A 139,853-nucleotide genomic window follows, 5' to 3' on the forward strand; every position below is an offset into this window, starting at 1 on the left:
AATGTAGAGGTTTTTTTTTACTTCACTAAGGTACTTTTAACAAGAGGTTATAAAATGTATATGAATATAAAAATGGTGTGATGAATTTTTATGAAATTCGTGGTTAAAGGATGATTTTCAAGGGTGACGTTAAAACAAAATGTGATGATAAAAAGATAGGACTTAAAAATGCAGGTAATAATAAAGTTTGAGCATTAAAAATACATGAAAATAAAACATGTATTTTAAAATGTTGAGTTGTAAAAATGTGTGCAAATGGACCTTCACTTTTCATGTTTACAATGTGTTATTTTTGTTAATTCTGCCTTAGGAAAAAAAAAGTGTGTGTGTGTGTGTGTGTGTGGGGGGGGGGGGGTCCTTTTATTGAGCAGCTCACCTCTGACCTTCACTGTCTGGATAGATTGAAACAACAATACGGGATAACTAGAGATGAGTATCGAAATCCGGTACTGACATGGTACCAGTACCAACATATCTGATGTCTATCGAACAGAATTACAACACAGATTTCGATACGTCATTCCAATACCCCGCCATCCCAAATGAAAGGCAAGAAAATGAATATGGAACAAACTTCAACAAACTTTTTCCTCTGGCACCGAATCAAAAGAATGGATTTAGCACCAGTATCAGAAAACCAAAACAATACCTATCCTTAAAGATCACAACTATCAAAAATCATTTAATTACAAGGCGGTCTTGTGTTGTTCCTGGATAAGCTAGTTCTAAGAGCTGGCTCCTTTTGTGAATGATGGCAGCTTACTCCTAATTGAGAGACAGTTTTTTAAATATATTTGTTGTTGTTGCTTTTAATGACATAAATACAAAAACTGCCTCTTATTACTGAGCTGACACAAATAATCCCAATCTTTAGACAGAGATGGATCCCATCTCTGAATGAGGCTGGACAGACACAAATAAAGCCATGCTTTTTGTTTATTAGCAGAATACAGCAGATCACATCAGCTATCAGGGCAGGTCTTTAATGTGCCTGTACGTGTTACATCTATACAACCAATCCAGTCCAGATGAAGACATCCCAGACCACCTTTGTATGCAGTCTGAGCTATCAGTTATCAAACTGTTCTCAGTACACATTAAAGTGCATTTATTCAAAGCACTGAAGATTACCACTTTGAATCTGATTACCCAGCATGGGTGTTAATGTGAGGTGTAAACAGGGTCGTGGACTGCTCTACATGTCTGTGACAGTGTAGGGTCTGCATATATATTCACTCCTTCATTTTTATAAAACATTTCCAGCAAAGATGGAACAGGACATCTGTGTAGAAATACTCCAGCCAAGATTCAGAAAGGTTTGGAAGATCTTTGTGAGAAAAACTAATCCAGGAGAAAGTCGGTATCCTTCCGTCCTGAACATAAGTATGTGTAAATCTCAGTATCCAGGGGAAAACATGGTTACTCTCTGTTTTTGTATCCTCGGCATCATTGGAATGGGCCCGACCCAAAGCTTTTATCCCACTGCGAGCTCTGCTGCTCTAACTGGTCCAGCAGTTTGTCCACCGAGTCCTCCTTGTTCTCCAGTTTCAGGTACCGCCTACCGCCACCTAGGTCTAACCGAGGCCAGCTCCGGTGCGTCTGCTCCTCTGTGGCGTCTATGACCTGCGGTGGGATGTTTACGCACACCTCTGACCCCGTGTCTCGCCTTGTTGCTCCACATACCTCGTCCACCTCCTCTCCCTGTGGTGTTTGGCGTCCTCCCATTGGACGCACACTACTGCGGTGGATGTACGGTTTAGTCCTGTAGCTCATGCTGTGACAGCGCCGCGGGTGGGCAGCTGGAATGTCAACATCCTCCGTCCCCAGTGTGGACATGGAACTCGCCGACAGGAGGTGGTTGTTGACCTTGACAAAGGCGGACAGCAGTGGGTGGAAGCTGGTACTGTCATTCTGCTTGGGTCCTCCCCGCGTGTTTAAATCTGTCTGACTGGAGTTACAGGAGTCAGAGTGGGAAGAGTGGAGCGACGGCGGGGCATCAGATTCCTGGTGGTGGAGGACAGCCTGCTGGTAGATGCCCTCCACGCCGTCCTCTGTCTCCGGCATCCGCGTCTGCAGGAGCGGCTCTGAGCTGGTCATCTGCTGCAGACATAGGATGTTGAGGTGAGCGGCAGGTAAGCTGCTCACCCACTGGTAATGTTTGGTCATCGAATTCACCGCTGCGATCTCTGTCAGGTCAGCTGATGGCACCGCCGCTGAAACTGAGCAGATCACGCTCCGCATCTGAGCGAGCAACATCTGAGTCTCTCTGTCACGGTTCTCATACAGCACAGTGTTAGCACAGATGAGGATGAAGAGCCCCACCCCCATTATGACAGGGCCCAGCAGCTTCATCCTCTCGCTGTGGATCAGGCTTGCCGTAGAGAGGAGACCCTTGGCTCCCATGCTCCAACGCGTACTCTGCGACTCAGAGAAACTGTCCCCATCTGCAGAACCCAAGAAGGACGACCTGGACAGGCGGTACGGCCAGTAGCCCGCCACTGCTAGAGCGGTCCCCACCACCACCACGATGACCCCCAGCACCAGGAAGGCCCCGGGCATGGAGCGGATACGGAGCTTTCCCCGGATCACACGGTCCTTCTTCTTCCTGCCTCGTAGCGTGAAGCGACGTTTCCGTTTGGAGGATGGTGAAGATGTCACACCCCGGGACTTCTGGGTCTTCATGATGCTGTCAGTCCAGATCTGAAGGTTTCAGCTGGTGAGAGGACTAAAGGGGAGGAAACACCAAGTGTTAGTATAGCTTTAACATGAAAATGTACATGCTACATTCAGTAATTCAGTCTATCAATACAAACGTTGTTTCAAATGTTGATAAAAGTTGTTTCAATGTTCCAGTTAAAAAACAAAACAAAAATCAGCAACACTGATTCACAAGCAGGCAGTGAAGATAGTAGGCAACCTAAAGATGTCCAAGTGTTACTGAGGGACTGAGAGTGTCAATGAGGGTCTAAAGATGTAAAGGGGAATTCAAAGGTGTTACTGAGGGTCCGTGGGTGTCACTGTAGGGGCTGACCCATGACGGAGACTAGTTTAGGAGTATCCGCAAAAGTATCTTATCGTATTGCCATTTCCTACACATGGAAGTGGCTTTTGAAAGCCTGAAATTGCTATGACGACAAATTACCGGATTGAATTTGTATGTTCTGCACCTCTACTATAGAGAACAGCATATGCAACATGTTACTTGATCCACTGCAGAGTGCAACCAGAAGGGCAGCCAGGAGAAAGTTTAAGTTGCAATTGCTTCATAATTTTCTTCTCTGTTTCTGTTGCATTTACGTATTAGCATTACAGCGCCACCTACATGGCTAGCATATAAACTACAGTGTTTTGAAAGGTGTCATGCTTACAAGGGCAATCCTTGAAATGATCCTAGGTTTACGACTATTGTTTTTGTCTTCATGTGGACTAAGGGTCTGCAGGTGTCACAGAGGGTCTCTTGATGTCACTAAGGGTCTGAGGGTTTCACGCAGGGTCTGATGTTGTAACTAAAGGTTCTGAAGGTGTCACTTAGGGTCTGAAGATGTCACTGATGGTCTGAGGGCATCAGTTACACTCTGAGGGTGTCACTGAGGGTCCATTGTTGTCACCGAGTGTCAATCTTAATGCTTATACCAAGACATTTTGGCAGCAGTTTTGGGAAGACCCTTTTCTATTCCAACATGACTGTGCCCCAGTGCACAAAGCAAGCACTATAAAGACATGGATTGATGAGTTTGGTGTGAAAAAACTTGACTGGCCCTCACAGAGTGCTGACCTCAACCCCATTGAGCACCTTTGGAATGAACTGGAGCAGAGATTGCGAGCCAGGCCTTCCTGTCCAACATCAGTGCCTCATAAATGCTCTACAGAATGAATGGACAAAAATTCCCACAGAAACACTGCTAAATCTTGTGGAAAGCTTTCTTAGAAAAGTGGAAGCTGTTATGGATGCAGTCAACTCTATGCAACTCTATATCTATATCTATCCATCTGTCTGTCTGTGTGTCTTAAATTCTGTGCGGTTTTGCAGAAAACATTGTGGTTTTTGGAAGCTGTTTACAAAAAATACTTATGTGGCCTTAGGTCTATATTGGTTAAGGAAAGGCTGCAGAAAGCAGATTCTCCTGCTTGTACTCTCCACATCAGGACCTTTCACATCAGCACTTACAATGTCAAGAGGAAAACTGAAGTTTAGCAGGAAAAAGAAGAAAAGAGTCAATGAACTTTCCCTTTAAGGATGCAATAAATGATTTCAGCAAATTAGATATTATGATGTATCAGTATATCCTATACATATTATTTTTGCAAAATCACTATATTTGAGTTGTTTTGGACCACTTACAAACTGTATAATGTCTTATGGCATCATATTATGATATTTCCTGCAAAAATTAAAATTTTCTGATGTTTTCCCGTATTTAACAGAAGTGGAAAAGGGTTGTTTTTTTCATTCATGAGATAACCTGGAAGCTTTTTTGGTATTAACCTTTAACTAGATGAATAATTAGTAGAGATCTGTGTACTACAATAGAAGAATCCTGCATTAATAATGGCATGTTTTTGTTGGATAGTTAATCCCAGTTTGTGCCTTTAAAGAAAGGACAGAGGCTCTCCTATCTCACATCGAGTTTCTAATTAAAAACAGGAGATAAAACGGGTTTGGAGGCTCTTGAAGAGTTTAAAATAACCTTTAACTGCCTCTGCTGCGCCCTGAGAGGACCTCTTTGAACAAAACAAAAGCTACAGATCTCCATGATCTACATCCAGCTCTCTTCATTTGATGAGAGGAGGATAATGGGCTTCTCTTCTCCGGGGCAGGAGCCGGGTATTAACTTCACTGATGGAGAGGGAACACACCAAAGGACAGACATAAGCTCCACTTCTTTTAGTTATATGAGAGGGTGACAGAGTATAGGACTATATTCTGCGTACGGCTCCCTTTTTTGCAAGGTTTTGTGTTTGTATTTACTTACATTGTTTGGTTGACGAAGGAAATATATCTATATATAAATGAATATGTATGTTTTTAGTGCTGCAAGTCTGCTGTAGGTAAAAACTGAGTTCTTTCCTGCTGAAATGGATCTGATCTGTCATGATGACAGAGCGTAACTCTTCGCATGGACGCCTGGACTCCAGACGTATTTAGCGCTGCTTTAACTCACTCCGTCCCCCATTAGTCTGCTAGTTTAGCATGTAGACTCCTTTTTCAGCGTTAATCACCCTGAATGTGCTCCAAAGCTCCGTGTCTGGGGGGAGCTTGTAAATCCAACGAGGTACAAACAAAAGTGGTGAAACACTCACACATGTGCCGCTCTAACAGAGCTCTCACTCGCTTGTAAACAAAGATGAGATGGAAAAAGTGCTTCAAACACTCAGGGTGTAACCACTGAGAGCTGTAAGAATGACGGTTAAAGGCTTTTTAAAGCATGTTTAATGTTTGATGGTCACATGAAGTCATTCCTCTCTCTGACTTATGTAAAGGTTTACGTACGCCACATTAAGGATACCGCAGCTCTTCAGCTACAGCCCTGCTTCTTTGGGTTACATAAAATATTCTAAAACTTTTCTCCTCTCAACTCTGTAAAATAATCCCACCATCATCTTAAACAAAATGCTTCAGATATCATATTATCAAGCATTACTGAATACAAACTACAGCATGGTTAGAAGTAACACCTTAGTAAAGGCTATAGGCCTGATTTAGGGCCAGATTTGCCTCCTCTGAGTCAAGCCTCCCCATTCTTGAATCCTAAACTGCAAACATGTTTGCTATTTATGATCTGAGGCCAGACTGCCTCTGAGAGAATGTCCTTGACAGCCCATGAGACTGTGCAGATACCATCACCAGCATGACACTGCATACTTTTACAGCTCACAAACATGACAGTGAAAATAAACACAGGTGTGCCCTGAGTTGAAAACTGAAAAAGAAGGGCAGCTTGTTGAGTCATGACAATAACATAAGGTTTCATGAAGATCACAGTAAGGGCAACAGCCAGCCGATGACCTTGATTTTCCTCCTCATGTCTCATGAGATCTCATGTCTGTGTGGAGCAGGTGTCTTTGTTGACTGATGCTGTGAGGACCAGGTTTTCAAATAAATAAAATAAACATTTTTGTCTTACTAGTATATTATTGTTTGAATATTTTTATTTTCTTACAAAAAAAAACATATTGTTGTAGTTCAGCCCAAAGGCGCAGCTAGGGGGAGAGAGAGAGACAGCGTGCAGTGATGGGTGATCAAATGAGAGAAATTGTTGGTGTCCTGATGCTAAAACACACCATCACCTCTGCACAAATATGAAGGAAGATTAAGGATTTAGTTTGACTGATGCATAAGTGTAGGTCCCTACTGAAAGCATAATCTGATGGAGCATTGTGCTCCGTCCTCCCTCCCAGCCTCTCTCCTCTCAGATGTTTAATTCATCATCTGCAAAAACAATTTATTTCTTCCGTCTAGCATCTTTTAAAGATGTATGTGTTAATGTTAGTGTCTGTTACAGACTGATAGAGAGCAGAGGAGAGAGACAGAGATGTCTACTAGTCCATAAAAGTTCTCCTTTAACCCTTTGAGTCTGCACTTTTCGTCTTCAAAATGTTGTAAAACATCAACCCTCTGGTGCACAGTCAAGCTCCAAGAATATGTCTGCTGCAGCAATGGCATTTTTTTAAAGTTATGGGACTACAAAGACAAAACAAAAAACTAATTGGAAATTAAAACCCAAAGATTTGTATGTCTTAAACACAGTAAACATTGATGACTAAGGGAGTTTTTTTTTTTTCACAAACTCCAATCTCTTTGGTACTAAAGAATAAAAAAATAATCATTTTGTGACAAAAAAAGTCCCTAGAATATTCATATTTTTACTCGAAAGTTCTAGTGCTTTTGAGTCATTTTAACTGCAGTGACTATGCGGGACAAATTACAGTCTCTCTGTGTGTCCTTCTCTCTATTACGAGTCATTCAGGCTCTCTTCTCCAGGTTCTGTGTTTGCATATGCACTGTTCAGCAAAGCATGACATGTTAACAGAACAGCCTGCCATTGGTTGACACAGCCCAGTCACAATGCATTCTGGGATACAAACACACAATATGACGGGAGCTAACTGGCTAACTGCGGGAACGATCAAAAAATGGATTAGAAAAGGATAAAAAGACACCCAATATCAGAGTTACTGGAGTGGATTTCATCTTTAAAGACCCCAGAAGGTCAAGGAAGTTTTAGGTTCACTAAAAAATATTCTGTAAGAGTGATGAATATGTGGATAGCGTCATTAGGAATCTTAATCAAGTAAGCCTACAATTTACTTTATTCAACTTTGAATAACACGTGTCTCATATACAGATGCATCTTGAAAATAAGAATATCATAAAAAAGTTCAATATTTTTTGTCACTCATGTCAAAAAGTGAACCCATATATTATATAGACTCATTACACATAGAGTGAAATATTTCAAGCCTTTATTTCTTAAAATGTTGATCATTATAGCTTACAGATAATGAAAGACCAAAATTCAGTGTCTCAGAAAATTAGAATATTACATTAGATCAATTTTAAAAAAGGATATTTTAAACAGAAATGTCAGGCTTCTGAAAAGTATCTTCATTTCTATGCACTCAATACGTGGTCAGGCTTCCTTTTGCATGATTTACTGCATCAATACGGTGTGGCGTGGAGGCGATCAGCCTGTGGCACTGCTTAGGTGTAATGGAAGCCAAGGTTGCTTTGATAGCAGCCTTCAGGTCATCTGCATTGCTGGGTATGGTGTCTCTCATCTTCATCTTGATTATACCCCATAGATTCTCTATGGGGTTCAGGTCAGGCCAGTTTGCTGGCCAATCAAGCACAGTAACACCATGGTCATTGAACCAGCTTTTGATACCTTTGGCAGTGTGGGCAGGTGCCAAGTCCTGCTGGAAAATGAAATCAGCATCTCCATAAAGCTTGTTAGCAGAAGGAAGCATGAAGTGCTCTAAAATGTCCTGGTAGATGGCTGTGTTGACTGTGGACTTCAGAAAACACAGTGGACCAACACCAGCAGATGCCATGGCAGCCCAAATCATCACTGACTGTGGAAACTTCACACTGGACTTCAAGCAACATGGATTCTGTGCCTCTCCACTCTTCCTCCAGACTCTGGGACCTTGATTTCCAAATGGCATGCAAAATGTGCTTTCATCTGAAAACAGGACTTTGGACCACTGAGCAACAGCCCAGTTCTTTTTCTCCACAGCCCAGGTAAGACGCTTCTGACGTTGTCGCTGGTTCAGGAGTGGCTTGACACGAGGAATGCCACATTTTCAGCCCATGTCTAGGATTGGTCTGTGCGTAGTGGCTCTTGATGCGCTGACTCCAGCCTCAGTCCACTCCTTGTGAAGCTCCCCCAAATTCTTAAATGGATTTTGCTTGACAATCCTCTCAAGGCTGCGGTTATCCCCTGTACACCTTTTCCTACAACACGTTTTCCTTCCACTCAACTTTCTATGAATATGCTTAGATACAGCACTCTGTGAACAACCAGCTTCTTTAGCAATGGCCTTTTGTCCAAAGACATGCCCTTTCACTGACGACTCTAAATTGCCCATAGCTGTGAGCATAGCAGTTTGTCTGTCTCTGTATGTCTGCCCAGTCCAGGGTGTAACCCTGCCTACCTGCCCAATGCTGGGACCAACTCCTGCCCTGCAACCCCATACAGGATTTTTATTGATCCCCCGTCCGAAAAAATGTGGTTATTACAACAGATCACAGTAAAGTGTCAGCAATATGAAGTAAAAGTGAAAAATAATACTCTAATACAGTAATCAAATCCAAGAAGACACAGGTAGCGATGATATTATCTAAATACTGTTATCTTGTTTCTTCATTTGTGGAAAGACTGAGACCAGATTAAAAAACAGTGTTTGTCATATTAAGGTGATAAAGTGACTATACTGGCAGGTAAATACTGAACATGTGAAAATAATAATGATGATCATATGAATTGAAATTAAAGTATAAAGCAGTAAATAATGGATGGATGCATATTTGTGTGTAATCTGTTCTTGGAGACTTCAGGAAGAGTATTTGCAGCCATGCACCAAAGCTAACAATGATCCAAATAAACAATAAACAAGTGTTTATCCTGTCTGAAATATCTGACTTTGCTAATGTGTAGTTTGTGGACCACGAGGGTTCACAATCAGACATTGCTAGTCATTTGCTTAATATTTAATAATTATCAAAATTTATCATCAAATATTAGTAAAATATTGCCTTCAGTGTTCACAGATTTAATGGCACATATAATTGTTTGTTTTTTTCTTATGAAAATCAGAGCCCTTAGTGGTTTCCCATCTGCAGTAAATCTTCTCCTCAGTAACAGTTGTGCAGAGACGCTGCATTATTCACACAGCAGTGTGTCAGAGATATGCTCCCTTTCCTTTTGGCTTCGACTGCAGCAACACAAACATGTTGAGTGGAGAGATTCATGGCAGACCGCCTGCATCCAGACAAGAGTTAACCGATCACCACTGCAGGCTGCAGGAGACAGCAGCCGACTGCACGACTCTTTGGATTATAAAGACAACTCTTCTTTAATTGAGTTTAATCTGCACGAATCAAGACGTGAATGTAGTGTCAGTGTTAGAGACCCTTCATCATCATCATCCTCCTCCTCATACTGCTCTCCTCCTGCTCGCTGCCAGCAGATGAAGCAGCTGGTCTGCGGTAGGGATGGGCAATACAACAAGTTTTTAAGATGAGCATTAAATGTTTTGTTTTTAATTAGTTAAAATTTGCAAATACAGCCCTGCACACCATCTAAATTGCATAAATACTGTACGTTGGCAACATGTGGTGAAGTGGACAGAGCTTTTAAGAAGTGATGGTCCATCATCAGTCATTGAAATAATGAAGATTGTTTCATTTTAGTCTCACGTCAAGGGCCAGGGCACTGATCTGAGTACACACCCCACAGTCCAGTTCATTTGATCAGTGTGAACACTGTGCCCAAGACAAAGCCACTTAAAAAGATGCTCTTGGGCACAATTCATGTGAACTCCAGCAAGGTACATGGGACGTGCTTGAGTATGAGGTATACAGTGAAGAGAGCTGTAAAGTCAATTTTAAATGTTTCCTGTCCCTCAAAAACCATTATAGCCATGCAGCATGGACACCTTTCATCCTCTGAGCTGCACGGTAGAGATAGAAGTAGGATTAGGGTTGTTGCTGGTGCCTCAGAAATAATAATCAGCCATATAGCAGCAGGGTGGACTCTACTGTATGGCTGCACTGAGCTTCTTCTTTCTTCTTCTTGGTGGATTTGCAAACCAACTACATTCATACCTGTACCTACAGTACCAGACTGTGTACATGTGGTCCAAGTGATCAAAGAACAATGTTACTAATGTTAGAGAAGACCAGCGAGGGACAGGGACCAGCTTTTGGAAGAGTCCTGGTTGTGCCAAACTTCTTTCATATGAGAATTATGGAGGCCACTGTGCTTTGGGAATCAGTGCAGAATTTTTTTTGTAGCCCTTCACAGATCTGTGCCTTGCAACAATCCTGTCTTTGAGCTCTGCAGGCTGTTCCTTTGACCTCATGGCTTGGATTTTTCTCTGATATGCATTGTCAGCTGTGAGGTGTGTTTACCACAGGTGGACTCAAACATAAAGATACATCTCAGGAAAGATCAAGAGAAATGGGAGAACCCTGAGCTAAATGTACCGTGTTTTTGCAAAGGGGCTGAATACACATGTCAATGTGATATTTAAGGGTTTTTTTAAATTGATTTGAAAACATTTCTAAAATTCAGTTTTCACTTTTTCTTGATGGAGTACTGAGTTTATATTACAGAGAATAAAAAATGAATATAAAAAACTGTAGCATCAGGCTGCAACATGACCACATTTTTAAAAGTGAAGGGGGTCTGAATACTCTGAATTCACTGTATATGCTACAGGGTTGTTCCTAAAACATCAAGGTATTAAACCTGTAGATACTGACAGTTTTATGGGAGGTTTGACAAGGCCACATAAAATAATTCATGATATTTCTGCTTGCAAAGGAATTTTATGTGAGAACTTCCAGTCAAGTCTAACTGTGAATCTACATCAGATGCATAACTGCTAAAAACTAAAATTAGAAAACATGACCGGTTATATCTTGCCCCCAGCTTTATCTATGAAAAGGTGGGTAATGAAGAGAACAATGCTCCTTTGGCAACATCCCACCTGTGTGAGAAAGGGTTGTGTGTGGATACTGATAAATATTTACACGTTGGTGAGTATGGTGGTGGACTGGGGGGCTTAATACTGGCTCTTAGATAATAAAAAAATACAATGACCTTGACTTGCTCTTTTGATAAAGTCATTTGATGCTATACAAAGAACTAACTATATATATATATATATAGAGAGAGAGAGAGAGAGAGAGAGAGAGGGTTTTTTTTTATCATATGTATATGCATACAAGAAGTCAGGCTCAGTACTTACAAGAAAAAAAAAATAAAATTTACAAATTCATAGTCACTAAAAAGACACTAGAAACTAAAAAATGTCAAGTTTTTCAAATCCCAATTTTACAAACACGTAAAGTCAAGAATCAAGAAGAAAACAAGTTGAAGTTGTTGGATTCTTGACTTTATAGTCTCCAAAATTCAACATTCTGGTTCACTCAATTCTATTTTTTTCCCGTTAATTAACGTCTATTTAAACGTAAGAATCCAGAGTTTATTTTGAAAATGACTCTTTTATTATTTTTTTCTAAAGCGGCTGAGCTTCCTATATAATATCAAGATATGTATCATGTAGATCAACCAAGAAAGATTACAAAAACAATCTAAAATTCCAGACATTCTTACATAAAATCATTGTGAAAAAAGGTTGTTTTACGGCTGCTGTGCTCTTTTACGTTGTTTTTATGTAATGGGAGGGGTCAAGTGAGTCCATGTAACAATGCTGAAACATCAGGATAGCTGGGGTCCTAAAATTTGTCGCTGTTTTTTCAGGGATCCTGGGCAGAAAATGACGATGTAGACGAAGCACTGTGATGCATTCATACATTCTGCTGATGGGTACAGCTGATATAGACTGGCTGCAGATTCTTATAGATATTTCCATTTCTTCCAGCACAGATAATTAACTTAGTAAGCTTTGATCTGCTTGTATTAAACCAATAATATCATGCATCCTTCATTAATTAATATGTTTTTGTAATTAACAAATAGTCTTGCCTTGTAATTTGGCGTTATATAAAAAGACTAATTGACTGAATATGAAGCCTATCATGTTGCTGATGTGTCCTCATATAACCTTAACCTTAGCCTTGCATGCATCGCCATTCTGCTATAAATCAACATATGCATGGAGTAGATGAAGCATCATAGATTCTCCTAAAGTCTATCAGCTGTAAACATCTGCAGAAATATTCACATCTGCTGAGATCATTTGTTTGCAGATGCAGTGGCATATAAGGTCGTGATGTCAGGCTTTTATGATGGGACCTTGGGCTTACAAGTTGAAAAGTGCATGCACATTATTATTTACGTTTCAGATTGCCTCATATAAATTTGTCACCAGCACCAAGACAGTTTGGCATGTTTGAGGGTTTATATGCTAGGTGTCATTAATTGCCAAGGAAAGCGTCTTGAAAAGAACATCAGGGGCCCACGTTTCTGGGCCAAGGGCCCCAGTCCAGCCATCATGTCTGCATGGACTATTGTTACACTTCTGTGCTGATAATACACCTCTGCATGCAACAAACCATGATCTTGACCTGCACTCATGAAGTGAGTCAGCCTCACACACAGATCGATTGAGTGACTGATTGATTGGTGCATTTTTTTGAATGTGAAGCCCATCATGTCTGATAAATGAAGTCTGGGCATCACCTTTCAGCTAAATAAAATGGAGATATGATGTTTTGGTGAGAGTTTCCCAGCCCTAGCTGCAGCCACTTCATCACTGGGAAGCCACAAGTTGTGTTTCATGATGTGATGCATGTTGTGATTACCTGACAGCCCGGTGAGAGGGGCGGGGTTAAAGCATATAAACAATAAATCCAATTCTCTGTCATGAAAATGCATCATAATAAGCCGACAGTGTTTTTAGGATAATTCCGTGATAACGTCTCCATTCAAGGTTATTAGAGACTGCTGCATTCAACAGGGATGAAACATTTACCTTAGTGGTGGAAATCCGTGCCAAGCCGTGCCGGGATATCTCCCCTGGAGCAGAGAGTGCTGTGTGGAGGATCCAGACAGACAGCACCGAGTCTGACAGACCGAGCTGCTGCATTCCTCTACGGCAGCGCAGCAGCAGCTCACCGTGCGCAGCCGAGACTACCGAGAAGCAGCAGCGGGAGAACGGGTTAAATCACCTCATCCAGCTGCAGAACTGACCCAGACCAGAGAGACAGACCCGAACCATGGACCAAGAAAGAGCGACAGAGAGCTGGACCCGAACCATAGACTGAGGGAGAGCGGAAGAGACCTGGACCTTTCAGCAGGGAGAGCGGATCCTCCAGGTCTAATCTCCGGTAAACTTGTAATTCCTCGTCTCCTGTTGCTCCTTGTTCTCACTTTGAGGACGCAGCTCATCCAAAATATTCAGGATGAAGAGTCTCCATCACCATCCAGCTGTCAGAAACTCCTCTGGCTCTCCTCTGCTCCTCTCACTGACACCTCCTCTCCTCTCCTCTCTCCTCGTGCGGAGCAGCAGAGTCCAGCCCCGCCGCTGCGCTCCGTCAGTCTGCGGCCTCTCTCACGGACCAGCACGGTCAAATAATGAGCAAACAACACCCCCAACCCGACCCTCCACCCTCTTAACAGCCGGGGTGATTCAGAATGACAGTAGGGGAGACTGGGGACCAGAGTAACCCCTGACAGAATCACCCAGAGTGAAAAAATCACAGACAAGAAGTGGATGTTGCTTCTTGGTTTCTAAAGTGATGTCAATGCAGAAATGTTTTAGCTGCATTATTCTTACTGTCCACCAGGGGGCCGGCTGCAAATGCAGTCCAGCTGTATAGAAGTCAACAAGAAAAGTTTTCTGTTGATTTTCCAGGAAATTTTATGACTAGCCACGCCTATATACTGCAAAATATCACCTATTTTAGTATCATTTTTCATCATATATAGTGGTAAGACAGTTCGAGACACAGATATAACTGCTCAAAGAAGACAAATGAAAAACTAGGGCTGCAAGCAGCGCAATTCTGGGCCCTCCCAGCCCAACTGGGTGTGAGCAACCATGCTGTCTGCTGCAGCAGAGCACAGAAAGTATGTCAAACCTCCTAGGACTGTTATGGTGTATGAGCAAAAACATGCAATACTCATGAAGTGTGGTAGACCCATACATGCAAATCAAAGTTTTGTATAACAGTTACAGTTACTTCTTGTAAAACAGCATTATAACTAATTGCTTGCGCAAAAAAAAAAAGACCTGTTGTGTTACTTCCTTTCGCCAGTAGGGATGCTACCTCAAAACGATGAAATTAATCTTTGAATATGTAGATTGGAAGACCTTGATCCTACATGTGAAATTTGAAGGCCGTCAGATGATTGGTATGAGAGTTGCACATATACTTCCTGTCGAATTGACAAGATATTGAAATGCTTACCATCGCCAGTCAGTGAGCCACTGTGTGTTGTGTTTAATTATTGATGCCTTTCTTTCAAATCAGAGCTGAATAGGTTAAGCACAATAAGAGGAATGTAGATATGACCCATTTGTGTCACTTCCTGTTGCCACTAGGGGACACTGTAAGGAGGTGTTTGCATGTGGGTGTATTTAGCGTGACACTGTTGCAAGAAAGACCATAAGATCACAGAATATTGTTTTCTATAATTATAGTACGTTAAAGTTATTTGGCTCCAACAAAAATGCCTTATTTTGAAATTGAGATGAACCTCATGGTCTTCCTGTCTAGATTTGGGCATGGGTCCAAGAGGCTTTTTGATAGATCTTGTGATGGTCCATATGCAGACCAAAATTCATAAGCACAGGTGGATAACCATACAGAATGGCCTCTGTATAATACGCCACAGTACCATTGTTGTACAGTTGTATAGTGATAATGTGGGGTTGTACAAATTCTCAAGGCACACTAGTGGGCCTCGCCACACCGTATGAGAACCACTGGCATAGGGTGACCATATTTTTAACCCTCCAAATAGGGACAATTTCAGTGTGTCCCAAATCACGTGTACTAAATACTACATATTTTGAGTAGCCTACAAAAGAGCACATACTGTGTTCTAACCGAGAAGTATTCTCAAATGCAGTATACTATTTCCACACTCAAAAACATCCAAGAATTCAGCGTGGACAGATGGACACCGATGGACCCTCAGTGCCATACTGGTGAAGTAGTGGACGTTGTATTGTTGTCATGCTAGCTAACGTTAGCATCCACCAGCTAGCTAGCATGTTATTAGTAACAGCAGCAAATTTCAATCAAGAAAAAGGCATTTAAGGCAAAATAAGTTTGTTTAGTTGAAGCCAATAATGATAGAATAATTAATAAATGATGTGAATTCAGTGATGAGTGATAATAGCCATTAAATTTTGATCATAATCACCTAACGTGTGTTAGGTGCCTGCAGTTTAAAAGACGTAGCCTACACTATAAAAAAAAAGTTTTTTGTATGTCGTAAATAATATCCAATCAAATAATTTAAATTATACTCACAGAAACTAAATTAGCATGATAGCTTTTATACCTGTTTTTAACAGCAACTGTTAGAACACAAAAAAAATTGTAAATTCTACCCAAAAACATTGGGTATATACTGCAAGAATTAAACGCTTCATTGCTTGGTCTTGTACTGAGGCTCTCTGGATTAACTGGTGTGACAGAGATTTTTAACAACTAAACTAAAATTGGCTTTAATATAGGAGGTGTCATATTTTAAAATTATCATAGACATTTCAAAACAAAAATTCTACATTTTGCAGCTGCAGTTTGATCCTCTACTGAACAATAAAAACTATACTATGGATGTTTACATATTTCAGAGGCATTCAATTGAAGGGCTTTTAGGGGAAATTTGCTTTGAATTTTTAAATGGAACTTAAATGGACTTTGAATGTTTCCATAATTTTATTGAAATTTTGGGGAAATTATTTTTAAGTTTTGAGCGAATTTGTTTGAAATTTGGGGAATTCCCTTGGGAAGTTTTGAGGAATGTACATGGAATTTTGGGGGAAAATGTTTTAAGTCCTGTAAAGTGAAATACAAACTTTGTGTCTTAACACACTAGATATGTTGGAATAAGGTTATGTAGACATTTGAAAACACTGATATATATACAGTGCTCAACAAATTTATTAGACCAGCTGTCTCAGAGACCATCCAGCATCATGAAGTGCTTTAATGTGGAATCTTCATTTTCAGTGAGCTCTCCACGTTTTACCATTTTGAACAGGAATGAGGAATTTCAAACTGAATTCACCTTTTTAAACCCAAATTTGAGCTGGCTCACAGGGCTTCTCTGAGCAGTCAGAAATGAATCAAGCATAACATTCAACCACTAAAACTCATTTTTCTGTTCAGGAATGCAAGTAAATAACTATAATTTGACATATTAATTAAGAAATAAAAATGTACATTACTATTTTTTTTTTGTAAATCAGTCCATTTTAAAATTCATGGATAACAATAATTATTATATTTTAGCAATAAAAATATCATTTAGGTTAAAGAGCTTCTACATATTGGTGTATTAACCATTGCAGAAACATTAAAAAATGATTTTGGTTTTACCAATTTTTACCAATGCTGTTAATTTAGGGCAGCTGTGGCATAATCCTTACTTTAGATGGTGGTCTAATAAATTTGTTAAGCACTGTATGTGTGACTGATTTTTTTATTCAGACCATTAGAAAGTTGTTCACCTCATTCCTTGATTTTTTTAATGTCAGCAGGACAAATTTTGAGCCCATGATGTGGGGAATTACCCCCCGGAGAACCACTGCACTGGAAAGGCCTCATACGGAGCTCCTCTTCTTCCCTGCTGTCTAGCTGACACTTAGCTACTGTCTGTCCTCCGTCCAGCTGTGTAGTTGCCTGTCCCAAAGTCCATAGCATCATATTTATGTTTAAAAAAAACTCATTGTTCTTACTTAAAAAGTTTACACATTTTTCAAACTCTTAATCTCTGTTCTGGTTGCTGCATTGGTTTGAAACTGCTGGCTACACCAATCAACACTGCCCCATGATTATTGGTGGAATAAGTTTGGTCCGTATCCGTAAGCTTTGAGAGAACGTACAGAAATATGGAAAAATTAATGCAAAGTACAGACAGATAGCTCAATTTTTATCCATGGAGAGGGATCCAGGAGTACAACAGGCACTCCCTAGATGTGATTTATTGATATTAATGTACTAGTTTTAGATCAGTAGATTTGGTACTACTAGGTCAGAAAATAAAAACATGGCTATGACAGTTTCTCTTCAGAATGGGCTATGTTTTGGCATCCCCTCCATGTGGCTGGGCTCCTGAAAGCTCTCTCCTTTTTGCTCCTTTATAAAACGCCATCCACTTACTCTTATTTTTCTCTCTCCCATCCTTGTCATCTTTTTCTAGTGTTTTTTCAGATTCTGGATAAAGCGGATGAGTTGGAGCAGAAGGAAACAGATGTGGTTTTTTGTCTCCATCTAGTGGCTGCTGAAGGAAGTCATACTTTATCGGTCTCAAAGTAATTTTTAAGTATCAGCAGTAATCTGATCTGAGATCATTGTTTGTCTTAATATAACAGTTCACAGTAACAAGTGATAATCCTATAATTATATTAATCAGTCTTAACTTATACAATGCCAACCTGAAGTTTGACTTGCTTCAATATGATACACAGAAATATGATGTGTTGCAATAAAACATCGGCACAAGATGGTTCAGTATAATAGGATTTAATGAAACGTATTAGAACAAAACACACTTCGCCTCATGATGCAACACCACAACACCCCACTTTGGGATTTTATGTGGTCTTCTGCTTTGTGGCTGTTGTTCCTGCTGCATGGCTGGATGTTTGATTTTACACATCTGTGGTAATCGATCTGATTGAAACACCTGAATTCAATAATTAACAGCTGTGGCCAAATATGTTAGTTTAGTATAAAGTGTATGTTACAATACAGTCAGGTTTGAAACAAACCTATATGATGTTTAAAGGATATTAAACTTCACACCATGATATCAAAATGGCACTGTATTAAATTGACTGGGTTGACTTACTAATATTTTCCCCCTTTAATCCCAGAAGCCTTTGTTCTGTTGTACCAGTTCTTGTGGATGCGTGGCTGAGGGAAGTCTATGATGGTCCTAGTCAGGCTGCTCTTGTTTTCTCTGGCACAGTAATAGTTGGAAGCACATTATTCTGACACACTGAGTAAAGGAGGGGTTAGATTTCTTTGTACAGCATGACACTATCTGGTCAGCACATTGTTTGTGGAGCCGCCCACTGATGCCATCTGGTCCTGCTGCTGTCTTCTTCTCCATATGACTGAAACACCTGCTGGTGCACCGACCGGGCCATTAACCTCTGACGCTCAGTTTTTTTTCTTTTTGACAGGAAATTACCTTAAAGCGGGAGTAAAAGAATAAAAGAAGAAGAAGCTGCCACGTGTCACCTGGACCTGGTACCCACACAGAGTTAGTAGAAACAAGAATTATACCTGGAGAGGTGGAAATTTTGGATAAGAGTGAGAAAATAGGACCATTTCTCGTGACACAACATGATGCAAACCATCATGAAACAATACATTATACAATGCAATACAACACAACACAATAAATCATCTACAAAACAATATGATACAGTGCAATATGAAATGATAAAACAAGTATATAATGTTACAAGATAGATGCCATGAAATTTGATTTGGTAAAACAGAGATGAGCTACTTTGGTTGCCAAAAGGGCCACATAAAATCTATTTTCACCATGTAGCTTCCATCAAATTAATTTTACCAGCATTTACATTTTTAAGTTCCAACGCAGTACAAAAGCTTAATTTCATGAGCTTGATCATGGATTAAAGTGGGTTTAAGATACTTCTTTTAATGAAATGAACAGAGGTTTTACCATTTCTGGGGTATCTTTTACATACATTCCCCTTTTCCCGAATGAATCATAAAATAGATTACAGTACAATCAACTCTCTTTATTGCTTTCTTGCAAAGAACAGAATATGTACCATCCAGTAATCCAAAAGAAATATTTGTACATCATAATCCAAACTGGTGTAGGTTGATTTAATCTTTGGCTGATGTTTTTATGTTTTCAATTTGTTGACAATTTGTTGATTGTAGAAGACTTATAGAGTGAAGGCAGGCTCCATGTGGCCCTTGGGCTGCCAGCTTCCAAATGCTGTTGAGAAACACAAGATACAGCATTCATAAAACAACTTAAAAAAATACAAAGAAATGTTACAGCTTTTAACCTATCTTAAAAAGTGAACAATGTATGCTACAGTTTCCTCCAGAGGTTGGCAGTAGTGAGACAGGGAGGCTTTAATCTGCCATTAAACACCAAAGAAGAAGAACTGACCGGCCATAGCTGTAGCCGTAGGGGAGCCGGTGGAGGGTGTTCAGTTCTCCTTTAATTTTCACTTTAAATCATCAAAACGTCGTACGCAATGAGGTAACACTGTAAAACTAAAAATTCATCATTTAATGTTTATAAATGTTATCGTTCTGCGTATTAGATGTTTGGATTTTAGCCGTTAGCACTGTGTTAATGATGTAGCCCTGCATGTCTGGTAGAACGGGTTATATTAGCATGAAGCTAATGTTAGCACGAAGCTAATGGTGTGCTTTGTTAGAACGCTGGTTAATGGCTATCCTAGGGGACAGTAAGGCGATTGATGAATTGAATATCCATGTATTTATTATAGTAAGTGTATAAAATATCTTACCTGCGGGGGATTTTAGTTTAAATTGACGTGGTTTAGTTAATGTATTCGATACTAAGGACAGCTAGCATAAGTAGCCGTAGAGATGAATGAATGGGTGTACAGTATTGATGAGTATGGTGAAAACGGCTCTGAACAGATGAAACTATTCACTTATTTTACCATAAGATTATGTCAAGATTTATGTTATTATATTAACAAATTAGCTTACAGTCAACTTGAGATTAAAAATATTTACGTAAGTCAAATTGAATGATTATTTATTTTATTTATCTGAGGGGAATCAGCCCTTAAATTGTAATGTGTTTAGCAAGATAAATACAAGAATTACACATATTGATGAAATGAACTGAAGTTGCCCCCTGTACGCCCTACGGTTGTAGAAAGGAGGATAAACGTGTGTTTTGTGTCACTGATTTCGATAGATCATGTTTGTATTGATTTTTAATTTTGCGAAGAATCATTAAATCCTTGTAGCGAGCAAGCAGAGCTCATTTGTAGTTGTAATAACGTCAGGTATAAAACAATGCAGAAACAAGGTACTGATATCTCATATGGCAATACTTACAAATTCACTTTAACCAGTAAGTTACCGATGATAATACCAGCTGACATTAACAGCCAATATCAGCTGATATTTACAGTGGGTATTTACAGCTAACAGAAAGATATTTGCAGACGATATCTTTACTGATGATATAGGCCCAAATTTACAGCTGCCATAGGTTGATATATTGATGATGATATTGATATATGGCTGAGAAAGGCTGAATATACAGCTAAAAGACTGATAATTGTAGCTGATATAGGCGGATATTTACAGCTGATATAGACTGATATTCACAGCTGATACTGGTCGGTATTTACTGCTGGTGTAGACAGATTTTTACAGCTGATATCAGTTGAAACATTGGCTGAAATTTTCACATCTGCTGATACAATCATAAAGGTATAAGTTAATTTCTGCCATAGCATGACAAATTAGATTGTGCATCCCAATACTTGCAAGCATTTCTGACATGCTTTTGTGTTTCTATCCAGAGGGGACCGCGGCAGGGGCCGGGGAGGCCGCTTTGGGTCCCGAGGAGGACTGGTGCAGGGGTAAGTTTAACCCTAGAGGTGAAACTGCGTGTCAGTCACCATCTATGTTGGTTAATTATCTTATTGTATGACTAGTTAGGATCTAAAATGTAAATCTCTATCTAAGGTATGAAAAAACGTAAACGTTTCATTCTTTTTTAAATTCCTTTGTAGGTATCGTCCATTTGTCCCACACATCCCATTTGACTTTTACGTGGTAAGTAAACTTCACCGGCCCCTGGTCAAAGCAAAGGAAAAGTCTTTTCAAATCCAGATTTTTAAATGAAAACACACTGATGGAAGTGTTTGCACCCAAGGATTATGAACTCTATTTTCTAGAGTTGTTCTGAATAAGTATGGTCGTCTAGACCCCAGAATTATAATAAATCTCACTGTTTGTTATCACAGTGTGAGATGGCGTTCCCCAGAGTGAAGCCTGCGCCTGATGAGACGGCATTCAGTGAATGTCTGCTGAAGAGAAACCAGGACCTAAGCCCCACGCCAGCAGAGCAGGTCAGCACAGAAATTAAACAACTGAAAAAAAAATCAGCTTATGTTAATGTTTACTGACAGATCCCTGCTTGTTAATCCCTGATTTTAGTCATCCATCCTGTCTCTGGTCACAAAGATCAACAATGTCATCGACAACCTGATCGTTGCTCCAGGAAACTTTGAAGTGGTGAGACTTTTTTCTTTCTCTGCACTTGGGTTGTCAAAAAGTTAATTTCTTTTTTAAATGATTTAATCTATGTTCTGTGTAAATATTTTCACCATTAATTTTTCAACCATTAAACATGAACCTTTCTGTGAATAATGTACATTCATGTTAAAAATGAAATGATTATAAAAAAAATTATACCCTATATCTTTTCACAGCAAATTGAAGAGGTGCGTCAGGTGGGGTCCTACAAGAAGGGCACGATGACAACGGGACACAACGTTGCTGATCTGGTAGTGATCCTCAAGATCCTTCCGACATGTAAGTAATAAATAAAGTTTAATATAAAAAATTATAAAATTTATTAAGAGCCTGCTGTTCTTTTATCCGTTAAATGTTTAAGGATAATATTTGTTGTTTTCTTACAGTGGAGGCTGTCGCCGCACTGGGAAACAAAGTGGTGGAGACTCTTCGGACACAGGATCCAACTGAAGGTAACAACCAGAGAGAAACATTAGACCCTGTTCATGCGTTAACATAGATTTATATCCATTTTGGGGCATTTAGATACCAGATGGTAATCCTTAATCCTTTGTGTGGACACACCTCAATGTAAAACAGCTGAAATCAGATACCACTGAACTCCAGTTTGACACCCAGTAGCTCAGATTGCATACAGAGGTGGTCTGTGATGTCGTCATCTGGACTGGATCAGTTTTATAGATGCAGCATGTACTGGCACGCATTAAATACTGCCTTGTAGACTGATGTGATCTGCTGTATTCTGATATGAAGCCATGCCTTTTGTTTAATATTTGAATTTATAAGAATCACGACTCCTCTCTGTATTACTTGTCTCAGCTTAGTAGTAAGTGCTGGTCCTTCAGGTCCCAAACAGTGCTTTATTTGGTACCTCTATGGCTTTAAAACAACATAAATGGACAAAAAAGGGGACCATTTCTCAAACCATTGTACCACTCTACCCTATTATGTAGTAATCCTGAATGTAAGGAAAACAGTTCATTCTTAAGCAAATAGACTTTAAGTGTTACTTCACTCCTCAGAAAATAGTCAGAAGGTGTGCAGCATAGCTCCCAGACTGTGGAAACTCCATACGGTGAAAACAGGCTGTACTGAAAGAGCAACATGACTGCACAAAAACTGCACATTTTTTAATTTACTTAATTAAATGGAAATCATAACTGGATGGTTGGAACCATTTTTCTCATTGAGAGATTCAAAAAGGAACGGACTGTGGCATATATACGGTGGAAACTAATACTCCAGATTTGATGGTTTATAGTTTTGTTGGAAGTATTCAGCCTGATTTCCTGAAGATGTTGACTGAAACTGACAACCGATCCAAATAGCACTTTTCTCCTGCATAACCTGTATGTGACTGTTCTGTTTTCAGTCCTCTCCATGCTGACCAATGAGACGGGCTTTGAGATCAGCTCAGCTGATGCTACCGTCAAGATCCTGATCACAACTGTCCCCCCAAACCTGCGCAAGTTGGACCCCGAGCTGCACCGTAAGAGCCTAGGCTTCTTTGAGTGAACAGTTTTCATTGTTAATTCCCACCATTAATTGGTTTTATTAGGGCTGTCTATCTTTTTATTGCATTTAAATTTTCAATATTTTGCTTTCAGAACTGTTTTTGTGTCGTTTCGGATTTTTCTACTGTCTTAGACTAACGGTCTTCTTGTTTGGATTCTGACATGCTGATTGAAGATGGTAACATGAACTTAACCAGGGAAAAAGGAACTCATGGATTTTAACAGAAATGCATGGACAGAAAAAAAGCTACATGTTTGATTATTCAAGGTTTAGATGACTTCTCACTTGTCCACTGAGCAGTCTGTGAGTTTTTAAGAGTTAAATTAGACTCTAAGGAGCACTGGTGGACATCTTTTACATGTCTGTGGCTGCAGGAAAATGCTGACATGGCTAATCCAAAGTGTGTTAAAGGGGACATTAAATCATGACATTAATAGCAATTTTTAAAAAAGTGTGCGGTTCATGATCACACATTGCAGATAAACAGCTGCGTCATCAGAGGTGACTATAAAGCTTCGACCATCTCGTTCATACTGAGTTGATCTTCTTCATTTGCTTATGCAATTAATAACCCTCGGTTTTACGTTTAGATACCAAAAATACAATAAACTTCAATCCTCAGTGGCTAAAGATTGAATATATGAGAAAATACAACTGTTGTGATTTCTATAATCATTATGCCGAAAATATTTTTTTATTTATGTACCTCCTTAGTTGTCCGTTGTGCCATTTTGCAATTGAACGCAGTACATGGAGGGGAAATTCATCATACCCCTTGGTTTCAAGTGTGGTCCTGAAAAATCTTTGTTTCAAGGGCTATGTAGCCCTTGGCCCTTAGCCCTACCCCTTGATTCCAAAGAGTATAGGGACACCACTTCACTTGACACGAACGCAAAACACAAAACCAAGGGCTTAGATAAAGGCTAGGGGGTAGAAATGGGATTCACCCTTAATCTGGACAGCCCCTTTTAGTTGAGTACCTGCATTACCCTAAATATTGTCATTAATTTTCAAAACTAGAGTAATTCATAAGTTTTTAGTTGTATCAGGATCCTGATTTCTTGATACAGCAGCTGTCACGATGGGCGCCATCTTTTATTATTATTTTGATTCTCCTAGCAGCAGAGTTTACATTCTTTGCATTTAATGGTTGTTTTTGTTGTTTCCTCAGTGGACATTAAGGTCCTGCAGAGCGCCCTCGCTGCCATCCGCCACGCCCGCTGGTTTGAGGAGAATGCCTCCCAGTCAACGTAAGGAGGACTTAATCAGATGTTTTCTATCAATACAGAGCTCATCCTACTATAAAAGCTCACTTAAAGGTGTCTGTGTTTTGTACGTTCAGGGTCAAAGTGCTGATCCGCCTGCTGAAGGACCTGAGACTGCGTTTCCCCGGGTTTGAACCCCTCACACCATGGATCCTTGACCTGCTGGTGAGTCTGCAGCCTCTCACCCAGGCTTATGATGGCGTGTTTCAAAGCATTAATGATTTTAATCGATACTGTCTCCTCCAGGGTCATTTTGCAGTGATGAACAACCCATCGCGTCAGCCTCTGTCTCTGAATGTGGCGTACAGACGCTGCCTGCAGATGCTTGCCGCTGGTCTCTTCCTGCCTGGCTCTGTGGGGATCACAGACCCGTGTGAGAGTGGGAACTTCAGGGTTCACACAGTCATGACTCTGGAGCAGCAGGTACACTTGACTGCGCCCCTCCCTTTACTGTAGAATGATATAATCTGTGTACGGTCCTGTTTGTTGCATGGGTGATTATAAGAAGCTTTGTTTGGGAAGATGAGTGATCAAAAGAACGATAAAAGGTGTTTTCACGTCAGACGTGATTGTGTTGTACTGTCCCTGAGCACCACGCCAATTTCCTCACTGTTGACGTAGACGTGTGTCTCTGCTTTCCCAGCAGCACTAGTGTTTGTAGCTCCCAGCTTTCTTTGTCCTTCATCATCAGAGGCCTACGCAGCCTGAAGGCAGCTCCTCCTCCTTAGACCACTGCTGCTTTGCTTTTATATCCGTGTTTGTTTCGCCCTGTTGTCTCATTGTAATTTGAAGCGCTGTTGTTTACAAATAGTGCTCTTCCTGGTTATTTGTTCATTCAAATCCCACCTTCGGCCACAGATGTCAGCATGCAGGCCCTGGCATCAACCACTTCTTTCACCTTGACCAGCAAGGAGTTTGTACCACGCTGGAACTGATTTTTCTGTCCCAAACTTCTTTAGCAATCAAAAAACAAAGAATTCATGCTTTATAAAGCACTGGCTCTGAAACAGTCCTGGAACTGGTGGGTAGAAAAAGGTTAACTGATCAAATCAACTAGACTTTGGTGTCTCAGATCAAGGCCTGGATTGCTAATATGAAACCAGCCAAAGTACTGATTATGATGAAATGGTAGAAACCTTGATAACTGAGATAAAAGAGCTCTGTTGTCCTTATTTGTTTTTTTTTTGCAGGACATGGTTTGTTTCACAGCTCAGACTCTGGTCAGGGTTCTCTCTCATGGAGGTTACAGAAAGATCCTTGGTCTGGAGGGAGATGCCAGCTGTAAGATCATGTTTCTTTTTACACATTATGATAATATATAGGTTTATTATTTATAGCAGGGTTGGGGATGTTTCAATGGCTCTACATGAACAAGGGTTCCTTCAAACTTCTTAGATCCAAGGCTTTTTTAGATCCAAAGAAAATGTAACTTGTGTCGATGGACTTTTTCAGATTTCCTAACCCTCTTTGGACTCAGATGATGAACTCAAATAAAGCATTTCTTCATTCTGCAGCTTCTCCTCTTTTGTTTGTCTTTAAATAAGGGATTGGGTGCAACAAATAATATAAAAACGAGACACAGAAATGTATTTAGATGTAATTCAGTATTTTGATTAGTATTGAAAATTTGAAAAAGTATCATCCCACAATCTTAACACTTCTTCCAATATAAATGAAACTGTGTGGGACGTTTGTGGTCTTACAGTTTTATATTTTGAATGAAATGATTTCCTTTAAACACTTAAGGCAGTGTCTGCAGTGTTAAATATTACTGCTGTCGTGTCATTTCAGATCTGGTGACGGAGATGTCCACATGGGACGGCGTGATTGTCACACCATCAGAGAAAGCCTACGAGAAACCTCCGGAGAGGAAGGAGGAGGAGGACGAGGCTCTGGAGGAGGGAGGAGATGGAGAGGATGAGAGCATGGAGACCCAGGAGTGACGAAGATGATTTTAGGTGAGAAAATCTGCATAAACACTGTCTATGGGCAGGACAGCTCTGTGCATGGCCAAATGATTTTATTCTTATTAAATAAGGGTGTAACGGTGTTTGTATATGTCTCAGACCATCACAGTTCAGAAGTCTTGATTTGGTGCATGCAGTCACGTGACAAGTACATGTAAATGGAGGAGAAAGGCAATCATACACTGGCTCCACATCCCAATGCTCCTGTTTGCTAACCACAGTAAACAGCAAACTAAGAAGATGCAGAGTAGCAATTGGAGAAAAGCCTTTTTTTGTTTAATGTTCAATCCACTACAGGCTTTACCAGCTATCACAGGGAGGTTGAACAACACACAATGAAACAAACTTCAACTTTCACATCTGACAGTTCCACCATTTATGGGGATTTTTTTTCCTGTTGAACCAAACCACTACTGATCTGTGAACCAAGGTACATCAAAACCTTGAACCTTAAATCCAGGTATGCACTAAGCCTTGACCCCACAATTGACGTATGATCCGATTCATGTCAGCATGCAGGCCCTGGCATCAGCCACTTCTTTCACCTTGACCAGCAAGGAGTTTGTACCACGCTGGAACTGATTTTTCTGTCCCAAATTTCTTTAGCAATCAAAAAACAAAGAATTCATGCTTTATAAAGCACTGGCTCTGAAACAGTCCTGGAACTGGTGGGTAGAAAAGGGTTAACTGATCAAATCAACACTCCGATTCAAGTCCCCAAACCAAATCCTTGTACCCAAAACCAAGGTACATGCCAAACTGTTGCCCCAAAATGGAGGTAATAACCAAAACTTGATCCAACACTGATGTACGTACAAACCATTTCCAGTTAAATGAGGTGGCTACCAAACTGTCATTCCACAAATTGAGGTGCTTACTGATTCATATCCCTGAAACAGAAGCCACACAGGGCCTTGAACCCCAGCCCAAGGTACAAACCAAACTAGAGGGGCAAGCCAAAACATGACCCCATAACAGAGGTACAAACTGAACCATGACCCTAAAAACAAGGTATAGCCAAGCTATGACCCAAAAACAAAGGTACTTACTGATTCATGATCCCAAAACATAAATCAATACCCAAAACTGAGTTGTAAACCAAACTATGACCCAAATCCGTTGTATGTACCATTTTGGGGTGTAACTGTTACTCCAAAACAGAGGTACATACTTAAACTTAACCGGCTTACATACCAAACTGTGACCCCTGAATCGTGGTACTTTCCAACTGTGACCCTTAAATTTCTATATGTACCAAACCACGGCCCCAAAACCCAGGTGTTGAACATGTGAATCCAAAACCTAGGTGCGACCCAAATGTTGACCCCCATAATTGAGGTATGCTCTAAAACATGACCCCAAATCTGGGCTACAAACCTTGTATTACATGTCAATATATGATTGCACCCCTTAATGATGACTTATTTAGAGTACATTTAAAACTGAATCTCCTGTCAAGATGATTGTAATCTCATAATAGAAATATTACCTGAGATATCCAGTGTTGGTGAGATTCAGATAGCTCATATCTCCAAAGAAACATGACCAACACCAACCACACTTCTCTGCTTTTTTGATTGAAAATGTTAGTTTTCATATAAACTGTTGAAATCTACACCAATGTTTGTCTTCTCTTCTTCATCCACAGAGATATTTGTGATTTTTTTAAAGCAGCCGAGTCGTAAACCAGCAGCAGGAAATGTCCGCTGACTTGTTCACAGAGAGGACTGGCTTCATTATTTCTGTCAGTTTTTATTGTTTTAATTTTTATTTCTTTGTAACAGTGACATCCTGATTAAAAGTTTTTTTTAGTTAACCCGAGTCAGTGTTGTTTCTGTTATAAAGTAAAAATATCCACACAGTCACTCTTTATTTCACAGCAGAAAGCAGCATAAACACAATCACACCAACTTAAAAATCTGAATAATTCAGATTTACATAAACATCTCAGCACAATGCAGATGTTTAATGATGATTAGCTGTGTGTCTGTGAGAGGAATGATGCAGAAAATGACTATTTAATGACTTGCGTGATAGAATTAAATCTAATTAGAACAATAAAATAAAGTGATATTTCCTGTTCTAGGTCATTAAAATGTTTCCTCTGATTATAAATAAATCCCATAATTATTTAATCTTGTAAATTAAAATACATTTCTAGTTAATCTGCGTTAGTTGAGATGTTACAGACAAATAAGTCCAGGGATGTTTTGTCCATTCGTGGCTCACTGAGGAGTTTCTACTCAATGCATTTAGGACGATTCAGTAACTCGGGGGCTAAAAAAGGAACATAAGAAGAAGAATGCTGAGAACAAAAACTCTTTCAGAACATGAGCCAGAGGGGTGAACCAAGAAGAAAGATCAACATAACCAGCCTTTTATCAGTCAGTGGGCTCTCTTCTACTTTCATCTTTGCAATAACTAATACAGTCATTTAATAATTGTTATTTATCTGCTCTAATTCCAACATAAGTTTCCATCACTATCAGCTGTGTTAAACAGATGGATATTTTGACCAAACATCAAAACAGCAGGGACATTAGATTTCATCCTTGTCCTTTTATTGTGGAGACTATCTGCTGAAATTAATCATGAGTACAAACAGGTTAAAACCGAGGTTGGGCTCTGTGATGTGATGAATACAGTAAGGCTATGTGGGTGTCAGACCCGCCCACAGAAATAACTGGGCCACATGGATTTGAAGAGCCCTCTTTGGATCTGATTTAGTAACATCAATGCATTAGGGATGAACTAAGCTTGCATAGCAGATGACGTAAGCAAGCAGCAACAAGAGACGGTGCAATTATGGCGGAAGACATTAGCGTGGATGCTGCTAAAGCACCAGTTTTATCAGAACTTGACGAAATTTCTTCATTAATAGAAGAACAGAGAACAGCATTGAGTTGTTTTCTTTTCAAAAACAAAAAACGTCATGTACTGACATGTCTACAGTTGCCATGGTTCATGCTATGCAGTTCCCTATGGAGCTTAGTCCTCAGTAGGGGTGCAGCTCGACAGCGGCTATGTCTTGTGTTTTGTTGCTCTGATTGGCCCGTAAAGATGTGACAGACAGAACGTTCATCCAATCACACTCCGAGTTTTCTCTTTTTCAAAGGCTTTGCCCTTTCCAAAACGCTGTGTATGAGTGGTTTTCCAGATGGACATGTGAAACAAATCCATCTGGCATGCCAGGTTAGGAGTGAACATTGGTATCAGCATATTTATAGCAGCAGATATAAGCTCTAAAAGTTATCGGTATCAAAAGATATGAATATTTCTGCCAGTATTTACAGCCAAAACATCAGCTTTACTTAATCGGCTTATTTCAGCTGTAAATATCCATCTGTGCCAGCCGTAAAAGGTGGCCAATTATGGGCTGTAAATATCGGCCTATCAGCTGAAAATACCTGTCCATATGAGCTCTAAATATTGGTGTATAATAATGTAAGTATCAGCTGTAAAAATCTGTCTATACCAGCTATAAATATTGGCCTTTAAGATAAGATATTCCTTTATTAGTCCCACAAGGGGAAATTCCAATTTAGTAAACATCAGACACGTGTACAAAAAATTCGGCAACATTTTTGGCAAGCCCTACATTAACTGAAGTCTCTCATTTTTTTAACTTTAACGTGTTTTAAGTCTGGAGGACTATGGATGCATGGACTGAAACAATGCCCCTTGATATTAGAATGCCCAAAGTGGATTGTTATTGCAAATGTAAACAAGGCGTCTGACTTTATAGGCGTAATAGGCTGTGATCTCACTTTGTGGTTCACCCCTGTGGAGGGTGATGGCCTTGGCATTTACTGCTCCTCATGGATAAAAAGTGTCTGTTTCAGGGTCCTGCAGCTCTTTAAACATAAAAGCAGAGTTCATCAGAAGCTGCTGTCGTCATCAAACAACCAGAGTTAAACTCTGATCAGACTCCTGGTTCGCTTTTCAGAGTCCGTGGTCATGATGAGTGTTGAAGCAGGGGTTGGATGATGTTTGTATTTGTGGTTTGAGTCCGGATGGATGTCTGTGTTCATATTTTGGGTTCGACATCTATGTATGGTTAAAGTCAGGGTGAATGATGTCTACTTTGATGGATAAAGTCAGGGTCATGATTCTTTTGTTCATGGTTTAAGTTTGAGCCACGGGTGGACAATGGTCAGGATGCTAAGGATGGACGAGGCGAGTCCACAGAGCCCCACGAAGCCGTTTCCCGTGGGGTAAATCCCAAGCCGATCCAGCGGGATGAAGATGTCGCAGCTGTTCTTCAGCAGGTCGAGCAACAGCGGTGGGTTGCTGTACAGCACAGTCACCAGCAGGTGGAGCTGTCTGCGTAGCCCCGCTAACATGAGGGGTGGAGCGGTGAGAGCAACGGGTGAGGAAGAGGGGGAAGAGAGCTGATCAGCAGGCATGGAGGCAGCGCCGGGGTGAGGAGAGGATGGGCGTTTGGAGGCTCTGTTACGCTCCTCACACTCAATGAGGAGGCGGAGCTCGTACAGGTCACGGGTCAGATTCAGGATGAGAGCGAAGAGGTAATACCTGCACAGGTGAAACAAGGAGAGAGATGCTAATCAATAACAAATAAAGACTTCTGATCAGCATGCTTTACCTGAAACAGCAGGCACATATTAGTAGATGCTGGTCATGATTTTTAGATCTTCCAATAGCTGTTTAATAATCAACCATAGTGTTTATACTGATTTTATCTGTTTGAATATTATATTCTTGTTTTTAACAGCAACGGTGTGTGATGCAGTGCAAGTGGTAGACACTGGCTAAACTGAATGTTAAAGATGTCTGATGAACACTGTTGAATAACAGAAGAAGGAAGGATTTGTGGCTGGAACGGGTTAGACCCTAGACATACTACACTGACTCACTGGTTCATTCATTGATGCCACACTGGAAGTGGTCCAAACAGGGTCCTAGGGAATTCCTTTTCATAGTTAAGGTCGATTGATTGTTTTGGTTGTGGGCTGCTAGTCAAGTAATTGTGATTTAATAAAGGCTTTGTGATAAATTAATATGGATTAATCATACCAGTAACGATAAAAGAAGTACTGACATTATCTTAAATATTTTCAAAGCCAGAGAAATCCTTCATCTTTAGAGCTCTAACAGGCCGTGTCTTGTTACACCAGTTGCTATGAAAGACGCGCTGTGACAGACACGATACATTTATCATTGCTGTGGAAACACCGGATGCTACAGTTACATTAAAAAGCATGAACTGCATTAACTCTTGTGCTGTATTTCATTCATGTTTTATGCTGCTTACTTTTGACAGACTACTATTATTCTCTAGCATCAACTGCACAATCTACACTCCCTTGCTCTGTAAGAGTGTGGCCCCACTAGACATTTCAAAGCTGAGCAAACAATCAAATCTCCACTCTGTGGACTCTGTTCATTCAAAACAGCACCCCATAGGCCTGGCCACACACCAGATCAATTTTTAGTTTCATGTAAAACCTTAGCTTCTTCTTTTAGAAATAACAATGTTTCAAAGTTTATGGTGATACTGACCCAATGCCAAAGCTATTTTTTTCAATTAGTCCTTGAATCTAAAGTAAACATGTGCAAGACATAGTTTTATTGTGAGAAACTGGACACAATCTGTTTTTTGAGATCCATGTAAAACACACTGTCATGGCATTCTAAAAATGTATTGCCAGAATTTGTAGCCTGAATAAATAAATGTAAACGAGGGCAACAACATGCTTGGCAGAACCTTATGTGGCTTACCAGTTGGACTTTTTTTTGAACCACAACTTGTAGACTTTGCTGGACAGTTAACCTGCTCTGGAGCAGGCTAGTGCTCAAGTCTAAGTAAACATGGTTACTTAGCTGAGACTAAAATAAGCCAGAGTAACTGACTGGCCAGGTTTAACCCTTTATCCATTTTCATGGATTACCCCTCTGGTGTGCATTATAGTTGCAGCAAAACAAAAATGAGGAATCAAATCCGGCAGAAATCCTGGCTGATATGAGAGTATAGTTCTGTTTATGTTTGTGAGCCATGAAAGTATGTGGCATCCATGTGGTGATGCTTCTCTGTATACTCACTCTCATTGGTTATTGTGGACATTCTGTAGCAGGTGGAACGACCTGGAATCATTAATGTATAGTATGTTTGATATTTATGATTCCAGGGTGAAGATGCTCAGGCATGGTAGAGAGCAGTGAAATGATTGTGTGGACACCACACATAAAAGGATTATTTGGATGAAAAATCTTTTGTGAAGAGCCTCAGAGGGGGAAAATCTGGCCTAAAGTGAGGATTAAAATCACGGAGTGTGTGGCCAGACTGAGGTGTATTTACTAAACATTAAACCAATGTTTTGGTTTCATGGATGAATATCACATAATGAGAGAGAAAAGCTGTTTAGAGTGGACATGTTGGTGCTTTAAAAGCATTCGGGAAATACTACATTCAAAAGAATGGCCCAAGGAGCAGGCGAGCAGATGTATGGATGTACTGATAACCCAATGCCTCCAGTCCTGACTTACCAACAGGGAAGCTTTTAACAATTTTTTCTCCAAATACATTGGCATCAATTACTCTTGAGGATATCTGATTCACTGAAAATAGTGCAGAAGCACAACCATTATACTGTGGTGGCGTGTCCTGACACCAGAAATTAACCTTCTTATTTGTAGTACAGACGAAAAACTTTGACTAACCTGAAGGATCTCTGACTCCACTTCTTCTGGTCCAGTTTGGAGATGATCCCTGTTTTCCCAGCCCACAGCACATTGTCACAGGCGAAGTACATGGCTCTGTTGAGGTGGCTGATGGTCAGGCAGAGTCTCAGCACGCTGTCTGAGAGGTGGATCGCCCTCTTCGCCGACTCCAGAGCCTCCACAGAGTTTCCCAGCCTCAGTACTAAGAGACAAACACGTAAGCAGTGATCTTTCTATTTTAGACATTCAAAAAATGATCTACGACTTTACTCACACTTCCTGGTCAGACTCATGTGAGCCTCCAGCTGCCTGATGGTTTTATGGAGATCAGCCGCCACTCCACCTTTGTGGAGCGTGTATCCCAGTAGAGTGCACGCATACTGGGCCGCTCTGCGAGAGGAAAAAACGCCATCATTACTCAGACGAAAAAAAAAAGTCATATAAAAGACAGCTATAGGAATAAAACAGTACGCTTAGGATAACTGATAGAGATTGGTGCCGCTTAAGGTTATTTAGGATCCCCCCTTTATGAATGTTAACAAAAAGGGAAAAATGAAGGTGGCAGAAATGGAACATAGACTATTCTTTATGACATTATCAAGTCTCTAAATAAGACTGCAGCTCCAGACAGTCAGTATTTTTAACTACCAGTAACAGTTCCTGGTACTTTTCCAACCTGTAGACTAGTGGCATTACAAGACAGATGACAAAAAGATCATGTGGAAGGAGAAGAAATTTCCGTTATCAGAGACAATCTACTAACTGTCATTTCTTCTCAAAGACAAAGAGCAAAGAAAAACAAAGCAAACAACCAACCCCAGATGGACCAAAAGGTCCTACAGATAACAGGGCACCTTCAATCAGCAGGGTACTGGTAGAGAGACGGAGGTAGAAGGACTCCATCAGGAAGTGAGGCAGCTCAATGAACTGCTGCAGAGAGAGAGGCATGAGAAATTCCAGCTCAACCATGAGCTGGAGGAGCCACTGCAGCAGCTAAAAAAGGAGAAAGTACTAAAAGAAATGCACATCAACCAGGGCAAAGAGACCAAGAGAGAGCTGGAGAGTCTGGAGAAATACAGCAAGGAGGAAACTCCCTCTGCATTCGCTGAACGGCTGGATAGCTCAGTGGTTTACATTGTTGACTGTGGTATGGGAGATGGGGGGTTCAAATGCCAGTTAGAGCACAAGTGTCCAGTGTGGGCCCTTGGGCAAGGTCCTTAATGCCAGGAACACCTGTCCCAGTTGGAAGTTGATTTGGATAAAAGCGTCTCCTAAATGACACTGTAACACTGTAAGATCACCCAGAAGGTGAATGACACCAACAGGCAGAACAAGAAAAAAAGATGTGCCAGCTATGAGGAGCTGTAGGTGGCACACCTGATAAGCACAGAGAAGTCTACCGAGGAGCTCAAGGTAGAGGAGGAGAAAAACAAGGCCCTCCAGGAAGAGCTAAACAACATGAGGGTTTCATTCAACAAGCTCCAGACCCAACATGAAGCAGACATGGCCGCTACCAAACACCCGGTGGACTTTCTTCTGCTCCAGGTGGAACAACAAAGTCGGGCTCAAGCAGAAATAGAGTCCCATGACCAGCTGATAAGGACTCTGAGGGCAGACCAGGAAGACCAGGAATTAGTATATATGGACAAAATTTACAGTCGATATATGCTGAAATACACAGGCAAAATATCTGATGTAATTATCGGCAGAAATTTTGATATCTGCCAATACTGATACCAGACCAGTAATATCGTGCATCCCTAATCTGACGTCCACAGAGATGACCACCAATAATGCCACAGCAGAAACTCCTGGAACTTCTGCAGACACGTCGCAGCAAGAACCGGGGGCATAGCGTCTGAGGACATGCCTCCAGAGCCAGCATCCAAGCAGATGTCCAGTGGATGAGTGGATGAAGAAAAAGAAAACAGCTTCTTCCACCACCCAACCCCCTCCAACAAACCTCCAACTCCCCCAAACCAATAAACCTTTATCACAGCTGTTTTGAAAGAAAAAAAAACTCATAATAATAATGACACCAACATTATTTCTTTGACTATAATATATAATATATAATATAATATGGCGTATATATGACGTATTTGTAACTGTCCTATGCCTCCTTATGTTTATCTGATTATCAGGCCTATATGATCAGGCTGATGGTCGAATTTGTAAGTCTGGCATTCTGAAAACCCTACTAAAAGTCTACTAAACATATTCCTCTGAGTATTAGTGAAATTAAGAACTGTAAATTTAAACTGTGGGTTAAAATCACTATCAGTGTTTGATTTGGCTGATAGTAAGTTTTCTTCAAACAGAGGTGAATAAATCGGGGTTAAACACGATCATGGCTGATGAGATCAGACCGGGTCAGTTCAGTTCAATAACCTGATAATGAGTTCACCATAAACACGGATAGAAAATAGATCAGATGTCAGCAGCTCTTATTAAACAGCAGGACTAAATGTGAGGAGGGAAACAATTAAACAGACATGAACGAAGCTGCAGACTCAAAAAAACATCCAAACTTTCAGCAGCAAGAGAGATAGCTCGGACTCTGGTTTATAATCACACCATCTGAGACCAAGTCTGATGGGACAGTGGACATTTAATTTGAATCAGAGTGGTTAGGATTAGCCTCGGGCTAGGGCATTTACCAAATATTTAAAATACATTGCCGTAGTGTCTAACAAGAAAATAAGAAAGACAATATTTATAATGTTATCAAAGAAATCTTAAAATGTGTCACATTCTGTTTTGACAGTTATATGATTACTGATCACAGGATTTGAAATGTTTCAATAAAATGAATAATTATCAATGTATTTTAATTTAGAGGTACTTTTATAATAATAAGTAACTAATAATAACTAATAGTAACAAATAATAATAAGTACTTGTTTAATAAGTAAAAATCAAATCATACTGATGCCTTTGTGATACCAAGGAAGCAACGACAGACGTCCTAGACACCCAATATTGAGCAATTTATTGTTTATTTATCAAAAATTGCAGGGAAATTCCAAAAAAATAAATGGGCAATATTTCATGACAGAAGCACTGCCGGTGCGTATGTGCAATTTTGACAAAATTAAATGGTGAGAAATTCGAACAAAATGTCACCACATGTCTAAATTTTCATGTCATATTTTGGGATTTGTGTGGTTAAAAGGTTAAATCTGTTCATCAAATTAGATGGCTCGAGATTGACAAGTCGATTAAACTAATGCCTATGATTTTTCATAAACACGGGCATAAAATCCCGGTCTATAACACGCGTTTCAACCGTAATGACACTTCCACCACTAGAGGCCGCTGTAGCTTCAGTTAATGTCCGCTGCCTTAATGTCTGAGCTTCCCCTGGAACTTCATCGTACGTTAATATGAGAAGCTTAGTAGTAAGCATGCCGTAGGAACAGTGCGTTGTGACGGTTTCTAAGTAATAAATGGAAATAAAGTGGTATGTAGGCTGTCGAGGGTTGAACTTTTAACTACTCAACCAAAGTAAAAAGATGACACACATCAAAGCAGGATATCAATCTGCAATGAAGAACGGGGGCTGGCGGAGCTAGCTGCTATTGTTCGCCACACTGAACAGAGTATGTCAGGCACACATCACACAACACAATGACTCTGTGATGAGTTTGACTGTTTTCTTAGCATTTCCTTGTCTTTAGACTCATCAGTTAAACACAATTTAACTTGGCATTTAGCTGAATGGGGAAATAGACGCCTAGGAACATCCCTAAGTAGAACCCAAGATGAGTGAAGGAACCTGGTGAGATTCTTTATGTAAGAGGCTCAAGCAAAATTCATATTCTGGAGGACATCAGAGACTAACAGTAACATTAATGTCTCAGTCAGTGTGTCCTTGATAGGAAACGAGTAGAGACATTACTCTGGACAGCAAAATGATTAAATGATGTCCATCCCCTGCTAAAATACAACCAGTGCACATAGATCTCACAATTTCTAAGTTTACTCCTATTTTAAACTGTAAGAAAGAGAGTAATTAACCTGACATGCCAGTTCTACTGTATCTGTTGAATGGTTCTGTTGTTTGTACAGGGAAAGGATTTATATCAATAACAATGCAAGACTTTTTAATTTATATTGATAAATAGCACAACACAATACAATATGATATTATTCCTAAAGTTAAATACTTACTTGAAACTGGACAATATATTTTTATTTTAGATATATATTTTTGGGAACAAAAGAAATTAATTTCTTTTCATATCTACTGTTTGTTTTCTAACAGTGGTAAAGAAATTTTATTTAAGTCATAAATCCAGTTAGGTGTGGAAAAAAAATCACAGATTTTATATAACTCACAGCCCTATCAGACTTCCTGATTCTGGCATTAGCAAAGTTACTATAGTTAACTAAAACTAAATAACTGAAATAAAGTGGTAACAACTATTTGTAAATTGAAACTCAATAAAAAGTTACTTAACTTAAATATGTGCTGATTAAACTAAATTAAAATAAAATATTCTTAGTTTTAGCCTAACAGGAAACAGACTGACATTAACCCAAGCTGGGAGAGAGTAATCTGACAAAGCAGACGTCATGCAGTGGTTTATTTAAGGTCTTGAGTTTTATAAAAACATAAAAATTGAATGAATAAAATTAAAAAAAAGTAAGAAAGAAAAACAAATGAACTAAATAAAAACTAAACTAACAAACCAACAGTAAAAACTAACTAAAACTTAACAGAAGTTTTTAAAGCAAAGATTACATAGAAATTAAAACTTATTAAGAATCCTAAGCGATTACAACACTTAGTATTAGATTTTAATCATTTTTATTCCATCACAGATGTATGGTCCCATAAATGCCATGTACTGCCTTCTACACTAATATCCTCAATTATGCAAAAAAAAAAAAAAAAAAAAAAGAAAAGAGACAGATGTTAGTTTTGGTCCGCACTGTGTAAACCTATGCAGAACTAAAGTCATGATAAAGTCTAGTAAAACCAACCTGAAGGCTGTGTGAACAAAAATAAAAGTCCTAGACATCAAATCCTGGGCTTTTTTCTTAACTTAATAAACCAAATTGCGTGAAAACTCCTGAATCGTTGCCAACATTATCTTCAACTTAGACAATGTGGAAAAGTTTACCTGTAATTTTCTTTCCTCAAAAACAAAAACAACTTACTAAGTAGATGTACTGTACTTTAGAAGTTTCAATAACTTTCAGTACTATCGATAACTGAAATCTTAGAGACTGATTTAAACAGCGAGTATCGATTAAGTATCGATCATTCTGACAACCTTAAAGAAGCCGAGCGACAGCATAACCCCGTAGACTTACATCTACGATGTTAAAATGACCAAATGAAGTTAAACTAACCTGATAACTCTCTCCTTGGCCTGGCTCTGAGAGTTAAACCGAACCCAGGAGTCCATCCTCTTCTTCTCGGCCTGTAGTTTCAGTTAGCAGTAACTAGCTTTAAACCTGCTAACTGCTGATGTCAGTCACTGCTGAATCACAGTTTGCATGAAGCTTAGCGCTAATATGCTAACAGTGATGTAAAATGTTTTAAAAATCTTCGGTTTTAGAGTTACAATAACGAAGGAGCTCAGGCATCGGTTTACAACCTCCCTGTCCTCACATACACGGATAATACTCTTCTTCTTCTTCGTCGGTTTCTTCTTCGTGTTTGACATGTTCAGGAAGGAGAGCGCCTTTGACTTACACCGCCGCCTACAGGTATGAAGGAGTAGTACCACGTGCGACACCCACAGTGAGGTGTATTGCTGTTTTCTTTTTTTGAAATGTTAAAAAAATGAGTTGCGTTTAACACTTTTATTTTCAACATCACCCTGGTGTTGCAAACAATCTCTATGGAGCATCAATTCCAAGAGGCAGTTCTGGTGATTTAATGTATAATTGAACTAAAACAGATGTACATGAATCAAAATGGAAATAATATTGTTACTAATTTAACCTTTCCATTATTATCTCAGTTGATTGCATTTTTGAAAAATCACATTTTTACTCCATGCTTGTGCATTCAAAACTGTTTTGTGTCATTTTGGATGTTTCTACAGTCTTAAACTGAGGGTTTGGATACAGACCTGTTTTTGTAAGTTAATAGATGATAACATGAGCTTAAACATAACTCAATATAGATAAAGAAAGGGCCCAACATAAAAGTCATTGCAACAGTGATGTTTCATAGTATTTCTTGGTCCTAATGGTCTTCTGGAGTTTAGTGTATTTTTCCACCCAAGAGGGCAGTTTAGTGTGTTTTGCCAACCAGGAGGGCACTTTAGCACACGTTTTGGCTCCCAAGAGGGCACTTTAGCATGTGTCTTGGCTCTAAAGAGGGCACTTTAGCACGCATTTTGGCTCTTGAAGGCACTTTAGCATGTGTTTTGGCTCCCAAGAGGGCACTTTAGCATGGGCGACTGCCCCCGCACACCACTGCTCAGTGGTTCAAAGTCCTGTTTTCAGATGAAAGTAGATTTTGAACTTTATGTGAAAATCAAGGTCCCAGAGTCTTGAGAAAGATCTGAGAGGCAAAGAATCCAAGGTGCTTGAAGTCCAGTGTGGTCAGTTTCCACAGTCAGTGATGGTTTGGGGTGTCAAATCATCTGCTGGTCTTTATCAAGTCCAGAGTCAACGCTGTCAGCCATCTACCAGGAGGTTTTAGAAAACTTCATGCTTCCAATTGCTGAGAGACTTTATGGAAATACCGATTTCCTTTTCCTGCAGGACTTGGGCCCTGCCCACAATGAAGCCAAAACTACCAGAAACCGGTGTCCTGATCATGGTGTAACTGTGTTTGAGCCAACTGGTCTTACCTGAACCCCAAAGAGAATCTCTGAGGAAATGTCAAGAGGAAGATGAGACACCAGACTCAACAATACAGATGAGCTGAAGCCTGCTATCAGAAAACCCCAGCAGTGCCACAGACTGATTTGCTCCATGCCACTTTGCATAGATGCAGTAATTTGTGCAAATAAAGCACCAAGTACTGAGTGCATAAATGAGCTCAATTTTCCAGATTCTTGGATTCTTATATATTTTTTTATATTAAATAAATCTGAATTTGAAAATAAACTTTATTTTTTTATATGTTTTTAAAGTTGTTCTAATGAAGAAATTCCATTGTGGGCCTAATTTTTTAATAATCCCCATACATGTCCATATTTATTTTCTTACCTTAGAAAAGATTACTTCTTGACACTTTAGGGACCCAATACTCTTCAGGAATCAAACAAATCAAAATGATACCCAAAACAGGGGTGGAAAGTAACTTTATACATTTACTCAAATTACTGTAATTGAGTAGCTATTTAATGCACTTTTTTAGTCCATTTAAAAATTAATAAATTTACTTTTTCTTAAGAAAATCTGCGCTTCACTTTATGAAAAAGCATGAAGTGCTGAGTAAAAATAAAGCACTGAAGGCCAAAATGAAGAGGTCAAAGCTTTCTGTCAGTGATATGAAAGAGGCCAGTAGTTTGGCTTTGACTTTTTCCAGATTAAACAAAAGAATATGTATATAAATAAATTTGCTGAGGGGTTGTTTATTGAATCTATATAATGATTTTTTTTATTAAAAAAAAAAAAAAAAAACTTTGGATGCCAGTTGTGATCAAATACAACTTAATGCTACAGTAAAAAACACAGAAATTAATAATTCTATAACTAAAATTTATACTAATGTATAATATTTTACCATAGGTGGCCGCTGTCATTCATATAAAGTAACTTTTACTGTTAGAGGGGAAGTTTCTTCCCTTGGGTCTAAACATCCATGAAGCAGCTCATTCACACAACACAGACCCGTTTCTTCGTTGCTGTTCTAAACACCAGCCGGTTTAATGGATTGCATTGATCAGTCAGAGCATTTCCATTATTTCATTGTGTTTTTATTACAAAGTGTTCTCATAGTGATACATAGATTACTGTTTTCTTACTGTCAAAGCACAGACTTGATGACCAATCATGTAAAAAAAACAAAAATGTGGAAACAAACAACAGAACAGAGATTCAAGATGGATCCAGAAATGCTTCTTTTGTTTGGACAGGATTGGCAGTTTCATTAAATGTCATAAACTCTCAAACAAAATAAAAAAAAGGCTTTATCAACAAATATGCATTTTTCAATGATTTCTAACACATAGAGAGACATTTTAATTCATATCCCATATAATCCAGCCTTTTCTGTCTCTGGCGTTTTGTGTAAAAAAAATGGAAAGATGTGACATTTTTTGTGGAAGAAGAATCCTGCTTTGGCTAAATAATAATCAATGTGCATGTAGGTTAAAATAAAGCTTCACTTAAAGGCTTTACACTCAAGTTAGTACCAAATAAAACCCAATTTTTCTTTTTAACCACGGAAAGAAGGAGTCGGCCTGTTTAGAGCATTGATCGATGGAGTCACAAGAGTGCCTTAAAATAAAAAAATGTGTTATAACATTGCAGTACACACATGAAAGAATACAAGAAAATAAATAAGTAGAAACTTTTTAACTGACTTCACATTTTGTTGTTATATTTATGTTTATGCTCAGCTATCTATATAGCATGAATGCAATTATTTATTAATTTTCCATTGACTAAGTCATATTTTTGTGTTAATTATCAGAATTATTTTAAACTCATTTTCATATCATGACACTCAAAGCTCAGGCAGAAAGGCTTGCTCAAATCAGATTTGTGGACATCTTTGCCTTTTAAAATCATCAAAACTGAGACAAAATACAGATTTTTAAAAAAGAAAACTTTGACAAAAATCACAGACGGAAAAAAATAACATTTGAACAAGAGAGGCTTTTGAAGAAATACATAAGAAAATTAAAATGTATATGATATGATAACATGTATTACATTTTTCACTGTAGGGGTCAGTAAAGGGTTATCTTTATATAGTGTAAATGTCAGAATAATTAAAAGCATTACTCATTTTTATAATATATATTTAATTTGTTTTTTTTTTCCCAAATTAATCAATCTTTTATGTTTTAATGCCACAAATCTAAATTTTACTTTTAATCCTTTTTGAACCCTCTTTAAGCTCTTATTCTTTCATAGATTTGTTTGGCACTCTTGCATCTCCATATTCTCGTATGAAATTACCTTCACAAAGCTGTTAAATCACTTCTGAAAAAAACTGAAACGGTAAAAATTCAATCAAATGTCTGATGTTAAAACTTCAAGCTAAAAACAGGAATGAACTCTTTGCTTCGATGTTTTGATTCTTTGTTTATTTTAAACGAATAGTGATGCACAAAAACAGACAGTGGTAGCAAACAGAGGCCGTCATTAGTGTGACCTGCTGCATTTCCAACAAACAGTCCGGTTTGGTTCAGGAAAGTCTAGCATGTTTTGGCACATTAACCCTAATCTTGCTATGGTTTCCATGGCAGATATCCATTCAGCCTCACTCGCTGTGATGGGACCTCGTCTCTTTTTAGAGATCTGGATTATCTGACTCAGCTCAGTAATTAAATCCGATGTTTCAGCTCCCAAAACGCTCTTCATTGGTACAATTTTGGCTTATTATGTTTTTAGAACATAAATGGGAAAAAAACACTTCTTAAACAGGAGCTGGCTCCCTTCATTCAAATAAAAGAGTCAGCTTTTTGAACTGGCTCGTTTGTGAACAACACATCATTACACTCATCACTTGCCCTGAACAATTCAGTACCCCAAAGAGTCTATGTGCCTCACCAGTGTTTAAAGAAAGTGATGATTTTTCAAGTAAACGGACTGAAGTGAGTCCAGCTCCCCTCTTAAGGGTTGGACATGTACACCTGGTACCCCAACTAAAAGAGAAGAAAAAGTAGGACGGTACAGATCAGTTAATTTTTCACAGTTTTTGGGAGTAGAAATACAAATAATTTAATACTGTACCAGAACAGGACCACTTGGTGGAAACTCAGCTTAAGTGATTGTAGAGAAATTAGACAATCCTCTGCTGTTGATTGTGATAAAATGACCAGAACACTTCCCTGAATGCGGGCGGAGGAAACAGATAAATATGACATCGATTAGTGTCGTCCATGCTAAGATTAAAATAGTGCCAAGCGTTCATATTTTACACTCACAAAGACTAAGGCAATAAATAATTCTACTCAGATACAGTGAGTGTTTGTTAATAATTCTCTATAAACCAGTTTGTGATTATCTTCGATGAGCTGCACGGATACCTGAGGGAGAAACACAGAAAACCATCAACAATCACGACATGAATCTTCAGGTGAACAAACACAGGCCGTGTCTGTCTGTCCGTTGCACAATCCAGTGTGTGTGCATCTACTGTCGACAACAAAAGGCACAAATATCACTAAAATGCATATGTTCATGATCTTTGTAAAGCAGCTGGACCGCATGTTAACTGACAGAGTAAATACTGAGCCCGGTTCAGACCAAGAGTTACAACGTGGTGAGCTGAAACTTAGACTGCTGCATCAAAAGGAGCCAGCTGAGGTGGTTCAGGCTTCTAATATTGATGCCTTCCTCTGAAGGTCAAGGTGGAAACCCCTGGATGTATCATATACACACATTTGGTGTAGCAATGCCTTAGGATCCCCTAAGAGGGGTGTCTGAGCTGACTTGATTTGGCTGCTGCCACCTGGCAAAGGAGGAGCAGAAAAAAATGAATACACAGGAGGCTGGTGCCAATTTATACTGTGTTAGAGGCCATAGAAATCCCATCTTTTGCCAGTTTCTCCTGGAAGTGGTTATTGTCTCTGATAACCAGAGCAAACATATGCTACCAAGACAAGATTTCACAGAGGGATCGCCTGATGGTGACTTTGTAAGTGGCGTGACCAGCTGACTTCCTCTCTGGGCTAAACACAAGACATACCTTATGTTCCAGCTGTCGGCATCGCCGTTAGCGGCCTAAATTGAGCTTCGACGGTTGCAACAGTCCCCTGCAGCATCCCTGTTGCATTGTAAAACATTTGGTCTGAGCTGGGCTAAGACATCCTGACTCCAGACACACAAACCCGTTTTGACGTTAAACCTCAATTTAGTACTCGTAGGAACTACTTAGAAAATTTAAGAGGTTAATAAAAGAATAAATAAATATCGAAATATATGATAGATTTACAAAACAACAACATGCTAGTTTAACATATTTCTTCATTTATATTTATTAATATATTTGTTTTTCATTTATTTTATGCATATAATTGCATTTGTGGTCAATCTTTGTATATCCTTTTATTTCATTTCATTTTATTTATTTTATTCCCTTTTATTGCTTTTCCCTGAAGAGCAGATTCTTATAAGAAACTAAAAAATAAAACGGAAAAAGTCAGCTACGTTATATGCATAAAAAGTTAAAATAGGGTGCATAAATTAAAATTTTTAAATGTCAATATAACCCTAACTTATTAAATTTAATGATTAAATGCCAAGGATTGTCTACAACTTTGCTTGTTTTTTTGTATTTCCACTTTAATTTTCCAACAACTGAGGTTATCAGACTGGACAGCTAAAGAGACAGGAAGTACAGGGAGAGCAGGGGAAGACGTGCACCAAATAACGCCAGGATGTGATCCTGTAGTCAAGGACTCTAGCCTCTGTATGTGGGCGCCTGATCAATCAACGGATTTAAACAGGCAACTGACTGCCAACATGATTTCATTATTTTTATAGGTGAAACTCTCCCACAAGCCACAGTTTTCGTTAATGTTTGAGCCTAAAGCAGAAAACTGACATGCCTTGAAAGCTCTCTAGCCAATCTCTGCTTGTTTTTGCTGATTATACTCACAGTGGGGAAATATCATGGATCATTTCAGCACCAAAGGCTTCAAGCATTTTCTATACGTAGCACTCCTAAGCCCAAAACACACTGGAGTCACGTCATATGACGTGTCTTTAGTTTTGCCCCTAAACAGCTACAATTTCACTTCAGAGTTGATTTTGACTTTCAAAGTGTATTTTTTAACTCAATTCTGAGTGAAACCGCCGTCAGTGTCAGAGTTTTTGACAGTATTGATCCATCCATGCAAGTCCAACTCCTTAAAGAGTCAACTGGTCTAAGCTCCGTCTATGGCAACTTAAAATCTAGAAGTTTTCCCATCATGCCCTTGAGCAGAGTGTTTAGATGTCTTTAACACTATTTTTATACGTTCAGGTGTGTTTAAATGTTGCCTTTTGTACAACGATCCCTGTTGGGATTTCTTTGCTCATGTTTCTGGTAGATTGTTGTTGTTTTTGATGTTAGGCACTTCTGCACCACGAGTGAAGACATCCACTGAGTTAGTGACTTTCTGCCTGTGGCAAAGGACGGTTTTCAGTAAAGGATGGAATGCTTTGCTTTACCAGCGTGCATTTCCTAGCTCTACATTTGATTCTTTTCTCCGCGCCAAGAGATATCTGATTCAGCCACAGTTTGCTGGGGTAAGGCCCAAACCTCATATCTCCATTATTTATTATCTTATTTATCAGTGCTTTTGTTCACCCTTGACATCTGTCTTTTCTTGTTTTGTTTTAAAAAAAATTTAACCAATAATAAATGTCATAAAAGATGCTGACTATGACCAGTTAGTTTTTAATCTTTTGTAAAAAACAAACAAACAAACAAACAAACAAACAACAAATAAAACTGTTTTTTCCTACACTGGAAAGTGGTGATTTTGGAGAGATGAGGGTTTGGCCTGATAGCAGCAAATTATTAAATGCAAGGTGGCAACACTTGAAAGCTTAAACTTACATATAAAGTAAAAGGAAAAAACCCTATATTGTGTTAAAAGTACACTTTAATGTGTAAAAAACCAGCACTGTAAGTGTTAAAAATTGACACTATGAGACAGTTTAAATATTAAAACTTTCCAAAGTGTTCGATTTTAACTTAACTGGTGAGAATTATATCAACACAAAAAAGTGTTCAATTTAATACTATGGAGTTAAATTAAAACTAAATATTTTACTGTGTAGCACAATCCAGCCGCAATGTGTCAACGATCAATCTCTGGGGAGTAATTTTTCCAGAGTGACAAATATTTACTCAAAATAGTCTTTGAGTCTATTTATTACCAGCTGCCGCTGGAGATGGAGCAAAGCATGGATGAAATTAATGCTAGAGTAAACCTTTAACCACAACCACTTCATTAGTGTCAATTTAGCTGTCTCCTTGGAAAGAGCTGGCTGAGAAACATCAGAGGGTAGTAACTTTTCATCATGTAATATGGGATAAATTTTCACTTTAGTTCATATTATAATGTGAGTGAAAAAAACAATAAGAACAGTGGTATTTAACCAGCAACCAAGGCCTCCCACGTTTTCTACACCTTAAATGGAAGATGGCGCTAAATCTGCTTCTGTGCTCTCAAACAGAGCTGCTACTATGGTGGCTGAGATGTACAAAACAGCTCTTCTCCCAGGATAATATTCTGTATAAAAGTGTCTTGGTGCGTTGTGTCCAGGTTTATCTGCCCACTAGTGTGGGTTTATACTTAGAAAATAATGTGGGCGATTGTTCGGACGTACGCCAGACAGCACTGGCGTGTTTTGGGCTAAAGTGCAAAACCTCACAAGCTTTGAGAGAGAAGTGAAAAAATTCAAGAGCCTTTTCCCAGAGGACACTCCCAGCGCCTTGTCAGTCTCCCTCATTTCTCAATCCCCGTCCACGTCTAAGCGAGTGATTGAAGGGAAAATAGAAAGATGGAGTAAAAACAAAACATTGCATTGCACTGCTTTGCTCGTGGGCTGTTGGGACACACCAACAGAGAATAACTGGATTTAGCTGATTTGATTGCTGAAGTTTGCTTGTGTTGTTGGGACACACTGCCAGACACCTGGAACAGCAGTATCAGCCTGTTAAGCCTGGTTTCCATCAAAGGGTCCGGTTTGATTCAGTACGGTTTGGTACGCTCAACCCCAAAATAAGTTTGCGTTTCCACAGACACCCATGCTCTCACTTGGTGGGCGGGCTGTAAAAGCTATGCATGTGAAGTCACAGACAGCACGAGTCTGCTGGTCCAGCTACTTAGATGAATAACTAGTTACAGTACAGAGAATGAACTGATCTAAGGCTTCTAAAGTTTCACATCCATTAAGGATAGACCAGGCTGATGTGTTCCTTCAGGTTCTGCTTTGTGTTCTTAAAATCAGGACAAGATAAACATCAGGAAACTTGATTTGTGGCCATATATCAATATCCACAGACTAGGAAACAGTTTGGATCTCTGTCGAGTCCAAATATCCTCAATTTAAGCAGATATTAGTCCGTTGCTCTCCCGTTTTTTGCTGCACGGAGCCGAGCTGCTATGTTGCGCTCTGATGTGACGTCAGTGTGGCCTCCGATTGTTGTGTGTGTAGCTCCACCTTTTTGGGACAGATAGGTAAGATTGGTACCCCAACGGAAGGGTGCTGGAAAGTGGGACGGTATGGGCCATTTTTTGGGACCCTTTCCAACTTTTGCTCTATGGAAACGCAAAATATGTGTGCCGTTCCGCACCGAACTGAGCCGGACCGCTTGGTGGAAACGACCTATTTGTGACTAAAACAAAACCTTTAGTGGACAATCTTGGATTAATCAGGATTATGTTGCAGACTTCGCAGATGAAGAAATCTTTCTTTTATTTTTGGGCCTTAATTAAGTAAAAAAAAAGAATCTGGGTTAAAGACATGAGTATTTGAGGTTCCTTTCTGAACTACCTGATGGTGCATTTTAAAGCTAAATCAGATAAAAAGCATAGAGATAATTTTGTGTTAGAGTCAGGATGCTATCATAAGGTTTTCATGCTCCGTCAGCGATGATGTATGTGTGCGCTTCAGGCGATAAAAACTAAACGGTGACTTTGCACTGCAGTTATGAGGTATTCTGGTTCCGGTGATTCACACCAACCATTTGGTTACACACGGGGTAGCACTGCTTCATCACAGAGAACAACAACACCACTTTAAAGCTAACTGTTTTTGGCTTTTTAGTCTTTTTGGTACAAAAATAATACAGCTTGAGCTGGGCGTTATACTGTAGGAGGGCTAACCAGCTATTAATGCTAACAGTGAAGAGCACAGTACGAGCACAGAGATGACGTTACACCGCTTTCCTTAATAATCCAAACGTCTACATCAGCATGATTCGGAGGTAAGCACGTATCTGTCAGGAGTGTTTTCATTGTGAGTGATTTTTACATGTGTGTGTTTTTTTTATGAGTGAATGTGCAGAACTATTAGAGGAAATCCAGATTGCATACGAGGGAACTGGATTTCTGAAACAAATCCCTGGATTTCTACAGTGCATATGAACATCTTTAGGAGAGCGATTGGTCAGAACTCCAGACTTTAGAGGGAGATCCCAAAGACATCAGCACTCATTTTGGTTACAGTGTATGTGGGTGGGTGCATTGATTGTTACGAGCATGATCTCTGTTTCTGATTGATTTTCTTTGATTTTTTTTTCTCTTTTTGGCCTGAAGCTAAAGTGTGTGTCTGTGTGCACATTCAGAGGATCCACATCAGGGACTTAAACGTGGTCGTGGTCCTCAGTTAGCAGGCCCCGGGTCGGCCAAAGGCATCGTGTGCAGCACCTCATCCAGAAGCTGCAGAGCGCGGTGCAGGTGGACTTCCACCCAGCAGGGGGTGTGTTTGATGCTCTGACGGGGGTAGTCGGGCCCCCAGCCTTTCACAAAACTGAGCCGCAGGATGCAGAGCCGCCTCAGGTCGTCCACGCCGATCCCTGCTGCTGCAGATAAACCTAGAATGAATATATGAGATATGGCTATTAAAAAGCAAGACTAATGCTGTTATACAATTTTATTGAGCATAAATTATTCAATGTCTTTCTCCTTCAACACTCTCTCCTTCTGTATCAGCACATTGCTGCATTCAGGTCTTCCACTGATCAAAGCAGTACAGTAAGTCTTCTTCAGACAGTTGTCTCAGAACCCCTGTTGTTCTTTCCTTAACTTCTGACACAGACGCAAAACAGGTTCCTTTGAGCACAGATTTGATCTTAGGAAAAAGTTACACGATGCTAGATCAGGTGAATAGGGAGTAGGGGTGGAAGAAAATATCCACTGATATATCGCGATATTTCGCAGCACAATACTGTATCTATATTTTTAATAGTAATAATTTACTTTGTTGGGGCGATTGTGGTGTAATTTCACCCCCTGACCGCTAGTTGGCGGCAGGCACCACCAGCTGGCAGCAAGCAGTTGACTCTTCCCTCTTCTCTTCTGCTTAGACAACGAGATCATGCAAGACTTCCTGTCTGAGCAAGCAAGTTGCTCGTGCCTACCCAGCAGTGCAGCTTCTGCTGCATTTGCAGCAGATATGTGGACTTGTGTTTGTTTTGGCTTCCAAAACATTAAAGAAAGCACAGACTTCTACAGGATTCAAGCCATTTTTAAGATATGCCATGCCAAAGAGAAATACTTGGACAACACAACGAACCTGAGCACGAGACATCATAGCAATAGTTAAGCAGCTAACAGCTAAAATGAAAGAAGCCTGCCGAAGCTACTGCTAATTTTTACTCTTGCCACAATCATTACCCAGTCAATACTTTTTTTTTTTTTGTAAGGACCTGTGCTATCGTGGTGTCGTTAAGAATGATGGCTTCCATAATACAACTTAAAAAAAAAACCCTGGCCCATCACTTCATACCCTCCTCACAACACAGTCCATCAGTCCTTACAGCTGGACATGAGGATCAGTCTTCCTCCACAAGCACCTTGTCATTACATTGAGCATAAAAGCTGATGTGCCATGAAATATTAAAGATTTTAGTACATTTACTCTATATTGACTTATTTTTCCACTTCTCTTTAAGAAATCCTGAAAGCATTTTTATTCATGACAACAAATGGGAAAAATCCTCATCTAGATGATGCAGGACCATATATTTTATAATACACCATATATTTTTTATTTGTATACTAGGGGTGTAAGGTACAAAAAAATGTCGGTTCGGTACGTACCTCGGTTTTGAAGTCACGGTTCGGTACATTTTTGGTACGGTAATTGAAGCAAATAAATAAAATTCAATTTTTAATTTTTAAAAATGGAATTGTATTAAAATAAATAGGCTGAATAAATTACATTTAAATTTAAATATTTATAAATAAATACATTTTTGAATTACTAGGTTATTTTAATCGATATGATGACATATTTATACCCATTCTATAAACACTAAAATTGCCAAACCAACTTGAACGCATCATCATACAACCATGCGTTAGCTTGTTAGGTATGCTAATTGGTGTCTATCCTGCCGATTTCAACACGGACTTCAGCACTAGATTACTTTTTTAACTAATGTGACCTACTACAAAGTTCAGGAGAACTTTTCACAGCCCATCTTGGCGGAAAAAGCTGTTAGAGTTGTGTGAATTCTGAGGAAAACTTCATCTATGACGCAGCTGAAGACATGAAGGAGTCTCCTCTCCCCCTACCCCGAGGCTGACAGCTGAAGGTAAAATTAATTTGATCCAAAGAGCCAGAGTACCAGTGTTACAATAAAAAAGATCTTGAATAATAGGACATTCATAACTGGCTGGTGAGACTTTGTTGTTCCTCCTTGTTACAGTGAAGTTCTTGTTTGAGTGGTGCTTTTTAAAATCCTTTGATTGATCAGCAAGACAAGGTGCTGTCAGCGACACAGCTGCTGAATAAAGTCAGCGCTACTGTTGTTGTCTTTGTCCACTGTTGTATTTTACTGGGAAACAAAGTGTTCCTACACAGGACACTTTTATCTGTGAATATTCAGGCTGTTTGCTGTCACTTGCTGTGCTGTTGTATGGTGTCAGGACAGTGGGACAGTGAGTTGCGCTCTGGTTTTCTGTCTGTATGTGAGCTTCGTACACGCCTGTATCCGTTCAGTACACGCCTGTACCAAACCAAGAGGCCCATACCGAATCGGTACGGTACGAATACACATACCTTTATACCCCTATTGTATACTATACATATAATGTTAATGCATTTTTATTAATAGCTTAATTCTGTTCTGTTATATTACATATTAGCTTAAAATTACATAGTTATTTATTTCTAGAAATAAACATATGTATATATATATATATATATATATATATATATATATATATATATATATATATATATATAATGTTAAATTACAAGAATATTGCAATATATTTTTATTGATATGGGCACCCTTGTATTGCGATATGTATCATTTCACCAGATTCTTGTCAATACTCCCCCCCTAATTGGGAGGGTGATCAATTGTTCATTTTACCAAAAACTTTGAGTTAAAGCGTTGCTCAACTTTTAACCTACTCATTTTCCAGCGCCTTAGCAAAAACACGTGCCTTTCAATCGGTAGTTAGCAGTGAACTACAGATGTCACTTATTGGAAACTTACAGCTGTTTTGTGTTAATACCCGACCTTCAAGTGCAGTCTCATCATCTAATAGCCATACCTCATGCATGACAGCCTGGGCAAGGCAGTTAAACCTATCCCAAATTTACTGTCAAATACACAACAATTTTGGCAGCTGTTTTACATTTAACGTTTATGATTAAAATGTTCTTTAAATCATTTTTTACCTTTTTTTAGCTGACAAAACCTATTAAAACACACTTTAGTCCAGTTTTAGCCAAAAAAACCTTCTTAAACCTAAGTCTTTACTTTTAATTAAAAAAAAAAAAAACGTCATTTTCTTTGTTTTAATTCAATACGCCTGCTCTACCAACTGAGCTAAACCAGCACCAACATTTAGTCTCACTTAAGGCTCCTTGATGAAAACTAGTCTTACTTTTTATTGACACTGATCTGTGTTGAGCTAGTCTTTGGTTGCTTTTACTCCATGCCAGTCTGGTTCACTTTAAACGCAACCTGGTCCAGTCGCCTGGATAGTCTTGTTTGTTTTAAGTGGTGTGAAAGCTCATTTAATACATTCAAAAACATATCAATAGCTCACTCGAGGTCTGAGTAGCCACCAGGAGATTCAGGCAAAAGGAAGGCAAGAACATCATCAGCCCACCTCCCCATGTTTTGGCTAGGAAGTTTACCGTAATGCCTTCAGGTCACTGTTAACAGGTACCTCTGAGTAAAATTAAGCATTAACAACTAGGACTTCTTGTCTATTTACTGACTGTGATAAAAAAAAAAAAAAAAAACAGCTGAGCTGAGGGTGTTTTTGTGCTCAGGGCACTAAGCACTGAAAATGCTGGACACTTACCTCATTTCTACATTTATCAAGTTGGTTGGCCTTCTTTGACCACTCTTTGGCTAAATCACTGGCAGATCCTTATTTATAAGGCTTTATTAAATCTTCTTCCACCATACTTGTATGATTTTACCCATGTGAAAAGTACTGGAACTTACAGTCTTCGCTCTGTGATTCAGTTACAAAATTTACTTTTGCTATTTGTCAGGATAATCCTGTAAATTAGATTTTTAATCTCCATGAGGTTTTCCTTCTTACATAAAATCAAATAAATAAAATAAAATTAAATTTCTATTGTTAACGTTAAATGAACAAAGTCTGAATGCCACTCACTGACTGCAGGTGCGATCCCTCCGACACTGCCTGGACCAGGGATGTTTCCTGCCACAGCGGCTGCCTGAGCCGCTGCTGCAGCCTGAGCCGTTGCCGCCTGCTGCTGCATCTGCCGGTGACACTGCCGCAGGTCAAACACCTGGAAACACAAAATGAACAGGAATAAGACAGCTGAGTGACACCACAGCTGGAGAAGGTTGTGTTCTAAAAAAACAAGAAGGAATATTATGTTAAAACAGAGAATATAAACATGGTTAGTGTAATTTAAGATCCATATCCAGACCTTGATGTAGGCCCCGGGGTAGATCTTGTGAACGGCGTCGCCTGGTGCTCGACCCGCCTCTCGATCGAGGTAGTAACTTTGAACAAATACGGCGTGATCACTCATACAGCGCATCCATACATCACCCTCACCACGACACTCCAGCTGAACACCTTTACCAATGTGCAACCTGGAATACAACGAAGGAAACATCAGGACACCACAAGGATAAAAGATGGCCGTGAAATTTAATTGAGTTTGTTTAGGTTTAGTCATTAAAATGCACATTACAGAAGATGTGCAGTTTCTCTGATAAAACCAAAAATGAGCAACAACATCATGTGAACAAGCTTTGTGGATAAATAAATGCATGAATGGCTTAAATGAGGTGTTCTTCCTCACACCTGGCTCTCTCACTGGCATCTGTGCGGTGGACATTGCTCAGCTGGCCGAGGCAGAAGCGGTCCCCTCCTGATGGGTCGACGTATCCGTCTACAGTGACCACAGGACAGCTGGAGGGAACCTTAAACATCTCGCCAACCTGAACATCCATCTCAAAGTAGGAGATGGAGCACCAGAACTCTGGACCTGCAAAGGAGACACCACTGGAAACTGTGAGATGGAAAGACAGTTTAGATTTCCAAGGTTTTATTTTGTTTTTTAAATATTGTAGGTAACTTTCTCTTTAAAATTGAACATGCATAAAAGGAAAAAGTTCAACAATTGTATTAAGCCCAGTAGTAAAGAATCCTTTAAAAAATTCCTGGATCCAGATGGTGATCCGGATCACCCAAAATCTAATCAGTTCTTCCTTATGCCATTTCTGACATTTCCTGAAAATTTCATCAAAATCCGTCCATAACTTTTTGAGTTATGTTGCTAACAAACTAACAAACCCTGCCGATCACATAACCTCCTTGGCAGAGGTAAAAATCAGCATAATTTAGGGTTCTGCTGATTATATTTAATTCCAAAATGATTGGAGTTGTAGTACAGGAATAAAGGAGGCTTAACAACCAGGACAGAAAACGTGTAGAAACCCACAAAAGTCTGATTATGGTTCAAACAATCACTCAGTCTCTGTTATTTTCTGATGGATGCTTTGTGCATCTGGAAACGGAGGAAACTTTGCATATACTTGCGAAGCCAGCAGTTAGTTAAACACCTTACAGTTAAGATTTCTTTTCATACACATAAATAAAGATAAACAACTGGCAAATCTCATGCAATAAGATTTAAAACATAAATAACTAGAAAAACACTCAGAGAGCGCAGACCTCAGCCATTAGCCCTATTTCCCAATAATAAAGACTCCTTTAAAAAATCCCTGGATCCAGATGGTGATCCAGATCACTCCCAAAACCTATTCAGTTCTTCCTTATGCCATTTCTGACATTTCCTAAAAATTTCATCAAAATTCGTCCATAACTTTAAACTAACAAACTAACAAACAAACAAACCCTGCCGATCACATAACCTCCTTGGTGGAGGTAAATATAAAACACACACAAAGAAACATGTGAAACAAACAAAATGTATAACTGCATTTTTTTAAAACAGCCCAAATATTCAATACAATCTCTGAAATTTTTGATGTCATTAACATGGAAAGGCCTCATCATATAGGAGTGAAGCAGTCTCTCCTCCATCCAGTAAAGAGAATAGATGATATAAATACATATTTTATATAGTTATAAACATTTACATAAAGACAGGCATCAGTGAGCACATACACCACTCAGGTATTGTAGAGATACGTTATCTTTCAACAACCAGAGGCAACGACGTTGCTGACATGCAGAGGACAGTCAAGATCAGGTGTGTATTACCTGGATGGTTGGACACCGAAGGAGGGAAGGAGGCAGAGCCATGGTGCTGAGACCCTGAATGAAGATGAATGAGCAGATTACTCTGAAGGAAATTATGCTTTGGTTTTAATTAATCTGGTTTATATCTGGTTTGGAAACCTGTGGTAGTGAAGGATTTCTTACAGTGGTGGTTCGGGTGGTGGAGGGGGGGCTGTTGGTGACCACGTCCATTCTGTTGAGGTCCAATGGGAGTGTAGGAGGCCGTGCTGCTGCCTGTCCACACTGCTAGAAGATGCAGAGGTAAACAATATTTAGGGCCCTAGTACCAATGATGTGAGGGCCCTTTTGAAATCCTAAGGATTCTTTCCTTTTTTGTATTTCTTCAATTTTCAGCACCTAAACAAGCTCAAAAACTCACCAAACTTGGAAGGCACATCAGGCCTGGGGAAAGTATGATATTTCTCTAATCGAGGTGGGTAAAATTGGCTCAATAGACCCCCACAGCAGCTTTCAAAGTGGCAGCCCCCAAAGTGAGTTTCACTTAGGAAGATGAGATTTTGTAGGAATATCAGTCATCATGACTTTAAAAAAAAAAAAGTTATTGTCATCATGTCGAATGCCCCACAGGATGTCCACCATTTTGGAAAATTTGCAAAAAACAAAAAATTTTTGGACATTTTCCAGGCATCTTTCTAGAATCAACTCCTCTTAGTGTGTTCATCAAATCAACATGAATTTTAGTAGACAGCTGAAAGAAATCTAAATGATGAAAATTGCTTGTGTGCAAAACTTAAAAAGTGTGTGTGTGGGTGGGTGGGGGGGTTATCTTCTTCTCCGCTGTACATTGCCTGATCTGACCCAAACTTTATGTGAACGACAAAGGTCAGGTCCTACTTATTTGCTTTGTAAAATGTGCAAGCCTTCAGTCCTGATGTGTACCAAAAGCCGTACCTGGCTCCCATCCTGAATGCATCTAAATTTGAAATATCTGAAATAGCCACAATGCCACCTACTGGCAAAATAAAGTTCCTGCTCCTTTATTATTTACTACGACTCGTTCATGGCTGATCAAATCCTACTCAAATTTGCTGAGAAACATCCAAAGACCTTTGCTATGCATAACTATGAAAGCCATGACTTTTCATCCAGCACAGCGGCCATAGCAATTTTTATGTTCGCCATGAAGCTGGAAGTAGTATTTTAGGGGTTTAAAATAGTTACACAACTGTAAAACTTTGCAGAAAAATTACTACTGGCGAGCAAAATAAGCTGAAAGCCAACAGTGGCAAAACCACCAGGACCAATGCCAGAAGGGACTGTGAGGTGCCATTCAGACACACCACCTTTGGAAAGTCTGTGCTGTCAATTAAGGGCAAAAACATCTGGAACAACACACCACATAAAACAAAATCAAACCTGCTGTCACTGATCATCAGCACATACATAAATGTAAGTATGTTCACGTTGTACCAATCTGCCTTGCATTGCACTTTATATAATTCTGATTTTCACTGACATTGTCAAATGCTTGACATTTTCATGCATCCTTCTTGGATTAATTTCCCCTACAACATGAAACCAATCCACTATTATTTTTACGTAGAGTCAAAAAAGACCTCGTAGACATTTCTTCAGTTCATGCACAAAACTCAAAGGGCACGGCTGTGATGGTAAGTCAAATTTTGATGTCTCGCCACTAGACAGAAAGTTAACTATTATTCAAACATTTCTCTACACCTACGTTTTTAGAAAAGCTTCTGTTTTGTTCAACACTCTTTCTATATATAACCTACCTTTTTACTTAACTTTAATACTTAACACCATCATGGTGTGTTTGACCTTTGTTGTGCATTTATTCACTTTAAATTTGCATGACAGGGAAATCATTAAAATAGATTTTTATTCTTTCTACATCACTTCCAGGATTCAATAAAGCTACACAGATAAAAGAACATCATTATGGATTTTTTGTCATACGCGATTATAAAACTCTTAAACATTTCAATGCACTTGAAAGCTTTTTTGGCAAATATATATGTACTTCTATCTGCTTGTGTATACTACTCACTGTGGAAGGCGGCCTGGCTCTGGGCGTGTTTATTGCTGCTGTATCCGTTCTGCCCATGGGGGTGAGGAGGGGGGTGGGGGGGCTGTTGTTGGTGGGGGGGCTGTGTCTGCTGCTGAGGTGCCTGTTGATGAGGGGGAGGCTGGGTTGGAGTTGGAGATCTAGGTGTCGGAGTCATGACTGGAGTCTGTGGGGACGCGGTTTGGAGGCGGCCATCACCGTGACCTCCCTGCAGAGGCATCATGGGTCCAGAGCTGGACACTAAGGAGCCGAGGGGGGACACATCAAACTTGAAACCTCTGACTTGTTTTTAAAAGTCAAATTAAAGATATCTCTGGACTGACCTTTGGGTGAGACGGGCAGGTTGGTGTATCGGCTGACGGGTGGGGGTCCATGGGGCTCGGAGGGCAGCTGTGGAGGGGGCAGTGGCTGGCCATAGTGGTCTGGTGGGGGCAGCTTCATGGCATTTTGGTGTTCAGACAGAGGCATGCCGGGCGGAAGGTCCATCTGTATGCAGTCATGGATGTACTCCTCTTTGATCAGCCCACCTGGAGGTGCTGGAGGAGGAGGACACATCAGTACAGACTATTACATCTGCATAGAGAACATACAGAGTAACATGATAAAGACCAAAGCAAAGAGAGGAAAAAGTAAGTGAAGACATTTTGCTTGTTTAAATCTACAACTCACAGCTGGAAGAAGGGGGATCTCAGGAGGCAAGACATGATGTTAAAAGAACATTGCAGGGCGGCAGACAAAGCAACAGACTCTACTGTGATGCTATCAAGAGAAAATTTGCCTTTAAACCAATGCTACGCTTGGTTCAACATATTTACAGTATTGACAAACCGTGACAGACACTGAGTTTTGGAAGGGACGCCAGTATGGGATTTTTGCTGATATCCAATATGCTTTGTTTTAAATGCGTTTACCTCATAATAGTATGGAAAGGAACCAAGAAATAAAAGATATACCCTCTCCTTTAAATGATGTGTTGCTGTAGTAGAGAACTCACCAGTGTTCTGAAGGCTGAGACCGACTGTCAGAGGAAACACAAAGAGCATCAAATTAAAACTTAGGCGGAAAAGTGTCAGTAAACAGCTGTTACAATCAGGACATACCGATGCCTGGAGACACCACCCTCTCATAGTGGTATGGGTTCACGCACACGTTGTCGTACTTCAGGTCAAAGGCGTACTGGCAGAACTTCACATGCTTGAGTTCATTTTTGTGGAGGTCAGGCCAACGCCACAGACGAGCGTAAATCACATGAGGGAAACCTTTTCTGCCTGCCACCTGAGGAGAGAGAACGGCATCAGAATAACTCATCCAAAAAATCCACAGAACTCAAACTATCCCAGTCATAACCAATAACAGCTCTAGAAAAAAACAGAGCATTAATGAGACAAAAACAGAGTGAACAGCTAGTAATCATAACACATGAGTAACCAAATCTTAATCGGACTGTTGCCTTCTTCCTCAGCTAACTGCTGCTCACATCACTTGGGTTGTTGTTGTTTTTATATATTTTATAAAAAGCATCAAAAACTATCCACATACTTTTGTACATTTGATTTAAAGAGCCAATATGAGTGTCCTGCTTATTCAAAACAAATATTTACCAGAAAAGCTTCAAATATATTAATTCTTTTGGGGCGCAGATTGCCTAGTGGTTTAAGGCGTGTGCCATGTATGAGGTCGGCCTGGGTTCGAGTCCGGCCTGTGGCACTTTCCCCCGTCTCTCATCCCTGTTTCCAATTCTGTCCACTGTACTCCTCTGTCAATAAAGGCATACAAAGCCCAAAAATAAATCTTAAAATATATATATATATATATTTATTTTTCATACTGACTAAAGGAACCCAGAGCTGCTTCTTAGCATAAAAATTACCATTTTTAGATTCTTCAGATCACTTTGACTAGCCTTACAGCAGCGCAATTCTGTGTTAGTATGATGTAACACAGTGTAAAGGGAGTGAGCGCTTCTGTGTTTGAGTCAGAAGGCAGACGGCACTGAATAAAAATATTATTCTCGCTCAACTGGGCCACCAACCTCCCAAGGGTCTGGAGTAAAAAACCCTGGTTAAAGCACAAAAACAATACAGGAACAAAGAAAATCATGTCTGAAATTGATCCATATAAAGAAACAAGCTTGATCCATAGACTTAATTATTGACCAGTATTCCACCGTTTCCTTTAAATGCAGGATTATGACCTAACAAGGGAGAAAAGATGGGAAAAAGTCCAAATTGCTTTGAGAGCCAGCACATTTTGCAAGGCAAATATAAAAGTATCTGAAACTGAACACTGAAGTAAAATATTTACAGAAGTGTTCTGCACCACGCACATGCAGTAGAAATTAAACATAATGATAATGAAACCTGAGTGTAGTCCTTATGTTTGATGAATGGCGAGCATAAACTGACCTGCAGGCGTCCGTCCAGCGTCCTCTGAATGGTCACACACTTGCTGGGATGGACGCCATTGGTGGTGATGGCAGTGATGAGCGAGTCCAGCTCGTCCTTCTTCTCCTTCAGCTTCTTCACCAGGCTCTCGATCGCCCGCTTGGCGAAGCCTTCATTCTCCCCGCCCTGCCGGTGACACATGAGGCTGTGGACGATGCTGAGGCAGGCGTCGTTACTGCTGGGAGGATTTACCGACATGATGCTGCACACGACAGAGGAAGGACAGTTTGGAAACAAAAATCATCTTCAGCTTTTTAAAAATAAGGGACAGAAATTAAACAAAGAAATTTAACATGTAAATCACACCTTCTGGTGGGAAAACATCAATGGCATCATGCAAACAACCAGAACATACGTGTGTATTAGTCTGTCCATGTAGCTCTACAATACAATACAATACTTGTTGGACACCCTAGTGTCAACCTAGTTCAGTTTTTCTTTATTTCCCTCCTACAAATGAGAAATGATTACTAACAATAAACACACACCAAAATGTGAAATACTGATTTTGGGACATAATAAAACAGATTTTCCTAAAATAATGTGTGGGGTAACCAAACCTAAAATCAAATCTTTCCTCTAAATGATCCTAAATAAACCAGAAGAAGTGTCTGCAGTGATTCGGTATTTCTTTTTTTTCACATTAAGGTTATTAAAGGGTGTCAGTGTTTGTGCAGGGTTGTCAGGCTGTCATCAGTCTGCATGTTTGGATGTAAAGGAAAACTTTCATTGACCAGGAGACATCAGTGTCTCCTCTGCCCTCTATGTGTCCATAACAGACACTGATGTTAATGTGTGCATACGGAAAAGAAGACAGCGGCTGTGATGGAGGGCGGAGCAGAGAGGCACGTCTACATCAGTCCAACTAAATTCTGAGTCTTCCTTTGTGTCGGTGCAGAGCTGTTGGTGTGTTTCTAACTACGTTAACTGCTGTGAAACAAACAGGAAATAACATCTTCTCTCTGTGTTATCACTTCTCAGTTTTACCAACAGGACACCAACACTTATTGCGCACTCTCTCTTGTCACTCATGGCATCTATGGGTTGAAATATGAATGTAAATCTGTTTTTTCTTAAAAGCGTTGGTATGATTTAAAACAAAATAATAGACATTCTATCTTTTAAAACGTGGTATCAAAAAAGCATCAAACGTTTTGACAAGTTTGGTAGGCAAGTATGCAGTTTTGTCTGCAGGTATTTATCTCACAGCAGAGTACACACATTATGCCTGTAGAAATTACTCAGAGACTGGCAGTCCCCCAGTGCTAGCCAGCTGACCAATCACAGCGCTTGCAGACTGCATAATTACATCTTTAAGGAGGTGCGTATTTGCTACATGTGCAGGCCTCTGCGAAGGTTTAGGGTCAGGTGAACCTACAGCATGTGCCACTAATGTTCTGACAATACTCACTGCAAAGTAAAAGTGAATGTTTTAATGAATTATTGATATTAACTTCAGTAGGTAACGTATGCATGCTCTCATTGGCTGTTGAGGGTATTCTGTCAGACAGTGCTATCTGGATCATATCCATCAAACACATTTGATATTTCTGGTTCCAGGTCAGGGAGGGTCCGACTCTGCAGGAGTAGTAAAGTAATTATACTGAAGCCACACACTTGCCGACCATTTGGACCTATTACCGTCTGTGACAGTCTCTCCATTTTTTTTTTTTTTTTGGGGGGGGGGGGCAAAAAATCGAGCCTTAAATCCTCAGCTTTAATCGCCCTCTGTTTCCATCAACGCACATCAGGGAGAGAGACAAATCCAAAACTCATACAAACAACAATGCCAGCTGTGAGTCTGTACATTAAAAGACCTCCTTGTTAAAGTTTCATGTGACAAATATTCTCCAACAAAACATGTATGAAAACCTATATAAATGGAGGACAATACAGCCTAAAATAACTCTGATTTATTCCATGTGGAGGTTGTTTGTTCTGTGCTTCTGACCTTTAAAAAGAATGTCAGTTTCTATGAGACAACAAAGCTCAGTGAAATTCAAACAGCAAACAAATGTTGAGTTTATGCCTTTGTTCAGTGAACTGGATGGTAAAAGGACACATGAAATATGTATAAAAAACATGTTATTATTAATTTTTGGTGTGTCTGTGCAAAGAAGCAAGCAAAACAGGTTATTAGATAGTGGAAGAACTCAGAAACAAAAATGGGTTTGCAAATATTTTAAAAATGAAGGCCTTTTGAACAATCTGGATTATAATCCAATGATGTAAGAGTACAGCTTTCATAGGCATCACTAGACCAACATGTGAATGATGGAGCTTTATTTTGTGCTATAATTACTTTTTTATTCAATCACAAAGTACCAGATATTTATTATTTGAATGAAACAAGTTCATATTTGACAAGAAAATATAATTTTGTGACAAACTGAAGCATAAGAATATACCAAAAAATAAGAAATAAAGCGATAAATATTTCCTGTGGGAGACCCCAACTCATTTTTATTCTAAAAGAAATCTGCCTTTACCTGTGTAATTAACAGATCAGTCATATCGACTGAAATTTTTAACAGGACACTTTTTCAGCCCATCGAGTCTTTCTGCCATGAATGTTAGCAGTGTGCAGCTCACCTGGTGTTGAGTTGGTCAGCCATTGAGTGCCCAGAAAGCTCACTGGCATCATGATGGCCCAGCTCTGAATCCGTCCCTGTCAAGATAGAGAGAGGAGGATCAGCTGGTAGCATTTAATCAAACTCAAACCTTATTGTATTTTTTGTATTAAACTTAGTTAAATGTTAAACGGTAGAAAGGCCAGAGTTCTAAACCTACAAGAGAGACAGGGAGAAGTCAGTTTGACTGCTAGATTACAAATGGTTAATTCTGGTGACAGCTACCCTATACAAACAGGATGACATTAATTGTGCTGGGAAATCTTATAGATGAAATAACACAAAAATATATATTTCAACTAATTCATGTAGACATTTTTCAATATTATTTCTCATCATCACATACAGCAGACTGTAATCATTCCATATAAAAACACTAGGGATGCACGATATTATCAGCCGGATATCGGTATCGGCAGATAAAAATTTTTTTTGCCAATATTTACATCCGATATTTTGGCTGTGCATCTCAGCAGATCTCAACTATAAAATTTGGCGACATATATTATAAATTAGCTGAGTTTTAGGCTGGACCAACAGTTGAATCTAACAGCAAAAAAGTGCATGTACTTTATATATGTATATATATATATATATATATATATATATATATATATATATATCTATCTATATATGTAGATATTCTGAAAACCTTTATTCACAGAATGTTTATTTTTTCACTGTTTTGTCCCCAAGAGATGGAAGAACAAGTCTGTGCAAAGAAAATGCTTAGTCACTATTGTTTACTGTGTTATCAATAATGATCTTTGAATTTCAAATTCTGATTTGTTTTTTTCCTTTATCTTTAGAGTCCTATAACTTTTTCAAAATTCAAGTGAAATTACTGTAGTATTCTTCTTCTTTATTCTTATAGCCTAGGTTGTCCTGAAAAAGGGGATGTATAGAGATTGACTGTGCACCCCAGCGTTAATGTTTTACAAGCTTTTTAAGAAAAAAAGTCGAGACGAGACATCATGGTAAGAAAAAAAATTGCTGTGAGCTATAAGGGTTAAAGTGTGTTTTAGGAAAAAAAAATTTTTTTTCATCCTCAAACCTAAAATTGTGTTTAAAGGACTGAATTTTTAGCTATGTAAAACATATTTAAATATAACGATATCGTGTTGGCTCAAACGAATCTGTAAATATCAGCATATCGGATACTGGCAAAAATCCAATATTGTGCATCCCTAAAAAACACCAGTATTTACAATAGATTATTCATCTAACATGCTCAGAACATGAAAGTTACAACTGGGTGTATCTGATTTGATGATGAAACATTCAACTTTGATCAATCAACTATAATATTCCTTTTTTGCATGAGAACAGCTTTGGGGCATCACTAGACCACTGTGTGAATGATAGAGCTTTATTTCTTGCTAGAATGTGAAATAATACACTCATGCACAAAGTACCAGATGTTAAAATGATTTTCATTAAATAAGTGCCTTTAACAAAAAAGAGGATAATGATGACAAATTGGAGCATAAAAATAACTACTTATAAGAAATAAAGTGTGATCACTCACAATTCCCAGGAAGAGGATTCCCAAACAAAGTTATGGCAATATATTATTTAACTGTTCAATGTTCTGTCAATTTTAATTTCAAATAATTTTTTTTCATGAGGACTTAAACACATTTTTTAAATATTTTTTCAAAACATCTGTCATATGAAATAATGGCCATTTTACATAAGTTGTAGTTCATTTAAGAGGCCCATCTTCTTTACTCATTTTGCTAGACCAGTGGTTCTCAACTGGTGGATCGGGACCCAAAAGTAGGTTGCTGTGCTGTTTTAGTGGGTCACTGTTGTGAAAAACAAATTGCAAAAACCCAAGCCTGCGACCCCAAAATAAAGGTCCCTGGGACCGATATGATTCCGATACCAAGGTGTTGGGTATCGGCCAATACCGAGTACTGATCCAATACCGGTGTGAACCGTTGTGAACATGGACCAACAAATACAACCATAACATACAGCATCTCTGTGACCCTAAAGTTTTTTTTTCTGCTGATTATTGAGTTTTACTGCTAAATAATAAAATAAAAATAATACAGGCTATCCAAGCTAGTGGTAATAAATGATCGTAATTTCGATTAAAATGGATAAAAAGACGTCAAATATCAGGTTTACTGGTGTGGATTTAATCGTTAAAGTCCCCAAAAGTCCCACAAGTTCCAGGCTCACAGAAAATGCTGCCGCAAGGGATTCAGAGGCATCAATAGCATCAATGGGAAGGCAAAACGGCTAGCTTCAAGAGGAAAAACAAGTACCAAATAGTGTTTAACATGACTTTTAGGTTCTTATTTAACATTTTCAGAATACAGTAACAAACGGTGCTGGTAACTGTGATATTATTCAGGTCTGTGCCTTCTGTTAAATCACTCCTTAAAACCTACTTGTACACAACATTTTTTATAATCAATCTATTTTAAAGGTTTTACTAACCTCTGTGTGTTATGCACATTGTTCTGTTGTTTTATTATCTAGTTAGACCTTGTCACCAATATAAAGTTCTCTCTGTTAAATTTTGATTTTTGTCTGTATAACCTGACTGTTTTTATCTTACTCTTTTAAAGCGCAGCCCTTTAGGTCAATGTTTCTTTTAATAATTTTTAACATTGTTTTAATCATTGTGCATTGTATTTATTATTTTATGATGTAAAGTAACTGTTTCGAAAGGTGCTATACACATAAAATTATTATTATTATCATCATTATTATTGTTATTATTATTATTATTAGTAGTAGTATTAGTATTGTTATTATTATTACAGTTCACTATAATCTTGATATGAAACTTAAGTAATGTTACATCTCTCCTTGATGAATGTTTTAATACTACAGCTGGGGATGGGAATGTTAATTTTTATTAATCCCGATTCCCTTACTGGAAAGTAGGGATGTGAGGATATATCCTGAAAGTGATACCAACAAAGGGGTATTTAAATCGATTCATCAGAATTTGTGTTGCAATACTCTGATTAAAGACGTTCTTCGAAATGTAACTATATGGAGGTCTGGGTGATTTGAGGGGGGAAAAAGAATTCCTTGAAGCAGTGACCACCTTAATGGCATCTGAGTAAATAAAATGTTTGATACCTGAGATTTTTCAAATGGCAGAGATAGTGCTAACATTTCGCCTGGATATTTTATCTTCTTCTTTTATCTTCTTATTTTGTCCTAATAAACCTCTTGGGGCATAAAAGTTGAAACAGGTAATGTCAAAATGTGGTGCTTTGGCCTACTGATGATTTTGGGACTTCAACTGCATTATTTCTATGGGATATATATGCTGAAATTGCAAAAAAAAAAAATTAGGCGATAATGAAATTTTTCATTTATAATGTGTGCCAACTTGATTCACTCTGACCCAGTAATATATATACACATATTTACACTTCTGAACAAATTTCACAAGTACCCTCTTCATTATTGATTATTCAAATAGAACTTGTAGTTACAGGGTTATACTCATTAAAAGATGGCCTGGAAATTTCATGCAGTACCCTAATAAAAGAGACTAGGGCTTAACAGGTTAATTTTTACTACAACTAAAAAATACTTCTAAATTAGTGTATAAATAAAGTATATTATATAAATTCCATACACACTGTGTTTTTTCTTATCTGGTCTTGGTCCTTCCATAAACAGAGGTGTACTGACGTATACGTGTAAATAATACTACCATCATTACTGCTATTTTTCAGCTTGTTTTTAAGTGCTGCAGGTACAATTTCTTTATTTTTTATATGAGTGATTACTCTGCCCTCTTCTGTGAGCCGCTGTAATAACCAAATTGACCCCAATCAAGGCTAAATAAAGGTTCATTTTATCTAAGTGTTAATTCCCCATTTTAACTAAGCATTTGAATAAATGATCTTGTGGTCAATGAGCATGTCAATGTTAATGGTTCTTACTGTAGTCAATCATTTAACAGAGCTTTAGGCCCGACATCTTTTTATCCGTCATTATTGACATCAACATATCCATATAAATGACACTTTCTTACCCTTTATCTCATTAGAACATATATGTATGTACCTTACAAACTCAATGTGTTACCCAGCCCAACTTTCAGTATTGAAATTAAAACCAAAAAATCAGCACAGTGACATTTAAGGCTTCCTTGAAGCGCAACGCAGGCGTTATGGAGCATTATTATTATTCATTTTAGTATAATAACTCATACATTATGTATAATAAGCATTATTTATAGTGTCACTCCCAGGTAACTGTTGCTACTTGCATCCAATCAAAATCACTCACCACACCTATGTATGCCTCTATATAAACACACTGTTCATCATTATCCTACCTTCAGGCCTGAATGTCTACAACTAAATACACTCCCTCAGGGCAGTACATTTTTAATTAAACCTCCTTTAACGTGATTTAGCAGGAGAAAAATAAGAGCTAAATTGGACTGTTACCTTAAACAACCCATACATTCACATGCGTCACCAAGTCTGCTGTGCTCAAGGACCACCTCATAAAACACAAGATTCACTTAGACGCGGAGGGACTATTTTATCCGGACAATTAACAAATATAAACAGGAAAAGAGGATAAATGTACGGCAAACAAGTCTACACGGTGAAATATGAGGAGTAAAAATGAAATAGGGACACAGCAGAGGGGTACTGGTGTATATCCTCGTCTTATTGTCGTTATTTAGTCTGTCTGTTTGGTTGGAAGAGATAAACAGTTCGTACTTACACATCAGCCGATGAGGAGAGGAGAACTTGGACAGAAAGATCGTCTCAAGTGTTGAAGACTGATCGTTTAATGGTGAAAGAGGAGCTAATATTTATGTTTTTAGCGCTAAAATATCACATCAGTGTTCACAGCAGCGCTAACGTTAGCTTAAATCCAGCTAATGTTACGAGCTAACGTTCATTTAGCGTTAAGGTTTCTCTGTTTTATCGTTTTATCAGCCTCACTGTCTCCTCGTGCATCCTGTCCGCTCGTCTCGCGCACGCCACAATAACAATAGAGGGGAGACGTCGTGCGCGTCGCTGTCTCGCCAGGCTACAGCCAATCAGGAGAGGGGTTTTATAGTGTGTGTCGCTCTCAGCCATTCAGCGAGCGGCTCTCATAGCAAGGCCGCCAGCCAGGGTCTGTCTGGTTCGTCTAGATTGACAGGTCCGCGAGACTGTTTTTTTAAGGTGGCGCCGCTGAGATTAACCCCCCCCCCCCTCCTCCCGCCACCTCCACAGAGGCACGAGCTGCAACTGTTATTTGAGATACACTCCACACTTTTAACACTTTTAGCTCCGTGGGTTTTTTCTAGACCTTTTCTTGACTCCGAATCCTCATTTCCAATTAAAAGTAAATGGTATGATTAATTGTATTATTCGTAAGTTATAAACGAACGAAATGTTTGAGGTTTTTTCAAACAGATCTTCTGGAAAATTTTAGGTGATACCTAAAATTGTTTATTTATTTTTATTTTTTTAGAATTGAATTCAAATTACATGAAGTCCAACCCAAAAGTTGGGGCGCTGTGTAAAAATGTGAATGAAAACAATTCAATGATTTTCAAATCTCATAAACATATTGAAACTGAGACATTTAAACATTTCACAAAAAATAGTAGCTCATTATGAATTTGATGGAGGCCACACGTTTGATAAAGTAGGGACAGGGCCATGTTTACCATTGTGTGGCAACGCCTTAGCAATTATAGCTTCTTTCCAGATGTGTTATCTGCCCACACCATAGGCATTTATGCAACCCCATACCACCAGAGATACGGGCTTTCAAACTGTGTGCCGATAACAAATTGGATGGTCTCTGTCCTCTTTAGTCCACAGGACACAGTCTGCATGGTTTCCAAAAAGAATTTAAAGATGTGATTCATCTGATCACAGAACAGTTTTCCATTTTGCCTCAGTCCATTTTAAATAAGGTTTGGCCCAGAGAAGACAGCAATGTTTTTGATCGTATTCACACATGGCTTCTTCTTTGCATGATACAACTTTAACGTACATTTGTGGATGGTACAACCAACAGTCATGGGGTATTCAAGGATATTCAAAGTCTGTGCATTTTACACTGAGAAACATTTTTCTGAAATTGTACTACAAATTTTAGACGCAGTTTGCGCAGACTGGTGAACCTCTGCCCATTTTTATTTCTCAGACTCTGTCTCTCTAAAATACTCCTTTCATACTCAGTCATGTTACTGATCTGTTTCCAACTATTCAAATTAGTTTTAAAATGCTCCTCCAGCTGTTTTTTATTAATGCCCCTAACTTTTTCAACCTTTTGTCACCCCATCCATACTCCCTACTTTTTCAAGATATGTTGTTGCCATCAAATTCAAAATGAGCCAGTATTTTTTCACAAATGAAAATGCATACAAAAGTATGTAAAGGAGAAATGTGTACTGTGTGAAGGGCGTAGGAATATCAACAGGACAACATGCTAAATTGGCAGGCTGTGTGGAACAGCAGAAACTATAATAAATCAATAAATATAAGTGAACAGAATATAATACAAGAGGTCACAGGGGAACAATATGAATACATATCATATAAAAACTGACATCACACTTATTATGCAGGCAGTTTTCTGATACATAATTATGGAGACTACTTTTCTATACATTTTACTTTGTGTTGATTTTGCCACAACTCATTTATAATAGCAGAGTTTTACAGCTACACCCATAAACATGGCCTGAAACATGGGAAGTGGAACAAAAAATAAGAATTAAGTTTTATTATGGAAACTGTTATAAGAAACAAAAATTAACCAACAATGGATGCCTTTTATTTTTGTTGCCATGGCCTCTAATAGGTATTGATATTTTTTGATTTTTACAAAAATCCTATTAAAATGTGAAATTCTGATATTGAGACAACCCTAAATGGCTGATTACAACACCTGCATCAGTGTAGTAACACATATATTACAAACATATTCTGTAAACTGTTACATATTAGACTTTTAGACTCTAGGTGGATGCATCGCCTTAACTAATCTTAATCTTCCTTTGAGTGTGCTGAATAACACTGTAGTTGTTTTTGGTGTGAGAGTGAACAGTCTAGTCTAATGTCAGTCTAATGCTTAGTGACATAGAGAAACAGCCATTTTGAGTTTCATTTCTTAAAGAAATATTCAGATCATATTTATGAACAGCCATTAACAAAAGAAAACAACAGATTAAGGTGCAAACATTGATCAATTACTCTTATCAATGTGATTACTCACTGCAAGTGCTGCCATTGATTCTGCCAACTGACTGATGATAAATGATGAACATTTTACGCATGGTTACAATTATTGATCCTATTTCTAGAAGCAATGTATTTAAATTGTTGTAATCAAATTTTTCATGAATGTCCCATGTCGTATTTTTCTGCAGGGTTAGACTTGTGCAGCTGCATGGTGCTCAGCAGCAAACAGACTTTTTATTTTGACAAAGCGGTGCAGGGTGTCAGCGTTCAATTTGAAAAATTGACAGATGAATGTTAGAGGAAGATTTATCCTCCTCATTGTGTTTCAGTTTCCTGTACTGATGAGTCCCTACAGGTCAGGACAGTTCACGGTTAATGCTGCATGGAGCTGGAGGAGGATGACAGCGAGAAAGAGGAGGATCAGGGTTTACTCGGGGAGCGGGTGGTGAACACTCCAGATGCCTCCAGCATGGTCTTCCTCCGTGCTGTCTCCTTTGCTACATTGTGGTTTAGTCTTCTCAGACGTTCCTGGAGAGACAAATACTTACGTTACGGAAAACTTGCTGAGTTTTTATTGTAGTAATAAGTGTAATAGTTTCAGAAACATAAGGGTGAGTGGCTCTGGTTGTAATAGTCCATTGAAGCCCCTGTGATGCTTTCTTCCACCATGAACATGACAGAGTGGCAGTGATATGGGCTGGTATTATTTGCAAAAAACTAAAATAGAATTGAAATCACAATCAAAATCCACAAGATGTTACATCTGTTTAAATATGCATTTCTATTGATCCATTACTGTCACAGTTGCAAAGGACTCATTTGATCAATAAATAGACTGCACTAAGTCCAGCTCCACCCTTTATTTTCAGATAAGTCTGCTTCGTAACCTAACAGAAGGGTGCCAAAAAAGTAGGTCATATAAATTATTTGGATTCTTTACCTTATTTTTGATAGTGCTAATGAAAAAAAATAGTGTACCTTACTGAACTGAGCGAGACTACTTGCAATTTTTTGCACAAACTCAATACAAGACAATTAAACATTAAAATACTAACAGACACAGTATCCCCACAAAAAAAAACAAAATAACACATAAGACAACCAAACAAGGCAATCAGTGCATCTGTTTTAATCATTATATTGTAATTTGCAATACCAATTGAAGATGTCCTGCCAAAAAGCGACGATCTTTGAGCATGACCAGAAAGTATGACTCATGGTATCCTTCCCAAAGTTCCATCTATCACAAATGCCAGAAATATTAGGATACATTTTGCCCATCTTTTCTTTATCAGTTGCAACCTTGCATTGATTGAGCCTTAATGGATTTTTCCATCCCCTCCCTCCAAACATCCACAGAAAACTCCACTCTGAGCTCAGCCTCCCAGGCGGCTTTGATATGACCAGATGAACCTCGGTTTGCTTTAGAGAACATTAAAACAAATTTTGACATGAGATGTTTTGAATCAGCTGGTAACTTCATTAATTCATAAAAAAATGTTTGTTAGGTAAGCTTTCAAAATCATTTACACTACCCTTAACAAAATGTCTAAGTGGAAAGTACTGAAAAAAATGGGCTTGTGGAAGGGAGTACATTTCCTTCAGCTCCACAAAGGATGCAAAATGATTATTTATATACAAGTGTTCGATTGTCTCAGTTCCTTTTCCCCCCAGTGAATAAAAGCTTCATCACACTTGGATAGGGCAAATATATGATTGAAGCAAATAGTTGAATTTATGGAGAATTCAGGTGCATGAACCACTCTTTTCATTTCATTTCCATTAAGTTATACAAAACAAAGTTTTCTATTAAACTAATACCTACTTGCAATATTTATGCCAATCTGTTAAATTTAAGTACAAAAATACTTTTGGTATTTGAGAGAGTTGCTGGAAAAGATTAGCAGGGACTGCTAAAGCATGGTTTATATTTCTGCATCAAGTCTGCACTGTAGCTATACCGTAGTGATCTTCACTGATTTGTGTGGCGGTGTGTCACTACTCTGCAGTGCAAATTTTATGCAAGTTCTTAGTCCAACCTCCTTGTTTTACTGCTTGTGTAAACAAAACCATGGCTACTGAATCTGTGCATATTATAATGGAGGTGGAGTTAATAAATACTGATCAGCAGTTGATTGTTACTGACATAATCCAGAACAATCACAGGGCTTGAAATCTGGGTTGTTCTTTTCCATGCGTAGTTATATTCTTACATTCAGGATTTTTAACCACTGAGCTGCAGCACACTTGTGTGCTGTGGGAGAAGTTGATGAAAAAAACTGATCAAATAAAGCCTGTCTTTGGTGTCTGTGCAAGCTTGTTTTTGGATGAAAATACCATCTCACTGAGTGTGTATATAAGTCAATGTATTAGAATGTGTACTGTAATAGACTACTCATTTTATAACACTTTGGTTTGGTGGTGCACCCTTAAAAATTCTTATGATATGTTGTGTGCACACAAACTTCATTTTCCACCGGCACAAATCAGGGTCTGGCCCCCTCAACCAAAAAGATACAGCCCTGCAATTAAACTAATTAAACACATTATGAATGCTATTTAACAACCAGCTGCAGGACAGATTGATGTCTGTTGTCTGTTGATGGGATAGAGACGGTAACATTAACAACATCTAAAAGAAGAGGGACTAAATTCTCTACCAGGTTAAAGTTAAAAAAAAAAGTTAAAAGAAAAAACAGTTTTCCTTCTAATTCATCAATCCACAGAGACAATGCTGCTGCTCCTGAGATAGCTCTGTCTGCTCTTACATATTCAAAAATGTTTCATAAGGAGACTGATTAATTCAAGAAACGAACAGAAAAGACAGGAGGATGTGCTTAAAGTTCCTGCCTTGTCTGCCTTGTTTATAAACCAGATTATCCAGATCATCAAAAAGAGAGAATTTTCACAAACAGAATAAAAAGATCAGCCCCATCAATTATTTTTGCACTCTGATGCTGTAGCAAACTCAAGTGTGTCAATTAAAAAATTAAAGATGGTGTGTAAATAAAAGTCATCTTGGTAATGTAGGCCTAAATAATTCACAGAAATATCTTTAAAATATGCCACTAGAGCAGTATTCCCAACCATTTTCTTTGGAGCCCCTACATGTACCCAAGAAAAGCAGAGCCCCCACAGGACCCAAGAGACAAAAAAAGTGACAACACAAACTGTCAACAAACAACATAGATTTTAAATGTGTCACTGATAAAACCCTAAAAAGGCCTTTGCATGATTTTCTTATCAAAAGACCTTTGTGTAAAACTTCTTAATAACTGCTTTATCATGGTTTAAGTCAATATTTGCAAATCTAATTTTGGCAGGCTCAGAGCAGACAAAGCCATGAGCCCCCCTAAGATCTTTCTGCAGAATTTGGTACTCATCACTAATGCCCAAATTATTTGCAGATAACCTGTGTTTGCCAAAGGGACAGTATCAGTCAATGCCAATATTTAGCTGATGCATCAGTGCATTCCTAGTTTGAAAGCTACGAAAACAAAAAATTACCAAAAGGCCTTACAATTGAGGATGACTGCAGGTTTAGTATAAGTCAAAGCTGCACTTACTGAATGTACTTTTCTAGGTATTTTTAATCATATCAACTGGAGCAGCTTTATAAGCTCTTCCTTATCACTGACCTGTGCATTCTGCAGTATGTTGTTGACCAGTACCACTCTCCGTCTGGCATTCAGCAGCTTCTTTACATATGGGTCCAAATCTAAAGCCACCTTCTGGTGCTCATTTATCCTGCATAATTCTGCAGAGAATCAAGAATGCCAGAAAAACACGACCAAACCAGTTAACAAAGACATTTCACATCATTATTAAAAAAGAACGAAAAAGAAAAGGGTGGGGGGCAATGTAAGTAAATAAAGCCAAGGAATTTTACCTGTTGCAAGATTGTCTATGTGTTCTCTTAATTCTACCTGGCTTTCTCTAAAAAAAACATTAAAAATATCATCATTAGAAAGAACTGAAGCATGTTCAGAAGCAGGACAAATTGAGTGTTTACATTTCAACAATAAACAAAAAAGACATCTGTCAACACAAAACTAGTAAAATTTATAATGAAATCAACAATGACATAACAGTCATATAATGCAAACAAATGAATTCATTCTATCTTGAGACATTTAGAGGAACAATGACAGCTCATGACTTCAATGAAGGAGTCACGGGACTGTCAAGCAGTTAGCAAAGTTAGCCTGTTAGCTCGGTTGACAGTAAAATATGACACAAAAGATCAATAAATAACTAACATCACCCATATTTACCTGACGGAGTGTACATGCAGGTCGAGCTGTTGTATTGCTGGTTTCAGAAGGTCGAGCAGCCCCTCGGCGATAGCATCTTTACCTGCAGAAGACTCCACTAACGCCGCTGACGCCATCTTACCAGAGCATAAACACAGCCGAAACAGGATGTGACGTCGATGCGTTGACGTACAGCGTCATGAGAGATATCTCAGTGACGCCCAGCGTCATGAGAACCTCTCCATTTTCTTCTCGGGAGGAATTCTGTTCAGCAGTAGCACCATTTTGGAGAGACGATACCCCTGTCTCTGCTGCTGAAGACATTCATTTTTTTCCTGAAAAATAGCAATTACAATAGAATTTTAATTTAACCAGTGCTTTATCAAGAAGTAAGCTTTGTATACAACACGTTTTTCCTGAAAAGAAGAAGAAACGGACAGCCGACACCGTGCTAAGAAGCGCTAGCTCTGAAGGCTAATCTTGGCTGCGAGGCGTTTCTGACCGACACAACAGTTACTGTGAGTAAAAGAAAATAGTCGTGTTAAACGTCTCATGGTTTTCGAAGTTTATTTCAATCAGTAGCAACAAATTAATTTTGTTTCAACACATTCGACACGGATAATCGGCCTAGTGATTATTCGGCTACCTCTGCTCAGCTATGGTGGGCTAACTAGTTTCTGTCGTTTAGGTTTAACCGGTTAAAACCAGAATACTGGCCTTAAAAACAGGCATGTTAACAAGTAAATAGTGTCGATCTCCACCCCAGACAATAAAGATTTATTTCATATTATGTTGTTGATGGAGGGACAAGTTTAAAATGTAAATCTGCTTCTTTAACGGCAGAAATAATCACAGATACTGACACTAATGATATATGACCACACAGCTGCCACCTGTGCCACCATCCGGTGATTAATTCCACTTCATTTGTTGGTTTGTTTGGTCCATGAATGACTCAAAGACAATTTGTACTTTATATGAATTTTATATATATATATATATATACACACATGCACATATATACACACACTTTATGTACATGATATGTTACCTGAAACCCTAAACACTAGAATCACTGTCAGATGCACCCACACAGAAGATACTAGAGTGGGCCGTTCACTGAAAAATATTTTTGGGGAAGTATTGTACTTCATTACATTTTCAAAGCATCAAGTACTGGGTAAATAAAGTAACCACTGAAGACAAAACAAGTAAGGCCTAGTGTTCTCCCAACAACAAATTGTCATTTGGCTTTCACAACACATGGCACACAGTGGGACAATAATCCCCTATTTCCTCCCAAAACAGCCGTTGCCATATACTTAAGTTGGATAACACCATTTAATAAACAGTCTGGTTAAAGATCTATATTCTCTTGTAGTTATTGCACAGAAATAAGTCACAGTTCACTGTGAAATCCCCTTTGATATATAAGTAGCTACTCAGTACTTTGGGTAAACTGTTTGTAAAGTCATATTTTTTTCTACTTCTGACAGACACAGTATGATTTTGATTAGATACAAGAGCCTACAATCACTGTTGGGGGTATTATGGACCAAAGTCACACAGTTGAAGCAAAGACAATATTGACGGTTATGATTACTACTACTTGTGTCTTCAGTTATCAAGGAAAATTCAGAGAACAAAGATAGATTTGAAGTGTTTGTTTCTCATCTCAAAACATACTAATATTAAGTAGCCTAATAAAATACAAAATCTGAAGCTTTTGGTACTGCTTTCAAATTAACTTTATATTTCCCCCCAAAAGATGTTTTTTTCCTATTTTTGAAAATAAAGGTACTTCTATTAAGTGCAATAGTGGCACTATTGTAAACTTACATGCCTTTCTAAAGACACTTTGGTAAACATTTTATGTACAACTTAATACAAAAATAATTGCAGCCCTCTGTAATAACCTTATTGCACAGCCTGGTGTCACTACTGAGATTAATTGTGCAGTGCTGGTGTACATTGTCCTCTAAGTGTTGCAAATGTTGTTTGTAATTACTTAAAATTAAGGCCCCTGACTACTTTGAAATTAGGAACTTAACTATGGACAATTGTGTTAAAACATGTTGACTTTAAAACCGCAAACATTTAAAGTACTAAACATTTGTATTCTTTTTTATCCTGTTTTCTGATCAGACCAGAGCACCTATATGTATGGGTGGTTGTATGGGGAGGGGGTTAATCCAAAAATTCATAATTGAAAAAAATCAAACTGTTACTGTCCTTCAAAAAAGCAAGCCAAGGCACAGTGTTAAGGGCTACTCTATTGTTACCATTGTGTAGGCTACCTTTTCTGGACTGTTTCATAATCATTATTCAATCTTGTCCTTTTCCCCCTATTTTGGACTTGAATAGTTGTTTCTGCTCTGTTTCAGCCAACATACCTTCTGTAATAATGGGGCATATATGTTTTGTTTACTTTAAATGACATAATATTTTAATGGGATTAAATTGGGTTCACATGGTGATGCAGTAAAGAATTCATAATTCTATTTAGCAATCCTGTGTTGGCATACTCAAATTATGTCTGTGCATAAGATGGGAAGAACTTGTCTGAAATAGAATAAAAGAATTGCTTGTATTTACCATAAACAACCACTCTGACAACATTTGTATTTTCTTTATGCTTGGTTTTGCTCACTTTTAAAAATATTCTTGCTTTATTTTCTGTCCCATCTCATTCCAGGAGCCGGCAAACGAAGTCTGTCAAAATGAGTGCAGCCTCCTCCCAAAAAGTTGTCCTGAAAAGCACCACCAAGGTGTCCCTGAATGAGCGGTGAGGCGCCACGCACGCTGTCAGCAGTTAGACACCAGATGATGATGAAAGGGCCAGCCTTGGCTTGTGAAGGTTCAGGTGCTCCCTACGGAAGGCTTCTGTTGGGGACCGGACCTGACATGGATGCTGTGCTCAGTGTGTGCACTGCTCACTCAACAACGCCCATTCTCACCAACTGTCTGTGGTTAAATATCGTTTTAAAGTTGTATGGAGGATGTTTTCCTGTGTTGGGTGTCTTGTATGAGCAGTGCACACATGTAGACAAGGGGAGAGGGTAGTGGTCACACTTGGTAAGCTTTGGTAAGCCTATACTGGACCAGACCACTGTCCTATAAAGGCCTGGCACTCTTACTCCCTGTTATGACATCCATTGTTCACCTTTGCAGGAGAGAGGAAAAAATAAACCAGGGAGATGAGGCTTCTTTGTGCCTCTTTGCTTTTCTCTCTCAAACCAATGGAAGTGAAGCACATGCTCCTTTTTCTTCCTCTTCTTCTTTCTCTCTCTCTCTGCTCAAAGGTACTCAGTCCTAGTTTGGACGTGACAACGATCTCCCCTCCCCCCTCTCATCTCCCCTTTACTCAGTGGTTAAACCACATGTCACGGTCCATGCTGTAAGAGGCTGAGTGGCCAACACTCCTCATGTCCGAGGCCTCTGCTGCTGCAGCGTGACGACACCTGGCCAAGCAGCTGGAGGCCTGTAAGTGGCAAACTGTGCTCCTCTTCTGGCACTTTCTCCCTCTCATTCTCTCCTAATGCCGAGGTCAGACTTCACCAATCTTTTTTTTATGTCACCATGGTTGCTGTGTCAGATTAGGTGATGAAAGAGCCATACATTTGTACCTTTATATGACCGACAGATATGACAGGCTATGCTGTAGCATCTGGAATGTCATCATAACCAACGTGATGATGTGGGACAGAATGGGTAGAGCTAGATGACGCTTGGAAAGATAATCCTTGCAGAAATTTACATCGGTGTTGATATTACAGAATTGATATGGCCGCAAGTGCCATAGAATCGGTTTTTAAAGACCCTGTAAAGTAAAAATAAATCTGTATTTAGGTTTGTTGTATGATACATCACTGTGTTATGAACCCCCAGGTTAAATGAGGCAGTAAAATCTGCTCCACGATGGTGTGGGCCTGTCTGTTGAATGAGCTGCAACCACGCCCATTCAGGACACGGGTAGTCTGCAGCATTAACACCCTCACTCGTGGTGTCATACTTGGAAAAATATTTTCCCTAAGAACATGAACCAATAAACAAAACATGCATAACTATAACTTTGCAATGAAACATGAACATTATAGAACGGTACAAGAGTACAAGACTGAATTCCTTTGCACAAAATGAACCAGAAGTCCCTGCTCCAGGTGACTGCTTCCTTCCATAGTATTGTAGTGTTAGAGGGACAGGGTCATTCTGTACTGTGGGCTCATGACATCGTGAGCCCACATATTGGCCCCACCCACATGAAACCAAGCCAGGAAAGAGATGAAATGGCCTAAATCTAGAATTCAGTCTCATGTAGATCTCAGAGTTTTCACATGTTTACAGAAACCATATTCCAACATTTCTAGAGTGTTAAGACAAAAACTTTGGATTTCACTTTACAGGGTCTTTAAGTGCACATCTCCTACGTTGTACTTAACAAAACAGCCAACAGGTGGCAGCTAAGTGGCATGATGCAGCACGCACTTGAAGTCAAAATAAACATGAATGGCAAAGTCTATCTGCTGCTAGCAAGACCAAAAGCAAAGATGCTAGATTATTTTGTGTTTTTTTTAAAACACCAAAAACTCAGACCTTATTTTACGCTATATAGCTGGCTTGGCCAGTTTCTGGTCTGATAATGGAGCTGAAGGATAACTTCGTTGACAACCACGTCCGCTACAATTTATCCACTGCTGACTGTGAAAGTAGTGAGGTATCTCTTCAGAAGGTAAAATTTATTAGTAGATTAGAGAGTTTAAAACAACTTCCTCTAAACCTGTGTGCTCTTGGAAGAGTTCTAGTAACATCCTTGGATGTTTACATGTGCATGGTAATCCAGAGATGTCAACTTTTGTTTGCTAAATGTGTTTGCACTGCTCAATTGGCACTTTCTTTTCATCAATATGTTTCCACCTCCTCACAGTAGAAAAATTGTTTTGCAGTATTTCATTTTTTTATTTTTAGGTTTTCCTTAGTGAAAATTGACAATGTGCATGAAAGTTTGTAGCTAGAAGCTCCATTTATGGCTACTACTACTACTTGGTAGAGTTGCACAGATTAATCTGTTTAACATCAGCAGTCAATATTGGCCTGTTTGACCTACATAAGCCATCAGCAAATAATGTTGGCATTAACACCTATTTGCTTGTGTAAATATGTTGTGTTGTGCCAGTTTTATGCTGGTGTTTAAAATTACTGACTGCAGATTCAGTGAAGAGACCTGTTGGACAAACTTTGATCTTTTCTCTTTTTGGTCAAACATGAGGAAATGTTTGCATTGTGGTAGTGTTGCACTAAAAGAAGCAAGCAAGCAAAAAAAGCATCAGTTTCAGCCAAAAGAAAATTTACAGTAGGTACACCCCTGCTGTATGATTTTGAAACCCTACATTTGCTGGATCTTGCTGTAATCATGCTCATTGCGTGTAGTCTGACCTCGGGATAAGCTCTCTCTCTCTCTCCACTCTTTATTTTCTTTATTTTCTTCTTGTGCTTGTTTGAAATCACACTCTTAATTCAAGTTTGAATCAACTGTGATATGATTGAGAGAGAAAATGAGTGCCAACCAGTAGGTCTGAAATGACAAGCGTGGCCGCAGCCATAATATGAGAAATGACTTGATGTGGAACCTGCTTCCTCCTCCTCCTCCTCCTCTGTATGTCCCCTCTCCCTCTCTCTCCCCCCTCCCACCTCTAAAGCTTCACTAACATGCTGAAGAACAAGCAACCCACCGCGGTAAGCATTCGAGCCACCATGCAGCAGCAGCACCTGGCCAGTGCCCGTAACCGTCGGCTGGCCCAGCAGATGGAGAACCGGCCGTCAGTGCAGGCCGCTCTGAACCACAAGCAGGTGAGGTCAAAGGTCAGGCGGGGTCAGTGTCACCAGATCTTTTTAGAAATGATACGAGCTGGCTTGATTCACCAAGGATGAATCACAGTTGCTAAAAGTCCAACAATCTGTGTTGTCTTAAGGTGATATTAAAAATGATTATGATGATGATATAAAAACATGTAACTAACCTCAGTAAATCTTACTGTTATGAATATAAGCACAAAGCACTAATATGTATGTATGTACAGAAATTTGTATAGCTTGAGCTTTTCTTTAGTATAGACTCTCGGTTTCTTCATAAGTTCTACAAAGATGTCAAACCAAGGTAACTCTGACTGTGTAGTTAGGTGTTTGACCCACTGAGCGTACCTCAGACTATCACTGTTATCTTGTCTCTGTAAGACACCTTATCTTCTGCTGACTAAAGATGTAAAGGATTGGAGAAGGCATCTGTTTGGTACTGACCGTAAACTAACTTTCTGTCAGCCGTTATCTCTTACACGGTGTTTTTTAATGATTTGTGAGGTTTAGTAGGTTCCCAAGCCTCATGATCCTTTGGTGAATCAGGCCCTGAATTTATTTAGAGGTGTTGAAGGTATGAGAGCTCGTGTATATGATCTTTAGACATGGCAAGTGGGTAAAAATCTGAGGAGTTTACAGTTTTGCAGTTATAGTACAGACTTGATCTAAACAAACCTGACTGCAGACATTGATTTGTTCAGTCTTGAGGAGACAGAACTAAACGACTTCCATGTGATGGAGGAGGCTTCAAAGAAAAAAAACCTTAAAGTAACGTCTGAATCGTCAGGAATTTTAACTGCTACTTTCTCTGACTGTTCTTTGTTTGGATTACATCAAATTAGTGAAGTTATAGACAAGAATTGTTTCTGAATTTAGACGAAAGTTTTTATATTACATGTGTACACGCTGCTTACACACTGCATTAACTGGGATTTATATCAATTCAGGCATTCAGATACCAAGTGGTAATCGTTAATGCTTTCTGAGGACAAACCTCAATGTGTATTAGAATGGTTTCATATCTGATAGCTCAGACTGCAGACAGAGGTGGTCTGGGATGTCTTCATCTAGATTAAATTGCGTGTATAGAGGCAATGCGTACTGGACTTAAGACCACCCTGTTAACTGACAAGATCCAGCCCCACTCAGAGTCGGAGTGATGGGTACTGCAGCTCTTCTCAGAGATCAGGCTTATTTGTCTCAGCTCAGTAATAAGGACTGGTCTTTTGGCCCCGAAGCAGTATTGATTTTATTGACTAAATTTATGACTACAAATTTTTTGTTACTACCTTTTTTCATGAGAAAAATGAACTGACATTAGCTAAAAATAGATCATTGGTGATTAAATATTGACAAAAACTAAGTTTCATTTTTGTCTCAGAGACTAAAAGTAGACTTAAATGTTATAATTGAAGAAGTAAGGCACTTCGTTTAGAAGTAACTGTCAGAGGTGTCTTACATTCACATTCATTTTACAATAAGGCTGAATGAGTTAGCTCGAAGAAAGTATTTGGCTAACTGGACTGAAATTTTTTGTTCCAGTAAAACTTGACTAAAACTATAGAGGTTAGACTAAAATGTGACTAAAACTCAAATACAAAGACTTTGACAAAATTTAAAATACCTGCCAACACTGCTCGCAGGGGACTCTTCACTGGGTAATGTTTTGGGTCTTTTATTTCTTTAAAGCAACAATAAAAATGGGAGAAAACAGGAAACAGTCTCTCAAATGGGAACAGACGCTTTGAAATGACTCAGCCATAAAAATGCATCACGGCACCCTTGAAACATGTCTTGAATTGAGATATCATTTCAATACCACAAGATTTATTGTTGTAATAGTATATCAGTGTGTCCTTTTAAAAGCATTTTTATGACAACATGAAGGAAAAGAGCTGTTGAAGAGGTACCACAGGCCTCTTAGCTCGTGGCTAATTCACCCCGTTCATTCTTAGCAGCAGCTTAAACCCTAACACAATACACTCAGTTTTAGTCCCCATGGTTTCCTGTATACTGACAGTAGAAAGTGTGGTGGCAGGATCAGCACATACCACTAATAATACACTGCTGAGTAGCATTTGGGTGGACTAGTGCAGAGCGACATGGGCCCACTAACCCATAAGAATGTAGTGCTAACAACGCCGTAGGTCACTAGATTCAACACAGAAATATAAACAGGCTTATCCCCAACTGTAGGCTGACCTGTCCATGTATGTTTAATTTTATTTCATTATAATTTAATCCATGAATAACGTCTATCAGAGCTTGAAGCAGCGGCTGGGGAAAAGCAATATCCAGGCGAGGCTGGGCCGACCAATCGGAGCCCTGATGAGAGGAGGAGCGCCAGGAGGACGAGGAGGAATGAGAGGGATGCCAAGAGGAGGCCTCCGAGGACGAGCGAGAGGAGGAGCCATGAGAGGAGCTCTATCTCTGAGAGGTTGGTGTTTTCACTCTCAACATCTTCCCTGCTATCTTTAAAATCACTGAAGTTAAAAAATGCCTGGACTTGACAAGCATTACTTGAGTCAATGAGGAGCAGAGGGAATCAACATTTTGTTTATTTTGAAAGTTTTGTCATATTTTGTTCATATGTTAAAACTTGAAACCATTGCACTTTTTAAAAGAAATTTCTACAAATTATACCTTTTAAAAACGCTGAACATGATTTGTTTCATACTTTTTCTTACCTTTTTTCTTGATTGACAGTCTTGTTTTTTTGTGCCTGCCAGGAAAGCGTATGAACATGGGGGGTCCAATGCGAGGCCGTGGCTCTGCTGGTCGTCTACAGATGCGTAGAGGAGGTCGCAACCGTGGAGGCCCGGCAGGCAGAGGAGGAGCTCTGTCGAGAGGGGGGGCACGAGGAGGAGTTGCTAGAGGTGAGGAGATGGTGCCTTTTTTCCTCTATTCAATAGAAAGTGGCAGCTCTTCATTAGAGAAAGCAAATTGGGTTCAAAGTCAGACCTAAAATCATCAAGTGTGGGTTCACAACTCAGTTTCTTAGTTTATGCAAAAAAAAAAAAAATTACTCTTTCTGGATTTTATTTTATGTATAATACCAGATATTTAAACTACGATTCTGTCCACGTAAAATAAAAAAGTCAAGTACAGCATTGTTTCTGTTCTGAGACATTAACAATTTAATGTTAAGGTACTGTGCTTGTAAATTTGAATGGATTCATTCTTCTCCTACCTTGGCATCAAAAAATGCTGACGCTCCAACAAATCTACATGCATCACTTTTGAAATATTACATTGTATCTTTTTTTCTGCAAGATTTATGATTAGGCTTTTTATCATTTTATTGGGAGAGTGGGAAATGATGTGGGAAAGTAGCCACAGGTCAGACTTAAACCCAGGCCACCCACACACATGATCCAGATTGTATTTTTAAGAAAGAAAAAATACCAAGAAATAGCTGGATTTTGAACATTTTGTCCTTGCACTGCAACACATAGAGAAGTGGGACAGAGACATAAGCTACATCAATCATGTGTTTTTGGTTTTTAGGTCGTGGCGGGCTGCGTGGTCGTGGTGGCTTTGCTGGTCGAGGTGGTCGCGGCCGTGGACGAGGCCGAGGTCTTAACCGACCTACTGTTACCCGTGAACAACTGGACAACCAGCTGGATGCCTACATGTCAAAGACCAAAGGTCACCTGGATGCCGAGCTAGACGCCTACATGGCTCAGGCGGACCCTGACAGCATGGAGTGACATAGAAGCGCACAAATAAAACTGCACAACTGAACTCAAAACACACAAAAGGAAGTGTGAAATACACAAGAAGAGATGTTCTGAGACGTGATTGTGTTCATATTTTAGACGGCAGAGAAGAAAACCCAGCAGGGAGTTGAGATTAAGATCGACCATGACTGTCTGCATCAACCTGCTCCTGAAAAGTCTTTTAAACCTTCGTTAACGGATGTTTTAATCAAATATAACCCTGCCGTCTCTAAAAACATCCTCTTTTTGTTCTATTCTTTTGTACTCGAGTTGTAAAACTTTAAACAGAAATCTGCAATGGCTTATAAATGACCCAGAAGATGTTCTGTTCACTGAATTTGAATTAATTTTAATTTTTTTATTTTTAATAGATCTTAGCGTTTGTGGAGTCATTTGTTGGTTTATCTTGAAAACATTTACAATGGAATTTTTCTAAATTCATGTTAAGAAAAGAATGTAGGAAAAGCCAGGAACCCATGTCTTTTTTGTATTTAAAAAAATGTACTCTGTTCTTTTCCCCTATATCTCCATCCTGTCAGTGCTCTCTGGTGGAGTGCTGCCGCTCTTACCTTGTACCCAAGAGCGTTTGTATAAAATTACCTGAAGCAAGTGGAATAGGTTTTAATTAAAATGGAAACAAGGATTTCCCAAACTGTGTCAGTTTATTTTGTGAGTTTACCACATAAAATGGGTTAAACATGGAAACGTTTATATGAGAGGGATTTGTTGGATTGAAGAGGTCAAACAAGAAGTAGGAGCTGCTCCTGGATTTCAGAGCATCATGAAAAGATCTCATATTTGTCCCCTCCCCCCACTGCTTCAATCCATGTTTAAACAAAAACAATGAACTGAAAATACAGTTGGTTTTCAACCACAATGTGCACTGATTTGTTATAGTTTTGAAAAATAATGTGGTATCCATGCCGTGCCAATAGGTGGCGGTGTGTCTTTGTAATGAAACCACCATTCATTCACATCCTTTCCTCCACAGGGCAGATAGAACATTTTCTGATCTTAAAGGGACATCTTTTTAAAGCCTTTTAGGGATGATGTCTTTAAAGGTAGAAGACAAACTGTTGGTGAAGCTGGGGATGTTGGGATTCTTTCTTATATTTATGCCAAAAAGGCCATATTTAGCAACTTTTCAAAGAGGGTGAACACTCCTTGATAGTTCCACCAATTTTTGAATTTTTTTTCTTATAGTTTGAAAAAATTCTCAAAAAAAAAAAGCCCCAAGAAATTTGGTCAGAATTCTAACCTCAGAATTCAGACTGTCTTCAGTCGGTTTGAGTACTTTGATATATATATGTTTTTCTTTATGTATATATTTGTTTTTTTTTTCAGAAATGTTTTTGATGTTACATTTTTTGATATGTATTTAGTTAAGTCTTTTGCAGTTGAACTGTTCAGTAACCATACAAATTCTCATTACGCTCATGCTTTGAAGCAGAATAGCCAAGCAACTGCCAGCCTTGAAGATAACAGCAAGAAAGTTCCTATGCTTTCAGGATTTTTTCTGGCCTGCTTGAGGTGAGTTTTCAGCTTGAACTATTTTCTGCCCTGGTTTTCAAAGGGCCTCCTTAATGACACCAAATTGCTCTAAATAAACAAAAAAAATTATATTAACATTTTACTTTTTTTTCAAGGAATGTTTTTCTTATAACCTAAAAGTGAAGAAACTGTAGAATTGATAAAGTTAATGATTAAGCAAAGACTTGGTTTAGTTTATCCAATACAGCAGTGAAATGCTTGTTGATTAAAACTATGACTAAAAATGTTCATCTATTACTTTTTTTTCCATAAGGAAGACAAGAGTAAGACTATTGTTTTCCCAAATAAAGCTTTGGTGATAAAAGCTAATGACAAGTTGAGTTTTCATCAAGGAGACTATAACAACTGTACTAGATGTGATATATCATTGTTTTCATCAGTATATTTTAAATCGAAAGTGTTGATTGTGCATCAATATGAGTATTTTACATTTATTTCAAGTTTACAATAAGCTGATAAGTTCAAAGAGAATAAATGTGACAAAAATTAAAGACTAAATTTTAAGCACTCTAATGACTAAAACTGGACTAAAGCAATAACGGTTAACGATGGTTGAAATGAGACTAAACTAAAGGAATGTTGCAATTCAAAGACGAACACCACGACCAAAACAGCTGCTGAAATTAACACAGTGCTAAAGTGATTTGATTCTGTTCAGAGACAAAACCCACGATTATCCGATTGACAAAGTTGCCGGAATGCGGCACTGGTTGCCGCAACGCGCTCTCAACTGACGTAAAGCTCCCTATAAATACTTCAGCGGCGCTTTCTGGACTCCCCTTATCGCATGAAGATCGTGGGACCAGGACGCACAATGGGTGCGTTTTGCAAGTATACTCATTTGTATGCTTTATAGTAGTCGCAGTATGTAAATAAACTCACGATATCAATGGCTTATGCTATAATTTGAAGTTTATCGACGTTATAAACATGTCGTCCACCTTTTAGACACCACGTTGTCCTTCTAAAGCGTGCTGGCCATCCTAGCTGCTAACGAGTTGGATGCTAAGAAGGCCAGTTTTCCCAAACAGTTGTTAATTCTTGAATGATTTACTTTATGGTAACTCCTAAATCTATTGAAAGTACTGCTTGTTCACGTTTACTGATTTGTAGCTGTCTTGGTAAAACCGGTTCAGTGAGGGGATTAGTTTGGGCGCCTGTTATTTCGTCGTTGTTTGAAAAGTCGTTAAACTACACGGGCACTCGTCGCACCGTAACGCCTGTTGGCGTTAGCTGCATCGTTGTACAAGACAAAGAGAGTTCATGTCAGAAGAGGAGTCTACTATACCACCTGTTCACAGCGATAACTAATACATAGTATGAAATCATTTTGGCTTGAAATAAATTAACCTTTTAAAACTTTTAATTGAGTACAACATGCCAATTAGCATGTCAGAGTTACAAAGTTCTTTTCCTGACTTTGTTTACACATCTGTGCCACCTAGCAGACTCTCAGTGGGTCTGTCCTGCTCAGTGGGCTGATCCCAGAACAGCCGTGGCTACAGTACTTCAGGTTTTGCTTTCACCTCTGCACTGCCTGTTGCTGAATGGTGACAATGAGGCCTGAAACATACAATTGGGTGAAGAAAATGGACTTAAAATGCACATAAAAAGTTATTCAAATAACTTAAATGGCATCTCTCTCTCTCTGCAGGGCGTGAATTTGATGCTGAAAGAGGCATGAAGATGTGGACCCTTAGATTGTACCGCCCCTTCGGTACATGAGGTCAGTATTTTCTGATCATGTGAATAGATTTATTTTACTTAACCCTCCTGTGTCCCTAAGGCTATTTTTTACCCCAAAGAAAAATAACCATAGGGACACAGGAGGGTTGAAAAATGATCAAGTTCTCATCACACAAACTGCCATTTAAGAGGTCAAAATTTCGATGATCAGTGATACATTGATACATATTTTTTTATGGCACTCTTTATTGGAGGGTATTTTTTAGCCTTAGGGACATGCTTTTTGCACTTTTTTTTTTTTAGGGATGCAGGAGGGTCAACTCTTATTTCGTGTCACTAAAATGCTTCTTTATTCAATATTCTGTAGGAAGTTTTTGTTTGTGTGCACAGTACGATCTTTGCTCCTGTTGGTGGATCACAGATCTCACACAGTGCACAGAGCAATTATTTCTCTTGCAACCCACTGCTGTGTATGCTCTGCAGCAGTGTTACTGATGAGAACTGACACTTTACAGTATGTATTCTTAAAAGTTCATGTTTGAGTTTAAAATGTTGTTTCTGTTCCAGTTCTGACCTGGGACCAGCTCAGTGAGTATAGTTTTATATATTTAATCCATCATGTTGATGTAATGATGATTGGCTTTTATATGTTCAACTGCTCTGAAGTGTGATTGACAACTGCCTCTCTGAACTTCATCCTCAACCTGTTGATCGATTCAGTGGTTTTGAAATACCGCAATCTGACATTGATCCTGTCTCTTCCTCCAGCAGGGTTTCCTCTCCATCCTGATAGTTGAAGCACCAATGTTACAGCATGATGTGAGCATCAACATTTTTCCTGTCATTCATAGTAAATACGAGCACTGTGTGGTATCTGCAGCCTGCTGGTTCATCAGCTGGTTTGTTCAAAAGTCAGTGCAAGATGAAGTCAACATCTGGCATCGTTGGTCTGTGAGCTCAACGTGCTCTCAGTCCTGGTATTTTTGTTGAAACAGTTGCATTTTGAAGCCTTTTGCACATTGCTCACTTTTGATTAGTTAAACAATTTAATGAAAGTTTGTCAAGCCAAGATTAAAAATGAGAAATAACACTTCAAGGTACTTGGAGCAGCACCATTACAAAAGCAAAGAACAAAAAATTGCAATTGCAAAATAAAAAATACAGACCATCTTAAATGTAGGTCTAAGATATTCACAAAAACATTTAGATATTGACCAAGCTGCACAATTACAGTTAAAAGAAAAAAAAAAAGAATATGAAATGTACTGGATGAAAATGATGTAGTGCAGAAAAGGACAAAGTTATGACCTGACTGGTCATCAGAGTGACTCCTATGTGTGAAGCGAGGTAGAGAAGGCAAACTGGTGCTCTTTTGATCCAGACTTGTTGTTCATTCTGCTGCAACCTATTAACTCATTTGCTGTCTAACATTACAGCAAACGTCTGTTAAAAAATGTATGAATCCTGATTCACAAATTTATACAAGATTTTCCCACACAGGAGTGAGACTTTTAGGTATTTAATATTTTGTGCATGATTCCCACAATCCTTTGTCAAAGTTCAGGCCCATGTGGGAGAAATCTACTTAATACATGCTTTCAGATCTTTATTGGGTGATTTTCAGTCTGTCTTTCTTCCTTTTGATCAGTGATATGATTACAGATGGGGATCGAAACCCAGGTCCATAAGAACCCGGTTCTGTAATTTAAAATACCTGAAAATCAATAACGTTTTAGCTTATCAATACTGCTATTGAGTCTCACAGGCTCTGACGTAACATCATTTTAAGATACAACTGTTGTAAAAACATACAACAGTTCTTTCAAGGGGAACATAAACTAAAAGCACATCCATATTGTGCATCACCAGAATGTATCTTCAGCTGTCGGCTTGAGGAAAAAAGACGCTGTCTGCGAGAATCCCGCCTGCGCTGGGATTAACATACTCTCATATCCCTCTCTTTAGCTGCTTCAGGACAGTTTTCTTCAACTGCTCAGATAAATTCTGAAAAGTGCTCCAAAACTTTGTAGCAATTCCTGTTTGTTTAAAGTAGTAATCCAGAAACCCATGGTGGAATCAGCAGAATTGAAGTTAATTAGCAAACTTATCAAGTCCTGTTTTATTTCTCTAGGTCTTTGCTGCGGTGACTGATCTGTTCTTGATCCCAGGCTTCATGGCCTGATCCACACTGAAGGTGAGTTAATAGTCTGTCTTGTTCACCCTGAATGTTGAGGCCTGTCCCGACAGACCTTTCTCTGTAGGTCTGAGTCGTTGGAAATGCCTCAAAGAGTAAATCTGTTGTCTCGCTTTACCCACGTGTTCACCACAATGGGCATGCTGGGATATCACTGCAGAACAAATAAGTCTTCTTTTGACTCATATCAGCCAGGGTTTGATCGTTTACTGATGGTTATCTTTGTCTTTAGGTCTCAGCGACTGTGATGGATGAAACAGACGGGTGTTCAGATTGGTGAGTATCTGTCTTTAAAGTGGTTGTTATTCTGAGCACTGTGTGGTATCTGCAGCCTGCTGGTTCGTCAGCTGGTTTGTTCAAAAGTCAGTGCAAGATGAAGTCAACATCTGGCATCGTTGGTCTGTGAGCTCAATGTGCTCTCAGTCCTGGTATTTTTGTTGAAACACACTCTGTTCATTCTTATTCATGCTTTTTTGAGTCGTTGTCTGAATAAAATCTCTCAAGCCAACTCACTTCTAGAAAACATTTTGTGCTTTTGCTGACAGCACATTCAAACTAAAGTGTTCATAATCTGTAATTTCAGGAAGGATTGTTTTTTATTTCCAAACTGCTTTACTACTGAGACACATTTCAATACCCAATACTGATGCATATTAATATCAAAGCTATTAAATCTTGTTTTTTGCTATATTGGCATCCAAAATTGACTTAACTTCATCAGGGCAGCTATAAGCCCATACTTTCGGAAAACTTGACTCAAATTTGTGAATCCAGGCCTTAATTTTTAGATATTTGAGTTAGAGTTGTGTATAATTGAGCCAAAGGTCTGTTGATAACAGGTAAACTCCTGTACACTGTCTAAATTACCCATAACTACTTGCAGCGCTCACCAAATTTTGTTGGAGTCATTCCTCTACATCACATCTACATGGGTGTAGTTGTTTTACATTTTGATGATCAAATGTTTTAAAGGTACTATTGTGATTATTTCTCCAGATCTCTACTGACGTAAAGATTGACTCAGCTCAAGCTTCAGCAGACACTAAGAATAAATGGTGAGTTTCCAAAGAATCCTGTTCTTACTGATGTTGAGGTCTGTCCTGACTGACCTTGCTCTGTAGGATCATGTCATTGGAAATGCCTCAAAGAGTAAATCTGTAGTCTTGCTTTACCCACATGTTCACCACCATGGGCATGCTGGGATATCACTGCAGAACACCAGGAGAGACATGAGCTTTTGAAAAGGAGTAGACGGTTAACAATGACAAATAAAATGTAAAATAATTTTGTCATCTCTATTTTAGAGCTGTTGCTGTCCTGTAGACATTTGATCTCTGCAGCCTCTCAGTAAGTAAAGTGTCCTTACTCTGTCGATTCCCCATTTGGTCATATACCAAGGCTTTCAGGACTGTCTCTTCCTGATTTGCTGTGGACATGACCAGAAATTAAATCCATCCCAGTGGGCTTCTGCAGCTCTGAGCTGAAGGAGACCTACGGGGAACATGACCCTTTGTTTCATAAGGAATTGTAAAACAAGTATTGCTGTTTGACTAATGGAAAAGGGTGAAGAAACTTTTAAAATGTTTAACACATTGAAAAGTCTGAGCGGCGATGACATGGATGACGATAGGAATTACAATCTGCTTAAACCAACCCCCTCAATAGCCTTTTATGAATCAGAGTCTTCTTATTACTGTGTTTACATGGCTCATTTTATTCTGATGGGGCTTTTGTTTCAGTTTTGTGTCCTTGTAAACAAAGGTGTTGTCACAAATCTGTGTTAAATAATAATCCAGTTTGAACTTTGGTTTTGTTTCCATAGGATTGGTGTTGTGCAGGTCCATCAGTGAACAGATGACCTGGATACCAGCCTTTAAGCTGCACTCACAAACTTGGGATTTAAATAATTTGTGTACCTTACAGATTTGACGCATTGCATTAAAGGTTGTGAAATACTTGAATGTAATCTTGCACGTTTTTTAGGTTGGGAATGCTCCAATGTGAATAAAAAGATTCAAAAGTAAACTTTCCCCTTGTTTTGGTCTGTCAGTTATCAAAGTGGCTAGTTCTGACATTTTATGAATCTGTTTTCTTTTGTATCCAATTATAAGAAAATAGAGGTTTTTCTTGAGGGCTCAAAGGGCTCTACATTAAGATGGTGCAACATTTGCAAGGAACATGCATTTGTGGGATGAGCAGCAGATCTGCTCATGCCAAACAGGTTATTCTGACATTGACTCTGGTTTGTTGGATTGGATGGTTGAAATCTGAAGGAACAAGACAGGCAATTCAACAGTTTGTTCTTTTAACAATCAGGAGCCTCAGTGTGGGGTGTTAGGAAATCTGTGGAAGATGGCCTATGGTTTCAGTGCTGACGGGGAGGAAAAAATCCTTTTGCTACACCCACTTTTGGCTCCTCTCTGATATCCCCTGTTACATGGAAATTGGCTTTCAGTTTGAAGATGGTACTAGAGTTCACTCCAAACAATGCCACAGTTTATTTTTGCGGTACATCAGCTTGATGTTTGATAACACAGGTCCTATCCAGATCAGTCAAACATGGCATGCCATGCCAACTGTTGGAGCAGACACCTACTGACCACTGTAGCAGGGCCAATGCTCACAGGTGCTGACAGTCAGTGCCAATCAAGCACCTGATTGTCAGCAAAAACATGAGGCAATAGAAACAGCAAAATAATCAGGCAGAAGATAAAGCAGATTTTTCATGAGGGAAACCACATGTTCTGCTCTGCTGCCCATTCAACAAATACATGATGTTCACAAATGTGGCACAATTTAAAAGGGTAATTAGCAGGCTTTCTAAAGGTACAAGATTTATTGCCAAGAAGAAATAATTACACATTTCCTTAGTTTTTTTTCCAAGTATATAAGGAAATACACTTGGGTTAAAAAATAAACACAAGCAGAAGAAAAAGGAAGAGCTCTCATAATTTTGAAATATACTTGAAGGTGTTGTCTTAGAGTTGTATGGTTGTGGATGAATGTGTGAGATATTGTTCAGTCCAAATGATCTTACTGTGTAAAATAAAATTTTTCCAATAAAGTGGAAACAAGCAGAAAGAAAAAGCCCCGGGTTCCTCTTCATTTTTCATTAAGTTTATCATTTATGACCCGGCACTACATTTTACTGCTTTTGTTTTTGTAAAGCAAAATAAAAACTGATCCAGAGCTGGTATATGAAAACAAAAAAAGCTGAGTTATTGAAAATTATTTTTAAACAAGACTAGGTTAAAACCTAGTATATGGCTGACCGCAACTATCTGGGATGCCTGTAGAAATGCCTGACTGGCAGGGTGATTTTGTCATTGTTATTTTTTGTAAGCCAAATTCATTGTGCCAACTTAAATGTATAGTTACATGTTCTCTCTCTGTTTCTCCTGTTATTACCGCTCCTCTCTGTATACATATGAAACACTACAGATACATGTGTCATACTTCACTGACAGAGACAGCGTCACTGGAGCTTAAATGTTTTGGGGGTTTTTTTGTTTGTTTGTTTTTTTGGCACTGGCAGACATAACTCTTTAATGATAGAAAGTTTATACTAACAATAAAACACTAATAGTTAATGAACTGGTTATTCTAAAATAAAATAAAAGCAGGTTTCATGAACATTTCTAATTATCAGACGTGTAAGGGTCTATATATGTGTAAAATTAAACTGAATTTCTACTTTAGTGTTCCTATTGTTTTTTTTTATATCCGTCAATTATCTATAAATACGTTTATCATATTCCTGCAAATAAAGATCCGCCAAACATTTAAGTAGCGTTCTCTTATCAACGTAAATGAAGAGATTTAAACATTTATTTGTTCCCCATAAACATTTAGTGTCAAGGGAATATTTACCAAATATTTTTTAACATAGCGCACACCTCTGGCTCACAGACACACAGCTGGAGTTTTAGGAGGATAAAGTTCAGGTGTTTATACTCCAGTATTCTGAAACTTTTTCCTTCAACAGATTGAAGCCTTGAGTCTACACTACCGACATGTTGGCATGCGTTTCAGTGTAGGTGTGTGCATGAGCGTCGCGTTTGTGTGTGTCATTGCTATGCAGCATGAAAGAAGACAAGAATGAGAGGAGAGCAGCTGATGCTGCATAAATGACGCATGAACAGTCAAAGAGAAAGAGTGACAGGGGGACAGGAGATCATGATGGAAAAATTAAAAAATGGAGATTGTGCATGAGTTTTAAATCACTAGTCCGAATCAAGTACAGGAGCAGCAGTCCAGTTTGGAGTAAACTGCAGCGGTCTTACTACACCATCCAAGCTAAAAGCTAATGGTGGACAATACTGTACAAGCTCACAGGCATGATCAGAAAGCCATGCCGTAACAGACCAGGAGTTGAGCAAGAACATTTTTTCTGTCACACCACTGCGGCTGAGTCTCAGCTAATGACAGGCCTGCTAGAGTCATTAGCTGGGACACAACAACTCATTGGCTGTATACAACAACTAACCTTTTCCCTGTAACTATCATAAAATCATGCCAAAGCAGGGTGGCAGAAGAATGACAAGATTGTTTTCTGTCGCAGAAAGCTTTCCGTGTTGCTCTCAGCGCTGTGATGAAGAAATGTGTTGGTCTGGCTAAGGCCAAACAAACATTTGGCTAGCAGCCATTGTGTACAAGCGCAACAAGTAACTCTTTCCACCTTTAACTATCACAAACACTTGCTCAAACAATTTGGCAGAAGAGCAAAAAAAGTAAAGTATCTCTAAACCTGGGAGTTTGTTTTCCACTACTAATTCAGCTGTAGTAGCATGTTTCCTCCACCAGGGCGCAGTATATGTTTATACTCCAGCAGAACAGCCCTACTGCTCCTGCTGCTTTTTGTCCTTTAATGGAGATGTTCGAGAGGAGAGGCTCCTCTGAATGGAGGGTTCAGCAGAATAATGAAGCACATGTTTGGCATCACCAGGACAAATTTTATACAAATAATAATAGTAACTTTATTGAGATACTAGAGCATCTCAAAACGTAGAATATCATGCAATATTTTTTCCTCCTGATTTAACTCAAAAAGTTAAAATTCCATTTATCAAGATTTATGTATTAAAAGAGAAATATGTCACAACTTTCATTTAATCTTGATGATAACAGCTTACAGCTCAAGATATTAGAATATCAAAGACTGAAAGATATTTGATACATCAGTGTTGGCCTTGTGTAAAATTATCTTCATTTATGCAGCCCAGGTGGAGCCCCGGTTGCCTTCAGCTCGTCTGTACTGTTGGGTCTGGTGTCTGTCATCTTCCTCTTTGCATTTTCCCAAAGATTCTCACCTGGTAGATGGCTGACAGTGTTGACGCTGGACTTGATAAAGCACAGTGGACCAACAGCAGCAGATGACATGGCACCTCAAACCATCACTGAATGTGGAAACTGAAAACACTGGACTCCAAGTGTTTTGGATTCTGGGCCTCTCCGATCTCCCTCCAGACTCTGGGACCTTGATTGACAAATGAAATGCCAAATTAAATTTGATGTGAAAACAAGGCTTTGGACCACTGAGCAATGGTCCAGATCTTTTCCTCCTTAGCCCAGGTGAGACGCTGATGATGTCTGTGGTTTAGGATTGGCTTGACACTAGGAACACCACACTTGTAGTCCACCTCCTGGACCTGTCTGTGTGTAGTGGCTCTTGATCCACAGACTCCAGCCTCAGTCCACTCCTTGTGAAGTTCCCCTAAGTTATTGAATCTGCTTTGTTTGACAGTCATTCCTGTTTTCTGTGCTCCTTGTCTTACCGCTCTTTTTTCTTACTGTCAGCTTTCTGTGGCTTATTGTCTTTGTGGAGGGTGTCTGATTGTCTTCTGGACATTTGTCAAGTCAGCAGTCTTCCCCATGATTGTGCTTGTGGGTACTAAACCAGGATGAGAGAATGAAGGCTTGAGGAGCCTTTGCCATTTGGAATTTTCCACAATATTGAAAAGTTGAGATAGTGGATATTTTATTTTTGTGAGCTGTAAGCTGTAATCATCAAGATTAAACAAAACCAAAATCCTTGGGATATTCCAGTTTGTATGATATGAATCCAGAATTTATAAGAGTTTCTCTTTTTGAATCAAATCACAGGAAAAAAAAGAACTTTTTCTTGATATTCTACTTTTTTGGATGCACTAGAAGTACCTTCAAAAGCAGATGTTTACAAAATGCTTTAACACATAATAAAGGAAGAAACTCTGGAATAAGAAGATCAAGATAAACTGAGGAGGTCTCAAAGTCAAACAAGAAGAAAAGGTAAAAATGTGAAAAATACAGTCACAAAAATCAAATAAAAGGACTAACATGCAGATCTATAGAGATAGATAAAGTAGTAATTGATTAAAAAATAATACAAATATGATGAAATGACAAGATCTAAGGGGGAGGCTTTTTCTGCTCTGAGGCTGCCAAAATTAGATTTTTAAAATACTGACTAAAACCAAGATAAAGCATTTGTTAAGTTGTTTGCAAAGGTGTTTTGATATAAATAGCATGCATACGCGTTTCTTAGGGTTTATCAGTGAAAGAATTAAATCTATGTTGATTTTTGGTGGCAGTGTGTCACTTTTTCTTCTCCTGTGGGTCCTGGGAGGGCTCCGCTTTTCTTAGGTGCATAGGGCAAGGAAAAATGGTTGGGAAACACTGTCTTAACAAAAAATATGTATATTTAAGGGCTGTCAAAATTAACAAGTTAATGCAGATTAATCCATCATCATGATTAATCTGATAAAAAATTTTGATGCAATTAACCCATCTACAGCGCAGAGTGACTCAAAATCCCTGAAACATCTCTGGCAACGCATTTCGGGCAGTTTGTCCAAGTAGGGTTAACGTCGAGTATGCTGCCACGCAATGGGCTGTTGATTCGGTGGTGACCAACCAACTCGATATGGAAAACGCTAGACAGCACGTTGGCCCTCTCAGTGGGAAATTTGAGTACCAAAAAAAAAAAAATTAATTAATTAATTAATCATGATTAATTGAAATTAATCCACAGCAACCCGTGATAAATCTGATTAGAAATTTTAATCGTTTGACAGCACTAGTATATTTCTACAATTCTTCTGTGCCTTTGTGGTTACTTCTGTTTTGTTGTGCTAGTTGTGTATCTATATTGTCATTTTGTGTGTCTTTGTGGTCTTCCGTGTTTATTTATGACCGTTTTGTGGTCCTTTGGATGTTCATTTGTGTCTCTATGTATTTTTGCAGTCTCTGAAGGTCTTTTTGCTGTTGTTTTGTTTCTCTTCGGTATTGAAAAGTCATTTTCCAGATGTTTGCTGACTTTGTTTTTGCTATTTTATGCCTTTTTTGCAGCTGCTATAAGATTTTTTACTAACATAAACAGCTTGATGCAGGTACTTTGTGCCCCTTTGCACTTTTTGTCTTTATTACAGTCAATTTTTGGCCTTTTTGGTGCTTTTTGTTGTTCTGTGCAGGGTTTGAGTCTGTTACGTAATTTTGTTTGCCCTTGTTGTTGTTTTGTTCCCCTGTCCGTCCTCTCTGTGTCCCTCTGGAAGTTTTGCATATCTTTGGTCTTTCTCTGTCATCCTCTCATCCTCGTCTATTTTTATGATGGAAAATCTGAATGGTACACCAGCGGCCTTAAAAAAAAGAAAAAAACTGGGTGAAGGTTCATCGGAGGGAACAATGCGAACTCATCAGATCCAAAACAGCTGTGAGTTTGAGAAGTGGCGAGCTCTGATCAGCCACACAAACAGGCAGACACACACATGGCTGTGTTTGGAGTCATATGATCTGCTTACACAGGAAACAGTTGAGAAAGAGGAAAGTACATGACCTCGGCGTTACACAAATTCAGCACAGCAAGAGTTCTTGTGATGAAATGCTGAAAACTTCACCATGTTCATCCTGTGGTTGTTGGGCTAAAAATAGTTTGCTGCAGTCTCCGACTTCACATTGGCAGAGGACGGATGATTTAAGGGAAACTGACGTCTTTATGCTAAACACCAACACCATGCAGTGCAGCTCTTACTTTAACTTTACAGACAAACACGTGTAAAACCTGCCTATGAACCTAAACATCCATTCTTACTTTACACTCGCGACCACTTTATTAGAGATAGCTGTTCAACTGCTCATTAACAGCAATATCCAATCAGCCACTCACACAGAAACCTGTCCATTCCAGTATGTAGAGGTGCTGAAAACAATGAGCAGAAGGTCAAATCCAGCAATGAACAGAAAAGAAAGGGGGATTTACTTATGGTGCCATTGTTGTTGGTGTCATAGGGTTGGAGGATCAGTGTTGGGGTAACGTGTCATGAAGTAATCCATTAGAGTAATCAGATTACTTTTTCAAATGTAAAAAGCATCGTACTGTAAATTAGTTCTGTCACTAAGAAAATCTGTTACTTTAGTCAATTTATCAGAAAAGAAACAGATGGTGGCTCAGATGATCCATCCAGCTATCTATCCATTCATCTAAACATCATTCCATCCATCTATGCAGTTATCCATCCATCCTTTCATACAGTTTTCTGTCCATCCATCCATCCATCCATCCATCCATAAACCCATCCATCCATCCATCCATCCATCCAAAAATCCATCCACCCACCCATAAATCCATCCATCCATCCATAAATCCATCCGTCCATCCATCCATCCATCCATCCATCCATCCATAAATCCATCCATCCATCCATCCATCCATCCATCCATATATCCATCCATCCATAAATCCATCCACCCACCATAAAATCCATCCATCCATCCATCCATCCATTAATCCATCCATATATGCATCCATCCATAAATCCATATACATACATACATAAATCCATCTATCCATTAATCTATCCATCCATCCATCCATCCATCCATCCTTAAATGCATTCATCCATCCATAAATGCATCCATAAATCCATCCATCAATCAATCCATATATGCATCCATCCATAAATCCATAAATGCATCAATCATCCATAAATCCATCCATAAATCCATCCATCTATTCATAAATCCATCCATCCTTAAATGCATTCATCCATCCATAAATGCATCCATCCATTCATAAATCCATCCAACTATCTATCCATTCGTCCAAAAATCCATAAATCCATCCATCCATCCATATATCCATCCATCCATAAATCCATAAATCCATCCATTAATCCATCCATAAATCCATCCATCCATCCATACATCCATAAATCCATCTATCCATTAATCCATCCATTAATCCAACTATTCATCCATCCATCCATTAATCCATCCATCCTCTCATCCATAAAAACCTTAATTAGGGTTGTCATTTTAATTAACACAGCAGAATCCTCTGGTGTTTTTTTCCCTCTGTATTTAATCCAATTATTTTACAGGTTTTTTTTACAACTTCTTTGATAGCAATAATCTTATTGAAAAATATAAGTATATAAATTAAATATTACTAAATTAAAAGTTACACAACACAGAAACATTATGTCTTCAGCAACCTCAATCAAACACAGTTGCCCTCCTTTGGACCAAGTTTTGGATAACCATGACTTGGGTGGATGAGAACCTACTCAGTCATCATGACATGGTCAGTTAAATCCTCAGATTTTTATTTGTCCACCAAAGCCATAGGCTGGCATACATCCATTTGTTTATTTAACTGTTGTTTCCCCATTATACAAAATTTATTTGGATTTTTAATTGAGATCTGGTCTTATCTATCCTATGACCTCATGATATCAAAGCTGTAACTATGCATTCATTTTTAAAGATTTTTTCAATACTTTATTTATATATTTTCAGTAGCAACCAAGAACATTAATTCCCTTAACCCACCCACCCACAGTTTACAAATAAGAATAATGAAAGTACAAATGGACAAGAATAAGGAACCAAGTACATAAAATTAAATAACACCTTGACAAGTAAATCAGTAAACTCAATAAGGCAGTCATAAATAAGATACATACATAAATTAAACAAAAAAGAAAAACAACCTCCTTTGTTAACATAGATTTTTCCAGTTACACATAGTTCTTCACATTGTCACATTGAAGGAAAATACAAAATATTAATTTGTACTCAGATTCAATAGAAGGAGACCAGGTCACTCTGAATTTCTCATGACAGCTGCCTCTGTTGTATCTTAGTATTAAAGCTGTAGCATGGAAAGCATTTCCTTAATTCAACTGTTAAAGATGGAGGTGTGTTTAATTTCAAATAATCAGTCTTTAGGCCATTAACAAGGCAAAAACTGTAGCCTTTGCTTGTGATTTAGAAACATTAATCTCTGGACAGAGGACCCCGAAAATGGAACTGTATGGAGAAGGTTTTATTGTTTTCCAACACATACGTGAAAGAACATAAAATTTATTTTACATAAACTATTCAAAGACTGGTAATGCTGAAACATATGACCTACAGTAGTGGACTCTGATGACATCTTAAACAGGCTGCACTACATTCATATTTATTTTTGCAAGCCTGTCATTTGAATAGTGTAGGCGATGCTACACTTTAAATTGACTCAGGCACTGTTTAGTACAAAGAGAGGAAGTGGGAATGCAGTCTAAGCATAGTTGCCACATCTTCTCTGAGAATTCAATGTTTTAGTCTTGTTCCCATGCCAGTCTTGTTTTTTTCCATGATGGTGGATTAAAGTTATGAATCACAGTGTGGATTTTAGAAATGTTACCTTTTGTGTATAGGCTAGTATGTCATCCGTGATATTTATAAAGATTTTGAGAAAACATTTGAAATTTGCTTATGTGGGAATACAGGGATCAAATGTATGGGCGTGTCCTCTAAAGGCTTCTGTAGTTTTCAAACTTTTAATCTTTCCATTTTTTTTTTTAACCATTAAACCATGGCATCCCTTTTCTCTCTACGGGTAATTATTAATATGTTGTTATAAATTTAAACCATCCTTTCAATATTATTTTCAGATGCATTTTCATAACATGATTTGACCTACTGACCCGAGCAGAAAAAAAATTGAGGATTTGGTAGTGTTGATTTTGAGATTTACCTGAAAAATGACAGCAGAAAAAGACTCTTGGAACCATCAATTCTAACATATTTGATTATTAAAAGTGATGATTTACCAACCATCAATCAGAGACCCTTCAGTATAGCCTAGATGTGTTTCCATGACTTATGTGGGTTAATTATTTCAGCTCTAATATGCCAACTTAGCACACCTTTTAACCCCAGTCCTTCAGAAAACACTCAATTGTGACAGCTAACCGTTAGCATACTGACAGGTTCTTCCAGACAGAGCAGCAATGATTAATGATTGACTAATGACACTGTGATTGACTGATAGATATTTACAGACCAAAACTTGTTAAAGTCAGGCATCTGACACGTGTTCTTACACAAACAATGATAAACATACACAAATTTTTTTTTAATGAATCTCCTGCACACTGTTGAGAGTGTGCAAGAACATTGGTAATGCTCAGGTACCACGCTGTTATCAATGTTTCTGTGCAATTGATTCTGATTGTGAAGTGTAATGGAAGCATTCCCCTTCTGCATCTGTCATGAAATAGGTTCAGTTCTTTGAAATTTCAGTATTTTCAATGCTAAAAATCATCAAACAAGCAATTCCAAAGGACAAAGCAGTGAGAAACTTTAACAGAAGGTGCTTTCAATGATACTTCACTAAAAACAGACTTGAAAATAATCCCACAAGTAGAAGTAGAACTTACTAACTTACACTTTAAAAGTGCAGGTTATCGATGAATTTAAAATGGTATCTGTTTTTTAATATACAGGGGGAAAATCAGACTTTATGGGTGTAAGATATGGAAGTCAAAAGAGGGGAGTAGTATTAACCCCTCTCCTTATTACAATAAAGATTATTATTATTATTATTATACCTGCATTGACTTTGCTGCTTTCTGTGATGATTAACATTTTGTTTCTATTCCTGAGCTCTCGACTGATTTATCTCAATATCTCAGGGTAACAGCGTTACTTAGATATTTTTTCAGTATGATTTGTTATTATCCATAGAGGACAATAAGGACTCTCACTTTCACTATCACTTTGAAACACATGCTATTGTTAAAAAAAATGTATGTACATTGTAGTGATGATAATTTTGATAATCTTGCTTGTGACACTACAGAGATTGAAACTCTTCACCAAAAGCATTTGCTTAAAAGAGAATCTCAAAAAAAAAGTTACACTATATGCTAAATTTCCAGGCAATCTTGTAAATGACCTTTTTTAATCTCAATTAGTTTTTTTCCTGGTTAAATAAAGTCAAATAAATCAAATACATTTTTCTTTCTTTTGGGAAATTTTCAGTTACAATTGCATTTCAATATTTTGTTCTTTACTATGTATCTTTGCTACGTCGTGAATGTTTGCATTTGTTCAGTGTTTTGTGTCATACATGTTTTGTGTTTAGTCATGTACCTTGAATTTTTAATTTCACATATTTCAGTTTTTAGTGAAATGGTTTTAAAGTGGGAAATTATTTTTTAAGTTCATTAAATACAGTGCCCCCCCCCCCCCCCCCCCATTCAGTTTAATATTTTTTGTCTTTCAGGGCCACCATCCAACACCCAGCTCTGACCTGTTTCAATACCAGACTAATGGGATACTTGCCTACTGTTATGCAATGTTCTGGGGGAAAAAACAACAAAAAAACAGCCTTAGTAACCTGCTGGTGTGATGATGTATACTAAGCTCTTAAGGTTGGTAACTAGTTCTAAAAATGAAACAGATTTGGTCTGTTGAGCCAAAAACTGTGAAAATATGAGGCCTCCACTGAGGCTTAACACTGCAGGAACATTTATCGTCTTGGAACAACAAAGACAGCATGCAGAATCATTAGCTGTGTTTTAAGAAAATTAGATCAGATCTGAAACCATCCAGATCTTTAAATAAAAGGGCAGACATGTTGCATATTTTGAATATTTCTTTATTATAAAAAAATAACCCATAGGGTTTCATACAAAAATACTTGTTTAAAGTATATCAAGGATGCATTGCAAACATGCTTTGTCACAAATCAGTCTTTAACAGTGATTTTCTTTGCGCCCTGATAGAACAGAAGTTATGAAACCACCACAGTGGAATGAAATGTTGTCTTGGACAACGACAGAAAAATGATTATCCTCACACAAAGTGCGTCCCATCAGACTGGAGCGTGTTGGTGGAACATGTTGGCACTAAGCTAAGCTAAGCCCTTATATGGAAACATGACGCGAGGTTAAAATATAAATCACTCCACTACACAAATATTGTTCAAACAAAACAAACAGAAACTCTTTAGGCAGTAGTAGAGCAAACTGCATCATCAACCAAAAAGTGCAAATACATACAGGAATAAAAATGGCTTCAGACAGACAGAATAAAGGCGCCATGGGGTCTTCTTAGCATGCTCGGTAATATTCCTGACAGCAACACGCTTGTCAACAGGATGGAGTGTTCCTCTGGAGTTTGACTGGAATGGTGAGGGAGAGAGAAACCCTAATAAAGCACAGCAGACGGGGGGCAACTCATTTACTGCTCAGCCCTGATTTTTAAAGTCATAAAGTGTCTGAGGGTCTTTCAAAAGGACAGCTTATTCAGAAATGTAGCACTGCACAGGCTCGGAGACTCGGCCTCTAGGTCCAGGACCTGATGAACGCCAGGAGGAAGACTCAGGCGATGAAGGGCAAAAGTTACGAAGCGACAGGCGAGCACAGGATCAGTCCATCTCCTCAGACCTGGCTCCACTCCTCCATCAAACACTCGGGAGTTTGGACCTCATGCTCCTTTTCAAGTGCGTTTAAATGATCGGTCCCTGAGAGCTGGACCAGTTTAGGAGTCCCTGCCGACTTCAGCAGACTGGCAGCATGCGGGCATTTCCGTTAAACTCCTCCTCTGCCTGGAGAAAGAAAACAAACACTCATTAATTTCTTATTAAAGAAAAGAATACTGTATATCATATAACTCTGACTTGGTTTGGATTCTTACCTCTGTGTAGGCTGGAGGTGGGGGAAACACGAAGGATGGGTCGTTCATGAAGATCGGACTGTCATCTCCGTCCACGTCATCGAGCAGCGGCGTGAGTGGCTGGTCCAGGCGGCAGTCCCGGGTGATGTCACAGTAGCTTGGAGGCTCGGAGGGCATCCTAAGGGACACCCAGCTCTGTGAGGCATTGCTGATCGAACCCTCCTGGCTGCTCACGCTGTTGCTGCGGCTGCCGAGGCCAGCAGTCCCAATGACCAAGGGCAGCTCCAGGATCAGCTTCTCGCTGCCTGGGATGTGGACGTAGATCTGGAGAAGAATTTAAACCCATTAATTAACTTGAACTTTATAAATGTTCAAGAAATCTACATGGCGACTTGTGTGGGACTCACCATGAGGGCGTACTCCACCCGGATGATGTTGCAGCCAAGCATGGATGGTTTGATCTTGGGCACCCTGATTGTCTTCCCCTGCCAGGCATCGCACATCCCAGAAATGATGTGGTTACCTCGCACTGCTGACAACTTCTGACGAAACACTTTGGTCCGCCCGTTGGCCTGGTATGTGTGTTTGGCAATGATGGCGGCTTTCGGGACCACGATACGGGAGCAGGTGTTCTCAAACTTTGCATTGATGCAGATATCCTCACCCTCGCAGAAACCACGGCGGTCAATTTTTGCGTTGAGCGACACCTGGCCGTCTGGGATGAACATGCAGGTGACTTTCTTCTCCTTCATGCCGCCTGCGGGAGACTGAAGAAACAAGAAGACATTAAATCAAGCAACATGAGACCTGTGTTACATAACATGACAGAGCTCAGATTTCCAGCTCTTTTACAGTGTCAGTGCACTTACCAGCAGGTCGGGGGTGTTCACATCCAAAGGCTCCTCCACCTCGAAGGGTTTCTTGCACTCCAGGCAGGGCTGCTGTGGCCTCTCCATCACAGCCTTCACATAGTAGTGGACATAACCGAACTTTCCTTTGTATGACGACACCAGCTGCCTGTAAGACCATGCATAGGGAAAATAAGTAAAACCATTCTAGAAACAGGACTCATTATTTAACAATTAAGTCATGCTTTATTGAAAACACTGTCTTACCCGTTCTGAGGGAGCTCAAATTCAAATGTGTACTCGTATTTGTTTCCAGGCCTCAAGACGACTGATCCATCAGAGTCTGTAGACAGAAAATGAATCAGTTTTACAACTCTGTTATCCTCCTGTTCACTGTGACTTTATGCCCTAGTTAAAGCCTCTCCTGTGAGACTAACTGAAACCAATGGCCATGTGATTCATCATGGGAAACACCAGTGGAGTTATTACCCATAATTCCTGTCTGGGAGACTCCCTATTCTCTACTAAGGAGGGGGCATCAGGGAAGTTCAAGTTTCAGATAGTGTTTATTGCCAGTAAATCATTACAGGACATCTCATCCTAAATATATCCCCTTTAAAGTCTCATTTTATTATTTTTACTCATGTATGTATATTATGGATAACTGCTTACAATATAGTCTTTTACTGTGAATATATTTTCACTTTAGTGTCCCATTTTGGCAATTTGGTCGAATTTGCCTTTGCTGGGTATGTTACCAAGTTTCAATTATGATTTCTGGCTTACCGTGATCATATTAACTGATAACTGTGATTAAAGGACAAACAAAAAAACATCCTTGCCAACTTTTGGGCAGTGACTTGCATGTTTTACTTATCATCATGCACTATTTGCGTTCCCCAGTGTTAAGTACGTTTAAATGCTAAGTAGATATTACATTCAATGAATATATGCCATCAGATATATACATTAAATGAAATTCAATCAAAATATCAGTTATTATTTTGGTTTTTGCCATCTAGAAAATCTATAATTTTAAAGACAAGACATTAGCACATCATGAGTCCGAGCAGTTCCCGTTACTTTAAAATCATATCATAATTTACTAATTACCTCTGAAAGCTAGACATGGTAGGTCAATAACACGTCAGCATCATAGATCGTTATCACAATATCGATGACATTGATCAATACACTTTCAAAGGCATGTTATCTTTCCATGGCTAATGTGTGAACCAGGTAAGTACGTACCAGTCGGTTGTCCATCCAGCTTTAACGTCTCCTCATGTCGGAGGTATTCAGCCTCCTGTCGACATCGCTGCTTGCCTTTAGAGTACCCCACTTTGGCGCAGCCAAGACCCAGAAGCTTCACTGCAGATACTCTGGTCACCTCGTTCACTTCCACCTCCACCCGGCCCGACAGCCTGTCCCCTCCGCAGTAAAATGTCTTACTGGGGTCCGTAAAGACAATCTGGAAAGTCTTGAGTCGTTTTGCCATTGCCACCATTGTTTTTGGTGTGGAATATCCAAAAACGATCGACTTTTTCAGTTGCGTGGAGTTCCCGTTACTTTCTTTTCACTCACTGCTGTAAACAAAGGCAGCTCCGCTGGTTTTATATGTCCAGCCTCCGCGGTACATGAGCAGCCTGGGTGAACAGCATGGCTCAGCGCGTGCACAGCGCTCCCATTGGTGGAGAAGCTCTGTTTGTGTCGGCTCTAGCCAATCAGCGGCCAGAAACGACGCGTGGACACCGCATGGCTCTGAGAATGTAGAGCATGAGCAGCAGATGTGAAGCAGGAAGCGGAGGGTGGATGGAGAGAAAAAGTACATTTGTAGTAAACAGACAGAAACCAGGCAGAGGACTGTCTGAATGCTATCAGCTATCCATGAGTCACCCAGGTACATCTCGGTCGTTGCCAAACGGTGATTCCTAAAACGCATCGTCATAACATTAACCGGTTTAAACTGGAATACAGAAGTTCAAAATTAAATATATTTTTAAAAATATAGATTTGGTTCGTAGTGTAAAATGGCTTCATTTCTACTTACAACACACCTCAGTAATTCCAACCCGTATATGACACACCTTTCAACATATTGACATTGTTATTTGATATTTGACTGAAGAGAAATGACAGAATAGTTATGTGAAGAGGTCACAGACTGAACTGGTGCAGACTGAACATTACAGTTCATGGTCTTTATGTGAACTTGTGGGTCAGAGGCTAGCTGTAAGTCATGATTTATGATTCTGCATGCTGTCTTTGTTGGTCCAGGGTGATGGGAAACAGAATATGAGACACGTAATATATGCATATAGACTGCAGAACCGGTAGTGCCCAGTCCTGACCCACTTTTCAAAAAAATTTTTAATAAAACAACATCGATGTAGCCAAATATAGTGGCACCACTGCTGCCATGCATGCACCACGCCATGCAATCATCCAGCAGAAAGTGATAAATTCATCTTTCTGATAATGTATTGGCTAACTTTGTCATTTAATGTAGAAAGACATTAGTATGCAAGTCTGCTGCCAGGCTTTCTTACAATAGGCATGATTTTACAAGATCACACCCGAGCGTGATTGCTCCCCCTGTCCCCTTCTGATTGTCTGCTTTCACATAAGTAGCATTGTTCCATGCCAGGGCACACTTGTTTATGTTTACAGTCAAATACAGTTGTTAGTGATGAGCACATGGTTTGCAAATCAGCCAAGAAGGAAGAAGAGACAAACATTTTAACAACAAGAACCCCATGTACTTCTCTTATGTAGCTTACAGAAGGAAATGGGCTAGTAGGCTACTGCAGAGACATGTTTATGAAAAGACAGGAGTTTTTAATCGTTTTTGTCGCTTGTTCTGGCTTGCTTTAAGCAGGCTCTGTTTTACTGTGATGATACTGTACTGTACCATGTTGTGCATCATGTTGCAACTGTATTGTATGGTTTTTGTACTGTATATATGGCATGGTATTGAACCATATCATACCATATTATGTCGTATTGTATTTTTGCATAGTATCATATCATATTACATGGTATCATAATTCAACATAATGTTAACATGAAGTATAACCATGTAGAAATATATTGTGTATTATGTTGTAATGTATAAAACTTTTTTTTTATATCATATTGTTCTGCACATAGCATTTAGAGTCATCTTGTATTGTAATGGATAGAATGGTGTGGTACTGTAATGTACAGTCCCATTTAGGACTGCGTCATATTGTATCTCCTCATAACATGTTTATTATACTGTCCTGAGTTCTGTTAGCCCTAAAATGACTCAAAGCACACTTTCAGAACTTTAAATCCTGGAAGAATACTTAACCTTGTGGAAATTAACCTCGAGATCACACAATAACCTACAGTACAGCATATTTATCATAATTATTCAATCTTTCTTTGCCCTCCTTACCGTTGCCTCAGCAAGCCTTTTTTATTTGTAGTTAATCTTTAACATTTAATGTTTGGATAGCAAAGTCAGACCAGAGGCTTATTCCTATTATGTGTGCACACACCTGTTCAATAAGGCTGGCTCATTAGCTGATTATGGAGCAATGATTTTGTACATTTCCAGGAAAGAACGTCTTCAGATACAGGTTTCACTATCAACTTTTACTCACATTTCATCAATGCCCAAAGCTGATAGCTACATACTTACTGTGCTCTGAGGAGTCAGATAGAAGAAGTGTTTACTCATGGGTAGAGCACATTAAAGTACTGTTTATACAGTTTTTGGATTAAAGATGAATAAACCAGTCAATGAGGTTATGTTTCTCGTACAAAATCCAGAAAGATCTTACACTCGTCTAATCTCAATGTGTGGTTAATGTTAAATACGTGCAGAGAGACGTGTTATCATAGTGCGATAATGTGCTTTATAATGCATAAATAAAGGTGAAAAAAGAAAGACTTGCAAAGGTTGACACATGTTTTGGTCATTATTAACAATTTATCAAATAGTGAATGTTTCTGACTACTATTTTTCTTGTAGTTGCATACAAAGTTAATGTTATATTTTAATTTTTCACCAGCATGACAACAACATTTAAAATTCTGGTATCATGACAAACTCACCAGAGGAAAAAAAAATATAAGGTTGTAATATTTTTTTGCTTCCTTCATAATTTCAAAATAACTCCTATCTTTTCTTAGCTTAAATCTGCCTTAAATATTTGCAGAGACATGCAAATATTTAAGGGTACCACATAACTGTGCCTTATGGTGCAAATGAAGGTTAAAAAAAGATTTGCCATGTAAATTAAAATCTATTTTGAAGCTTGGATAATGGTGGCCCTAAAGGTAAACTGGAAAAAGATTTGAGTATTGCAAAAATGTTTCCTTAGACACCAATAATGTTTGACAAAAAGCAATAGTATTTCAATAAAACTGCAAAAATATTTCAACTCCTGCAGAAAGTGTTTGACCTACTGTGAAAGTATTTCAGAGGAGTATTTTTATGCATTTGCATTTTAAAAAAATTGCTATTAAAATTAAAATGTGTTTGGTGATTTTTTTTTTTTTTTACAGTAATTAAATATGTGCATGTCTCCATTCTGGGCTACCATACTGGAGGCCCTCAGAGAGGATACAAAAGCACTGAAGTGATTACACTGAATTGTTGTTCTGCAAACACCAAGCTATCTGCAGATGTTGGGCATGCTGTGGAATATTTAGTGAGTCAAATCTAGCAGAGCCTGTGCTGTGGGCATGGAGGAAGGCAGAGTTTTCTGCAGGACTGTTTTCCATCTTTTCCTCTGAGTTGCTGATGTCAGAGAGCCGCTGAGGGACACTGATAAGGAAACTGGTTATCAGAGCATTTCTACAAGGAGGGCTGCAGCTTGTCTATCTGCAAGTCTGTGGTCTGCATGCCATTTTAATAAACACAAAAGAAGTTCATGAGGTTATTCATTATCCTTTTAATTGTTGAGCACACTGTAACAAAATAAACTTTAAATGACTCATTAAGCTGCAATGCCCTGCTGCAAAAGGTATAGAGATTCCTTTAACAAGATGAAATCTTAAACTTCAAATCTTTTGCACCAATTAAGTTCAACTTTAGGACTAGGTGATGCAATCCCTAATAACCTGCATTAATCCAAGATGGTCGGGGTGCAGACACACAGCCTGCACCTTTGTCCTCTCGTTTTCAAAAATGTATTTAGAGCTTTTTATTTAAAACAGCTGATTTAAAACAGATTTACCAGAAGGCAAAGGAAGGCAATTGCCAAGGGCAACATGCTTCTAGGTCGACAAGTTGTGGGTTTTACAGATATGCATCAAATATGAGTTATACATCTAAAATTAATGGAGCGACACCTGTGAGTGAGTTGAGATGGATAACTTGAGCATCCTGATTTTACACTTGACATGCATCATTGTCCAATTATCTTACAAAAATCCTCTCAATTTGGCACCCATTTAATCTGCAAAATTTCTAGTCTCTCTCTGCTTTGGCATTGCCAGCTCTACCTTGAATCAACACTGTACTCTGTCTTTCAACCATCTCCATCCTAGCATCCACCTGTAGGCTCCTACTTAAAGCAACTCCAACTTAGACAGAGCATTTTATTAGAAGTGCTGGATTTAAATAATCAAAAATATCAAGAACTGGGTATTAATCCTAGTTCCAACCACCACAGGACTGGGTGTTCAATTATTAACTTGTGCATCTCTACCTTGGATTGGTCACCAGCCCAACACAAGGCTGGCATAAAGAGATCAATAAGGCCACTTACAGACCATTAAGAGTCACCAGCTAATCTGACAAGCATGTCCTTGGTCTGTGGGAGGAAACTGGAGTATCTAAAGAGAAGCCACACATGCACTGGGAGAACATGCAAACTCCATACAAGCCTTTCTCAGGGAATCCAAATCATCTTCTTCCTGCCAGGCGACAGCACTAACCACTGACCCAGTGAGCAGCCCTGATTGTTGCAGGATATGATATTTTCTCCTTGTGATTTTTGCAGAGCTTGTATTTTCTGACCACCACTTTGCTCAATCAGCAGAATGTTTGTTGAGGAGTTATATAAGCTCTGAATCACTAACAGATTACTGGTTGATATCAAGTAGCGGTCAAAACCACAGATATCACAGAAATGCTGAAGAAAGTCAAATATGACATGTTAAGTTGGAGTGCTGACAACTTTATTCGTTATCTGGTGGTTTTTCAGGCTCATGACACAGTGAAAGAATTTGAGAAAGGAGTGTTGTTCTTTTGATTTATTTTCTCCCTACTTCCTCCTTTTCCCTTAACTAAAGACTTCTCCTTATCTTTACATTTGATCAAACACACAGTAATGTGTTGTATAAGTTAAGAACTCACATTTATTGTAGCACATGGCCTTATTGTGTAACTTTATACAAAGCAGTGTTTGAAGGTGGTGAGGGATCACATCCTTGATTTCAAAGACACTTTTAGAAACCGTGTAGAGTTTCAGCATCCATGTAGAGCTGAAATATCTCGCCAACGTCCAGACGCTGCAGCCAGAACAAGGCCAAAGGTCGAGGAATGGAACGGCTGGCACTTGTATGACATGAGCCTGGAAAATTCTGCACACGTCTGCTGTCCGTCCGCTTTCTAAGAAACACCAACATGTAACCGAACACATTCCTCTCTCCGTTACACCAGTTTCCACCTCCCATGATTCATTGTTGTTTTGAACGTGCATCAAAACAACTTTATATAACTGACACAGCATGGTGTGTTTATTTACATGTTGATGTTTCCTTTTCTCCTCTCCACAACCACGCTCGTGTCCAAACTTCTGGTTCTAAAAATAAAGATAGCAATGGTGTTCATTTAGTAAACTGACCCCTGTTGGGCCCCAACCTCCTTGGTTACTTTTAATAGAGGTGCATTTTGACCAAAAAGTTTTAGTTTAGAAGCCTAAAGGAAAATGGTGCAAATTGGGTCAAAAAAAAGCAACTGTATTTCAGTGCCTTACAACACAGCATAGCGAAAAATAGTCTTGACGCAGGTTAAAAACTGTCTTGAAGTTTGGTGTAAATAGTATTGAAGAGAATTTTAAAAAGAAGTCTAGAAACATGGCGAAAACTAGCCTCAAAGCATGGTAAAAATATTTTTAATATTTTAAAGGTGAAAAACTGTCTCAAAGCATGGCAGAAAATAGTCTTGAAGCATGGTAAAAGACAGTCTTGAAGTATGGTGAAAAATAATTTTAAAGCATGGTGAAAAGTAAGTGAGTAGAATTTAAAAATTAGTCTTGAAACATGGTGAAAACTAGCCTCAAAGCATGATGAAATGCTGAAAACTGACTTGAAGCCTGATGAAAAACAGTTTTGAAACATGGTGAAAATCTAACCTGTAGCAGGTTGAAAATTTCTCAAAACCTGGTAAAAAAAATGCTGGAAAAATAGTCTTGAAGCATGGTGAAAACTGACTTGAGGCATGCTGAAAAACTATCTTCAAGTCCAGTGAAAAATAGTCTGAAGTGATGTGAAAAATCTAATAAAAGCAGTATTGAAACATGGAGAAAAATATTCTTCACGCATTGTGAAGTCTTGAAGCAGAGTGAAAAATGCTGAATATCTGCCTTGAGCATAATGAAAAAAATCATGAGGTGTATTCTTGGATAATGGTGAAAAATTATCTCAAAGCAAAGTGAGAAATAGTTTTGAAGCAACATAAAAAGTAGTCTTTATAGTGTTGTGTGAAATGCAGAAATCAGGCTTGTAGTATGACTGAAAAATAGTTTTGAAGTGTGGTGCAAAACAATGAAGAAAAGTCTGGAAGTACAGTGGAAAATGGTGAAGACATAAAAAAGCAGGGTAAAATAAATCTGTAAGAACAATGAAAGACAGTGAGCTTGCAGCTGCAGTTTTTTTTTTTTACAACATTGCAGGTAAAATGAAATGTCTGACCCCCCCAATTGCAACCAAAACCAAGTTTGGACCATGGTTATGGTTGAAACGTCCGATACTGTCAAGACTTAAATATTTGTTCTTCCCTTCCAGCATATGTAAGTATTGGTTGTGGTTGTTGATGGGTTGAATTGCGAGTGTGGTCGTCCTCGGAGTTGAATCCAAAGTTGTTGTGTAACACATGTTGTTGTCGCGGCACAGCAGTGACACGCCTTATCATCGTTAGACAAGTCAAACCCTCACAGACATTTATATCCAGGTATCATGATGAGTTTTTAAATAAACCTGATACAACACGCTCCCTAGTTTCATCATTTGTCATCATCCTCAGTAACCATCATGTCATTATTCTAGCACGCTGGCCCTGCCCTCTCATGCAGCCTGTGATTGGCTGAGGCCTTGCAGCACTCGCTTCCTCTTTGGCGGCAGCAGCTGTCCACGAGGGTTAGCAGTGAAGAACAACATGTTCACAGAGGCTGTGAGCTGGCTTCCTCCTCCTGGCTGCGTTTCCTCATCCGTCCTAGGTTTGTTCTTCTGTGATTCACTCTGCTAACTCTGCAGGTCAGGTCATGAGCTGAAACATGAAAGAATGCCAAAGACAACAAGCAGAGGCACAAATACATGTTATTATTAGATTTAAGTAGCACTGTAGCCTCCTTATGTGCTGGATAAAGGAACAGAAACTAGAGCGTGAATAAGGCCTTTATTCAAGCAGCCTATGTGAATCTTAAACTCCACAAACAAGACACTGTTATCATGTTAAAGGGTAATTTTGGTAGAAGCTTTGAATCTATGTTTTACACATTTCTTAGTTCAAATTACAAAATAAAAAGAGCACAAAAAACTTTTGGGATTACTTTTGGTGATTGTTTCAGCAACTACAAGTCCACATTTACACAAGGATTTCAGATAACCTTTTTCTTTTGCTTGTTGGCTATTTACATGGAGACACGATTGGGCCTGAAAAACAGAAAGTTTTGAACGTGAGTTCAAGATTGAAAACTTTTTTAAAAAGGGAACTATCTCCATCATTGTGCAAACTGGTAAAACAGAGTTCCTCTGAAAACAGAGACCTTTCACACGTGCTCATTAAGGTTCAGACAATATGGTAGAAGATAAGAACAGTCTTTCTAAACAGGGGTGCTGTGGCATTATCAGGGGTGCCTTCTAAATGCTTTATATGTAACCAAGAATTTCCACATTATTTGCTATCCCTCCACAAATGACCAAAATGGTCTCATATGAACCAGGAATAACATCAGTGAAGAGGTCATGATGTTTTTTAAATGCAGGTGTTCAAGAATTGACAGGGGTGTCTTAAGATTTTTCTAAGTTTTCAAGGGTGCCTTGAAAGAAAAAAAAGTCTGAGGATGGCTGGGTTAGAAACAGTGGTAGCACTGTGATTAAACACTATTCCACAAAGTGAAATAGAGAAAATACTTTTTTGGTTTTAATCATAAAAATCATAAATCCACTTTCTCAAAATATTAGAATATTGTGGAAAGTCTAAAGGTTTCCTGAGCCTTCCTTTTCGCACTCAGGTTCAGTACACACAACCAAGGTCATGGGGAAGACTGCTGACTTCACACTTTCCCAGAAGATAATCATTGTCATCCTCCAAGGGAAAGAGGGAAGAAAAGAAGCACAAGCAACAGGGATGAGCTCAGCCTTCAAATAAAGCAGATTCAAGAACTTCAGGGAGCTCTACAAGGAGTGGACTGAGGCTGGAGTCAGTGGATCAAGAGCCATCACAGACTGGTCCAGGAAATTGGCTACAAGTGTTGTGTTCTTAGTGTGGAGCCAATCCTGGTCCACAGACAATGCAGTATCTCACCTAAGCTAGGGAGAAACAGAACTGGACCGTTGTTGTTTTCAGATGAAACTAAATTTAGCATTTCATTTGGAAATCAAGGTTCCAGAGTCTGGAGGAAGATTGGAGAGGTACAGAATCCAAGGCACTTCAAATAATTTTTTTTGCCATGTCATCTGGTGCTGTTGGTCCACTGTGCTTTATCAAGTCCAGAGTCAACACTGATGGGATTTTAGAGCACTTCATGCTTTCATTTGCTGAGAAGCTTTATGGAGATCCTGCATCCTTTTCCAGCAGGACTTGGCGTGAACTTGAGTGATTTTACTCAAACTCTGCCAAAGCATCCCCTCTGCCTGGAAAATGAACTGATTGTATTTTGGAGGTCAAAGGTCAGGGAGCATCAGAGGAGATTGGGGGTTTTGGTACATAAATGTGACTCACTACTGCTCCACAGTGGCTCTTGAGAGAACCACCTGCCTGAATGAAAACAACTGATGAGGTGATTTCTTAGAAATTGTCTGTGGGAAACATGATGTTCTCCTTTTCTGTGTAAACAATCTGAGGAGTTTTTCAGGTTTACCCGCGTCTCTCTCCCCGCTCACATAAACAGACTCCTCTTCATGACTCTCCAGCACTTTGATTGGCTGCTGGCTGCTGCCACGAGCTCTGTGATTGGTTAAGGGCCTTGTTCATGCTCGGAGCATGCAGACTAAGAGCAGACATGCCTTTTTTCATACAGGGCTGAGCTGGCTGCAGACATTGGGGACTTTTTCAATTGCATACTTTTACTTTAAAAGCTCCTGTGATTTTTGAAAAACACCAAACATTAAACAAAATTTCAGACTGAAGATGGAAGTTTTTACTTTGCAGAACAGCCTCTGCAGTAATGTTTGCTCTAACGGAGTGAATGTCCTCAGTACTGTATGTTTCAGGCTGCTCCCTGTAACTCAAACAACATAAGAACCATCAGCAGTGGTCATCAATCACCATCATTAATAAGCAATGGTCAAACAGTAACAGTAGGGTCAGTTATCAGCTGGTGAGCTGCAAGATGTCTAAGGATTTGATCAGGAGAGTACAAGGTGGAAACATTTAAAAACACAAAATAAAAAAAGTATGCATTCAAATCTGACATCACTAATCTGATTTCAGTTATGTTTGGACAGGCTTCTCTCTATGGGGCCCAATCGGACAACATGGAGCCTCCACCCTGTGGGCCCACCACTACCACTGCAGGGTAAGCATGGGGGCCAAGTGCAATGTATACTGGGTGGCAGGCAAGGTTAATAACCAAGTTATATTGACCTCTGGTAGTGCAGGGACGTTTTTGGGACGTGGAATGTCACCCCTCTGGCGGGGAAGGAGCAGCCGCTGGAGTGTGAGGTGGAGCATTACATACTAGACATAGTTTGGCTTTCCTCCACACACAACAGAGGCTCTGGAGCCAAACTCTTGGAGAGAGGCTGGACGATCTTTTACTCCGGGGTTGCCAAGGGTGAGAGGTGCTGGATGGGTGTGGGGGCGCTCAGAAGCCTCTGTCTGAGAGCTTTAGTTAGACATGGTGCTGCCTCTGCCAGGACTGCCCCTTAGCCTTGTCATTTTGTTTATGTTTTTTTGTTCTATCTTGTGTCTACACAAATGTTAAAGGAATTGTCTCACAGCCAGCAAGTTTTCAAAGAACTTTGTTTTGACTTTTGTTTGTGAAAGTGCAATGCAAACTAGGGCTGCAAACAGCACTGAGGCACCCTTGCACCCTGGCACATGTTGGGGTGTGTCGCAACCATGGGTATGTGGGAATAAGCAACCAGTGCTTTGTGCTGCAGCAGAGCACAGAAAGCATGTCAATCCTTCTAAGCCTGTTATTTATCATGTAAAATGAGAACCAAGTCATTATATGTTAGAGATGCATTTTCTTTCTTACAGTAGGTGGCACATTTGAAAAAACATGTAACACACATTTAAATACGTAGAGGGGCAGACCATAATCATGTGAGATTTGATGAAAATCAGAAGTTTCATGTAAGAGACTTCCTGTGAAATGCCAAGATTAAAAAAATTACTCATTAATAAAGAAATGGTCCACTTGTTGCCAGTAGGGGTGCCACATCAAAACAATGAAATTAACCTTTGAATATGCAGATAGGCAAACAAGAAGGCAATGAGATGTTTGGTATGAGAATTGTGCACTCCTCCTGTCAAATTGACAAGATATTGAAATGCTCGCTGTCGCCGGTGAGACATACATCAACGAACCGTATCTGTGCTGTGGTCAGCTTTTGAGGCCTTCTGTCAAACTCAGAGCTCAATAGGATAAGCACAATAAGAGGAAGTATGATGAGAGGGGAGTGTTTAGTGTGATACAGTTGTCTTGCAAGAAAGAGCAGAAGATCACAGAATATTGTATACCAAAGTTATGATAGGTTAAATTAATTTGGCACCATCAAAAAATGCCTTATTTTGAAATAGTGATGAAGTTAGTGGACTTCCTGTTGGGATTTGGGCATTTGCCAAAAATCATGAGTCTAGGCTGAATGGTGAGCAAGGGCTGAATATTTGAAATAGAAATTAAAAACCAGAGGCAGAAATGTTTAATTGCCAAAAGGGGGTGAGGGGGTGGGGTGTGGGGTGGCGTTTGGTGATGACTGACATTAGAAATAAAATGTTATAAGGCAGGGGGTTTCAAAGTGTCAGAAAGTGAGCCTCCCCACAGAAGAAATTATTCTTTTGGTGGATCCACACCCACATAAAGATAAAGATTGAAAAAAAAAAAAAATTAAACAACCACAATTTCAAACATTTATGCCTAATCTTTAAACATTTTTAAAAATAATATATTTTTGATATTTTGGTCTGCAAATGTCCTTCAACATCTGCCTTTCCCTTTTATTTAGTGGGAATTATACGTTTCATTTGTACAGTTGATGCAGGATTGCATAATAGCAGACCTTCCTTGCTTTTGATCAGTGCAGGTGCACTGATCAGTGACCGAAACTCCTTTCATGCCCTGTTAAAAATTCCCCTGGTGTTGGTCACTAGACTTTTTGCTCAGTCTTATGATGACCTTAAGGTTTACACAGCCTTATGCTGTCGTTACATTATGCTTGTACAACTTTGTAAATTAAACATTGTGACTTGAGCATCATTGGGACCAATGCAGGAAAATCCTAACTTGAATAGTTGACTCTAAAGCATAGTCCCTATAGTAACTATAAGTCTATCCATTTTTGCTCCATGCACAGCAGAAGTTAGCAAACAAAATCATCTTTTTTTCTGGTTTATGGTTCCGCGTCTCCTCTGAAATTCTGTGGCACCCCCCAGGGGAGGCCCGCCTCACACTCTGAAAATCACTGTTATAAGGCATAATTGGTGTATTTTTACTGAAAACAACAACAACAACAAAAAAAAAACTTTACAAACAATTACTTAAAGTTTGGGCTCCAGTCACGGCCCCACCCTAGGGGGAAAAGCTTGTGAATCACCCAAAAATGCAAAATTTGACCTTTAGCTGTTTGTAGTGTGCTTCCTCTAAATTTTAGATGATGGCCCCACGAGATATTTTTTCTCATCTAATCATGAAACATTTGTGTACCAACTTTCATGCAAGTAGCTCTTACCCAGACCCCTATCTTATCCCTGTGGGGCCCCTGCTTAATGGACTTGTGCAATTCCATCGAAATCCCAAAATTTCCACTGGGGGACAATTTTCAGTAAAGTCTGGTGAGTTTTTGAGCATGTTAAAGCCCTTAAATTAGTGATTCTTCTAACAGAGGAACGATGCATTGATACAACAGGATCCCCCTCGACCCTGGTCGGTGCTCAGTCCCTAATAAAGCTATATTTATTATAAAGTCAGTCCTTTTAAAACCAGATTGATATCAAACTCAAGCTGCAGTGTCAAGGCGCTCTACAGGATCAATGTCAAGTCAAATCAATGTTTGCAATGCATGAACATTTCTCTGCAGAGTTTCTGAGAAATGCACAGAAAATCAGCATCGTGGTGGAAAACAACTTATGCAGCATGACTTTCAGAGGCATAATGCTGACTTTTTATGAATGATTCTCTATTCTACTGAACGAGAAACAGTAAAGAAAGGTTATCTTTCTGAATGTAAACCACCAAGAGCGGCTGTGTTTCTCCTTTTGTGAAAGAGATAAAGATCAGTTCTTTAAGTGTGCTATTATCCATAGCCCCTGGCTGTTTCTGTATTCCTCTCAGCTCAGAGCTCAGTTGTGCTCAGTTGTGTTTATGTTCACTGATGTAGAAGGACACAACATTTGGCTTTCACCAGCAAGGACTACATCATCAACAGGATACAATCTGACCATTATCTATTAATAACATTGGGCAGAGTAATGTTTTAAGGGCTTGTTGACATCAGTTTGAGGAAGCTTAAGGGATCTGCTGAAGCGAAGAAGCCCCTTAGGACCCTATGTAGAGGAAGAAGGACAGAGATGGAGAAAAAAAGGTTAGAGGTGCAAAAGGTGAGAGCAAATGGGGAAAAATGTTAAAGTTTGAATGTGTGGAAAGGAGGAGTCATGGTTGAAGTGTGGTACTGCTCTGGTAAGCATCCCTTATTTGAACTTGATGCTAAAGTTTTGACAAGTCTTGAAATTGGACACAGCACTTGGATCATTTAGGGGCAAATGGGTCCAAAAATCAGGACAAAAACTGTTAAGAGTGCAGCCAGCCTAATGCAAAGAAAAGAAACCCCACAGAATCAACAAATAATGCAAAAAAAAAAAATCTCTAAAACATCAACAAAAATCAACACTTTATGAGAGATCCTCCACTTTAATTGAAGACAAAAGTAAAGACAGACTGTTTTGTGATTGTAATCATCTGAGAGCAGCTCGGTTTATGTCTGTGTTATGTAAGAGAGAAAGTGTATTCAGCAATTGTTATTCGTAGCCCTGGGCTGTTTTCTCTTCAAGAGTCAAAAAAATCAACACTCTGCTTTGCCTGCTCCAGAAGACACACTGAGCATGCTCAGAATTATAAAAACAACCTTGATCGCACACCTTCTCTAAAGCCAAATCTACACGAATGAACATGCAGCACAGGCGTCTTGCTCTGCAACAATGCTCTCAGATCAGAGAAGGATAAACCTAGTGGGGAATCAGGGTTGTGTAGATTGCTTGTACATGTACGTTTGCATACGTGTGTTGCATGTGTGCTCAGGCCTGTGAGAACGTGATGTGGTGTGTAAACAGAGGAAGTGAGGAATGTCTGAATGTTCCTTTAGCAAACTCAACAGAAAAACATGTTTCACCACAAGGTCTGACCTCAGCACTCCTCCTTAAAACCAGCGCATTACAATTTAATTGGACTCACTAGATCTTTAATTAGACTCATTAGTATTTTGGTAATGCTAGGGTGGATATTTTCTCTGCAGTGCAAGCCACTGTAAATAAGCAGGCTGCAGAAAGAGAATACACAGGCAATTTTAAAACTACGTTTAAGGCAAGCAATATTGCCTTGGATTTTGCCTTCCAAGAGGCCTCTAGATAAAGGCTTAAGGGGTGTGTATAGACTTACTGAAACCATGATTGATGGTTTACTGTGTGGTAAAATGGCATCAATGAATCCAAATATCTGATTAGTGTGGGAGTGTTGAATGTGACCTATTACATTACCTTCAAAGGCAAGGATTGAATGTTGTTTAAGCTTTAAAGGTTGACATCATCAGCAAAGACAAGAATGAAATGTTTTACTGGGTTGCAAAGATGATATCTTAGAAGTCAAGGATGGAATGCTTTACAAGATTTAGAGAATGACATCATCTTCAATGCAAGGGTGGAATGTTTTCTAGGTTTTAAAAGATGAAATCATCTTTAATGACAAAGATGTAGTGTTTTATAAGAGTTAAAGGATGACATCATCTTCAAAAACAAGGATGGAATATTTTATAAGTCTTAAAGGACAACACCTTCTTCAAAGTCAGGTGGTTTGTTTGGTAGACTTCAAAAGATGACATCTTTAAAGACAAGTATGTAATGTCTCACAAGCTATAAAGGATGACATCATCCACAAAAGCAAGCATGAAATGTCTTACAGGCTTCAAAAGATGTTATATATAAATACAAGGATATAATGTTTTATAAGCTTTGAAGGAGGACAAAATCTTCAAAGGCAAGGCTGCAAGAATGTATTGTTTTATAAGCTTTAAAGGATGACATCATCTAGAAAAGCAAGCATGGAATGTTTTATAGGCTTCCAAAGATGAAATATATAAACACAATGATTCAAGGATGACATTATCCCCAAAGACATGGATGGAATGTTTTAAAGGTTTTATAAGACAAAGTCGTTAAAGGCATGGATTAAAGGTTTTATAGGCTTTGAAGGATGACATCATCTACAAAAGCAAGCATGGAATGTCTTACAGGCTTCAAAAGATGTTATATATAAATACAAGGATGGAATGTTTTATAAGCTTTGAAGGAGGACATAATCTTCAAAGGCAAGGCTGCAAGGATGTAATGTTTTATAAACTTTAAAGGATGACATCATCTAGAAAAGCAAGCATGGAATGTTTTATAGGTTTTATAAGACAATGTCTTTAAAGGCATGGATTAAAGGTTTTATAGGCTTTAAAGGATGACATCATCTACAAAAGCAAGCATGGAATGTCTTACAGGCTTCAAAAGATGTTATATATAAATACAAGGATGGAATGTTTTATAAGCTTTGAAGGAGGACATAATCTTCAAAGGCAAGGCTGCAAGGATGTAATGTTTTATAAACTTTAAAGGATGACATCATCTAGAAAAGCAAGCATGGAATGTTTTATAGGTTTTATAAGACAATGTCTTTAAAGGCATGGATTAAAGGTTTTATAGGCTTTAAAGGATGACATCACCTACAAAAGCAAACATGGAATGTCTATAGGCTTCAAAAGATGTAATCATCCTCAAAGACAAGGATGGAATGTTTAATAAGATTTGAAGGATGGCATCATCTTCAAAGACAGAGGATGTAATGTTTTATAGGCTTTATAGGACAACATCTTTAAAGGCATGGATTAAATGTCTTATAGGCTTTAAAGGATGACATCATCTTAAAGGGTAAAGGAGCCAACACTTTTCCAAACGTTGTCAACAAAGGACAGTCTACCTAAGAATAAGACCATTGGTATATAGTATGTGTTCCAATAATGATAGAGATATGAAGAATGCTGAACTTCTTTTTTTTTTTTTGTAAATCGTCTTTTTTTTAGTCTGAAGAAGGAACCCCTGCCTTTGTGTGGACTAAACCTGGTTGTTACAGGTATTTTGTGGGAGGCAGCTCCATCTGGAATATACAGCTGATATTTATAATTTTATATTAGGTGGGTCTGACTTGATCAAGAACAGTAACAGAATCTTGATCATATAATCATTGCAACAAGCCTCAGCCACAAAAGCAGGCCTAAAATCATCTACGTATGTAAACCTCTGGTCTCCACTGTGAATTCATCTGGACTGAGAACTTTTACTTGAGGATGTGATCCTCATTTCTTTGAAGCATGACTTTTTATTATTATAGATGTAATATGTAATAATATTACAGTGGCATTGTTTTAGCTCTGTAGCTTCAGTGAATTTCTTGAATTCTTTCTTCTCGTCTGTTCTTACACAGCCAAGGTCAGTGGTGACAGCAGCTGCTCAGGTCGTTGTGTAAAGTTTCAGGGAAGTCGTCTTTCTGGGAATGCTTCTTGAAGGTCACTGACAGTTATATAACAAACACACAGACACATTTCTATCTTGTGTTTGGGTCTCAAAGGTTTTAAAATCCACCATCCTGTGGCCTGGCTCTGCAGCATCAAATTTAATCTATGAATGTTTCAGCGTCAGAGATGAGGATATGCACATCTATGATATGAACAATCTCAGGACTTCATGTGCCTCTCGTTCATTGCTCTATTAAGGGAAAACCCGCCCACTTTTTTTTTTAACATAGACACACCTGAGCTGAAGTGTTTAGGCTTCATCTCCTGTGTCATATGACAGCAGTCTTTGTGTTGTTTAATGTGTTTTCATCCTGCAGAGACGGAGCTGCAGATGTTTGTGTTCTTGCAGAACATCATCAACATGTTTGAGTGAAAACACATGAAGAGAACATTCAACATGATGGCAACAAAAGTATAGACATGGGGTAGGAATAATGATGTCAAAGGGTTCAAGTCACCTGTAAATCCTGGAGATGTCCTTGAACTTAATGCATGTATAACAAAGTTTGATCTGCTGTATATACTTTGGATAATTATGATTTTCATATGCTTGGATTTAATACGACATAGGCTTTTAAAGGAGAGGCAAAATGTTGACTCTTACTTCTTGTTTTCATATGATTTGAACCAAAGTCTCTCAAAAATAAAAGGCCTGATGACATTTTTAATAAGTGAAAATCTAGGGTGGAGAATTAAATGTTTTTATGATGCTTTCCATATAACACAAAGGAATTTCATATGATTTATACATTTTATCTATTAATGTAAAAAGAATTGTTAAAATGGGTTCAAATCAAAATCAAAACATACTTATTAAGTGATATCAGTCCTTTAAAGCAAGTAAAAGCTAAAAAAAACTACCTAAAATGCAAATGTTGTCCACAATGCCTTGTGCATATAGTGCTCTTTATTCCCCTCAAGGGAAGATGGGGATCCCTGATCTCTTGCACTGTTTTTTTGGGGGGGTCAAGGGCTGAAAAGTTTGGGAACCCGTGCTGTAGGGTACTAACTTTCCTCCATGCTCAATCATTCCTAATGTCTATTCCCTACTTCCTGCCCTCCAGGGAGCATGCAGGATCACGTGACTGCATGCAGTCTAGGCTGCCAGCTGTCATTCAATCTAACCGGTACCCCACAAGATCTTTTTACTAATGAGTATATCTGTGTGCTGTTAAAGAGGCACAGCTTGCTGCACACAGCATATACCAAGCTACGATAAGAGAGCTACAGAAATTATGTATGGGCTGTTGTATGAATATAGCAGGGGGCAGTGATTCTGATATCTGGACATCACTGAACAAAGACTGTAAAAAAGGAGTATGGATGTGCAGACTAAAAACTGTCACTTTGTACATGTATACTAAAATAAAGGACCTTTAATCAAGGGTGTAAATGGGGTCTGAGGGTTCAGACAGGGCCTCTGAAAGGAAGCTGATCTGACACTGTGGTAACATAAGACTGTCCTTGCACAGAGTTTTCACTGTTTTCATTAGTTTTTAAAAAATCAAACTGATTACATCCTGACAATCAGCTGATCAGAGAATAAGGAGATGTTTAGTCTCAAGGGTCTCTGTTGTGTCAACTCTTCATAACCATGGGCCGTCTTTACAGGCACACAGATGCTTTTTATTGGAAATGAGCGCTCTTTAAAGCCTCCAGGAACATTTGGATTCTGCAGAATAAAGCTCATTCATGAATCCTTAAAGGTCATGAAATAAGGCACAAAAAAATGAAATACATTTCCTGAAATATTCAGAATGAGCAGCTTCTGTGAATGCAAACAGCCCAACTTTACCCAGAATTCTGCTACCAAGCCTCCGAAGTTTTCCAATCCAATCCAACTTTATTTGTTAAGCACTTTAAAACAACCACAGTTGACCAAAGTGCTGTACAGGAGAATAGATAAAAAATACATAAAAATACATAGCAGCTCACATGAGATAAAAGAACACCACATATAAAATACAGAATAAATTTAAAAGACATAAAACATAGGTAAAATGAAAAGGCACGCGTAAAAGATATCAAATAAATAAATAAAGTCGACAACTACTGTGGGATAGATCGTTCCATAGTTTTGGAGCCGCAACAGCAAACGCACGGTCCCCTCTGAGCTTCCGCTTGGTCTATTTTTCATAAGTTGGATTGAACAACTAGGGTTGCTATCTTTATCAGTCCCAAATAACTGGACCAAATATTTAGTTTGGTTCTCAGGGCCACAGTGGTGTAGATAAGAACTGACCTGTCTGAAAGCATCTGGCTCTCCTTATAACCCATCATTGTACAGGCGTAGAGGAAGACAAAATATAACTCATTACATCTTCTAGTTGTTGGTTTAGGAATACTGGTGTACATTGTTCTTAGCCCTATATTATCTAAGAAAGACCTCTCACAAAATGTGCTATGCTTTTGGTTGTGCATTGACTTTGCTTGGCCTTCCTCCGCCCCTCTGTTGAACCTTCATCAACCTCTCCCCGAGAGCCATGGGCCATGCGTTAGGAACCACTGCTTTAAAGTAACCTTAAGAAGCTGATGAACAGTCCAGATTCCATGTCAGTCATCAGGATGACCCTTCTTGCAAAGATTGAAGCTGCAATGACTGTACAAGGTTTAAGAAAATTACCTGGACAATCAGCATCCTTAGATGCAGGTATGGTAAAGTTGTAGTGCGAAACTGTAAACAGTAGCTGCCGCTGTGTAGAGCTTAGTGTGGATGCAGCTATTACAGCAATTTTAAAAGAACTGGACAACTTTTCTTCATCAAAAGAAGAGCAAAGAAACACACTGAAAGCTTTTCTAGGTGGAAAACAGATTGTTACTGTTGATGATTTTTAAATCTTGACATTGCAGCCATTGTTTTTGTCGTCACATATTGACCTGTCTAGTTATTTGGGTTAACCTTAAACTTGCTGGTGACAGACATGGAATCTGGACGATCCAGCAGCTTTGCAAGGTTAATAGCTTTAGCCTGGGGCAGTAAAGTTCACACACTCATTCACCTTAACTTCCAGTATGTTTATACAAAGCATGACTGTGTTTCTGTCCTGTTTGTGCTCCAAACATGAACCATACCTCTCAAAAGTATAAAAACAAGTCATGGAAATATGAACTGTATTATGGATGTAAACATAAACTGCTGTAAGGAGATGTTACACAGAAAACATCAAAGTATGTGATATTCAAAGCTCTTTTATCTTTGTATTTTAGATGTTTGGATTTTTCTCAATGACTTCTTGTTGCCATTAAAATTAAGAATATGTTCTTCCTTGTGCTGAATCTTCATGAGTTCATGTAATCTCTTTTTCTTGAGCGGTCACATTCCCAAACTCATTTATAAAAGGGACACAGGCTTTGATATAATGTTTCACTGCATGATGCTGCCACCTAGTGGTTGGTGTGGGACGCAAACACCCTACAGGGTGTACAGGATTATTTGGATAATGATATAATCTCTCTATATAGAGATTAAATCAATCAGTGATGACAAAACTAACTTTAAGTATGACATCTGAAGCTGTTTACTGAGAATTTATAGGTCTATGTGCCTTAAAAACTACGGTGGTCATTAAGGTCAATTGCACCAACATTTTACAACCACAAAACAATTGAATCCAAACACTGGATTATATGTTAATTTACAAAAAAGCAAAACATTTCTTATTAAAGATTTGATTTGATGTGATGTGAATGGATGAAAATTTGATTTTTTTTGCTTTGCATTTTTCAAAATTACTTTTGTGTTTCCTTCAAATTTTTGGGAGGGCATTTAATGTTTTTTTCTTTTACTTTTTATGAAATTTTTTGTGCTTCTTTATATTTTTGTGTATGTATTTCATTTATTTTCTTATTTTGATGATTTTGTTCTCTCTTAGGGCCATTTTTATAACCTCTTGTAATAAATACCTTTGTTTTTTATTTTAGATTTTTTATGGTTTGTGAAGAGATGTTGGTTTCTAGAGTTGGTCAAAATACTTTGAAATGTCAGATTTGAGAAAATTTCAGCTGTTCTTCATCTAGTAAATATTCATGTAAATACAAATAAGTTGTATGCAATTGTGATTCAGTTGCTATTTTAAAAAGAAACAAGAATACACACTTTAAACTGTCAGCATACTGCAACATCTTCCCTTAATATCAAACATGATTAGAAATATCAAACAATCAATGCTTAATATAAGAGTTTGAACATTCTGCAAACCATGAAACAGTTTGTCATAAAGGTGAGAATCCAGTCTTATTTTTTTGTTTTTTTTTTTATTTATAGTAATCTAGTTCTTCTTTCATAATAATAAACTTGATGTAAAGATGTATCTTTTTTCTCCAGCAGGTGGTGCTGTTTGTTTATATTAAATATGACAAGCAGACTAGAGCTTCAACATCATGTGAATTTAATGTTTACCCTTTATTTCCTTTTTTTTTTCAAAAAAAAAAAAAGATGAGTACTGTCACATTCAATCACTAGAAACATCCTTTAAATATAATAAATGAAACAATATTTAACATTAAATCTGGGTGAAACCTTTATCTGTCAGAGGTGGGATTCATCTCAATGCTTCTTTCTTTTTATGCACTTTCACTTTTATCACTTATGAACATTTTGAGCGCATGATTTATTACTCAAGGTTCAAACAGTTGTACTATGGAAAACAAGATGGGAATAATATCTGATACAAAAATAGACCACATATTGATATTTAGTGTGATATAAGTTTGACATTGTACAAAGGAGGAAGCCGAATGTTGGAAGCACTTAGAGTCCAACAATAAAAAGGAAAATATGTATTACATGTTGGATTCTATTGCATCATATCATTCTGTATCGAATCAAGTTGCATTGTATTGTATGGCACTGTGTCTGATTATGTTGCTTCAAATCGTATGTCATCACATCAGGGTGCCCTAACATCGTGGCATTTTGATTATTTATTTTTATATTGATTATTTATTGTATCATATGCTATTGTGTCATAGCGTATCGTATTATTTCATATCATATCATATCATATATGTCATATCGACTTGTAACACATCGTATCATTTATCATAGTATTGTATCATATTCTATCATGCCATATCGTATCATATCTTATTGTATTGTATCCTATTATATTGTTTATTCTATTGTATCACATAGTATCACAACATTTTGTATCACATCATCATCATATCACTGTGTAATGTATGACATCATATCATATCACATTGTATAATATAAAATTGTACCGTAGCACATCTTATCATATTGCATCATATTATATTGTAACATACCATATCACACCATACCAAATAACATTGTTTCATATTGTATTTTGTACTGTATGTCATCGTACCCCATTGTATGTTACCTTGTCATACTGTATCATGTTATATATTTTGTATTGTATCATAACGTGAAACTGTCTGGGACAGAATCCAGTCTTTGACCAAGGTAGTTTCTGGCATATATACATAGAGGGATTGGTCAGAAACATGAAAATGTCTGAGACAGAATCTGGTCTCTGGACCAAGGTTGTTTCTGGCATCCGGGATAGGTCAGTAATGTGAAACTGTCTGGGACAGAAACCAGTCTATGGACCACGGTTGTTTCTGACATACAAAAAACAAACAAACAAACAAAAAAACCTCAAAGGAACAGAGAGGAGCCCAGGTTTTTATCTTTTGTGAGTCTTATTTGCTGTTTCTAATCACCTTTTACATGTTTCATTTAAAATGTTTCCATTGTGTTTCTTTTTCCCTTTGTCATTGTATTTTAATGTCCCGTGTGAAGCACTCTGAATGGCCTTGTTGCTGAAATGTGATATACAAATAAACTTGCCTTGCCATATATCCTGTCATTTCATATTGTATTGTATCTTACAGTATTGAAAAATATCACAGCATACTGTACCACATTGTATCATATTAAATCATGTTATATCACATCCTTTTATATCATATCCCAATGTCAGTCCCCTGGCATTTATTTTATTATTTCACATCCTATTACATTTTTTTTAAATAATATTGTATCATAGCTTGAATTGATGAATTGTATTCCTTCGAACCATTAACGTTTTTTATAATTTTGGAATGTAATTTCTATCACATTGTATTGTTTTTTGTGTCCTGTAACTTATCATCGTATATTACATTATATCATACCTTATTGCATAGCCATATTTGATATTTTTCCATCAATCTTCAAAACTTCACCTTATAGTTTCTTAAAAATGTATCTGGCACTGAGTGGCTTCATTCAGGCAGAACTCACGTTTATTTTCTCACCAACGTTCAAATCTCTTGTTTTTTTTTAAACCCAGAGTTCATTTGTCTGCTGTCAGTTATCCCGCCAAGAAAAACAAAAAGTTTGAGAGAAGTGAAGCAGAGGAAAACCTGAATAGGAAAAGGAATATCTGAACGTCACTGAGTTGAGGTTTCTCTGGTGTGATGAAGAGCAGCAGTCCGTCCTGCTGTTTGTCACTGAGACACCGCCAGGATCACGCCATAGAGAGACAAGAGTGTGATTTTATGTGTGTGACATTTTGGAAGTCATATGAGCATTTTTTTCAGGAGGAAGAGTAGCGCCCATGGAGATGAAGATTGTCAGACAAATCCTTCAAAATAAAACACAGTAGCTGTTTTATTTTTGTTTGTTTGATGATCACCTCTACACATCAAGGACTTTCTGCTGGGTGACTATCCATTAAGGAGGAATTATAATTTAGTTGATCATTTTCAAAGGTCAGCTATTGCATGAAACTTTGGTGGATAAGTTTAAAATTGATCTGACGTAGCAGGTCATGATCGTTGGTTATGCCCCCTCTTAAATAACACGACAAATGTCACATGATGAAGCAAAAATTCAGCATGGCCTAAAAATTAGATGTGCGACACAACAAAGGTGACAAAGCCCCAAAATAAATCTTTGAGAAATATTTGCTGCCAAGCTGTGCAAACTTGCAAACACTTGGGAGGAAGAGAGTGGGAAAATGTAATAGAAATAAAAATATTCTTTTAATTCAATTCCTTTTAATATACATTTTTATTTGTTATTTATCACTGCATGATAAAATTCTTTATTTTTATGCTAACCAATAAAACACACATTGTTATTATTGGAATATAAACCAATAAAACTCTTTACAAAGCAATACTGGATGAAGTGAAGAACAAGAATAATGCTTTTTGATATAAATAAGAAAACATCAAGACACATCTTTTATATAATTGCCATCAGTTCACAGGTCTGGGAACCACTGGTCTAGTGGTTGCATCCAGAAGATTATGAAATCAAATATTAGCTCAAACTGTCCTCATGTCTGCGGAGTCTAATGTTTTAAATCAGTAAAGACTTTCTGATAGTCTTATATGCCGTCATCTCAACCATGACCCTGACAAACATATCTTAAGTTATTATTACCTCCGCCATGGAGGTTATGTGATCGGGTGGGTTTGTTTGTTAGTTTGTTTGTTAGCAACATAACTCAAAAAGTTATGGACGGATTTTGATGAAATTTTCAGGAAATGTCAGAAATGGCATAAGGAAGAACTGATTAGATTTTGGGATTGATCCGTTTCACCGTCTGGATCCAGGAATTTTTTTAAACAATTCTGTAATATTGGGAGATAGGGTTAATGGTGGAGGTCTGCGGTGTTACCACTTTACACCAGGAGATGGCATACATGAGTAACTTCAATCCCAGCAGCAGTTTTCGGGTGTTTCTCTTCAAAGATTTGGAGAGTATAGAGTTTGAAAGATGCACGCTCAGTCGAGGAGACGAGTCAGAGCGTAACAGAGTGAAAGACAGCGTATTGTAGCGAGAATACTCACAATGCTGGGAGGAATAGAGGAATATTCATCATCTGCCATGACTTCCAGTCGTCAAGTGAGACCATGGGTGAGACAGTCAGTGCATCTGTTGGCACCGGCAGGCAATGCTTCTGCTGCGACAGCCCACCCACAGTGGAGCATATACTTTGCTTCACTGCATGTCCACCCCATGGGGAGGGAGTAATCAGTGATTGCTATGGTAGGGGGGCACATGGGAACGGGTCTATGAATTTAATACAGGATTTGTTACTATTGGAGACAGGGCTAATGGTGGAGGTCTGCGGTCTCTGAGTGCTTTACTAGTTATATCGGTTTGTGAATGAAGTTGAGAAACTCGTCCTCAGAGATCGAGCTGTGTGGGCTTCAGGTGCATTATGGAGATGAGAGAGTCGTTGAATCACCATATTCTAAGACCATAATAAACTCCCTCTTTAGGAGGACGGATCTCTCCACTCACATTATCATTCATAACGATGCTTCATGTGGACGTTGAATCGTCAGTCTACAGAAAATAAACTGACTGGAGTGGTTGGATTCAAACAGATCCTCCTTGAAACATGTGGGGAAAAGATAATGTAACTACCAACATGAGCTGTATTTATGATTTAACAATGTGAGCTATGCTGTATCAAAGAAGACTTGAACAGAAGACAGTTAGGACCACTAGAATTTTCTTTTAGGTTGAACTTCTGTATTTCCTGTTTTCAAAGAGACACGCTTAGAATTCTGAGATTAAGCCAGATTTTTTATTCCAGAAATCTGGCTTTAATCTCAGAATTTGATATTTAATTGCAGAATTCTGAATCTAATCTCGTAATTCCGATTTAAATTGCACAATTCTTACATGATCTCAGAATTCTGAAATTAATCTCAAAATTCTGACTTTGACCTCAGAATTCTAACTTTCAATTCAGAATTCTAAATTCAAAATAAGAATCCTGACATCTCAGAAATTTGACTTAAATTGCAGAAATCCAAGTTTAATCTTAGAATTCTGACTTTGAACTCAGAATTCTAAATTTAGTCTCATGATTCTGACTTAAATTTTGAATTTTAACTTTACACTCAGAATTCTGACTTTGAACTTAGTACTCTAAATTAAACTATTTTCTTCACTTAATTCTTTATTCATTAAAAAAAATAATTCAGTCATAAATCTGGCTTTAATCTTTGAAGTCTGACTTTTTCTCTTCAAATTCAAACCTTTTTTTAAAGGATTGAGATCATAAACTGGTCTGGGTGGTTTTACCATTAGGTAAAAGAAGGACATTGCAGGGGCACTAAGGGGCCTGAAAGCAACGGTACCATCACCATGTTGTATAATTATGACCAAAGTATATCAGGGCTGTTTTACGAGGTGGGCAAGCCAGTGCTGATCCCAGGTGGTCACTAGATCTGTATCATTAATGCAAAGAGTGAATGCACATACTAAAGTGCCGTCAACTTGGCATCTGATTACTCTGCAGGGTTCTTAATGTGAGGGTCAAAGCATGTAAACCTTATCCCTTGAATGCATGGTCAATAAAGGGTTAAACTACACAAGTTCAGAGTTTCTGCACTCGTGAGTGAAATAAAAATATCGAAGCCTGTCAGGCCTCTGATGTACGATTTGTAACGGGATGTTTCCAAACCCTCGTGTCCATACGGCTGCAGACACGTTCACTAACACCCACCGCCTACGGAGAGAGACCCTCACTGCTGCACATCTGGAGCCCAGACCCTCAGAAAACACATCAACACACACACACACACACCCACCCACACACACACCCACACACACCCCACACACACACACTCAGAAATACAGGAATAAGATTCTGGATACTTCTAAAGAGCTGGTCACTTCTTAAGTGTCTGTCCAGGCATCATTTTCTGCAGGATTACCATTTAGGAACAAGGTAGGGGTGAAAGTAAATAAAAATAGATCCAGCCGGGGCTCCACACATTTCTCATAAAGTCCATATGGGTGTGAGGGTCTTTCTTTTTTTTACTGAAGCTGAGCTCCGTTGTGACCGGAAGTTACTGTGGAAACGAGCAGGAAGCCTTCGCCATAACACCTCGAGCTGGCCCTGCACCTCTAGAGAGAAATAAATTATCACATACAAACTCGACTCTCTGAGACCACATCCTCTCAGATTAATGACTCCTCCCAGCAGGAGAGCCTCCTCTTAACACTGCTGTGACCTTAACTGGAGAACAAAACAAGACAGTCCATTCTACCTTTTAAAATATAATGGATGGACAAAGATATTTAAGAGAGAAGGAGGAAGTTTGGGGGGCAAATTGGAGCAAAGAATCCTCCTGCTCCAGACTTGATCATTTTAAAGAGATGGAGAATTAAGAAGCCTGTGCTGTAACTCCACGTAGTGGTTGATGGTAGATGTCACTGTCCTACACTCTTTTTGCCCTCCAGGCTTGCAGGTAACATGACTGAATGCTATAAGGTCCTCAAAATGCATCATTTCTTTTGGTCTGGTGATGCACTTTTGCATATAGATGAGTTGAGACTTTCCTGAGGGTCTGGTTTACAGCTCGAGTAAAGTATCTTGGTTTAAGAGGACAGCAGAAAAATCCCTTCTCTTTGGAAATTAATCAGCTGTAACACTCTATAGTCTTTAAGCTGTAACACTCTCTTAGGGAGTAGAGTGGATATCAGCTAACTGTATTTTCAGTTAAACATGAAGAGGAAAGAAAGCAAAGCTACTTAAGCTGCATAAGATTTATAACTGTCAGGAGTTTGCAGTGTAAAAACCAGATACAAATTTTAATAACAGAATAAAAAGGCAACATGTAGTTAAAGATTTCTACATCCTGACATACACTCATCAAACTTTGGATTTGTTTACAGCCAGACTTTTATGGTGACCACAAAGACACTGCCTTTGGCCCTCACATGAGCTGTGGTCTTTGTAAAAAAAAACAACCGATGAGTAGTTGTAGTCTCACAGTTAGAGAAATGGAGATCAAAATTGATCTGATCAAAATTAAAATTGCAGTTTCCAGACGTGCAAGCCCAACTGAGACCTATCCACAAAGACTCAGTGCTGTGATTAAAGCCAAAGGTGCACTTACTAAATACTGACTTGAAGGGATGAATTTTTATGCAGTCACTTATTTTACCTCACATATTTGTATTTTACTGACATTAATTTGAGGAAACATCACTTTAACATTAAAGAGACGTTTTTTTTGTAAAAAAAAAAAAAAAAAAAACTAAGAAGGCATAGTCATATTGACTATGATTGATTTATAAAATCAATAAAAAGGCAAAACATCAAAGAGAATGAATATTTTTATAGGCACTCTATGTGTAGTACAACTTTTGACATCCTGTTTTAAAATTTCATCAACAGATTTCCCCATGATGAGCCTAGAAATAGGAGTTAAAAACTTCTGTGATTGAAGATGGGATTATTTGTAGCTGACATGATAAAACATGAAATGTGAGGTGGCAAGGTGATAGATTTAGAGCAGGAAGTTTGCTTTTAATTGGCTCAGCTCCTCATGGTGGTGATGACATCACTGGTGGATCCAGCTTCACTGACTATACAACAGGATGCGTTCATGCCCATGAGACGTCCTAAGCCTGGCTGGTTGTTACATCACTGTAGACCGAAATGAGCCAAACCACGGCCTCAATGCCGGTCTCATACCTTGACCTGCTGTTGGACCAACACGTATTCATTTAAACACATTAAAGAGACATGTTAAAGTGTTCAAGTTTGCACGTTCCAGCACTCCTAAACTGGCCGTCTGTCACAGTTTAGACGTTTCTTACCACATGTTTCCTGCAGCAGACCGTTCTGTGGTTTATGTTAGACACACCATGTTAATGTACATGAGGCAGACATAAACATAAAGCATAAAAGCATTGAGTCAAATCACCTTACCATACATTTAGGCTCTATAATGAGCAGCAGTACTTTTCCCCCTCAGTCTGTACTGCCTCTATAATCAGCTGGAAATGCATCAGATGCATTCAATGTTCTAACTTTGGCACAGTGGTTTCCAACCTTGGCCTTGTACCTCCAAAATCAAATCACTTCATCCTTTAAAAATCTGTGCAAAGCTTGAACAAAATCCCTGTGAAGATATGGACAGATTAATGAGAGAGGCTTGGGGTTATTTCAGAGAATTTCTCCAGCCAGCAGTCCTGAACAATAGGTGGATGATGAAGTCTACAGAGATTCATAATTGATATAATTTCTATAATACTGAGGACAGGTGCAGCTCAGTGGCAGATACAAAGACAGTCTCATTTCTAATAGTTTTTCCATCCTCCACTGTTCAGCTGGGATACTAATAATACTAATAATAATAACGCAGGATTCATAACAGCTATTTAAGTATTTAATAATAATCATATTACATCTAGTTAGTTCTGAAGAGACAGAAAGCACCCACTTTAACCACCAAAACTTCTCAAACGACCACAGGAATGATCAATAGTATGAGAATGTTAAAGTTCAGGCGGGGAATATGAAGCTGCTCCCTGAGCTGAGAGACAAAGTAAAAAAGCAGACACAAACACCCACTTAAAGGGAATATTATACTCCATCTCTGACTGCAACAAAACGTCTCTTTGTGTGCAAAATATCAGACTGTTTGAGCTCACTAAGGAGGGGTCATGTTTCTAAACTCTGCATCAAAACTGTCCACAAAGGAAAAGACAGAAGGAGCAGCTGCATCAATGTAAAGATTAATGAAGGGAGATTATTAAAGGAAATTATTCATACAGAGATTTACTGAGAGAGCTTGGGACTGTGGGGGAATTTCAGAATACCAATAAACTATTTTACTACCTGCAGTCGTATCCTTTTAATGGATGTCCAATCCTTTAAGATGAATAATGTGATTCTTGCTGTATTGGAGCATTGTATAAATTACTATTACAATAAGAACTCTTGTCTAATTTAATGTGAGCTTTATATATAAGTTTGTCTGGATGAAATAGAGTGCAATGCACCTGCACACCGCTGGTATATTAAGCCTAAATTATACCACTGCCATCCTACGCACATCCAAACAATTTCCTCCATTATTTATATAAGTGATTCTCAACTGTGATTCTGTGGTGCTGGTGGGTGTTGGGCTTTAGAGTGCTTTCATACTGCAATACCTGGTCCTGAAGAGCACTTGACCCCAAAGTCCAGTTGATTCGATGAGTGTAAACACAAGCTCTTCTCCAGAGTCTGCTTGCAGAGCTCATCTCGAGAATGGTCCATGCAAGATTGCAACCATGCTCGAGTACAGGCAAAAATGGAAAAAGACAAAACCACTGTACTCAAGTTAGAGTGCATTAACTTTGCTTACATTAATTTAAATAGAAGTAGAACTACTGCTTTATATATCTACTCAAGTTAAAGTAAAAAGTAGATCATTCAAAGTGTACTTCACGTTCTGAGGTGTTTTGCAGTAAAATATGAACCTTTCTTCTTGGCATTAAGAACATGACAGTGCGGTTGTTCAGGTAAAGTCACACCTTCATAATAAAGTAAAATACAATGGGTGTTTTTGGATGCAATGTGGGCTCATTCTCTCTCTCTGTGCTACTGAACATCATGTATTTTGAAAACCAAACAACTGACCAGTTGTAGTGAAATACAATACTTCCCCCAAAATTCACTTCAGTAAAAGTAAAATAATAAAGTACAATAAAAGCTGCACTCAATAATTTGTATTTCCTTATCATTAAACCACTAAAAAACTTGTCGGACCAATTTGTTGTAATCATCTTAAAATACCTTCAGCAGTGATTTGGAAAAAGCTTGACTCCTCCTTTCTTACATCATACCATCATTGATCTGGAATATTAAAATGAGCGGGCGTTGAGTATTGTGATGACAGAGACAGTTTGTCCTCTGTCCCAGGACTTTTAGCTCCTGTTTGACTTGGCGTCTTGAGAAACGACAACATGCCAAATACAAAAACCTCTCACACCTCAGTGATGACATGACGGACAGAGATTCCAGTTAGTGTGTTGACCCTAAATCAACGCCTCATTGAAAACCACGTGTGGTGGCAGAAGGGTCACATCCAGGGATGATATTATGGCAAAGATCAGGAGAAACGAAAGCCCAGCATTTCAGCTGAGGTTCATCTACACTGGAATTTAAAAAGATTTCTTTAGAGCATCAAAGACATGATAAGACACGCCCACTCCCTCCCTCCTACTGTCCCTTATCAGCCACGACTTTAAAAGGTCTATGCTGCTTTATAGATTTAAATTAGTTACAGCAATTCTAGGTAGACTAACAACGAGCTACCTGAGTGAGAAACAATGGTTTTTGCTCCTGTAAAAGACACATTCTTGTATAACACTGATTTTGCACAAAAACAGAGTGAAGTACAGAGAAAAAGGCAAAGGGAAAAGATAATGTACATTCCTTTTTTTCAACTTTGAAACTGTACAAAGACTTTTTTTTCCTACTCTACTGTAGTGTTTATAATTTAAATGATAATGCAATAATATGTGATAGTTTGCGTATGGGGTAAAAGTGGTTTTAATTTTTCGCGGTACTGTAACCACAACCCTCAATTTTCCTTTTGTTCAAAGAAGAACACACATGAATAGGATATCACTGCAGCCTCCACCTGGGCTTTATGGTAGGGTAGCTAGACTGAAGCCTCTCCTCAGTTCAAAATGCATGAAAGCCCACTTGACTTCATGGAGTTTGCTGCAAACTCAAAGTGGGCTTTCATGCATTTTGCACTAGGGAGAGGCTTCCATTTAGCCACTCTGACATACGCTTATATTGACGGAGGGCTACAATGATGGTTGTCCTTCTGGAACTTTGTTCCATCTCTACACAGGATCCCTGAAGCTCACTCAGAGTGACCATCAGGTTCTTGGCCACCTCTCTTACTAAGACCCTTCTCCCTTAAACACTCAGTTTGGCTAGGTGACCAGCTCTTACAAGAGTCAATCCTCTTCCATTGGAGAATTATGGAGGCCACTGTCCTCTTGGGAACCTTCAGTGGAGATGTTTTTTGTAACTCTCCCCAGATCTGTGCCTTGCAATAATACTGTCTCTGAGCTCTGCAGGCTGCTCTTTTAAACTCGTGGTTTGACAGGTGGACTCCAATCAAGGCGGAGAAACATCTCAGCAAAGATTCAGGGAAAGGGGAGGAACCTGGGTTACATTTCTAGTGAGGACTTACGGCAATGTGATATTTCAGTTTTTTAATTTTTAATTCATTTACAAAAATTTTAAAAATTCTGTTTTCACTTTGTCATGATGGGGTACTGAGTGTAGATTAATGGGGATAAAAAAATGAATGTTTTTCAACCATAGCATCAGGCTGCAACATAAGAAAATTTAAAAAGTGAAGGGGTCTAAATGCACTGTATGTGTACTACATTTGTATGTATTATCGTCATCACTGTATTAGAAGAAGTGGGTGGCAACTGTTAAGCTCTGTGCTGATGAAAGCTGGCACCACATATGGTGCTTGGCACCAGATCAGCCAATAGAATAATTCAGTGGCAATATTTGGTTTTAACCAGTAGAGGGCAGTTTTCTAATGCAAAATGCTCATTTAAATACTTTGTTCTCAAATGTTCAGATGTTCAGGTGTAATGACTTTAAATGATACAATCCTCTTTGTAGGGATTATCACTAATGAGAAATTATCAAAATATCCAAAGACATTTTAAACCTCTGTGTTCTCATGGGTTTATAGTTTCAATAGCAGAAGTATTTTCTCTAATGACTGATTGGACAATTATTTGTGATTTCAAAAAGGGATTCAAAAACATCAAACTTGGAAAAACGTGAATGGAGTTTGGCAGAGCTGTTTGGTGGTAAATCCGTTCAGGATCTGATGTAGGAAAGATATCATTACCCCGTCAGTAACAGGAATGATAAACCGCTAATCACAATGCTCTCCCTGCAGGTTTGAACCTCTTCCTGCCTCCTAAAACACTCTACACAGCCAATGAACACACACTCGGCAAACATTTTTCACTCCTACTCTCACATGCAGCCGCTGAGTTTGGCTGGCAGGATCTCCTCTGTGTATTTCACTTGGCAGGAAAACGCCTTCGTATACTGAAACACGCTGTCAGAGCAGTGAAGTAATTACAACATGCACATCAATCCTGCACTTTCTCAGCTTTTATTTTGATTATAACGTACGCTGGCATCACTCAGGACTTTAAACAGAGCTAGGGCTGTGGTGTGTGACGAGATAGATCTGTGTGTGTTAGAATGTGCAGGGCTGCTGCAGAGGGATGGATGGGTGGTCTTAATCCTTCATGTTGGATCCTTCAGCAACCTGAAGATGCAGAAATTCACTCAGAATCCATGCAATATCCAGCTTGGATCATCTTCGTAATGTTGCTTAAATGTCAATATTAAAACAAGCAGTTAAAGGCCTAAAACACAAAAAAATAAGCTTAATGATTAGAATTCTAATTTTTCTAGGGTCCTTGCTCTGAGGCCCCTTCAGATCATCAAACAAATTCTAAAATTAGACAAAAATACTCAGAGTAAATACAAAATGCAGTTTTTTTTATGATTCATTAAGGGAAAAAAAATCCAACCCTACCTGGCCCCATGCAAAAAAACCATGGTGAGAGCCATTAACCACAAATGGGGAAAACTTGGAGCGGTGGTGCACCTTCCCAGGACTCCAAGAGCGCATTGACGACTCATCTAGGAGGTCATGAAAGAACCCAGAACAACATCTTAAGACCTGCAGGCCTCACTTGCCTCAGTTAAGGTCAGTGTTCATGATTCAACAATAAAAGACTGAGCAAAAATAGCATCCGTGGGAGAGTTACAAGGCCAAAACCATTACTGACCATCATACCAACTGTCAAACATGGTGGTGATAGTGTGATGGTCTGAGGCTGCTTTGATCTGGGCAACTTGCCATAATTGATGGAATCATGAATTCTGATCTCTAAAAAAAAGAAAAAGAAGAAACCTGAAGAAAATCCTGCCTGGCCATCAGTTTATGACCTCAAGCTCAAGTGCTCTTGGGTTATGTAGCAGGACAATGATCCCAAACACACCAACAAGTCCACCTCTGAATGGCTAAAAAAACCCTAAAGAGGTACTTGGTTCATCCTTAAGTCCTGGTGGAAATGAAAGAAGGGTGTTCCTGAGATTTGTTTACAAGAATAGTCCTTAGTGATTGCACAGTCACGCAACCTGAAAACATTACGGCTGCATCACATTTTATTTTCTCACCGTCTCATCCATATCACCCTCTCTTGACCCCGTCCTCCTCCTTGGACGGTGCTGAAGTTATTTCTCGCCCCCTCGGGTGTAGCTGTAGTGAAGTTTCCGGAGCATTTTGGTGCTTTTGTCCGCCCTCCAACCTGAGCGGACAGGAACTTAACGCCACACAGAAGATTTATGAAGTGCTCTCAGTGGAGGTAAACCTCATCTGCAGTGAGTGAAGGGCTTGTTCTTTAAAGAATAACATCAAGAGAGTGCAGATACTGGTCTTCTGAGGAGGAGCTGAGGGTTTTATGTGCACATTAAGCTTAAACTGAATGCCAGCTTACAGTCAACAACAGCTGTGTTGGAAACCGTCTACTCCACCATCAATACCTGCTGATTGGGCCAGAATGCTGTATGTGAGCAACAGTTACAAAGTTGCCAAATACCTGGATGTTGTACTGATTTGGAGCACGATCTCTTCTGTATGTTCCACAAGTGTCAACCAGTCCCAGGTCAAAATTGTGGACAGCAGCAGCATGCATCTTTGTTTACAGCATTAGCATCATTAGCATTAACTATGTTACATTTCCAGTGCAGTGATGGGTATCAGATGTTGGTGAATGTACTTTTTATTAAGGTGTTCAATAGGTGTTACACATCTTAATGACAAATGTTTAATTGTCTCAATCCAAAACTGGCATATGCCAAAATTAATTCAGATTAGTTGGCAGTGTTCTTTTCATAAATCCAGACCTACCTTGAAATGTACATACATAGACCTGACTACTTTTTTATTGTTTGCTACAAATGAACATAGGATTCAAAATTAATATTTTTTTTAACTAAAAATCAATATTGGTCCCAAAAAAAAAAAAAAAAAGACATAGCCCTTCACGTTTTGGGCTCATCTGTTGCTGACCTCTTACTATGGGCGACCTCAACCGTGGGGCAGGAAGTAACATACTTGGTTTGTTGTGTGTCATTTTTGAATTTATCCCCCTCCCTCTTACCCTAACCCAACTTTTAGGGCTAAGTTACCTAACCTTAACGCTCTTTTGCTTTTCCTTACTTTGTGGTGTGCCATTTTTAAATGTATCCCCCTCAGTAAATGTTTGATTTTATTCATGAAATTCTGCTGTTGTCAAAAATAGCCACTTCCCATAACCTTTAACAGCAAGCAGAAAATATGTCATTCAGAACGTCATGCTGGTTCCGGCTTAGGTAATGTATGCCACTTCCTGCCCCACAGTCGAGGTTGCCCCATTGTAGAGGGCTGCAGCCAGATCCTCTTTGGACATCCTCATTTTTCGAGATGCACCTTCATATTCAAAACACAACTGCCCCACACAACTGAGATTTACAATCAGGAGTCTATTCATGGTGCTGTATTCTGAAATTGAGCAGATGCTCTGTGCGTTCTTGTTCCTGTTTGGGTTGATTTCAAAACACACCACAAAAAATCTCGAGTGAAGTGGCACTCCTAGCACGTGCTGAAAATGGATTGCATTGTTTGAAGTTGAAATGCAAAGATTGACTCAAATAAGAGGATTTTTTTCTTGCATACAGTGCAGATGAACTACATGGACCTGGGTTTTTTTTCAAAATTTTAAGAATATACTGGTAAGAGACTCCTTATTCTTTATCTCTTCTTGTCCATGACTTTAGATTTAAATTTGTTTTACATTTTCTTTAAGGTTTGTCTTCACTCCCTCCCATTTTGTCTTTCCGCTCTTTCTTTATCACCGTACAATCGATCGTCTTCTCCTTCTCATGCCATACCTTGTCTGAAACGCAGCGATGACAGACGGGTTTAAACATGTTCAGGAGACAGCTGTTGGCACATGTGCTTCTTGCATATAGATCTCTTCTCTGTTTGTTTTCTTAATATTAAAATTTGAGAGGAGTGCTCTCGGTTTATTTTACTGTCAGCTGTGGCTCTTGGTGGTGGAGGACCGGCGTGCGGGAAACAAGTGCTGTGATGTTAACATGTGGTAAGATTTGTTTAGGACTTCTGGGAGATATTTGAGGGCAGCTCTGAAAGATAAACGCAGACGTGCAACGCTAGCTGTTTCAAAATGGAGATTAGAAAGATGACATCTGTGATCTTTTGTTTAAAGGCTTTAAAGAAAGATGTTTGAAGATGTTTAGACTTGTATTGCACGTGGAGAGAGCAGTCTGGAGGTCTGGAAGCAGAGCAGAAGATTTTTTGGTGGTGTTGAACACGAGCATGTGTATTTAACAGTTCCATTTGTATGTGGATTGAAATATCAAGCCTTAAAAGGGATATCTAATTAAAAAGTTACTTTTTCAGTATCTTTGCACCAACAGGTATGGGTAACCAGAGTATCTATAGACCCTCAAAATTCAAACTTAGACAGCCTGGTCCTTTGGTCTTGGTCAGCCTATGTCTGAAAATGCCAAATCTGAGTCATTAACCTTACCTTCCCTCACAT

The 139,853-nt window shown here is 38.8% G+C and overlaps 7 protein-coding genes, 1 long non-coding RNA gene and 5 other non-coding genes across 18 annotated transcripts; 8 read left to right on the forward strand and 5 right to left on the reverse strand.

The window, feature by feature from the left end:
• Positions 1–361: 361 nt before the first annotated feature.
• Positions 362–13,808, reverse strand: tmem200b (transmembrane protein 200B). Of its 2 annotated transcripts, none has more exons than XM_041808239.1 (2): positions 13,165–13,808; positions 362–2,725 (listed from the first exon to the last, which is right to left on the reverse strand). In XM_041808239.1, the coding sequence occupies exon 2, from the start codon at positions 2,680–2,682 to the stop codon at positions 1,447–1,449; it is 1,236 nt and encodes a 411-aa protein (XP_041664173.1). In that variant the 5' UTR covers positions 2,683–2,725; positions 13,165–13,808; the 3' UTR covers positions 362–1,446. The 2 variants fall into 2 exon arrangements, with proteins under 2 accessions (XP_041664173.1, XP_041664174.1); XM_041808240.1 differs by lacking the exon at positions 13,165–13,808 and adding an exon at positions 3,143–3,215.
• Positions 13,809–19,516: 5,708 nt separating this feature from the next.
• Positions 19,517–28,242, forward strand: ilf2 (interleukin enhancer binding factor 2). Its single transcript, XM_041809213.1, has 14 exons — positions 19,517–19,628; positions 20,941–21,000; positions 21,154–21,196; positions 21,388–21,492; positions 21,581–21,658; positions 21,856–21,958; positions 22,066–22,131; positions 23,052–23,168; positions 24,366–24,444; positions 24,537–24,624; positions 24,706–24,882; positions 25,650–25,740; positions 26,251–26,417; positions 28,075–28,242. Exons 1-13 carry the CDS (start codon positions 19,624–19,626, stop codon positions 26,400–26,402), a joined length of 1,164 nt encoding a protein of 387 aa, XP_041665147.1. The 5' UTR covers positions 19,517–19,623; the 3' UTR covers positions 26,403–26,417; positions 28,075–28,242.
• Positions 28,073–38,754, reverse strand: pex11b (peroxisomal biogenesis factor 11 beta). The gene is made up of 4 exons (XM_041809214.1): positions 38,466–38,754; positions 33,379–33,494; positions 33,105–33,306; positions 28,073–30,959 (listed from the first exon to the last, which is right to left on the reverse strand). Exons 1-4 carry the CDS (start codon positions 38,519–38,521, stop codon positions 30,545–30,547), a joined length of 789 nt encoding a protein of 262 aa, XP_041665148.1. The 5' UTR covers positions 38,522–38,754; the 3' UTR covers positions 28,073–30,544.
• A 2,260-nt stretch (positions 38,755–41,014) lies between these two features.
• On the reverse strand, positions 41,015–66,758 carry smad10a (SMAD family member 10a). 3 transcript variants are annotated; one of them, XM_041808747.1, is made up of 13 exons: positions 66,517–66,758; positions 61,757–61,832; positions 59,126–59,366; positions 57,821–57,995; positions 57,715–57,738; positions 57,044–57,256; positions 56,703–56,960; positions 54,818–54,916; positions 54,656–54,709; positions 53,231–53,414; positions 52,848–53,016; positions 52,565–52,703; positions 41,015–48,786 (listed from the first exon to the last, which is right to left on the reverse strand). In XM_041808747.1, the coding sequence occupies exons 1-13, from the start codon at positions 66,518–66,520 to the stop codon at positions 48,575–48,577; spliced, it is 1,848 nt and encodes a 615-aa protein (XP_041664681.1). In that variant the 5' UTR covers positions 66,521–66,758; the 3' UTR covers positions 41,015–48,574. The 3 variants fall into 3 exon arrangements, with proteins under 3 accessions (XP_041664681.1, XP_041664680.1, XP_041664682.1); XM_041808746.1 differs by having other exon boundaries at positions 54,818–54,919; XM_041808748.1 differs by having other exon boundaries at positions 54,818–54,919; positions 66,513–66,758.
• A 1,469-nt stretch (positions 66,759–68,227) lies between these two features.
• Positions 68,228–73,414, reverse strand: snapin (SNAP associated protein). The gene is made up of 4 exons (XM_041808073.1): positions 73,256–73,414; positions 72,871–72,917; positions 72,620–72,738; positions 68,228–69,509 (listed from the first exon to the last, which is right to left on the reverse strand). The coding sequence occupies exons 1-4, from the start codon at positions 73,369–73,371 to the stop codon at positions 69,402–69,404; spliced, it is 390 nt and encodes a 129-aa protein (XP_041664007.1). The 5' UTR covers positions 73,372–73,414; the 3' UTR covers positions 68,228–69,401.
• A 45-nt stretch (positions 73,415–73,459) lies between these two features.
• On the forward strand, positions 73,460–83,446 carry chtopa (chromatin target of PRMT1a). Its single transcript, XM_041808071.1, has 6 exons — positions 73,460–73,752; positions 75,930–76,019; positions 78,931–79,081; positions 81,347–81,521; positions 81,814–81,960; positions 82,592–83,446. The coding sequence occupies exons 2-6, from the start codon at positions 75,955–75,957 to the stop codon at positions 82,792–82,794; spliced, it is 741 nt and encodes a 246-aa protein (XP_041664005.1). The 5' UTR covers positions 73,460–73,752; positions 75,930–75,954; the 3' UTR covers positions 82,795–83,446.
• A 1,648-nt stretch (positions 83,447–85,094) lies between these two features.
• LOC121523229 lies at positions 85,095–90,259 on the forward strand. Of its 3 annotated transcripts, none has more exons than XR_005993038.1 (9): positions 85,095–85,172; positions 86,009–86,080; positions 86,608–86,628; positions 86,809–86,859; positions 88,172–88,234; positions 88,467–88,510; positions 89,231–89,289; positions 89,539–89,581; positions 90,057–90,259. It is a non-coding gene; the product is annotated as an uncharacterized LOC121523229 (long non-coding RNA). The 3 variants fall into 3 exon arrangements; XR_005993039.1 differs by having other exon boundaries at positions 86,812–86,859; XR_005993040.1 differs by having other exon boundaries at positions 85,114–85,185.
• LOC121524606 lies at positions 86,663–86,736 on the forward strand. Its single transcript, XR_005993142.1, has one exon. It is a non-coding gene; the product is annotated as a small nucleolar RNA Z40 (small nucleolar RNA).
• On the forward strand, positions 86,900–87,037 carry LOC121524608. The gene has a single exon (XR_005993144.1). It is a non-coding gene; the product is annotated as a small nucleolar RNA SNORA8 (small nucleolar RNA).
• Positions 88,268–88,401, forward strand: LOC121524615. The gene has a single exon (XR_005993151.1). It is a non-coding gene; the product is annotated as a small nucleolar RNA SNORA18 (small nucleolar RNA).
• Positions 88,545–88,682, forward strand: LOC121524610. Its single transcript, XR_005993146.1, has one exon. It is a non-coding gene; the product is annotated as a small nucleolar RNA SNORA8 (small nucleolar RNA).
• LOC121524616 lies at positions 89,322–89,455 on the forward strand. Its single transcript, XR_005993152.1, has one exon. It is a non-coding gene; the product is annotated as a small nucleolar RNA SNORA18 (small nucleolar RNA).
• Positions 90,260–101,122: 10,863 nt separating the features above from the next.
• On the reverse strand, positions 101,123–104,603 carry txnipa (thioredoxin interacting protein a). Its single transcript, XM_041809034.1, has 6 exons — positions 104,257–104,603; positions 103,273–103,348; positions 103,027–103,174; positions 102,565–102,924; positions 102,179–102,481; positions 101,123–102,089 (listed from the first exon to the last, which is right to left on the reverse strand). Exons 1-6 carry the CDS (start codon positions 104,510–104,512, stop codon positions 102,042–102,044), a joined length of 1,191 nt encoding a protein of 396 aa, XP_041664968.1. The 5' UTR covers positions 104,513–104,603; the 3' UTR covers positions 101,123–102,041.
• Positions 104,604–139,853: the final 35,250 nt, after the last annotated feature.

This window comes from Cheilinus undulatus, linkage group 16, assembly GCF_018320785.1.
Source record: "Cheilinus undulatus linkage group 16, ASM1832078v1, whole genome shotgun sequence".
In the NCBI taxonomy this organism is placed as follows: Eukaryota; Metazoa; Chordata; class Actinopteri; order Labriformes; family Labridae; genus Cheilinus; species Cheilinus undulatus.

Coding starts and splice junctions, on each gene's coding strand:
- tmem200b (XM_041808239.1), bottom strand. CDS start 2,682: ATGAAGACCCAGAAGTCCCGGGGTGTGACATCTTCACCATCCTCCAAA.
- ilf2 (XM_041809213.1), top strand. Junction 21,959..22,065: donor CCTCAAGATCCTTCCGACAT/GTAAGTAATAAA, acceptor GTTTTCTTACAG/TGGAGGCTGTCGCCGCACTG. Junction 24,625..24,705: donor CATGGATCCTTGACCTGCTG/GTGAGTCTGCAG, acceptor TGTCTCCTCCAG/GGTCATTTTGCAGTGATGAA.
- pex11b (XM_041809214.1), bottom strand. CDS start 38,521: ATGGACTCCTGGGTTCGGTTTAACTCTCAGAGCCAGGCCAAGGAGAGA. Junction 33,495..38,465: donor GCCAAGGAGAGAGTTATCAG/GTTAGTTTAACT, acceptor TTCCTCTCGCAG/AGCGGCCCAGTATGCGTGCA. Junction 33,307..33,378: donor CATGAGTCTGACCAGGAAGT/GTGAGTAAAGTC, acceptor TTTGTCTCTTAG/TACTGAGGCTGGGAAACTCT.
- smad10a (XM_041808746.1), bottom strand. Junction 59,367..61,756: donor GCTGACCAACTCAACACCAG/GTGAGCTGCACA, acceptor TGTCGTGTGCAG/CATCATGTCGGTAAATCCTC. Junction 52,704..52,847: donor ACCCCGGGGCCTACATCAAG/GTCTGGATATGG, acceptor TTGTGTTTCCAG/GTGTTTGACCTGCGGCAGTG.
- snapin (XM_041808073.1), bottom strand. CDS start 73,371: ATGGCGTCAGCGGCGTTAGTGGAGTCTTCTGCAGGTAAAGATGCTATC. Junction 72,918..73,255: donor CTGCATGTACACTCCGTCAG/GTAAATATGGGT, acceptor TGTTTTTTTTAG/AGAAAGCCAGGTAGAATTAA. Junction 69,510..72,619: donor ACATACTGCAGAATGCACAG/GTCAGTGATAAG, acceptor TTGTCTCTCCAG/GAACGTCTGAGAAGACTAAA.
- chtopa (XM_041808071.1), top strand. CDS start 75,955: ATGAGTGCAGCCTCCTCCCAAAAAGTTGTCCTGAAAAGCACCACCAAG. Junction 76,020..78,930: donor AAGGTGTCCCTGAATGAGCG/GTGAGGCGCCAC, acceptor CCACCTCTAAAG/CTTCACTAACATGCTGAAGA. Junction 79,082..81,346: donor CCGCTCTGAACCACAAGCAG/GTGAGGTCAAAG, acceptor AACGTCTATCAG/AGCTTGAAGCAGCGGCTGGG.
- txnipa (XM_041809034.1), bottom strand. CDS start 104,512: ATGGTGGCAATGGCAAAACGACTCAAGACTTTCCAGATTGTCTTTACG. Junction 103,349..104,256: donor GCTGGATGGACAACCGACTG/GTACGTACTTAC, acceptor TTCTGTCTACAG/ACTCTGATGGATCAGTCGTC. Junction 102,090..102,178: donor CACCTCCAGCCTACACAGAG/GTAAGAATCCAA, acceptor TTCTTTCTCCAG/GCAGAGGAGGAGTTTAACGG.